We start from the raw sequence: 144179 nt of genomic DNA on the forward strand, positions 1-144179 counted from the left end.
CATGAGCACTTGAGAAGAAAGTGTGTTCTGTTGTTTTTGGATGGAATGTCCTATAAATATCAATTAAGTCCATCTTGTTTAATGTGTCATTTAAAGCTTGTGTTTCCTTATTTATTTTCATTTTGGATGATCTGTCCGTTGGTGAAAGTGGGGTGTTAAAGTCCCCTACTATTATTGTGTTACTGTCGATTTCCCCTTTTATGTCTGTTAGCATTTGCATTATATATTGAGGTGCTCCTATGTTGGGTGCATAGATATTTACAAATGTTATATCTTCTTCTTGGATTGATCCCTTGCTCATTATGTAGTGTCCTTCTTTGTCTCCTGTAATAGTCTTTATTTTAAAGTCTGTTTTGTCTGATATGAGAATTGCTACTCCAGCTTTCTTTTGATTTCTATTTGCATGGAATATCTTTTTCCATCCCCTCACTTACAGTCTGTATGTGCCCCTAGGTCTGAAGTGGGTCTCTTGTAGACAGCATATATACGGGTCTTGTTTTTGTATCCATTCAGCCAGTCTATGTCTTTTGGTTGGAGCATTTAATCCATTTACATTTAAGGTAATTATCGATATGTATGTTCTATGACCATTTTCTTAATTGTTTTGGGTTTGTTATTGTAGGTCTTTTCCTTCTCTTGTGTTTCCTGCCTAGAGACGTTCCCTTAGCATTTGTCATAAAGCTGGTTTGGTGGTGCTGAATTCTCTTAACTTTTGCTTGTCTGTAAAGGTTTTAATTTCTCCAGCGAATCTGAATGAGATCCTTGCTGGGTAGAGTAATCTTGGTTGTCAGTTTTTCCCTTTCATCACTTTAAATATGTCCTGCCACTCCCTCTGGCTTTCAGAGTTTTGGCTGACAAATCAGCTGTTAACCTTATGGGGATTCCCTTGTATGTTATTTGTTGCTTTTCCCTTGCTGCTTTTAAAATTTTTTCTTTGTATTTAATTTTTGATAGTTTGAGTAATATGTGCCTTGACGTGTTTCTCCTTGGATTTATTCTGTATGGGATTCTCTCTACTTCCTGGACTTGATTGACTATTTCCTTTCCCACGTTAGGGAAGTTTTCAACTATAATCTCTTCAAATATTTTCTCAGACCCTTTCTTTTTCTCTTCTTCTTCTGGGACCCCTATAATTCACATGTTGGTGCATTTAATGTTGTCCCAGAGGTCTCTGAGACTGTCCTCATTTCTTTTCATTCTTTTTTCTTTATTCTGCTCTGTGGCAGTTATTTCTAATATTTTATCTTCCAGGTCACTTATCCGTTCTTCTGCCTCAGTTATTTTGCTATTGATTCCTTCTAGAGAATTTTTACTTTCATTTACTTTGTTGTTCATCATTGTTTGTTTGCTCTTTAATTCTTATAGATCCTTGTTAAACGTTTCTTGTATTTTCTACATTCTGTTTCCAAAATTTTGGTTCGTCTTTACTATCATAGTTCTGAATTCTTTTTCAAGTAGACTGCCTATTTCCTCTTCATTTGTTTAGTCTGGTGGGTTTTTTACCTTGCTCCTTCATCTGCTGCATATTTCTCTGTCTTCTCATTTTGTTTAACCTACTGTGTTTGGGGTCTCCTTTTCACAGGGTGGAGGTTCACAGTTCCCGTACTTTTTGGTGTCTGCCCCCGTGAGTGGGGTTGGTTCAGTGGCTTGTGTAGGCTTCCTGGTGGAGGGGACTGGTGCCTGTGGCCTGGTGGGTGGGACTGGATCTTGCCTTCCTTGTGGGCAGGGCTGCGTCCAGTGGTGTGTTCGGGGTGTCTGTGAAGTTAGTATGATTTTAGCAGGCTCTCTGCTAACGGGTGGGGTTGTGTTCCTGTCTAGGTAGTTGTTTGGCATGGGGCATCCAGCACTGGAGTTTGCTGGCAGTTGGGTGGAGCTGGGTCTTAGTGTTGAGACGGAGATCTCTGGGAGAGCTCTCGCCGATTGATATTACATGGGGCCGGGAGGTTTCTGGTGGTCCGATGTCCTGGACTTGGCTCTCCCACCTGGAGGCTCAGGCCTGACACCTGGCCGGAGCACCAAGACGCTGTCAGCCACATGACTCAGAAGAAAAGGAAGAAAAAAGGGAATGAAAAAAGTAATAAATAAAATAAATAAAAATAAAATTTTAAAAATAATGAAACAAATAAAAAAATATAAAAGAAGAGAGCAACCAAACCAATAAACAAGTCCACCAGTGATAACAAGCACTAAAAACTAAACTAAGATAAACATAAAAATCAGACACAAGTCAGTCGCAGACTGCCAATCCCACATCTACAGTTGCTCCCAAATTCTACCGCCTCAGTTTTGGGAACATTTGTTGTCTATTCAGGTATTCCACAGGTACAGTGTTCATCAAGTTGATTGTGGGGATTTAATCCGCTGCTCCTGAGGCTGCACGGAAGAATTTCCCTTTCTCTTCTTTGTTTGCACAGCTCCTGGGGTTCAGCTTTGGTTTTGGCCCCATCTCTGCACATAGGTCGCCTTCAGGCATCTCTTCCCCGCCCAGACAGGAGGGGGTTAAAGCACTGGCTGATTAGGGCTCTGTTGCTCTCTCAGGCCAGGGAGAGGGAGGGGTATGGTTGTCGTAATAGGAATGCGGGGCGAGCCTGCAGTGGCAGAGGCCAGCCTGACATTGCAACAGCCTGAGGCTCACCATGTGTTCTCCCAGGGAAGTTATCCCTGGATCTCGGGGCCCTGGCAGTGGCATGTTGCACAGGCTCCCAGGTGTGTGTGTGTAGTGACCTGTGCTTGCACACAGGATTCTTGGTGGCAGCAGCAGCAGCGTTAGTGTTTCATGCCCGTCTCTGGGGTCCATACACTACCCAGGTGCATGGGGATTTTCTTGCCTTTTGGGAAGTCTGAGGTCTTCTGCAAGCATTCATTAAGTGTTCTGTAGGAGTTGTTCCACCTGTAGATGTATTTTTGATGTATCTGTGGGGAGGAAGGTGATCTCCATGTCTTACTCCTCTGCCATCTTGAAGGTCCCCTAGAGAGGTGTTTAACCAGACCCAATAACCTGGAACTTGGGTTTTGTCCACTTAGAGACATAAATTCAATGAATTAGAACTGAAATGTCTACATAAATCTGGGATCCTTGAAAGGCAGCAACTTCAGAAGATGAGAAAAAATAAATAAAACTTGCAATACAAAGGCATGTGGATATTTGTCAGGGCATTGGCGGAAGCAAATAAACAAAAAAACTCTTCTGACAAAAACCACACCAGAAATCCTAAGAATTTCACAGATTTTGAAGTTAAAATTTACACTATTTTCATATTTCAGGACTCCCCAAACAAAAACATTTACAGAAGAGCTGTTATGAGGGCCAGTGTCCCCTGGTATAGTGGCACTGTGATGTGTCCCAGAAGTGAACCAAAATTGTTCTAGAATGATTTTCCCATAAATCAGCCCACTAGAAAGTCCCCCAACGAGAGAGACAGAGACAGAGAGTAATCTAAGTCCCACTAGAGAGCTCTCAATATCATAATGTGAAATACACAGGGGGAAAAAAAAACTTCATGAACAACGTTAAAAGAAATTATGGCTCAGAATTTAACAGAATCAATGGATACATGTTCCTCAGTTTCAAAAAATCATAAGTTCAAAGATGTAACTGAACATTAATCTACATTTAGGCACATTGTTGTGAATAAGGAACACCAAAGATGATTGTAAGTCTCGGATCCAATCAGAGTGAAAAGAAAACATGAACAACAAAAAAGTCACACAACACATGGTCACAGTTCCAAAGTACTGATTCACTTAATGCCTACAGATTTCAGCTGCCTGTTATAGAATGAACACTTTAAATAAACACATGAGGTTGCTTTCCAGTTGTTTAAAAGAAATATAATAGCTTAATTATATATATAAAATATATGACATATATAATAATGTTTATAAAAACTTAATAACTTGACTCTCTAAATTCCATTCATTTTGTTTCATTCCATATCCAGTCACTGAACTATGATAGTTCTCACCATTTCAAATCTTATGCACTACAAAATTATAAGTACAAATACGTAAATGCTCACTTGCGTAAAAATGAAACAATTTGTACCAAAAGCAGGTGCCAGCAAAATATAAATACACTTGTCCCTTGGTATCCACGGGGGATTGGTTCCAGGACCCCATCACAGATACCAAAATCCAAGGAAGCTCAGATCCCATATATAAGATGGTGTAATATTTGCATATAATCTATGCACATCCTCCTGTATACTTTAAGTCATCTCTAGATTACTTATAATAACCAACACAACGTAAATTCTATTCAAGTTTTGCTTTTTGGAGCTTTCTGGAATTTCTTTTCAAATATTTTCGATCCTCAGTTAGCTGAATCTGTGGATGCAGAGCCCACAGGTTCAGGGGACTGGCCATAAGGATTCATAGACATAGAGCATGGTTTTGTAATAAGACATATAAATTGAAATAATTTTTCTCTCTGGGAATTCTGTTTGTCTTAGGATCTCACCCAGATATTCAGTTCCTAGCAAAATTAGTTTACCTCAAGTTGCTTCCTTTCTTTCCCTTACTGATTTAGGGAGGATTTGAAGACTAGAAAGATGAAGGTGACTCATCTACAGCCAATGGAAATAAATTTTTAAAATACCTTTCTAGAATTAGGATACATTGATGTCATTGCACTAGGCCAAAACCTACATCACACCACACTCTTTTTTCTTTGGTATGCAGTTTGTTATCCTATAGAATATTTTTACTCTTAAAGATTTGCATGCAGATATCCGAGGCCTGTAGACTAAAGATCCAACTATTCCTGTCACTGCCAAAAAACATTAAAGAGCTTTACGCACGTTGACTCCATAGCTGTATTTTTCCTCACATAAAGCTGCCCACTAAGCTTGCCTTCTCTTACATGTTGAACCCTATCTCATTTATTCTCACTTCTTTAATACTCAACACTTTCTAATAGCCTCCAGGCACATATCATTGTAAATGCACTCGATTTTGGTGAAAAGACAACTTCAGAGAGCTTGCAGTATTCCAAACAGAGCCAGCTAATTTGGTGGTTGAGTTCTGATCCAGATTCTAACTGGATTTTTCCCTCAGAGTTTTCCTTTTTCATCAAATGATTGTCCCAGTCTTCCTCTCTCTCGTCTCAAATAAGAAAGTAAAATGTGGATTTTACAAACCTTGTATATTCCAGATCATTTAACTTAGGTGTTTTGAGCACGGCACTGGCAAATATATAATTTTAAGCTTGATTCCTGTGTGGGTTGGCTCAGTGTTTTCTGCTTCATAGCTAAATGCTGTATCCCCAAACCATCCAGTTAAAAGTGGTGAGAATATCAAAGAAAATAAGACAGTTAAATGGCATATCTGGAGTTCAGAGATGTCTTTACATAGTTGATACCTCCCAGTTCTCTAATCTGGACAGCTGAATATTAGGAAAGCCCATCTCATTATTTTATGAGAGTTCTAAATGTCCATTAAAAAACAAACAAAGTTTAGATGACATTGCTGTGGTGTATTAAAACTAAAATGTTTCATGTGTATGTTTTGATACACAGTGACTGCTTTGTAATGCCTAAGCATAAATCTTTTGGCAAAATTTGGAGAATATTGGAAATTATAAGCTATAAACATCGTTTGGCCATTTTGGCCTGTTACAACTCAGAGTTGTAAGGCTATCTGGTTTCATTTCTGAAATGTACTTCGATTTTAGTTGAATGAATTGCTGTGTTTTCAGAACGTCATCTCCACAACTCATTGTGCCTCCAATGTATATGAATTCATCACTGGCACACCTAGGATCTTTAACATTTAGTGGATTAAAAAAAAAAAGGCCAGTGCTATCGTGTGCCAACAATGTTATAATCAAGGCCCATGCTTAGTATCACCTTCCTAAATGGAGGCTGCACTCACAATGTTTGTTCTGCTACAATTAATCACATGCTTTTCAAATGTCAACATAATTTTCATGGTCTGCTAGAAAGTAGTATTCATAATAGAAAAAATAATAGAGTTACCATTAAAAATTGATCTGTCACTGTTCCTTTTAAAATCGTTGGTTCTGCCTGAACAAACTGTATGGAATTTTAAAAGTTTCCATCCAATGTATCCCCACATGCCTGCTTGGAAAGTTTACCTGGCTTTCTGCATTCTATCCAAGCTGCTCTATATGCAGTACTATACTTGAGTACAAATATGATGAAGGAAATAGAGTAATTTGATTCTTTCTGAAAGTTGTATCTCAATGTCCAGGCGCTGTACACATAGTAGGCTCTCTAACAATATCTGCCATATGTTGATATTTGAAGTATGAATGACTCTCAGTGAAAAACAACAGAATTTTTATGAATTCTGTGGTGTTTCTAAACTTTCCAAAAATAAGAATTTCTGATAGAGAGACAATTGCTGCTTATATTCAAAAACACTTTGTAAAAGAGAGTATCGTGAACTAACCATGTGTTTAGGTGTCTTTTCTGTAAGCTGTGAGCCAGTTTTTCATTTTATGAAAATAAATGCACCAATCCTTAGAAAATTCACCTGAAAAAACACTTTCTTTCTTAGTTAAAATGGAAACAGTCTGAAGCCTAAGCCATTATTTGTCCCAGTAACTTCAGGTCATAGATAGATATTGCATGGTCTGTGAAGTTCCTTTAACAAGAAACTAATCATTTGTGATCATGAGGATGACAGTTCTCCTATATGATCGTTGGATTTCTACATTCCTGAATAATTAATTGTAGCATGTACGTGGGGCCGAAACAATAGGTCTGTACAATTAATTTAAATTACAAAGTGGAAAGAACAAAAACGGAGAAGAATCAGACTAAGTGTGCAACCGACTGATTTCTTTTTGTATTTCAGTTGTTAGATATTACATAGAGTTCATGAATTTATCAGCTCAATTTGTGCACTAGAACCCCGTATTACTTTAATATAGGTATGTGAAAAATTAAGTTCGAATTTGGAAAAAATCTGAGAAAGTTCACATATAGAGATTCTGACAGTCAGTTTTAAGCGCAGACAAATCAAGTTACCGTCAGGAGAGCACGTGTTTCCCTTGTCACAGCCCGGGACCAGTGGGAGAAACGTTAGCTCCATCCACCCACCCTCTCTTCTCTTACTCCATCCCCTGTCCACGCTGAAATGATCTGAGTCTGGGGGTTGAATCTGCAGCACGCCGGCTGAGGAGACCTCTCTGGCCCAGATAGAAATGCAACCTATGTCCGTTCAGACACAACAGTCATTTCCTCTCTAGTGGATTAGCCCAACCCCAGCCAACAACAATAAAAACCTTCCACATAAAGTTCCCACAACATTTGTCACAGGTCGCCTCTTAGACACGTTTCTTCTGAGTTAAAAATAACTAGCCACCAAATTTCAGACTTTTAGGGGCTGGTGATGAAATGCAACAAAATTATTTTGCCGTAAATCTGTTTAAATCTTGGCTTCTCTCAGATCAGCCTGATTCCCTGTAACACAACAACTGCCTTTACTTTTGGCAGAGCAATCCAGATCCTTTCAGGGGCACCCTGGATGGGTGATGAGGCATCAAAACTTGCTGCATTTCTTATGTTCCAAAAAAGTAGGGTGAATAAAGTTATCTGAGATCCCAGGTACCATGTTTGATAGATAAATGCCAAATCAGATTTAAAAAATATAACCATGAATATAATATCTATGCTTGAAAGTGGACTGGTGGTTTCCAAATACAAATCTGGGCTCCCCTCGAGGCTCAGTGGTTAAGAACTCACCTGCCAATGCAGGGGACACGGGTTCGAGCCGTGGTCTGGGAAGATCCCACATGTCACGGAGCAGCTAAGCCCGTGCGCTACAACTACTGAGCCTGCGTGCCACAACTACTGAAGCCCGCGCGCCTGGAGCCCGTGCTCCGCAACAAGAGAAGCCACCGCCGTGAGAAGCCCGCACACCGCAATGAAGAGTAGCCCCCGCTCGCCGCAACTAGAGAAAAGCCCGCGTGCAGTTACAAAGACTCAACACAGCCAAAAATAAAAACAAATAAATAAATTTATAAGAAAAAAATTATCTCCAAATATAAGTCTGAATTGTTTCATGGTGAGTGCTTAGGACCTACAGACTTTCAAAAACCTCGTTAAATTATTTGATAGCAGGGAAAATATTTGTTGGTTCCAAAATATTAAAATTATACAATCGAAACTATTAATAATGTCAAAGTTAAATTATATAAATCCTTTAGTTACAGTAGCATAGTGGAATGTTGCATCATTTTATTTTGTTTTATACTATGTGGGCAGTAATCTCAAAAGTCTAAGTACCTAAGACCTAAGAAGACCTTAAAATGACCCTGGCCGAAATCACTTGGAAGAATTTTTTTTTTTAAAAGAATTTCACTTATTTATTTATTTATTTATTTATTTATTTATTTATTTTGGCTGTGTTGGGTCTTCGTTTCCGTGCGAGGGCTTTCTCCAGTTGTGGCAAGTGGGGGCCACTCTTCATCGCGGTGCACAGGCCTCTCACTATCGCGGCCTCCCCCGTTGCGGAGCACAGGCTCCAGACGCGCAGGCTCAGTAGTTGTGGCACACGGGCTTGGTTGCTCCGCGGCATGTGGAATCTTCCCAGACCAGGGCTCGAACCCGTGTCCCCTGCATTGGCAGGCAGATTCTTAACCACTGCGCCACCAGGGAAGCCCCTGGAAGAATTTTAAATACAGATTCCTGGGCTCTACTCCAAACTGAGAGATTCAGACCTTCCAGAGGGTGAACCAGAAATCTGTATTTTAAAAGTTCCCTAAAAAATTCTGATAATTAGCTCCACGTAAATGATATAATATGGTTCAAATTCTTTTTTTTTTTTTGGCCAGGCTCTGTGCTAAGAACAAAATCTTATATTTGTATTCCAAATACTTAAAACTGTCTTCAAAATGGTACTGATTGGCAATATTTATTTAAGTTACAAATTCATGTGATTCTTTACCTCAGAAATACCACTTATGAAAATTTATCTTATATATTTACCTGAATTTTTGCATATTTTCATCACAAAAACCCAGAAACCATCCAAGGATACATCTACTGGGAACTGGATGAATAAACTATTGTATCTCATATACTCTAGAGCTGTAAGAAAGGATGAAGAAACACCCTATGTGCCCCCCCCCCAATTTGGAAAAATATCCAGGATATATTATCAAGTGAAGAACATAAATATACATTATAGAATATATTGTACACCACCATTTGTGTAAGAAAGGGAAGAAATAAAAAACTTATATCTTTCTATTCTGTGCTTCCATGAGTTTAAGTGTTTTAGATATAAGTGGAACCATGAAGTATGTTTTCCTTCTGTGACTGGCTTATTTCACTTAGCATAATGTCCTCAAGGTTCATCCATGTTGTTGCATATTGCAGGATTTCCTTCTTTTTTAAGATTGATTAATGTTCTATTGCACGTATATATCACATTTTCTTTATCCACTCATCCACTGGTGGACAATTAGATTGTTTCCACATCTTGGCTATTGTGACTAGCACAGCAGTGAATGTGGGAGTGCTAACATCTCTTTGAGGTCCTGATTTCAATTCTTTTGGATAAACACCCAGAATAGGATTGATGGATCATATGGTAGTTCTACTTTTAATTTTTTAAGGAATTCACAAACTCTTTTCCATAGTGGCTGCACCATTTTGCATTACCACCAGCAGAGTGCAAGTGTTCCAGTTTCCCCGCATCCTCACCAGCACTTGCTGTCTTTTAGTTTCTTTCGATATTAGCCGACCTAACATGTGTGAAGAGATAGGGGCAGGGGAGGGGAAAATGAAGAGTTGCTAAACAATGGCAGAAAATTTTAATTATGCATGATGAGTAAGCTCTAGAGATCTACCGTACAATATTTTATTGTACACTTAAAATCTGTTAAGAGGATAGATTGTAAATTAAATATTCTTACCATAATAAAATAAAAATAAAATATATCATTTTATTTGTTTCTACTTGTCCAAAAAGGAGTAGAAAGATACACAAGAAACTAATAAATATAGTTACCTATGGGGTAAAAAGATTGAACGATGTGCAGCTGGTGAATGTGGATGGGGCAGTACTGAGACATTTTATGTACGTTTAAAAAATTATTTTCAAGCCATATAAAATGTATTTATAACATAATGTGTTTAAATAATCAAAATGCAAAATAAAATAATTTGCACGTGTTATCTTACTCTTAGAAGTTGTTTTATCATTTCTAGAAAATAAAAATTTGTAAGCCCAATTTTTTTCTTGATAATACATCCTTACAACAAAAGGAAATAATGCTTTAAGAGATTCTTCAAAAAAGACATCAAATAAACCCAAAAGTTTAGGAGAGAAATGTCAAGCCAGGAGATATAACAGTCTACCGTCAGTCTTGGTTTGAAAACTAAGTGCTTTCCAAATTCCCAGAGATGACTTCTTTTCTTCACTCTTTGATATTTTCTTGCCAAAAAGCTCTCACCCCATATCCAACAGTCCTGAGGCAGAATATGGTGATCTCTAACCAACTACAGTATGTTTTTAATGCAAAAAATGAAGAAAAGGATAAGTCCATTTGAAATTCAAAATTCTTGGGGAATTCTGGAGGTGGGTGGATAATTGTTACCAACTTTGACACAAAGCCAGAGCACCTGGGAAGGCACACCTGAATCATCTTTCCTTAGTCCCCTTGTGTTTGAGGGCTATCAGAAGGGTATGTAGCTATGTGCATCCCTACGTGTGTGTGAGTGAGTGTGTAAGTAATAGTACTAGAGAACATGGGATACTATCTGGAGTTAGAGCTTTCCTTTCATGGAGTTTGGTACAAGAGATATAGTGCGGACTCTCATAGTAAGATGCTTCTTAAATATGACTTTGCTCTTAACTAACATGCCAAAAAGAATATTTCTGAGGGTTAAGCATATGGGGATTTCCAATTATCCACTGGACCTTCTCTCACAGTGCCATGCTGAAGCTTGTAGAAGGGGAAGGGAAGTGTCTTAAGGCTCCCACCCACACTCATGTTCCCAAAATACCACCTGCATCTCCAGTGAGCCTGGCTTTCTTGCTGCAGGCTTTGGATTCTTTTCCCAAAATAAAAGACACCCAACCCATCAAGGAATTTTTAGTCATTTCATTCTGAAGCTGGTGATTCATCAGTATAGAATTAGGTAAACATATAGGAAAAAACTGTTGCAAATATATAAATGTTCCTATGTGTCAGTTTGGTAATCAAACTGGTACTTGAACCACTTTTGAATGGCAATTATTACACTACTTTTCTCGCCTGTTGAACTCGTAGCAGCCATTAACTTTATACGTGTTTATTTTGTGGGTTACTGGAGCAATAGCTTGAACGTGCAAGCAGGGTTATGGATGCATGTATGACATTCTCCTCTTGGCACTAAGCTGGATTTCAATCCATGTGGCAAAAGCAAATGATTTTTCACAGCAGTCATCTCAGCTGAAAACCTAAAGCAACCTACTGGCCTCTGAAAGTCTCATTCATAACCTCTCTGAGATCCTGTTTCCTCATCTTTAAGTCTTTTCTTATCTAAGTCCCTGGGATTTAGATGTTCCTATCATGGCATAGCACACGAAAGCAATTTATGCTTAATTATTTTACTCATGTGTAATGTATGTATTATGCCATATGATAATTACTCAATAATGATAATAATAATCAGCCTTGAAGAATTTTCAAACTACAGGGACCTTTATTGAATTAGTCCTAATTTATCTTTTCACGGAAGAGGAAACTGACATCTAAGAGATAGTGGGACTTGCCCAAGTCACTCATCTACTTACCGGCAAAGCAGTAGTGTCTACATCACGGGCCTTCTAATACCAGTCCAGAGTTTTTTGTACCATATCATATTGCCTTACCACTATCACAGAGAAACACTCTGATTCCAGGTTTCTAAAAGATGTATATGTATTTGCACAGAAACTTAAAAAGAAAAATTTCTGTTCCATCTCTTAGTGATCTTGTTTTTCTTTGAAATCTTATGTTTTATTAATTTTCTTATACTAAGCCATAATTATTTTATAAACACTTACTAGCAAAAATAACTTTAAGCATAGCTGGTATTACATCACCCTGCAGCTGTTTAGAAATATCTAACAAACAGAAAACACAAATTAAGAAAAAATATATAAAAGTACAATTGTGCTGGAATCCTAGGCCAAGGAGGCTAAGGACTTTTCCCTTTTGTTTTGTTTTTGTTTTACACTATCCCTTCTGGTGCATTCTGTACCTTCTAATTACTGGCTTTTGATACTTTAAAAATCAAGTCATACACTCCCCTGGGTAAAGTTCCTAGAGAGAAATAAGAGCCAGCGAAAAAATTTGCCCCATTGCTGGCTCAGTCCGGCTCATTTCTAGTTGGATTTTAACTGGGCATATGGTAGGCATTAAAAACTTGTTGACATGTACTCCTTTTGTTAGTATGCTTTAAATCAGAGGGGTTCCAGCCACTAACCTTCTCAGATGTGTCCATTTTTATGGCATTACACATAGAAGATACAGCTGACAATTATTTTCACCATGTTTATTTTAGAGTAGAGATATTAAAAGACACACATAGGAAGTTGATTTGCTTTTATTTTTGATAAGGAAAGCAGTTTTCAAAAATTTTTATTTGAGTCCCAAACAGAGCAAAGCAGCAGAAGCTGAATTCCCTTGGTGAGTCAGAATGTATCAGCATAGGGACGTCTTCCCATAATCTGCTTGGATGGATAACCATGCGTTCCTTGTCAAGATAGCGGCAGATCTTTGTTGTTTTCGATCAAAGACATAGGTTTATATGTGAAGATGAAAGAGTACAACCCCTTTGTTTAATAAACACTCAGCCACTTTCCATGCCACCAGACTATTGAAGAACTGACTTTTCTCCTGGGTCTGTGTCTTTCCATGACCATAAAGGGAAGCAGTGGAGAAACAGGGCGGACGCAGAGCTCTGAGGGAGCCCGCATGTTCAGGCTCCAGGATCCACTCTGTTCTTAGCTAACTGGATTATTTTTCTGAGCATTTTAACTCTCAGCATATATTTACTGAATGAATAGCAGTTTCCCTGGATTTCAGCCTTTTTGTCTGTAGAAGAAAGAGATAAACCACTGAGGTTCCAGCCTGTACACAGGAGATGGGACATGACATCTGTGAGGCCCCGAGGACCGGGGGAAGTGAACATTTTTGGGTGAGTTCATGGGAGGGACACTCTGTTCGTCGCTTTTTCTCCTCGTGCCCGGTGTGAATATTGGACTTCTAGATAGGACTTTTTTTTTTTTTTTTTGATTAGGGGTTTGGCTGACACGGTAAAGAATTTGGAGACCACTACACTCTGTGAATTTTAAGGTTTCTCCCAACTCTAAGATTCTATGGTTCTGGTTATTGCGATGGTAATTAAAGTTCACAGTTGTTATGTACATAGTTGCTTTTATTTAAATACATAATTTGAAATATATTTTGTAGGCTACTGTGATGAGTTTTAACTTCTTCAAAGATGAATTACAGGCATACCTTGAAGATATTGCAGGTTTGCAGACCACCGCAATAAAGCAAGTATCAAAGTAAAGTAAATTTACCAAAGTAAATATTTTGGTTTCCCAGTGCATATAAAAGTGGTGTTTTCACTATACTGTAGTCTATTAAGTGTATAATAACATTATGTCTAGAAAAACAATGTATATACCTTAATTTAAAAATACTTTATTGCTAAAAAATACTAATCATCATCTGAGCCTTCAGGGAGTTGTAGTAGTAACATCAGAGGTCACTGATCACAGATCACTGTGACAAATACGATAAAAATGAAAAAGTTTGAAATATTTTGAGAATTGTGAAACATGACACAGAGACATGAAGTGAGCAAATGCTGTTGGGAAAATGGCATCAATAAATGTGATTGTTGCAGGGTTGCCACAAACCTTCAATTTTTAAAAAGCACAGTCTCTGCAAGGTACAGTAAAGCAGAGAGCAATAAAATGAGGTCTGCCTGTATATCATCTTCTCATTTTAACTTTTACATCTCCAATTCATAGATGAGTTTGACAAAACAAAGAGAAAGTAATTTGGTTGCCCAAGATCACATAGCGAGTTAGATTAGTGCCAGCGTTAGGATCTAACTTTTCCGTTTTCTGGTCATGTTTTGATTCCAGTAATTTACCTGGATATTAATCTGTCATCCAATGAGTCTAGTCTGTTGTTGCGTGAAGTGTGAAGGATTTTTGTAACACTTGTAGAATTCTGGGATGGGAAAAGTTGCTCAGGGTCTTCTACTCCAGCTCTGCCACCGATGCAAAAGGCCCTGCTGCACGTTAGTAGCAGTTGCCCCTGATGCAGGTCCCTTCACTTCGAGGCCAATCATAAAGCCTTCTGGCTTAGCAATGTAAGAATAGCCAAATGATCCTGATTAAACTTTATTTATAAACTTTTGATTTAGAAGGTGGCAAATTCAATCAAACCAGACTATGTGGGACCAAAATAACAGCTACATTTTGTCAAACGTCTCAAGGATTTACCAGTGAAGTTACTTGAGACTTTAGTAGTTGGCTCATTGGTTAAACTCTTTCAGTGCCTTCCCCAGACAAGTCAAGAATGTGCCTGTACAGTCACATGTTTAATCTCTTTCCAAAACCACAGCAGTGGAATGGGATGTAAAGTTAGAAAAAGTTGAATAGTGTCAAAGAAGTACTTACCTAGCTCTGTCCCTAACTATTCCTTTAATGCTTTTAGAAACTCCCCAAGGAGACTGTCTGGTGTGCTAGCTACAAACTGTCCCCTCTACTTGTCAGGGTGTTTCTTTCTTCCTGATTGTTTCACTCTCGGGCCCCTTCAGTGATGTGCCTTGTTACTTCATACCCTCAGGCGGTAAGGCTGCCGCCCAGCCCTGCCCAAAAGATACCCTCTGGCGGTTTTCTGGCTCACCTGTTGTTGGTATGGCTCTCTGCTTTAGCTCCCATAAGTGTTTTGAAATCTAAAATGGAGCATGTTCACTTAGCCATCATTTAATCTCCATTCTATGTTAAAGCTGCAATGCAATGATGTTTTAGCCTCTCAGTATCTTCCAGAGATTTTGTAAAACTAGTATTTTAAGTTTTTACTACCATTTTATTAACTGTCATTCTTACCAGTCGTGAATCCATGGAGTCAAGACCAGCTATGAAATTGTCTCTTCCCTTTGACACCAAAAGTGACTGTAAAGCAAACTTAATGGACCTCAACTCTCTTTTCCTGTTTTTTTTTTTTTTTAAAGGTTCTTCAGTCTCTTTTGAGATTAAGCGTATTCCAGCTGTCATACACAAGAGGCCAAAGTGCAAGGACAATGTCCCAATGTCCCGAGCTTCACAAGCTGAGACTCCTAACTACATGTAGAGTCTGCTCATAGTTTTATAAGATTTCCACTGTAAATTTCCACGTAATCCCGCAAAATAATTTATCCCCATCTGTAATAACTCCAAGTTGTTTACAGAGGCAGGATAATCTGCAGAGTCACTCATATTTAGAACTACTGAAAGAATGGCTGCAGAAGCAGTACATGGCCGATGTCCCCCAAGGAAAGAACTTAAGACACAACTCTTGCCCAGTTTAATCTTGGTGCCAGCGTACCCAGAGACTCTGTCTTTGAAATATCCCTGCCCAAGTAGTTAAAATAAATTAAAAGGTCTGCCTATTCCAGGAATGGTACCTAAAATGATGATTTTTTTTCTTCATGTTCAGTGATTATTTTTTCAAAAAGGTGCTTTTGAAAACCACCTTTTTGCTAATGAAATGCATAATCTGTCCAAAAACAAGGCTGTGGCTTAGCAGGTTGTTCTACTCGACTTTCCAACTGAAAGTAAACAGGATGCTTTGCTTAATTTTCCCTATTTTTCTTCATTTACAGTCATGCCATACTGTCCCCTCCCTCATTGCCCAAGGCAAATTCAGATGGGTCCACATCCATGTGGTAATACCAAGAAAAAAGCACTTCTCCTCCCTGAATTTTGAGTTTAGCACAATATCCAAACAGAGAAAGAGTTAAAGAAGCATGCTTTTATGAACCTTTACCTGTGAAATACTGTAGAGGGGACACTGACGACAGATTCCAGGAAAGTAGTTAAGCAGAAAACATAGGTTATAGAGAGGTGCCAATGTGAAAAATCCAAAGTGCAGTTGAAGTTTGAGTGCCCTTTGAATATTGGTGGTTAGTATTCACAAGAAAGAAAAATAGCACAATCATAAGGTAGATTTCTGTGACTTATTACAGAAATTAAGTAACTTCTGACTTGATTATGAATATTAGTGTAGAAACATCTTTATTATGACTGACTCTTCGTTACTCTATGTTTGTAGAAATGCGTATTGATGGGATACCAATTCTTTGCTAAGGCAAAATCTATGATCATTGTCTTTTTTTTTAAAGTCTTACAAATAAATGTATCAGTAGAAGCATAATTCAGTATCCTTCCTTAGTCAAATCATATTTTTATTTGTTATTAAGCTTTTCATGTACACATAAAACTGAAAAACAAATTATAATGTACTATTTCTTAAACAGTGTGGTGAGAGAATAGGTCATTGCTATATTGACTCATTTTATACTCTAAAAATATTTTATAAATATTATTTTATCTACTCTACCTAATATTTAATATCAATCGTAAAACAAACCAAAGTAATAATGTCAATGCATGTAACTGTCTCTGTTTCTTAAGTTGTAATTGCTTTGTTCTTTCATCATGCTCTTCACTTTAACTCGTGTTATGCGACTTTTCTTTTCCAGAGTCAGGAATTAAACTGTTAGTGTAGGCGTCATCTTAGAGTTTCATGTCATGGTGCTGACCCCTGTTTGGATACCACCAATGTGATAGCTATCAATCTGAAACTCAACTGCTTACTTCACCTCCAATGAATATCTACAGAGCTGTCTATGATATCTTAAAATTTTTTAAAAATGATTTTTGAATGGAGCTGCTCACAAAAAACGAAAAGATTTAAGTTTTAAATCCCTGTCTTAAGCTAAGCCTCTTGCTTGTCTGCCTGGAAAAAAATATAAAATGAAAAATAATAGAGATGTTATATAGATAGTTGTGCTGTATCCAAATCCAGCCATACCCCAGTGCATTTCTGGAGACACAGGAACTTATACAATGGCCATGATTCAGATGTCAGTAAGAACATTTGTCATCAGAAATGATGATTTCACGTTTAAAGTTTTGTGCCCTGGGAATTCCTCAGTGCATTAAGTTCTGCGTGAAAATTGAGTAAGCTGGTGATTTGAATCCATTCAAATGAAAAAAAAAAAAAAAAAGCAAAGCACCTTGATTATTTCAACTACGGATCAAGCTCTGGACTTTGAGATCAAGTCCCTATCTTAACCCTTTTGCACAATGCTTCTATGTGGTTGACTAAATCCAAAAAAAGAGTCTAATTTCTCATAATGCTTTAGGCATCCAGGTCTGGGTAGATTAACTTTCCATTCATGAAATGTTTCATTCAGGTGTTCAGGAATAGTGCAGGAAAAATAAATGAAAACTTAGTATGTATTTGAGTCAAGTCATTTTACCATCAGTAACCTGGACTTACTGGAAAATTAGAAAGATAAACTATAAAATTGTTTATGTTCTTTACAAAAATATGCTATCCATATTTAGCAGCCGTGATCATGTAGTAAAATGAATGTATACCTTTCTGTTTCTTCTACCATAAACAGACGGAACCTACCCATCAGGTTTAGATACATAACAGTCAGTTTAACTTAAACATTACCCCTATTTCAGTTATAAGTTGTAAGTATAAGTTCAGTTATAGCTGTAAGTATAAGGAGAAATTTTTCTTGTGGTCTTTTAATTACCACCTGCAAGGACCCATTTTCTCTTGCGGTATTTCATATCATTTCCTAGGCAGGTTACCTTCTTGTGATGTATGTTTTCTGGCTGAACTTTCTTGCAACTAGAGGCGAGGCTTCACTCTTAATGTTATAATCCATCTCTAAATTCATGTTCCCGAGAAAGTGAATATTTACAATATTTGTTGCTCTTGCTATTGTTTTTTTTTTATACCAGGGAAAAATCAAAACTCTCAGATTTGAGGAAAAGGGAGAATTTATAATTAGTAGTACTAATTAGTATTATTAGCATTATTTATTAGTATTAGCATTAACACATATTTATTGTGCCCTTACTGTGAGGACTGAAGGAGGACTTCTACAAGGTTATAAGAAAAATAAGATTTTGAAAATGCAAGGATTCCCTGAGAGAAAGGAAACCTTGAACATTAAACCATTAAAAACATGATATTTGAATAAATGTCATATAAAATGGCTCCACGCACACGCATTTAGGCTGAGCCATCCATCACCCCTTGTTAGATCATACCAGTCGCATCAACCTTTGTTGCTTTCACCAGCGTTTGGTTGGGTTTTTTCAGTGTTGCTTCAGAGTGCTAATGTACTACGTAATTGCACATTCGTCTGTGAAAGTGCCCAGGAAATGTCTGCTGTCAGGACATTTTGGAACTGCACAGAATTGCCATGATAAGAGTCCTGGTACTCACTGTAGAGGCAGTAATTAAATCAGAATCAGAATCTTACTATTTCCCTGACTAGAATAGGATGTTAAATCTGTATGCACAGATTTCATGTCACCTCTGCATCCCCAGCTCCTAGAACAGAGCTTAGCACATAATATGTCTTTAAAAGAGTCACAGGCTGTTATTTTTTTTAAAGATGAAAACAAGAACTCTTAATGATTAAGAACTATTAAGTCAGAAGAAAAAAATAGACCATTAATTTACAAGAGAATACCTTATTTAAAATTTAAGATAATGCATAGCCACCTGAGAGAACACAGAAGCTGGAAGTGTGATACAATGTCACCCTTCTGTATTTAAGGATGGCTGTCACATCCTCTTACTTCGGACAGAAAACAATCTTTGGCTAAATTAGTATTCATTTCTCCGTAATCCCCTATTTAATTTTGTTCTCTAAAAAAAGTCGGTCATTATACTAATGAATAGACTTTTCAAAGTACTCAATCCAAAAATGGGATATAAGCATTATCATAAGCTCTCTCTGAATTAAACTAGATTGAAATATTAACAATCACTTTATCTGAGAGTCAGATAGGAAATTATCCCACAATAACTCATCTGTTGCTTCCAACCCTCTGATCGTAGGCTTTTGCTATTTCAGCCTGAATGTAAGAGACACATTGTCGCCGCATTTGATCCACTAGATCAATAAGGATATAGCAGCTGACCTCCCCAAATCCATCATAAAGCACTGGCCAACAGTCCTGTACTTCCGGAGTAGTGATGCACACTCCCACTCTGTGCCCTTTACCTCTCTTAAGAGCAGTGAAAGTTTTTAGGCTTTAGGTTTTGAATTGCTCGTGGAGAGGGCACTGGAAATGTAAATACAAAGGCTGGGCTTCCCTGGTGGCGCAGTGGCTGAGAATCTGCCTGCCAATGCAGGGGACACGGGTTCGAGCCCTGGTCTGGGAGGATCCCACATGCCGCGGAGCAACCGGGCCCGTGTGCCACAATTGCTGAGCCTGCGTGTCTGGAGCCTGTGCTCCGCAACAAGAGAGGCCGCGATGATGAGAGGCCGGCGCACCGCGATGAAGAGTGGCCCCCGCTTGCCACAACTAGAGAAAGCCCTCGCACAGAAACGAAGACCCAACATAGCCATAAATAAATAAAGATAAATAATAAATTGCCATATCTTAAAAAAAAAAAAAAAAAAAAAAAAAAAAAAAAAAAGGCTACTGCACCAGCCTGGCTCTTCCAGGAAGCATTTAATTTGTTGACACTGGCCTAATGGCGGCCAGACCTGCAAAAAGTGGATAGTCTCCTTTAAAATGCCATGGTGCAGACTGGCTGACAGTTTTTTGTCAGTCAATCTAATCATCTAAATCACTTCTTTGTATCTGAACCTGGGAAAAAATAGCAGTAAGGGAATTACAGAGGATGTGGTTATCAGGAGATAAACCCCTGAGGAGATCAGACACACCTGTGCGATTCTGTTTTCTACCCGGGAGAGTGATTAAGGCAGAAAAACTGCTCCCTGTTTCCTTCACCCCTATCACATTTTGATACAGCACTCACCACCAGCCTATAAATACATCTCCTGATAAAATCAGCTCGCCTCGCACCCATGACTGTCATCCACAAGGAGAAGTGGCGAGTAGCATAGGCAACTATAGGCTGTTACGACTCTCCCTGGCAAGGGCTCATAGATAAAAATTGATTGCAAGAGCAGCGTCTGCCGAGAATGAAGGCCAGGCCTGGGTCCTTGAGGACTTACCCTGTAAATCATAGCTGCTCCACCTGGGCCGGCCACCTTGGGGAAAGCTGAGGGGACAGAACCCTCCTCTTAGTCGGTGGGTTAGTGCATGTGAAATCACTCTGCGTAACAGGAAAGACAAGAGCGAGCGCTGCTCTTTATTTCCTTTGGGTCCAAACCTGTTTTGCCTATGAGACTTTGGTCACGAAAAAGTTTTCTGCCAGGTGAAATGGGGTGTTTACAGGCATGGAAAAAAATGTAAAAATAAGACGAAATTTTCTATTTCCCCTCTTCACACTAAATGCATTTCATAACAGCAGACCTCTCAGGCTATATGCCAGAAATCTCACATATGAAGGAAAACTAGTTAAAACAAAACCAATCCCACTCATTTTGATTTCAATGTGGAAAAACCCTTTCCACGTGGGTCAGTTACAGAATAGAAGTTCAGAGGCACGCCAGCTGAACCTTCTGTGGACAGTGGACTTGGGGGATTCTCGCCCATTCCCTTCTTCCTGTGGAGAAGGTGGCATTCTACCCAGCCGCTTTGTCACCAGCCAGAGTGAGTTTGCCACCGAGGCGGTCTGTATGCAGTAACTGATCTGTGGATGTGTGCTTACATCTGAAATAGGCCTGCACGGAATCACAAGCCAGTCGTGCAGTAGAAGAGTGTAGGGAAATGTGTATCCTTTCATGAAGTGTGTCGTTCCATCATAATTTTTGAATCCTTCTGATGCTCAGTCTGGCCGGAGATGGGGGTTTGAAATGCAAATAAGTTGCAGGTAGCCTTTTTAAAATGAAAATATTATCTGGAAGAAGTGAGAGGGTCTTAGAAGATGATTTCTGAGTAGGTCTGGGGACATGTGTTAAGCCAAGGGACATTGGGGGGACAGAGGATTCAACGTAGGAGAAAAACAAATTAGTCTTTTAGTGAATGCATGATTTTCCCTTTCAGAGGTGAGTGTGTGAGTGATGTCATTTCTCCACGTCACCTCCAGCAATTGGTATTTTCAGATCTTTTATTTGATTTATTTTTTGCCAATCTGGTAAGTGTGAGACGGTATCCTGATGTTTTGCATTTTTCTAATTATCAGAGTGTGTGAGCATTTTCTCATATGCTAATTGGTCATTCAGATTTCCTCTTTTGTGAATTACTTGTTACAATATTTTGCCCATTTTTAATTGAGTTTTTGGACTTAATATTTAAAATATGTACATGTAAATTGTCCCAGTAACCTTCATTCAATGACTCATCCTCACTAATTTGTAATCACTAATTTGTAAGGCTGATAAACTTCATTATATACATGAAAATATCCTGGGCTCCCAAAACTGTTCCTTCGACAGGTTTGTTCATTTCTATGTGAATTCTTTTACTTGCAAACTCCTCATATATTATGCAGTTCTTGTTGTTGTGGTTGTTACAGCGTTATCTTAGGGGATCTGTGAATGCCTAATGGTGAAAATGTCCCCCGGCATGATTTTGCATTTTTTTTCTGCTGGAGCACGAGGGATTTCTCAAGTTCTGGATTTTGTTTATTTACTTGTTTGTTTGTTTATAGTTGTTAGTTTTACGGAGTGGTCTTCCTATGCAATTAAGCAGCGTACAATTGAATATCACATGCCTAAGATTTTAAGGGAGAGCATTTACGATAACAGATTCAATTTTATTAATGCTTTTTTATATTTTCTTGTGTTCCATTTCCTCTTGAGTCAATTTTGGTAATTCATATATTAAAAATATCCACTTAATCTAAGATATTAAAATTCCGAGCAAATGCTATTGATATACTTTCTAATGTTTTTTTCTTAATTCTCTATTTGTAGTTTTGTTCTTTTTATAGCTGATCTTGTGTATTTTTGCTTTTTGTCCATTTTTTTCTAATCAACTTTTCTAATGGTTTATTTGTCTATTCAAAAATAGTTTTAAATTTCTTGATCATCATTATTAAATAGGACTGTAGCTTCAAACTGTAAAAAAGTACCTTGCATAGATTAAGTATACAATAAATGCAAGCTATTTTTATTGTTATAATCATTTCTACTTTATATTACTAAATTCATTGATGGTTTTATTTTTGGAATTTCTCCTTTTTTATTTTATTTGTATTTCTTTTGTTATCCGTTTTCTTCTTGAGTTGTTATTTTTAGTCTTCATTATTTTATCAGTTTTAGTATTTATGCATGTGAATTTTTCTCTTAAATACTTTAATTGAATCTTGCAAAGTCTAATATCTATAGTTTTCATCTTATTAATATAAGTTTTATTTCATTGCTGTTTACACTTTCTGAAATCTTGGATTTTATTTTCACTTTTAGTCAACAAGTTTTTATAGTTTATTTTCAATTTCTTCACTTTTTTCCCTTAATTTTGTTATCACATATTCTTTTATTTTCATGAAAAAAACATTTTCTGTCCTACTGTCCTATTTCTACTTTATTGGAACTTATTAAAGTTACATTGTGGCTCTATAAACTATCAGTTGTGAATGTCATATGGACGCTTGTAAAGACTTACTTTTTCCTGAATCTGGAGTTAAATACACACACACACACACACACACACACACACACATACCACTTTTAGATCTCCCTTATTTATTTTTTCTTGAGTTTTTTATTTTCATACTTATTTTTTATCCACTGTATCTGTCTTAAGTAGGAGAGGTACATTGAAATCTACTACTATTGGGATTCTGTGTACTTTTTGTATTTCCTATTGTTTTTTCCCTAAGAAATTTGTCTGTCTGTTTTTTGGTGCATAGTTATTCATTCCTATTAGATATTTATTGTGGATTGCAAATTTTCATGTTCCCTGTGTATCCTTTTGTAATTCTCTTCCTCTGAATTCAACCTTGTTTTTACTAAGATTAGAATCTCTGTTTCCTTTGATCACTCATTTGCTTATTATTCCTTGGTCCACATTTTTATTTTCAACCACCACCTGCCTGCCCTTCACCTTCCTCCTCTGTCAAGTTCCTTTGCTTTGGTGTCACTTTCACATGATGTAGAGTTGCAGTCTGCATAGAGCTCTACAGTATAGACTTGTAATCTAGTCTGAGAGGAGGTGCTTTTTTATCTTCTTTTTGGTCTTTACATTTTTATACAATTTACATTTACTGATAAAAGTCTAAGTGCATATGCCGTAATTCACGTTATACTTTATTTATTGCCGTTGTTTCTTTTATATTCCTTCTTTTGTAATATGCTGTTTCCAAGCTCTACTGTTTGTTGTGTGTGCACCTTCTCTTATTTGAAAGTTTCACTTGATATTTTTTGCTCTTGTAGTTTCTTTGCGATCAGAACTTGCATATTCCTTTCAACCCCCTCTTCCAGAGAGCATCTGTTGACTAAGCAAATAAAATATTATGTTTGCTCTTTTGTCACTTTATCTACTTTTCCATCCTTTGCATTATTAACAGAATTTAATTGATCATTTATATAATTTCTTTAGTGCTTGTATTTATGTCTAAATATAAATTTGCATTATTATTTGTATTATATACTTTATTTTTTTTTTAATTTTTAAAAAATATTTGTTTATTTATTTATTTTTTTGGTTACACTGGGTCTTAGTTGTGGCAGGCGGGCTCCTAAGTTGCGGCACGCGAACTCTTAGCTACGGCCTGCATGTGGGATCTAGTTCCCTGACCAGGGATCGAAGCCGGACCCCCTGCATTGGGAGCATGGTGTCTTAACCACTGCACCACCGGGGAAGTCCCCGTGTTATATACTTTAAATTGTATCTTTTAAACTCCAGGTGTGAAAGATCAGCATATTACAGTATCTGGTAACTTCTATCCCTGCTCCTCTTCCAAATTTTGATTTTATTCGACATGTTATTTGCCTTGATCATATATGTAAATATGTATATGCATATATATACACTATGTCATTTTATCACATTATACTATTATATACTCTATATACTATACATATCATAAAATATGCCATATATTATAATACTGCATATATATCTATAGATTGATCAGTTGATAGATATAACATATATATATAGCATTTATAGGATATAAGGAAATTGTTTTTTATCATTAATAATGGTCATAATAACTGTATCAAAAAGCTATGATAATGGGAACTAGAATAGATCTTCCAGTAGGGCCGGTATGTTAGAGACTTCTGTTAATGGTACCAGAGTGAGTCAGCCTGAATTTAAGGTATAGGTTCAGGGCAAACTCATCATTTGAGGCACGCATTTCTCCCTAACATCCAAATGGAATCAATCCCAACTCAATTGTAACCTATTCTTGTTCATACCTCTATAGATGAAAAATTATAAGTTTTAAACATTCTGTTCCTATGATGCTTGTATAATGTCATCTCTTAGCTTTTGCTTTTTTCAGTTTAAATGAAGACAATGGCTTTTAACTTGACATGAAGAAGTCATACATTTAGACGGTCTAAGCTATTAGCTAGGAAACATGTTCTTCTGGTGTATTTATAAATCTTTCAAGCTTGAAAATTTGATGATCAGTATTCCCCAGCTCTTCATTTCTAATTTGTAATAGTTAATAACAGTAATCTTCCAGCTTGTTCTTGAAAGAACTGAAAGCATTGTATTCTTTCTAAATTTTCTCTATTCTATGCCGCCTTACCTAGATAGGGGGGAAAAAAAGACAAATAACTGCAAGAAAATTTTACTTTGGATTCATCCAACTTCTGACCTAATTTCCAGAGAAGTGATGGGTTCAATCATTTGAGGAAATGCAAAACTAAAGAAATCTCCCAGATGCAATGTACCTTGTATCTTGCTCATCAATTTATAATTGAATAGAAACTTTGGAATATTCTCATGGACAAGATTACCCCCTACCCCCATTTTCAAAACAGACTCTGATGTTAGATTTTTTTTTTTTTACTTTTTTTTTTTAACTTTTGGGCTTATTTATTTATTTATTTATTTATGGCTCTGTTGGGTCTTCGTTTCTGTGTGAGGGCTTTCTCTAGTTGTGACAAGCGGGGGCCACTCTTCATCGCGGTGCACGGGCCTCTCACTATCGCGGCCTCTTGTTGCGGAGCACAGGCTCCAGACGCGCAGGCTCAGCAATTGTGGCTCACGGGCCCAGTCGCTCCACGGCATGTGGGATCTTCCCAGACCAGGGCTGGAACCCGTGTCCCCTGCATCGGCAGGCAGACTCTCAACCACTGCACCACCAGGGAAGCCCTGATGTTAGATTTTTTCACCTGCTTTTACTGTGATATCCCATATCCACTGTTTCTAAATTCTCTAAGTTTGAAGGTTTCCCAGCATCCCTGGAGAACTGATTGGCTTGGATGAAGGAAAAGAATATTTGGTACCTGAAAATTTCAAGACAGTGACCAAGAAATTGCTATTGTCTCACATAGGATGAGAAATTAGGCATATACCCTGTAACTCAATATTTTCTAGACCCACACATTTGGCTCTTTTTTAAAAACATCTGTCAGAGTCTGGAAACATATGGGAAAAGGAAGAAAAATATAGACTGATTTGGGATGTTGGTTTCTTGAAGGGAATGCCTAGAAAGTCTCCTTCAAGACAAAAAAAAAAATCAAACCCAAATTGCCATTTTGATGACATTTCCCAAATGACCATTCGCGAGAGCTGTTAGCGCTGCTAAAAATGAGTTCCAGAAGACTGATGTGATAGGTACTCTCACTTACGGCCTCAAGTCCAAAGGGCATTGGAAGGACGAAAGTGCCAAATAAACGCCGCATCACTTCCCTCACTGTTGTAGACCTGTGACGTAAGTATCCTTCTAGATTAAATTTGCTGACTGGACACCACGAGATAACCTGATCCATATACTTAACACATGCAACCCACTTTTGTGACAAACATATGACATATTGACATATAAAGAAAAGTATATTAAACACATAGGTACAGTTGAAAGATAAAAAAATTAGTAGCCATTAGCCATCATGCAGCTTAATAAGTAGAACGTTACCAAAAGCCCCCCCTAAGGCCCCCTATATGACCTTTCTAGGTTGCATTTCGTTCTGTGGCCCTAATCCCTGCAACCTGTGCATATGTTGCCTCACATGGCAAAACGGACTTTGCCCGTGTGATTAAGTTAACGATCCTGACGTGGGGAGATTATCCTGGATTGTGCAGGTGGGCTCAGTGTAATCACAGGGATCCTTATAAGAGGGATGCAGGAAGACTGGGAATCATAGTCAGAAGAAGATGTGATGATGGAACCAAAGTTTGGAATGATGCACCGCGAGCTAAGGCATGTAGGTAGCCTCAAGAAGCTAGATGAGGAAAGGAAATGGATCTGCCCCTGAGTTCCCCAGGAGCAGAACAGCCCTGCCTCCTTCTTCATGTTAGACTTCTGACTTCTGGAACTGTAAGGGAATAAAGCCGTCTTGTTTTAAGTCATTAGGTTTGTGGTAATTTGTTATAGCAGCCGTGGGAAACTAATACACCCGCCTCCCCTGGAAGTAACCACTAACCTGAATTTTGTGATAGTCACTCACTCGCTTGCTTATTTGTTTGATTTTAAAGTTGTACCACCTATGAATTTATCCTTAAACGATATACTGTTAAGTTTGTAAACCTAAGTAGCAAGCACAATCCTAGCTGTGTAAGGACAGGATGATATTATTATAAGTTATACGAGAAGTCCACAGAGAAAATAAACTGAACGGTAGTTCTGGTTTCAGTTCCCTGAGAGTTTACAAAATCTCCTTCTGGGGAAATCAATGGCAAGTTTATGAGTAAGACTTGAGTAACCCAAGACTCACCAAGCTGAGCACCTGGTGTGGCTATAGTATGAGCCTGGTACTAAATATCTGGCAGAAATATGTTCACTAGGCTAATATGTTCCAGAAACTAAATTCACAAAGGCGTAGGTCCAGCTCTCAAACCGAAGCAAAGCAGAATATGTATATAGGGTTAATTTGAATCAGATAGCAGGGAATGGTGGGGAGAGTGGGCGTGACATCAGCACATGATGAAGATGAGCCAATAACAGTGTCTGTGCCAGGTGTTCTGAGTGTTCTGTCCTCAGGTTTAAAGACGTTTCAAAGGCAGCAGTCACATCGGACTTGTGTCTCGGATCAGACTGCTTCTTCTGAAATGTATAGAGTGCCATCTTTTACTCTCGTCTTGGAGGTTCATTGTTCTTCTCTGGTATTAGATGCACTATTTCCCATATCCCGTGTTTCTTTTGTTTGTTTGTTTGTTTGTTTGTTTATGGCCTCATTTTGGTGAAATGCATCCTTTTGTAGTTCCTTGGGAAAGGATGAATGGCAAGTAACTTTGGGAAACTGTGCATGTCAGAAAACATATTTATTCTGCCTCAGGGTTGATTGATAACTTGGTTGAATATAGGATTCTCTGTGCTTTCACTTTCTGCTTGGAAGGCACTGCCCAGCTGTCTTCTTTAGTCTAGTGTTAAGTGCAAGGTAATGCTGCCTTCTGATCCAGTGTACATGGCTTGCCCTACCCCCAACCAGAACTTTGTTCTGAAATTTCAACATTATGGTCCTTGGCATGATTCCATTTTCATCCACTGGGCTTGACAATTAGAAGGTAGATACATTTAATCTAGCAGTTTGTATTGGGGAAAATTTCTTGATTGATCTTTTGCCCCTGTGTTTTCTTCCTGAAATTCTTATTTTCTAGATTTTGGAACCCAGCACTGGTTTTCCTGTATTTTTAAAACTCTTTTATTTCCTATATAATTTTAATCACTTTGACATTGTGTCTACCTTCTGAAGAATTCCCTCAGCTTATTTTTTACCTTCTCTATTGAGTTTTTCATTTATTTTCTAACATGATTTTAATGTACAAAACCTCTTTTGTGTTCCTTGAATGTTTTTTTTTTATTGCATATTGTTTTTATTTTGGAGAGGCAATATCTTGTTTCTGAAAATATGAATACTTGGTTCCTCTTTGAAGGTTTTCTTGTTTTTTTGTTTTTTCCTGTGTAGTCTGTCTTCTATCTTGCTTTGTTTGTTTGGTCCCTCTCTCTTATATTAGAGGCTGTTTTTCAGATATCTGTTGATTCTTGGCCGTCTGCTCTATGAAAAGTAGTGGAGACTAAAACACTGATTAGAATAATGCTGATGGGACTACTGTCAGTGTTACTATAGAATGATCTAGGTGAGCCATTAGTTTGGGATCTCTTGATGTCCCCACCCCAGGAGAATACTGGTCAGCTCCCCAAGAGAACATTCTCCCAATTTCCTGTCTGAGGGTTAAAGGTCAGGCTGTCAATATGTTTGGAGATGAATGGGGAAGAAGCCTGGGGTGAAGGGTGCCTCATTTCAAGATTCAGAATGCAGGCTGCATAATTCCCACGTTTTCATTCATTATGGCGTCCAGGTTCTCATACTTGCCTACCATCCCCAATCCACAGACCCTCTGTTTCCTACTGGCCACAGGATAAATTTATAAATTATTGAGAGTGTGAGGAAGAGCAGTTGCTCAGAATGTGTTAGCGTGAGCATCTAGAGATCTAAATGCTTCTTGGGTCAGCTTCTTAAACCTTCTGATGTTAGCCATCCTGCCTTCTTTCCCAGTCCCAGTCACATGTCATTACTGAAGGTTTTGAAAATTCTTAAAGAATGTAGCTTTTCTCATTCCAGGCTTGGGATTTAGCTTTCTTGGGTCAGTTTAGCCAGTTACCACTGGTCCATCCCATTGCCAGCTTCCAAAATTTTGTTGCTCTTGTTCTCTCTCCAGTTTCTCACTTCCTTGAGGTTTACATCCTTTTTAAAAAAAAAAAAAAAAAAAATCACTTTATTGTAATTTTTAGTGGGAATTTTGAAAGAAAGGAAAACTAATCTGTCTGTTTAATCTACTATATATATATATGTAGGTGTTTGTGTGTAATGGAATTGGTTGTCAATATTTTAAAATAATGATATAATAAAAATTGTAGATCAAAATCCAGATTTATGGCTTCTCTTGACAAATCACAAGACTTCTGACACTGAGCCCATGACAGTAGTTGTTTGTATCTGGTTGGGAGTGTGTGCTTTTTAGTTAAACTCTCTCCCCACCACTCCCTGTTGTTCTACACCCAGAGCATTTCGTTCATTCCTAATACAGTACGTTCTTGGCCTTTGCAGGATTTTTAAGTTTGTAACCCCTATAGTCAAAGAAAATACATTGTAGCACCTGATGGCAGGGGTAGTAACTGTGTGTGGCATGGTCTTGATGACTCGGAATAAAGCTAATTGTTATGTTTCTGGATGGAAAGTATTTGAGGGGGCCACTAGAGGTGGCTCACTGAAAACTCGTGAAATCAAAACAGCCTTATTCTTCCTCTTTACTCTCTCCAGGAGTAATAGGCCTTCTTCTTCCGCAATTCTACAGATCAAAATCTTAAGTGTGAGCAACAACCATACGTGAATCACACAAGCAAGCAATATCCAAGTGTAACTTTTTTTCCATTTCTCACTTTGTGGTCCCCTAATTTGTACTTTTGTACATATGCTGCCTTCTATGTATAAGTCATATTTCCCCCAGTAGGTTGTTTAGTTCAACAATGGAAGAGCTTCTGTTTTTGTTGGCTGATATATCCCCAGGACATAGAACATAGTAGGTACTAAAATGTTTGTTGAATGAATTATCGCATATATAATTATGAATGTGTTTAATACTCTAAACCAGAGTTTCCTGAAGTGTGTTCTTTGGAAGATTAGTTCTATGTATGTTAATAGTTATGTACAAAGAGAATGGCTATGTGATCATTACAAATTTGAAAAATGTTTAATTGAGCAAAGCTAAATGGATTTCTTCACTACAAGACTTTACAAACCTTTATTAATTTCTTCATTTAATCAACAATATTTTCATGTCTCCCATTTTCTTTTCACTATGCCATGTGCTTTAACGATAACATCTACACTAATCCTGCTATTTTGGACCCTAAAATCAAGCAATATATAAATAAGAGGGAGAATCAATGGACTGTTTCCCCTCTAATGTATTTGAACAATAGATCCCTTTCCAAGGAGCATCTCATAGTACTTGTATTCCTTTGGGAAGCCTGGCTCTTGCCATAAAAATAACTATTTTAATTCAAAAACTAGTTGGGAATTTTTATGTGCAATTAGTTCCAGGCCCTGTAATAAATGGGGACTAATAGATTATAAATAGTACCAGATAGGGTACTCCAAACCCAATCAAATTTTCCCAACTCCATTTAAGAAAAAGCAGTGGAAAAACTAGCTCCCACTGGAGATATAAATGAACTCCCAGGGGAACCAATGACTTCACTCACCATTCAACTTTCCAAGCCAACCTCAGAAGGTGAAACGCATTATGATCAATACAAACTATTGGCCAGTCAGGACCCAGACACTTAATAGTGTCATGCAGGGAGTGGCATATTTTTGAAAGTCATAATGAGGCAGTTGAATATGCTGTTGTACCTTCTCAGTGAGTGATGTTTTATGTCAAGACCATCATGACAGATGTTTTGCACACACCCACCAACCTGATTTACCCAATCTCAAATACCTCAAACTCAGAGTATATTTTGGAGGAAGGCCAAATTCTATTAATTAACTTTTATCTCTCTCTTGCTCATTTTCTCTCTCACACACATGCTTGCCCTTTTAAAAAAAAAAATGCAATAAAGTTTCAGTAAACCTCAAGAATCTAATGTTTATTTTAATTAACAATAAGCTTTTGAACAGAAAAACACACCAAGGTATGTTATGTTCTATACTGAACTCCATTCTTACAAAATACATGCTAAAATTGTCATCCATGACTTTCATTATTTTTAGAATTTATTTTTATTTTTATTTTTTGGAAATAATAGTTTCCATTTGAGCTTAAACTATAAATACAGGACACTTGCAGGGCTATGGTCCCTATTGGTAATGTGACTTAAAGATTCTTAGTTAAACTGAGTGATACCACTCTGTAAGCTTTTGATTATGACTCCAAAATTTATCAGTAAACCTTAAGAGAGCTCTACTAAGACTTCAGTAATTCCTAATGCAGTGAAGGAGTGAGGAAGTACACAAAGTGGAAAATATCTAGCTCTTGCCCTAGAGGGATTTACGTTTTAATTTAAACAAGACACAGCAAACAAACAGATAATTAACCACAGTTAAGTCATATCCCTAAGTTAGCAAGGGAGGAGAAAGGGAAATATAGGTTGCCTTGCTTTAATTATTTATTTTTCTATTTCAATTTAAAATTGAATCATTTTTTAAATGGAAACCAGAGAGTTGAGAGTGAAAACCGCCCAACTGTTACTGTAGGGCTGATGGAAGAATAATAGTGATAACATAAGCAAATAAGAGACATTTCCTGTGTGCCTAGTCTGTGTCAGACAGTTCATATTCAGCTTCTGTTAATCTTGACAGTCGTCTGACAGGTAGCTGTGTTTGTTGCTATTTTATTAATGGGAAAAGTGAGACTCCATGGTATTTTTTTCTTTCTTTATTTTATTGAATGCATGGTATTTAGGTAAGTTGCTCAATATCTAGTTGAGTACAGAACTTGAGTCGAAGAACAGCTCAATCTAACCACAAAGTCTTGGCTCTTTCTACTCTTCCATTTCCCTCCTACGAAGTGGCCATGTTCAAATCTTTGCCTGTCCAGTGTCATGACACTCTGTTAAAACCCCAGAACTCACTTGCAAGGGTTTGGGGCTGAGAGAGCAAAGACCACCATTCAGTTGCTACCAGTAGGTTAGGAATGGTATCTAAAGATCATCAGCAAGGTGCTAATCCTGACACAGGGGACCAAGCCTTCTTTGGCATGAAGAGGAAGCTTTAAAAAATATCTAAACATTTGATCCTAGTTAGAAATAACACCCCAGTCTCTAAGGAGACTGCTGCCAATCTCTTCCCCAGAGCCAGGTTCCGGGTGCCAAGAAGCCAGCACCTGATTATGACAACGTTATTTTCCTGCATAGCTGTGCCGGCCTGACAGGATCTTGCCATCACGTGACAGGTCACCTGCGCAGACTTGTGTGGGGATCAGTGACTGGAGCTGCTAACCAGCCTGGACTGGTTGAGGCAGGGAGGTGGATACAGAAGCAGTGAAAACACACATAGACATACGCGCATGCGCTCCCGTGCACACACGCACACCCCGCTACCGCCAACCCACTCAAACATCTGTAGTTTCATTTGCAATTAATAAATTAATTAAAATGTTCTCATAGGAAAATACCTTAGTGAAACCATGGGTTTACTGTAGTGAAACCCAACATCAAGAGCTCCACTATAATAATACTGATCATACCAGGAAGTGAGGTTAGTGGTCGGTCTTTTTACATATGAAGAGTGCAGTGATAGGTTTAACTACTCTGTTTTTCCCCTCCCTCTTTGCGTTTTTTGGCTGACTAACGTCTGCTGAGGATGTGGCCTAAACTTAATTAAAAGAGAGGGAAAGAGAGAGTGCAGTAGCAAAAGCTGTATTAATTACAGCAGACCCTGTGTTATAGCTGTTTTCCCCTTGGAGTCAAAGCTGCAGCCAAAGTGCACACTAAAAGGCACAGGTTTCAAGGAACTTTTAAAAGAAGAAGAAAAAGAGGAGGAGGAGGAAATAAGTATTGGAAATTTTAAATGATGTGCATGATTATATATTTTTTAACTTAAAAATGTGCTGTCTGCACAGGCTACCATGATGGGGTCAGAGAGTGGAAGGTAGGTGTATATTTCTCTTCAACATTGGGTTAACTGATACGTTATTACATGCGTATAATTGTGCATGTCAATTAAGAGGTATGCAATTATCAATCAAAATTCAACTTAAAACCACTTTCTACGTCTCATTGGTGCTTCCAGATGTAGTTGGTTGTTTCATAACCTGATCATTAGTTCGTGTCTCACTGTTTCATTCATTAACTCACAGATATTCAAGTTCCTTTCATTTGCCCCTAGTCCTTCTCCTCAAAGAGTTACAACTTCAGGCCAGGTTTCTCCACACTATTGACATTTTAAGCTGGACCCATTCTTTTTTGGGGGGGTGACTAGGGTGCTGTCATGTGCATTGCAGAATGTGTAGCAGCGTCCCTGGCTACTACCCACTAGCTGTCAGCAGCACATCCCCCTCCACTGTGACATCTGAAAATATGTCTCTGGAAGTCACCTGTCCCTTGAGGGGGCAGAATCGGCCCTGGGTGAGCACTGCTGGACTTACGGGCCTCGGTTCCTCTTTGCAGATCCTGAAGGTTCACATCTGTCTTCCTTCTCCCCTCTTCTCTGAACACAAAACCCTGCCTCTGTCCTCTAGCCTGTGCTCCTCTCATTTCAGGTATGATTAGTCTTTTCCTGAGATGAGCCACTGCTCCTTACGGTGGCCGAGGCTCATTTCAATCCCATAGGCAACACCACCAGCTACGGATTTAGGAAATCTTAATTCTCACATGCCAAGAAGACAAGTTGAAGAAGGAAGATGAAAGAAGTGAGAGTTTAAAGGCAGGAGGGGAGAGTAGAAAGACTGCTGAGACTTAAGCTTAAATTGTAACCTGTCCACTTAGCTAGTGGTAGAGGTTAGGTAAGCTCTCTAAGTTTGTTTCCTGTTGTACAAGATGACTATAGTATTGCCTGCAACGCAGGACCGTTAGGGCGATTATATGGTACAATGATGCGCCGGAAAAGGAACACTCAACTAAAGCTCTGACCCCTTCATATCAATTTCCACGAGACGTACTAAGGCCCCGAATTGTGGCTTTGGAAAGTTACGTGGATGTTTTTTCATTTTCTTACGCCTTTTTACCATTTGTAAAATGTGGGATGCACTTCCTCGTGTAGGTTTTCTCTGGAGTCGCAGGTTCTGTCTGGCAAAGGTGAGCGATGGTATCTTGATGATCAGGAGCAGTGAATCAGAGCTCTTGGGGTGGCATTTCCCAGGTGAGCAGTTGCCTGGCGGAGCCTCGGCGTCAGGGAGCAGTTCAGCCTCTGCTCTGTGGGTTCAGGTCTCCCGCCTGTCTCGTTTAACTAGAATGGAGCCCTGTTGGGACTCAGGGTCTGAGTAGTTGGTGCTTTTACTGTTTTGGAAAATAAATTCAGCCTCAGACTCTTCCCCTGTGTAACACTTTTCTTCCTTTTAAGAAATCGAACATGCCTCAAATCAGAGTTGAGAGGTTATCAACCAGAGAGGTCCTCAGTGTGCCTCTGAAATGTAGTCTCTTTGAAGTCACAGAGGATTTTTGTGGAAGTGCAAAATTATCTGAGCAAATGACTGAAAAGTTGGAACTCACAGCCTGAAAAGATGCTTATACTGAAGAACAAGAGAACTGTCATCTGCTCTTACAGCAGCATTCTGCCCCTGACAGTAGCGACAATGAACGCTTTGTTGGAAAATATGGTATTTGCGCCCTACGATAAAAAGCTCAAAATTTAATAGCTGCCCTCTGAACATAGTTAACATTTTGTGTTGTACTATTTTTTGGATTAGAAATCGTTTGACTTCGTGCTCTTTATTTCTCCTACATTTTTTCCGTTGGTTCTGTTCACAACTTTTACCCTTTCTTCCTGAAATGAAGGCAAGAGTATAGTAAGGGGAAAGTGTAAGAGTAAAAAAAATTAAGAGTATTGCTCCCCGGGTCCTGGGAAGAAGGATTTAAATGTTTAGAGACATTATCTCATTTAATTTCAATAATAAAATTTCCCTGGCAAGGGAAATATTATTATCCATATATTTTTTTAAAGAGGAAACTGAGGTCTGAAAAAATCAAGTAACTCATCAAAAGAAACAGAGGTGTCAAATGGTAGAACCATTCAAAGTTAGATGATAAAACCCACACACTTTGTATTCTACCACATTAGGCACTAGCTGTGTCTTCTACACGTCCTGTCCAGTCTCCCCATCAAACTAGAGATTGAGGGACCCATGTGAGATTCCCAGCTCACCTCCTGGGCTCAGTGAACCTTCTCAGATTTCTGAGACAAGGCATTCAGAATCAGGGCTGATTTCCATGCTCACTTCAAGTCTTATTCTTGATATAGGCAGGACTTGGGAATGCTTTGACAACATTTTCCTTTATTCCCCCAGCAAGCTGGGCAACATCTATACCAGAAGCAGCAGCAAATGAGAGTTTAAGTTGTTCAGGGCTTTCTGAAGAGCAGGCCCGTGTTGAGTGCTTTGCTTGCATTTTCCAAATTCACAGGAACCCTATGAGATCAGGTATCCTCATTATGCAAATGAGGAAGCTGAGGACTAGACAGGAGACTGGAAGATTTTAGTAATTTGCCCAAGGTCACAGAGCAGAGCTGGGAGTCAAATCCAAGCTGACCCCCGACAGCTCATAAGCACCCAGAGATGCTGACTGGATTGGGCTGCACGTGTATTATTTCCTTCCATCTGCTCAACACTGGACGTAATTTGCAGAAAGATGGAGCACCCAGCTGAGCTCAGGGTGTCTTCTTAGACACCCTGAGCTCAGCACCACTGCTGTTTACTCAAGTATATAAGTGCTCAGGGCAGTGGCTTGCTGGGGGCAGGTCTCTTCAGCTCAGATAAGAGAATGCTTAGAGGAAAAAAGAGCTGCCAGTTCTCACGGAGAGCTCAGACTTTGGCTGTTGCATCCCTTGATGTTTCTGTGAACTTAGAAGGCAAGGTTTTAATTTGACACTATCTTCGGGAAATCTAATTAGCAAGTCACAGGGTTTCCGTCCGCTGATCCTCCCAGATAGCAGTTGCATGTACGGTAAACACAAGCAAGAAGACAGAGGCGGAGGAGCCCAGGGAGGGTACAGGCAGGTCCTGGGGCAAGAGTACTGATCCAGATGAGTCAGGTGTGCAGGGAGAGGACTCCCAGGCCTGAGCTTTCTTCCGCTCACAGACCCAAGGTGCAAGAGGACCCATCCAGGAAAGAAAACAAGTGACCTTTGAATATAATTGGTATAAATGAGCCCTATTGTCATTTTTACTAAAGATCTTGAGGGGCTGAGATAGAAATAGGGAATTTCTCTTCCGTAAGGACTATTGATTCAAATTTTTCATACTCAGCAGTTATCCCATGACTCTTCCCAATATGGCATCAATATAAAATACTTTTAAAATGCATCAGTTTAGAACAATACAGCAGGCTTTGAGCCAGGTAAGCCTAGGAATGAAACTTAGCTGCACTTATGTATTCGAGATACATAAATGACTTAACATCCATGAATCTCAGTTTCCTCACCTGAAACTGTGGGATTGAAAAGTATCTTCCTCACTGAAGGATTCTAACTGTTCAGTGACTCTCTGGAAGCAAGCATTCAGCACATAGTACATATCCGCTGACTGCTGTTAGTATCATTCATTAAATGGGCACTGAGCAACTGCTAGGTATAGAATGGGCACCTATTGTTTATTCCATGTCTATTCCATAGCAGACACTTTTTACACATTATTTTTATTCTTCACAGAAGTCCTGTAAGATACGGAGGTATGGTTGAAGAAATGGTCAAATTTGAGTCCGTTTATATATATGTATATATAATTCTAATGTTCTAGGGGGAATCTAGACTCTAAGAGGGAATCACATAAATATGCCTGAATGTAGTATTGTTTTATTGACAAAACCATTAGTCAAACAAACAAACGAACAAAAACACCTTAAATTTCAATCTTTACAAAGCCTCTCTATTAGTAAGATAGTAAAGTAAAATACTCTATTAGTTATTTATTTTGAAATGCAGTTAGTAGTTTGGAAAGGCATATTAATTTGTAAGTAAATCAATATTAGTTTTAGATGCACATAGGATTACTTGAGACAGTAAAAATGATGTCCTTGTTTTCATAAATTAGGACTTTATAGACCACTTTAAAAAACAGAGAGATTATCATACTAAGTGAAGTAAGAGAAAGGTAAATATATGATATCACTTATATGTGGAATCTAAAAAATGATACAAATGAACTTATTTACAAAACAGAAATAGAGTCACAAACATTGAAACCAAATTTATAGTTACCAAAGGGGAGGAGGGGAGGGATAAATTAGGAGATACATGCTACTATATTTAAAATAGATAAACAATAAGGACCTACTGTATAGCACAGGGAACTGTATTCAATATCTTATAATAAACTATAATGGAAAAGAATCTAAAGATCTAAAGATTCTTTTCCATTATAGTTTATTACAAGATATTGATTCAGATGTAAAACTGAATCACTTTGTTATACAACTGAAACATTGTAAATCAACTATACTTCAATAAAAAAAAATAAATTTAAAAAATAGAACCTAAAAGAGATAAGTTTGGTATGGTGATCACAGACATATTCCTACGGTTCAAACTAAACCAAAGCAATTATCTTTATATAATACAAAAGGGGACTTATGGCTTTTGCTATAACTTCCAGTGAAAACATTATTCATGAATGCATAAAGGACAGAGTTACAAATACTTAAAAAGAGATAAAAATCACATGCTTTGAAAAAAATGTAATATTTGGTTCAAAAAGTATTTTTTTCTTAAAAAAATCCTGTTGTCAAAGGGTTTGAAAGGAAATGCTTTATATAATATGAGTGGAAAATGAATTATTTGTAAGTTAATCTCATTTAATATAATATGGGGTTATAAATACGTTACTAAATTAACACTTTAAAAGAAGTTATCTGTCTCCTTAAAATTTATTTTTTCATATAGACAAAAAAAACCACCTCTTTTGAAGAACATTTACTAACATATTTTAGGAGACAGATGCACAATATTGAATATTGCTGAAAGCAAGCTACTGTACTGGTTGTACTTAGGGATACAAACACTAATCAGCTACCCGTGCTAACTTCAAGGCACTTACAGAATAATAGGGAAGATAAGGCATACTTTTAAAATAGCTCTTGTATATGATAGGAAGTGACAAAGCCATAAGAGAAGTTATAAGGAAACTATTTTAGGAATTCACTAAGATTTCAAAATAAACCACAAGTATGAGGTCTAATAGGTTTCTTTCTGTGTGTTTTATTTTTTGTTTTGCTTTTGTCTGTTTCTCTGGTTGTTTGAGGTTTGAGGTTTAGTGAAGAGAATAAATAGGAGTGACTTAAAACCTATCCATGTCATCCTGACTCTGTCAGAGATGTCTGTTGAACTAGATTCAAGTTTAAAAGCATAACTATATCCATCCCAGATCCTCAAAATCAAGTTATGATGACCAGTTTTATATCATTCCAAAGGTGTCAAATTCTCCTGATCTGCCTTAATTATTTTTGAATAATGTAAAAAATAGATAACCTGTAAAAGAAACATGGGTATCAATCTTCAAGCAAAGGAATAAAGGTGATTTTAAAAGAAAATCATTCTATATCTTTGTGTGTTCAAAAACTTATTCACGTCATCTCCATACATCTCTTTAGGTTTTTTTTGGCCGTGTTGCACAGCATGTGGGATCTTAGTTCCCCAGCCGGTGACTCAACCCACGTCCCGGCAACGGAAGTGCAGGGTCTTAATCGCTGGCACGTCAGGGAATTCCCTCCATTTAGTATTTTAGCATCCGGAGGAAAGTAATTGTTTACAGCCTGCACCTCAGAGAAAGAATCTTGTCCTCTGTAGCTTTGGAAAGGCCACTGGGCCATCTGAGCATCCTCAGTGACGCAGAAGTTTCCATTTAAGAATGTGTCTACTTCCTCATTGGGTCAGTTATGTTGATAAACTTTTGCTCCCCTTAAACTGAATTAAGTTTTATTTTATTTTTTTATAAATGCTGCTTGTTCATTTAAATACTTCCTTCTGAAGCATTAAAGACTATGCATATACATAATCATATTTTAAGCATATTCTCTAAGAAACCACCAAAAAAGTGAGGAAATTGAGTTAGAGTTAAGCACATTTTAATGTTATCTAGCCTCTAAAGCTTCATAAAAGATCATAAAAACTATCGCCCGTGGCTCTAGGTAAGAGAATTGGCACTAAAATAATGAAATCTTACTTGGAAAACAGCAAAGAGGCAAATAACACCATTAGGTAAGTCCTTTTATACTTCTTAATGTAGTAATGATGATTTGCACACAGAAAAAACAACAACAACAAATACATGAGCTGGTCCACAATTCTAAGTCCAAGTCTACACAGTGCATGAAAAAATGGGTTTAATACTTAATGCCCAGGTCCAATTAACTAGTTTGAATATTTTCACTACCAGCCGACCCTTTGGAGTGACAGAGGCACTGTCTGGAGTTCTGACGGCTCTATCTAGCTTCTTTGCTCTTCACCTGTAGCTAACCTCAGATAGAATTTCATTCCTCTCTTGGCTGGGAACTCTCATGATGAATCAAGGCTATAATAGATTTGCAGTTGTCTTTTTTTTTTTTTTTAAGCATTATTATTTTCACTGGATGCAAAGAGATGTGTTTTCTTTTCTCCCAAGCAAATGTATGACATCTGGCCATTCTTCCCCTGTCAAAAATGCATTCTGCCATGGCTGAGCCGGGATCGCACAGTTGTTAAACAGCAGGGATTATCAGGCAGGACAGTATTAAGTGGTATTTAACAGCAAGACTAAAGTTCTCTGTCAAATGCCTGACTTAGGGCTTCTTGACTGTTAGCATCGCAGCCCCAAGACCTTTTGCGCGGAACCATTTTTCATTCTGACAACAAACTACTGTGGCTTTCCAGGGTTGCTTTGCTGGAGCTGACAGCCAAGTATTTCTGTGGCAGAAATATTGCCATGGAGTAGGGGATTGGGGGTGGAGAGGAGACGTTTTTATCCCCTTTCACTCTAAGTGCAATGGCATTCCAAGCAGTAGGTGTCCCAAGTCAATGACTGGTTAATCTATTCAGTATGATCCCTTGTCTAGTCATAACAATAGGGGGGGCGGGGGCGGGGGGGGGTGGAATATTGGCCTCACAATGGGATTGTCTGAAGTGCACATTACTTTCCCCATCTCTTCCAGGCACATTCTCATTGACATAGGCTGGGGAGGGTGACCGCTGAGACTATCAACTTAAGTACCATTCGCTAAAAGGTTTTTTATTGGGGGGGAAGGGGGAGAGCGAGAGGTGTTTGACGGGTCCCTAAAGTTCAAGCTCAGCCATTTTATGACCGCAGTAAGACATCAGTTATGGAACTTATGATATGATGGGTGCAAAGGCAGGAAATAAAAGAAAGAACTTAATGAAAGTTTAATCTTCTGGGGAATTGGTGGCCCTCAGAGGCATAAATTGAGAGACCTAAAACTAAATTTCTCTGTCAAAGGCTGGCATCGAGTTCATGCAGGTTTTACATAAGAAGACCATAAGAAAATAATGTTGTTTTGTAACATTTTCTAGTTAATGCTCCTTCTTAATATTTGTATTAAATAACAATTTATTATTTGTATATATTTTTAACTAGTTGAAAGTCTTGCTTTTGGACATTATATATTAATAACTATCACAATCATTAATCAATACACCACTTTATCACAACAAGGACCTACTGTATAGCACAGGGAACTATATTCAATATTTTGTAATAAGCTGTAATGGAAAAGAATGTGAAAAAGAATATATATATATATATATATATATATATATATATATATATACACACACACACTATTATATATATATACACAAACACACAACTGAAACACTTTGCTGTGCATCTGAAACTAACACAACATTGTAAATTAACTATACTTCAATTAAAAAAATAGGGAAAAAAATACAGTACTTTATCATAATAATAAATATGCATTATACTTGAGTTAGCTAATTGAGTTTACACATATGAAATACTTAAGGAGATTTTCACTTGAATTTACACCTAGAATGATTTCGCTAGTTCAGTAATATTCGCCCCACAGAGGATATTGGTAATGCTTGGAGACATTTTGGGGTGTTAGACCCTGGGGGGACGGGTGTGATGCTCTTGGCGTCTGAGGGGACGAGGAGGCTGATAAACATCTTACAAGGCGCGGGTCAGTCCCGATCACAAAGAATTGTCTCACCCCAAATGTGAAATCTTTAGTATGGAATGGAATGTCTCCACAATAAGATCCCAACCTACCTTACTGTGACAGAGGCTGCTGGAACATTCCTCAGATGTGGTCTCATTCGTTTCTATAGCAATAAAGCCCTTGGTTTTAGGTGGGCACACGTGGCCATCAAAAAATAAAGACTACATTCCCAGCCTCCCTTATATTAACAGTGGCCATAGAACCAAGTTCCAGCCTAAGGATTATTGAAGGAAAGAACACATGCCCCTCTCCTTCCCTTTTCTCTTCTCTTCAGGCCAGAGTGCATGTAAGGGGGCTGGAGCTGGAGGTGAAACCGCAAGGGCCCCAGCTCCTAATAATCATATAGCTGTGAGAGAGAGCCATAACATTGATGCAGTTCTATTTTGTGTAAACAAATGTCATTTGCAATGAAAACATCCTAAATCGCCATCATCACCATCATCATCATCATCGTCATCATCCTACCTCCAGCACATCCATCATACAGTAGTCATTCCAGTCCCCCTGGGGAACTCAAGAAGGTCCTCTTTTTGCTCCTAAAGTTCCCCAGGCAGGACCACCTACCTCAGACAGACCCATCTCAAATGGTATTTCCTCCCAGAGTAATCAGTCTTCTAAGTGTTCCTGATTGAATTAGGCTATTTTATTTGTAACAACAGACTCGTTCAATTAATCTCCAGTAATGGAGATTTACTAGAAATGTACATAGGTATGAGGACACAGGAAAACACAAAAAGCAAATGGTCTATGAATGGCCCCCAGAAGACAGGAATGGGAGGCGCATATGGGATACTAGGCAGCCCTAGAGAGTTTAGCAACTGGAGTTTGTGAGCTTCATGATTGATTTCTACCATTACTGTGATTCTGCTGCTCTGTGTGTATTTTCACCCTTACATTCTCTCTTCACACTCAGTCAATTTATTCTTCCTTTTGGTGCATACATCTTTTCTCCACCTCATAGTTTCTGTGTATTCATAGTTTATGCACAACAGCTTATAATCAGTTCTGTGCCTAGAACTAGAAAGAGAGGACCCTTCCCAGTACCACACATTTTAGAGGTTCTCCTCTGGCCTTTTTCTGGCCACAGCACTCTCCATGAGGCAAGAACCTCCAAGGCAAAGCAAACATGTTCACCCAGAGCCTACACCCTGCCCCTCCTAGACCATAGTCAGTAACAAGGGTCCCTGAAAGTCCCTCTTCTAATGACCTAGAACCTTCGTCCAGGGCTTCCAGAGAGGTGACCAAGAGACAGCTATTTGTGAAAATATAGTTAGAATCTGGACGTGTGAGCTGAGATTTCCATGTGCCTGAGTGCAAGGTCTCCTGTGATAAGGAAGGAGATGGGATAAAAAGAGAAGAGACAGCAGATCTTAAGCTGGGAGCAGCCCCTGCCTTTCCCCGTGCATCAGTCTTCTGACATAAGACGACAAGGAGTCTGAGAAGCCAAGATTTTAATCTGGCATTTTAGAACTTGACAAAGATACATTTGTCAAATTGTTTCTTTGGAGTTAGGAAGGAAGATAGACCATGTTTTATTACACAGCCTATTGACTTGATTTATAATTTTAAAATATTTAGGTTATATGATATTTTAACCTCTGTTTGTGTTCTTGTCCCTGGTCCCACATAAATTGGAGGGGTATGTGTGTGTAGGGCGGTGGGCTTGCTTACAATTTCCCTAAGTCCTAGAAACTGAATTCTCCAGTTAATCCTACTCTAACAGGCCACTTTATCCACTAGCCCAGTGGTTCTCAACTGGTGGTGGCACTTCCTCACACCTCCAACCCAAAAATGTTTCAAAATATATGAGTGGCTTTAATTGTTGAGATGGCTAGAGAAGGAGAACAGGGCCTACAGGGGACAGGGGGCAGGAATATCATGTCCTGTAATGTATGAGATAGTCGTACCTAATGAAGTGTTGTCCTGCCCCGAATGTCAATAATATGTTAATTGAGAACCAATGCAGCCACCAGTTATGCGCCCCTGGTCCAATCGGCTGTGGATCTGCACAGGTTGATGTCAGGGTCTGTGTTTACACTCCTGCTTAGGGCTCCCTTTCCCTAAGGGGCAGTGGTTAGAGCAGCTCTCCATGGAAGGGTCTACGGATATGTGAGACGTCTTAGCATAACATGGCATAGTAACAGAGGCAGAATTTAAGTCCAAATTTCATGCATGAAGCTTTCATAAAATTTTAAAGCTTTCACAAAATTTTAGGCACCTGCCTTATTAAGCATCATATCAGAATTTTTATATGCATATTTTATTGTTTTAGTCTACAATACTGTTGTTTCAACAGCACATTATTTTAATCAATACCTTCAGAATGCCTAGCTAGCAAATGAAGCACCTTAACTTGCAATGCAGACCCTAGGAGCTGTTAGTATGTGAAAGGCACTAATTATGAGGGCTGTTTCCCAAGATAGCTTTTCAAAGGCTTCAACTGTTTAACCTACATCAACATTAGAAGGTTCACTAGGTAGCTTATATTACAAATAACTTTTCACGGGTGAAATGAATCCTTATATCTGAGGGTGTGGATTATTGCTGCCTTTGCTTGAAGAGGGAATAAGAATCTGGTGTGTCTAGTGGATCTGGTGTCCATCACTTAATTGAGAATTGTCCCATTCTAGACTAGAAGGCTAGATGAATCCTGCTGCTAAAATATTGTCTCATGTCCCTCAAGAGAACCTTCATGCAAAATATTGCACATGTTGGAGTATGTAAAGGAAAGACAGCTGGGGCACAACAGAGCTTACAGGGACAGACTGGGTGGCAGCATATGAGTCTGCTTGCAGATATTCAAAGGTTTGGATTCTGGAGGAACTTAGTCCTTTAAGCCCCACCAACTCTCATGATAGGAATCCACTGATTCCTGCCACAAAGACCTTGACTAAATTGGTTTACATTGGTATGAGTTTCTATTACTCAGTGGATGGTAAATTTGTGGAGAGCCATGATAGCTATTTATATATTTCATTCACTGAGTTAACATTCTTTAAGTGTTGACAATGTGCTGGGCATTGTGCTGGCTCTTTTCCATCCACTAATTCAACCCTACAGATAATAGAGAAGTGGAGAGCATTTACACCTCTTACAGATGAGGAAAACAGCATTGAAAACCTGTTAGTAGTTTGCCCAAAGTCACACAGTGACAAAGGTAGAACTTAAGTCCAGATTTCATGAATTTAAAAATCTCATTAATTTCTTAAAAAAAGAAAAACCTTCAAAAAATATATTTATAGGACTCAAAGTTCAACACAGTGCCTTGTATGTAATTTGCATGTGATAGGCGATTAATATAAGCTTTAATAAAGCTTATCTTCTAAATATTGGTTTCATCTCTGAGGATACAGAAAGACTTAACATACATAGTTATCTGTCAAAGATCGAGCAGTTTTGCTGTCCAGGTACTTTTGTGCTTGGGGATTTGCATCACACGGATAAACCTCCAGAGCAGTAGTTTATAAGCTGAAATCTGAGGCAGCAGTGTCCTAGGAGCACGTGGAGGAGGGCAAAGAGAACTCATGTGGGCAAAATTCTGGGACCACTGACCCCCTCCCTACAGTTTCAACTTGAGTATCTTTCTGGATTCTGAAAAATACCAATATATTAAAAATACTCCATTCTGGAAAATAAATTCCCAGCTTTAAAACAAATCAGAAAGCATTTAATTAGATGATTGATAATTTTACCTTTGATCTAAACAATTTGGTGCTGAGTAAAAATTAACTGTCACAGAAGAATTCATCTATTTTGACCAAGTTTATGATAGAATTATCATAGAAAGATAACATTAATTTATTCCACAGATAAAATTCATTTATTACATATACACATGCACACATCTTCACTCAAAATGTCTTTAAAACACCTGTTGGAATAAAAATTTATACAGCAAGCTGGCATGCCTGTGAAGGAGAGATAAAAGATGCAAATTCATGAAGTAATTTTGGCTCTCAGGAGCCAAAAGAGAGACTTTGAAGTCGTGCTAGAGGTTGGCCAGAAAGTCAACTTATTCAGGAAGTGATTAGCGCAGATATTATCATTTTCTTGGGGAAAGCTATACATCTAGCCAGCCAAAGCTCTATAAATCAACAACGTAACCAGAGTTGGGAATTCCATTAACAGTTGATTTCCAGGAAGTTAGCAAATTTAAAAACATAGCTCAAATACGTATGAAAAACAATCCTCTCTGAAGTGTGTGTGTGTGTGCACAAGGAGTCATGCATTAGGAAAACGAGCAGGGCTGCAATCCCTTGACAGCACATGTGGCAGAGAAATCACTAAAGTTGGCTGCTTTTGTTGCTAATGGCAGAGCACTTGGGTTTACCTGAGACAAGACCCTTTGACAGTTCTTTTGAACTAACTTCAACTGTTCCGCCCTCTGCCTGTCAGAGAAAGTCAGACTTGAAACCTTGCATACCCTGTTGGGTGGAGGGAATCCCTAAATCAGAGGAATATGGGTGGTTTTTCCACCTCTCTTCCCCCAGGCAAGGTGCTTTATCCAGGACACAAAAAGACTGAAGTTTCCTGTCTGCTCTACCCCTGTCCAAAATCTGCAAAGGTTTTCAGACTTTTAATTTGTTTAACAGCCTGGTTCTAGAATTAAAAGTATTTGGATATATCCTAACTGGCTAAAATGGAATCTATCTCTTATTTCCTCTTTCGGAAGTAGCTCAATATATTACAGGAGACACAATTTATAATATGGGTTATTTTGGTAATTTGTCAGCTATTGAAGGGAGTTCCATTTGGCTTGGCTTGACTCTATAAAACTAAGTTGTAATAATGTCTGTAGAATCAAAATGGGGCCCTGTTCTTCTTTGAAATGCGTTTGGCTCAGGTAGGTTTTTTCAGAGCACCAAGGTTCAGGATGAAGCTGACAGAAAGTGAAGGATAGCATGAAGCAGCAAAGGAACGATTTTGAACAGGAGAGAGAAAAGGAGAGACATCAAAAATCAAGTAAAGAATGCATATACTTCCTTCAGAATTTTCTAAAATATTAAAAATTATTAGCACCATTCTGTTGTGAAAGCTCTTTACACTAAGGTTTGCTAATTGGCCTTTTGAAAAAGATTTATTTTCTGAACATTCTGATGAGTCCAACTGTCATTTTATAAGTGCTATGTCTTGAAATTCAGTGAATTAGGAAATTGCTCCAAACAGAAAGCAAGAGTCTGATAATGTGGATTTGGATGGAAGCTATTTCGAATTTCCAGAAAAATTTTTGGGGTCGTAGCTTGTTTGATGTTCCATTTGATTACATCCTCATAGCTTCAGAACCCCTACTGGAAAATGAAAAAATTGTAATTTAACTGTTTACACTAAATGATGCTAGTTCTTTAGCTACTTCCAAGGTCCCATTTGATGGATTGATTTCATATATAGTAGTAATTGGTCAGCTATTAAAATTTATATTTATATATACACACATATATAAATTCATATGTAGGGGACTTCCCTGGTGGCGCAGTGGTTAAGAATCCGCCTGCCAATGCAGGGGACACGGGTTCAAGCCCTGGTCCGGGAAGATCCCACATGCCACGGAGCAACTAAGCCCGTGCACCACAACTGCTGAGCCTGCACTCTAGAGCCCGCGAGCCACAACTACTGAAGCCTGTGTGCCTAGAGCCCGTGCTCCGCAGCAAGAGAAACCACTGCAATGAGAAGCCCGCGCACCGCAATGAAGAGTAGCCCCCGCTCACCACAACCAGAGAAAGCCCGGGCGCAGCAATGAAGACCCAAAGCAGCCAAAAATAAATAAATAGATTAATTAATTAATTAAAACTAAATAAATAAATAGATTAATATGTATACTGAAATCAAAAAGTCAAATGGAATCTTGGGATACACATGCACACACACACACACACACACACACACACGAACCACAGATGTAAAGGATTTTAGGGGGTATGGGTCTCTTACAGGACTGGTTTTAATGAGGGACAGACAGAAGGCTTTAATTATATTCCATTCTGCTGCATTACTGTTAAAGAAATTTGTTATTATTACCATTTTTTATAGGCTCCAAACACCTGATTTTCAGATAAAAACGCAGTGATCACTGCCCCCATTGTATTTTGTTTACCTGGGTACTTCATTTTGAATACTCATACTAGGGCCCCTGGATGGAATTACAAGGCAAGTAGAAGTGAATCCTCTGCATTTATTATTACCTGTTGCAGAAGAAACAGGTATGAAATCCTATTTGGGCATGCAGCCTTTCCTTTCCAAAGAAGAAAAGCACTACATATGAGTTAACTTCTCAAATTTACTCCTAGTTTGCTTTGACCTCTAGTTTATCTGGAGCTATAACTCTGTACCTCTCTGTCTACAGCTCCCAGATTAGAATGGCCCAATTTGGGATTTAGTTTAAAATTTATTTATTTATTAATTTTTTGGCTGTGTTGGGTCTTCGTTTCTGTGCAAGGGCTTTCTCCAGTTGCAGCGAGCGGGGGCCACTCTTCATCGCGGTGCGCGGGCCTCTTACTGTCACGGCCTCTCTTGTTGCGGAGCACAGGCTCCAGACGCGTAGGCTCAGTAGCTGTGGCTCACGGGCTTAGTTGCTCCGCGGTATGTGGGATCTTCCCAGACCAGGGCTCGAACCCGCGTCCCCTGCATTGGCAGGCAGATTCTCAACCACTACGCCACCAGGGAAGCCCTGGGATTTAGTTTAAAATGTAATGTAGTAGTTAAGAGCACATGAGCCAAAGCCTGAAGACAACGTGAACTTCAAACTCAGTCCCACCACTTAGAGCTGTGAACTTGGCAAGGTCTTTGAATGAATATTATTAGAGATTATTATTTTTAATATTATGTTATATTTTAAAACTTAGATGTTATGTTATATTTTAGTGGTACTTCTATTTTTAAAAGGCCCTAAAGTAGATACAAAAATCTTAATTTTGTGTGTGTCTTAATTTTAGGGTCTGTCTATATGGAAAAAGTAAAGAAATAAACAATTGTCTAGCTAATTAGAATATTACAGATTACTGATCTAGAAAACTAAAACTTAAAATTTCAAACAGCCATCTTTCTTGGCTTATGGAATTTGAGAGGAGGTTGAATTATCAGAGAAGATGAACAGTTATTTATTGAGTATCCAGTACAAATGCCACACTCTTTCATACGCTGTGAGAGACAAATTGGAGGATGAAAACAGTAATTGCTTCACCCTGTCAGGAGGAGACTCTTCGTGCACTAAATAAGAGTGGCCGCAACTCATTCGTCAAGATCTTTCCTCACACTGGGCAAAAAAGAAAAGCCTTTTAGACAGGAAGCCTTTCAGATCTGTGCCACCGCCAGACCTGCATTCCTGGTGTCCTAGGTTGGTTCAGCCCAGAAGTAGAAGCCACCGTGTTAGCTGGAGGAATGAATTTTCCAAACTCTCTCAAGAAAGAAAATCAAGAATAAACTGCGACTAACAAGTTGCATCAGAACGAGCACAGCTGCACGGTGAGCCCCGTGACTGTCTGTTTGGGAGAAAACAGTCAGCATTGGGGCTTTTCCCCAATACTACATCAAAATCCATTCATAAAACTGTCATGGGAAATAGCAGATTCTCTGGAAATGGTCCGATAATCTGGATATTGGGCATCTGGAGGCAAATTAGACTGCTCGTTTTCTGAACCATGAATATACTCACATTTTGCAACATTTTGCATTCCTTATTCTGTGAATGGTCTAAGTATACATGGACCCATCCATCCCTCCAGGCCGATAACACACACATAGAAAATATATAACTTTCCGACTTCCTTAACAACTGTTCCATCATTGACACTTAGTGAGCACCTTCCTTAAGGAAAACCTCAGTGTGTCATGGGGGCAGTTGTAACTCCACAACAGTGTTTGATTGAAAAAAAAAATCTGTTTTTTATCTGTTTCTTGAGTGGTCTAGAATCATTTTCAGATAAGACCATCCGTATCCCAGCTGTTAACCATCTGCAGCACAGGTAGCTTTTAACAGTGACACGCGGTCATATTCCACAGCTATTACCAGAGCGTCCTGAACATTGTCTCAACATCTCAAACTTTTTTTTTTCCTGCTAGGCAGCTGCATACTTGGAAAGTTCCCAGCATCAGTTGTGCTGGAGTTAAAAATCACCTCACACCCACATAATTTTTTTTTCTCCTTTATGAATTGGGCTTTAAATCTTTACCTTGATTTAGTGGGAAAACAAAATTGGGCAATAGTCAATGTCTCATTTGTATATATTTGTATGAATTCTGTAACCTGGAGGATATCTCCAACCCAAGGAAATGTAACCATTAACCCACAGCTAAACAGTTTCCAAAGGAGCCTTTTCAAGGAATAGCTTTTAAATGCCCAAGGAGCTCAATGTAAGGCAGAGATATTTGAAATATACACAAACATACAAGCCTTTTAGATAAACACATTTTCAGGGAGCTTTTGATGAAAGTGATAAGTTACATTCTCTACAACTACACACACTGTATTTTATTACCCTTCAGTAGACACTTATCAGCTATAAATGTTGGGTGGCTTAGGCTCGGAATCAACCCTGGGGGAACGGTGGGAGGACTCCGGGACTCACAGTTCTATAGATCAACATAAACCTAGACTCGATTTTATTTTCATTTATTAAAAAGGTCTGTGGTCCGCTTCTGCAGTTTCAAATCCATTAGCTTCCTGCCCCCTGTGAGAAAGAAAAGAAGGTGACTGCAGGTTTTATGGACTGATTGCGGGTGGCTGTGCTACTGCCGCATTGGTTTTGAGCGGAGAGCCCATTACAGATCCATTATCCATAAACCGTGTTTCCAGTGGAGCCCGGAGCTTCCCGTCTGCCTGGGGAGTGAGTGGAGCTGGCCTGGTCAGAGGGAGGCTGGGGAAAGGGTCAGGTCTCTTGGACGCTAACACAGGGCAGGCACCGGTATAAATTACAGACTTTCTTCCTACTTCCACATAGTTATGCCTCAAATGTGCAGCGGTTGGGTTTCGTTAACCAGCCACCAGATGAACTTGGAAATCATATCGACAGTAGATCAGAGTGGGAGTTTTCAACCTTTTTCCCTGCCATGTATGTTCAAGCAATATACTTGTCTGTCTTTGAAACTCCCTGCTTATTGCCATGCGTACTCAACAGCTGACTGTGCCCATATGGTTTTCCCTAGTCTCGGGTACATGGTATTTAAACCTTTTTCAACAAAGATGCAAAAACGCTTTTAATGGCAATAAAACAGATGAAAATATGGTTTTATATTTTCCTTCTGTAACCCTAAATCTTTAATTTCCAAAAAGAAAAGTTAAATGCGTCTCCTGTGTGATTGTTTAATTTCCCTGTTCAATAATTACTCCATTTGTGAGAAGAGACAGAAGAATAATTAGAACAATACAATTGGCATTCATATAAGAGGAAACCTTCTTTGAGGACAAGTCTCATTTATCTTTGAATTCCAGTACCTACAGACTTTATGCTTGACACATAGTACATGACCAATGAATTTGTCAAACTGAGCTCCATGTTTTTAAGTGTAATTAATTGCCAGAAACTAGTATAGTCACTCTTAAAATGGAAAGATATTTTCTTTCCATTATTAATGCAAAGGCTATGTTCACTTATTCAGAGCACAATGAAGAATATAGTTCTTTTCTTTTTCTCGTGATTTAAATTAATGTGGTACTTTTCAGTTTACCATCCACATGTTTTCCCCTCTACAGACTGAAATTTCTACTTTGATTTGCCAGTGTACACCCAAGATGTAAACAAAGTTTCACAAGATGGGTCTTATGTATCTGTTTCTAAATGTCTGGGTTTTGTCTAAATGATGCAGTCAGATACTCTGATTTTTTGTAACTTTTTTTTTTTTTTAGAGCAGTTAAAATTGAGAGGAAGGTACAGAGGTTTCCCATGTACCCTCCACCTTTGCACATGAATAGCATCTCCCTTTATTCATATCCCCCACCACAGTGGTACGTTTGTTACATTAGATGAACCTACATTAACACATCAGAATCAGTCAAAGTCCGTAGTTTACCTAGAGTTCACGCTTGACGGTGCATCCCCTGGGTTTGGACAAAAGTGTAATAATATATATCCATCATTATAGTATCATAGAGTATTTCACTGCCCTAAAAATTATCTGTGCTTTGCCTGTGTCTACCCTGATTTAAGACCATATTTCGTCTATTCATCAGTTAATCCTCTCCACCAATCTGACATTTCTGACAATTATTTTTGTAATTTTGCTTTCTAGTGAATAAAGACTTAGGTTGGAAGTATTTTCTTCCTTTAACTGCACTACTTTGACAAACACTTAACCTTCCTCCCCTACCTTCCTAATCTGCCTATTGCTTTAGAGTTTTGCTATGCATGTCAAGTCATAGTAAAAGTTTAAATCAGACATTAGCTTTAAAACTTTTTGGTGACAACATTATAATCATGATCACCAGGTAGGAGCTTCAACTACTCATTGGTTTGGAGCTAAAAGGTTATTGACTACAGAGCATCGTCCCCCTCCCCACCTCCTTTCATCCTTTCAGAAGTCCTGCCTTGATGGGTGATTCTGCTGTCAGGTCCCGTCATCATGGAACTGTCCATCGTCAGCTACCGTTGCCCTCCCAGAAGCACAGGGCACACATTGGCAGTTCCGCTAACAGAAGCTGTTAACAAAGATACGATGACCCTGTGCTCTTTAAAGATGTTTTAAATTCCATCCTTTGATGCCCTTTGCCCTTTGACGGGGAGATATCAGCCCCTGATCTTAAACCGATGGGCTGGAATAGACAACCAATGACAGTGAAATCACTCTGCCTTGGTGGAGATATGTTTTAACTCACATTTAATTTTTTTAAAAATCCATAAAAGCATCATTCTCTCCACTCACGCTGAATTCCCAGAAAGTGCTGTGTTCCCTGCTCGTCCTTCTGACTTGTCAAAAGAAGTTCCCACTATTGCCTTTCCAGATTATACTCTATAAGAAATTGAGAAAGGTTCAAACAGGTGGGATTAGCTGTGAGAAGTAGTTCCTTTTATCCGGCACCCACAACTATAATAGAGTAAGTAGGATTAAGGAAAATAGTAAAGAATTTTCAAAATAGGAGGCCCCAGAACCATTATTGTCTGTCGTCACATTAGCCCTCAGTAAGACCACAAAACCAAACAGTAAAAACTGGGAGCCTGTGGTTCTCTCCTAACCAAGGGAGACGAGAAAACACTGAGGGAGCGGTTGTGTTTTCTTTTTACTTTTTTAGGGAACTCCTTCCTCATGAAGTCAGCCTTTCCCTGCTCAGCCCCACTTCTGACCACTGCACAGCGGTTGTTCTGTCTTTTCTAGGTATCGTGTGCTTTGTCACAGACACCATACGTTTACTGTGGTTAAACCTTTTTTGCCAATCCCCTCCCACCCTCCAAGAAGAAGAGTCATTTCAGGATGGGGGGTGTGTGTGTGTGTGTGTGTGTGTATGAGAGAGAGAGAGAGACAGAGACAGAGACAGAGAGAGGGAGAGAGAAGGGCAGAGCAGATGCCGGTGCTGATCCCATTTAAGCTCACGTCGTGCATGTCTTCAGTACAACGGCAATCTCAGTTTCCACGTCTGATTATCATCACCCATCATCACTGACACTTTCATTTTAGGGAGCACTTCTTGTGAAAATCATTTGGCACAGAAGATTCTCACATTATCACCGTGGGAAGTAACTTTTGCACAAAGGCAGAACCTCAGCGATGCTCATTCTCGTGGCGCTGTGTCTTTAGCGCAGAGCTCACACTGCACTGGGTAAACAGAGTCAAAACTTAGCCAGACAGACGAAGAATTACAGAAGTAGAAATGGCCTTAGGCGCTTCTTCCAACCACTTCATCTTACAGATAAAGGAACTGTGACCCAGTGAGATTTAACCACTTGTTGAAGTGCACCCGACTGATTAATAACAGAACAACAAGCAAACCTAGGTCTCCTGATTCCCATCTGTCAAGAGCTTCTTCTAACATACAACCTCAATAATTCTTCAAAATTCGTTTGAAAGGGGACGAGTGATGCCCTGAATCACTGACATAAGCATTATCCATTTTCTCAGTGGCATCGAATTCCCAATGCTATTTAACTTATCCTAATGTAAAAGTTAGCTCCAGTTGTGTGCAGATCAATCTCACTCAAGTGAGAGATAGCCTAGATGCATGTTCAGTGGTGAGAGAGCAGCAATTTGGAGATGGAAACATTGTTATATAGAATCCACAGGGGGATAATACCTGTGCTTTTATTCACATTGTGGATCTACTGACTTCTCAGTTACTTCTTCTTGTGGGTTGATTGGTTTTCACTGAGGAAACATGGACAAGTGTTCTTTTTAGAAATGAAAAAAAAGATGTATAGGAGATTAAAATGCAAATGAGAAGCAAATGAGAGAAATATCTAGGCATCCCAGCCTCCTTTGTGGTTCCCTGGCAATGCTGCTGCCATGCCCATTGCCTCGCAGATAATTAGCCTTGATATTGGAAGCCCACGTTTGTAGATCTCACTTACCACATTTCCTGTATATTGCTAAACATTTCAAAGGAGAGAGAGAGAGAGAGAAAGCAGGAGAAAGTGATTTCCACTGGCAAAAGGGCTCACGTTTCTTCTGTCTTGTAAAACAAAAGAGGAAAAATAATGGTAGATTACTCTTCTGATGACTTATTTTTTTAAACTGCCCCCATTCCTCTCTCATCCTATTTTAAATAAAACCTGATGATGCAAAAGACTGCTTGGCTTCTGACTCTGCAGTCCATCAGCTTGCCGTGGAAATGTTTTCTTATTTTTATTATTTTTTTTAAATGGCTACATATTAAAAGTGAACCAGTCTTTGCCAGCTTTGGATAAAAGGCTATTTATTTTCAACCAATTTGATAGCTGCAGTTTTCAGTAATTGAATTTTCTGTGGTCAGAAAAGCAGTAATCTTAGAAACCAAATAAATATTTTTTAATAAAATGGAACACTGAGAAACCCTATAATAATGTCAAAAATGTAGCCACTTATGGATGGATAAATATTTTAAGAAATTTACATTTCACCCAAAGCTTTATGCTTCTAGCTTCCCTGGAGATGTTGAAGAGCGTAACGTTTTGCTTTGGGAAGGGAACAATGTGGGGCTTAGATGAAATATACATGCTCTATAGAAACCTTTGTGGTTGTTAGGCTCTCGCAAGCTGGTAGCTCTGTCAGTGCTTTTAGCAGATAGTCTCCACCAGGGCTTCTCTTTCTTGGCACTACCGACATGGGGGGCTAGATAGTGCTCTGTTGTGGGGGGCTGTCCTGGGCACTGTAGGATGTTTACAGCATCTCTGGCCTCCACCCCCAGACATCAGCAGCATCCGTCCACCCGCCTATTTGTGCCAACTAAAAATGTGTCCAGACATTGACAGGTGTCTCCAGTCTGGGGTGCAAAATCAGTAGCAGTCGAGAATCACTAGTCCAGGGAAGGGCTTAACTTAGTTTGGTACATATTTGGGTGGATCTTATAAGTGTCTGGAATGTTGATTCCTTTCACTAGTTTATCATTTAATGGTTTATATTATTTTGAGTGTGAACAAAAGACCTTCACAACACCTGTAAAGACCTGTGTGGCTCAAGAAAGCCTTTAGATTATAAGGTTGCTGGAGGGAGGACTAGTTCAGATAGTTTTATGTGTTGGTGTAATATTACTTTTCTTTTGGAAGCATTCAAGTTCTAATCCTGACTCCACCATAACCTCTGTGACAGAATTTAGGCAATTACTGACTTTAGATAATTATCTTTATTATTCCTCTGGTTTTTTTCAACTCTGGAATAGAAATAATAGCTATGTTCAAATTCCTCACTACATACATTAGATTGTATTGAATGACCAGCGAGATTCAGTGTTTATACATAAACTGAATCATTTCTTACAAATTTGATTGTGAAAACACAAAACTAAGGAAATTTCGGCATCAGATTTCATCTCCCAGTTTCTATTCAGGATTTTTCCTGACCCACTAAGAGTAGATTTTGTAATCTGTTCTTTAAAATACTTGATGGGAAGAAGGAAAACAGATCATTATGGGGTCAAGAATGGAAGGGAAGGACAAAGAGAAGTAGATGGCATACAGCTTTTTCCTCCAGTCTGCTAAATACAAATGGGAAGAACTTAGCAAATTCCATAATAATACATTCTTTGGGCTCCATGTTGTAACTGAAACTTCACGTGAGCAGAAGTCATAGATCAAGATATTAAATTATTAGCCTTGGTTCGTGAAACAAGTTAACAATTTCTCCAGAAGTACATCACAAGACTGAGAGGCACCGTAGAAACCACTAGATAGACCTCTTTCTGATGCTATGAATGTAGGCCATAGCAATTCTTAGCTACTTCCCAATGCAGTAGGAATGATGCTGATAAGATGATAACATCAGAATTCAAAAAAAAAAACCGAAACAAAACAATGCCCAGCATAGGCCAAGGTGTGGATTATATCGAAGTGATCATTTCAAGTTACATTTAACCATGTTATTATCTGTCACTCCACATTTAGCCAGATCTATAGGCCAACTGTGACAATGGCCTACCTTGGTGGGTATGTTTTTAATCTTTACTGGCCTATAACATGCGGTATTAATTTAAAATTCAGTGAATACATAAGCATGTCATAGACCTAATTTCACAAGTCACAGTTTTAAAAGTATAGATTTCCCCCTAATGGCTGCTTCCTTGGTGTTTTTTGGAAATTTCCTGGAGGCAGTGGGCATAGTTTCGGAATAATTCCTAATGTGTACATTTGGTGAGAGGAAGGGGAAGGAACAGTCCCATTTTGATTAGTGGATCCAGACCTATCCATTGGCCTGGAAATTTCTTTTATCCTCCTGCATATGCATTTGTTTTTGCTGATTCGATCCATTATTCAATTAAATTAGTCCCAGTTTAATAATAACGGCCTCCCTCTAGCTTATCCCTTTAATGTTAGTGAAAATGAAAACCCAGGTGGTTTTCAACATGACACTAGGTGGAAATCAGTTATGAAATTACCTGTTTATTAATGATGTGTCAGGAGACTGACAAGCTAACGGCGGGCACCGGCTGGAGCACTGCTAATGTAGAAATAACAAGCCTATATTATGTGCAATATGTGTTCTATAGAACTATAAGTCTCAGTCCCTGTGGACGCCATTGAAATCCAGATGTTTAATCTCAAGATTTTAATTCCAGAGAGTGAAGATTTGAAAGTGAAATCAAGCACACTCAACGTTGCTGTTTGGCCACACTTCCTCACTGGGGAGCCCATGTGAGCAAACATTTAGTACCAGATGTGCAAAGGATTAGTGTCGTATCAGTTAATTAGCCAGACAGGGAAAAAAGTCATTCTGCAATTGCAAGATTGGATATGAAGTATGAGTTTAAAATGCATGTCGAAGACTGGTCTATTGATAAGCGTCAGTGAGGTTTTCAAAGTTTGGTAGTTACAGAGCCAAATAAGAGCTGATCTAGACTGGGGAGAAATGAGTAATTTTTACTTAAAATAAGGAATTTTTACAGGAAGTTTTTACATTTTTATCCCAAAGAGATCTGGCCACAACACTATAAACAATACACTGAATAGATCCATACAGGCCACTTTTTTTTTTTTAAAGCAGGCAAAAAGTGTACCATGAAGTCGATATTAGTAACAGGCAAGGTGAGCAAATGACCCTCACAACCTGGGTGGGAGAGGGGACTTCGGTGTTTTTCATCTTCCCTTAGTGCGTTTTATAAAGTAACTCACACAGAAGATGGAGTGGAGAAATAGCAATGATCTGATGATTCTGTATTATGGCAAATAAATCCCACTATATAACAAGCAACTGAACAATTTGTACAAAAAAATATACATTTAAACATGACGTATCTCAACAGCTGCATTTATACAGATGAGCTTGTCCCCCCTCACCCCTCCCCGGTTTTCTATCACTTTGTTTTCATCTGAATATGTTATCTCCAGAGTCATCTTTCATCTTGGAGGCCAGTCCAAGTGGACTGTATGTAGTCTGAGTGTGGAAAGTAACCTAAAGCCACAAACGTCTAAAGTCAAATACCTTCTGGATGCTAAGTATCCTTGCTCTAATGTAAAATGGCAAGAGAATTAAGGACACGTAAGTGTGCTTTTACAAAAGAGAGAAAAAATATGACCTGTTTTACTCACTCGGACTTCAGATTGCATCTTGGCAATTTCCCTGCACTTAAAAGAACTTCCCCATTGCCCAGAATAGAGTGCTGAATGCTTAACTGGTAGGTAGGTGGGGTGGGGGAGATTTGGCCAGGGTAGATAATCTGTGTGGGTAATTAATGAAGCACGTTGGCTTTTGCGCTAGAAAAATCAGGCAGTGGAGTCACTCATTACTGATTACCTGGAATTTCTGATGAGGTGGGGAGGAAGCTTCAGATTTCAGCTCACATATGGCCTTCTCTGTCTTCCTTTACCTCCTGTTGTGCTTTTGAGGTCCTACTTTTGTGTTTTTCTAAAATCTTTCCTTTCCTCCATCCAAGCACTTATCACATTATACTATTTAGCTCTTTCCCCCTCTAGTCTGCTGTTTGGTCTTGATTTTTTATAGTTCTACCTTTAAACCAAGTTCCAGGCCCTGAATCTAAATTTGCAATTCTTCTTCTTATGAATTTTCTCCTTTGGTATTTATAACAACTTTTTGAGGCAGGCATGATGAATATCAATGATTTGTATTAATACTTTACAGAGAGACATTGAGGGTCAGAGAGGTGGTGCAACTTGCTTCACACTGAAAGTAGATTGGAAGAGGAGAGGGATTTGAACTCAAACCCCTGACTTCAGACCGTGTATTCTTTCCACTGTACTATGTTGACACACTGCTTCATGAACAGGAAATAAAGTATCTTAGCTACCAGAGACGGTAGGAAAACGTGAATTGGTTAAGCACTGCAATAAAAACAAAACCATAACCTTGGAATTTAAAAGCCTAGTTCTTGAAAGGAAAGAACATCCCATTGTAAGCAAATATTTTGATTATTAAAGCCAGCTTCTCATCTTGAAAACACTTTTTCAGTTTAGGCTCAATTTAATGGGAACCCCAGAATTGATAAGTCCTCAGAAAAGAAAAAAAAAAAAATCATGTTTCCGAAGGGGCAGTAAGGATTTGGAATATTCGTTGGAGCCTAAGGGATGTATAAAATCTTCATGGTTATTTACATAAATTTCTTATAATTTCTATCACAAATATACCCTTTCTGTTTTCCCAAATCTTTATTTAATAATGATTATAATAAAATTAAGTTTATCTTCACTGCCTTGCTCTTGGTGCCAGGCAGCCAAAAGTCAGCAATACATTTTTTTTTCCTCTTCAATGAAAGTCTCAGAATAGAAATAACATATGACTGTGTGATGCTTATATTCGTGGTGATTCAAAAGCACCAGCTCCCAAGTGGAAATAAGATGTGGATAATTATGAGCAGACTCGAGTTATTCTTTCATTTAAGGTAAGCAGTGCCATCCACCTGTGTCCCCATAATTTACAGGGATTTGAAATCCCACCGGAAGAAGGAGTTATCCCAGGCTACTGTCTTCTTCCATAGTTAGTTTCTAAAGAGAGATTTGTTCCCCCTAGAAATACCAGATTTAGAAATCCAAAGACCAGATGAGATTATAGAAATGATTTAGTCCAAGGAGTGCTTTGCGTCAGTCTCCTGCTTAGAACTAGTGTGAGGATGACCCTAGGCAAAAACTGTAAAATGAGGGAATTCAGTGTCCAGTGTCACCTCTAATGAAATGAAACTTCTTAGATATAATGCCTGCCTTTATTAGCTAAAGAATTTGCTGTACTTATGGGATGAATGTTCACTTGTATTTTCTCTATCATAGATGCCTGGGTAGAACATGATTCAATTAACCTAATAAAAACAAAAACAGCACTGAAAACAGCAACAAAAAAATCCCTAAGATTTACTTTTAATTTTTCCATTCTGTTCTCCCCGAAGCAATCAATCTCCAAGTCCTGCTGACTGTGAGAAAATTATATCTGTATTCCTGGCTAATATTCATTTATCTCTTACTAATTGCCTAGACCTGAGCTAAGCGCTTCACAGGCATTACTCTTTAAATTTCTTGGATTATTGGTCTTTGACTTTATATGAAGCAAACTCCAGACCTCTTCCTCTTGGATCTGGGCTCTAGTCCATGTACATACACTCTGTTCTCATGAGTGAGAAGAAGGGGTTAATCCCATCTCTGATCCAGCCACTGAAACCAGGAGGATGGGATCCATTCATTAGCTTAGACCAATCAGGGCCCATCCCTGAAATTGAGATCAAGATCAATTCCATCCAAGTCAGACGGACTAAGGATGCCAGGGGTAATGAGGATGATTTTCTCAAAAAAACATTGGGATGAAGTAAACTGATGCTGAATTTCAAAAGTAATCTGTCCACTCTTATCATTTGCTTCAGTTTATTGTATATTATCATTGGTGGTTTAAGTTCCTCCCTCTCCTTTTAGACTATAAGCTTTCTCTGATTAGGAAATGTGTTCTATTCATATTTGTATCCTATAACAGCTAGCCCAGAAACTTTAGCCTAGTGAGAATTTAGTGAGATATTTATCCAATTGAATTACGAATGTTTGTCAAAGCAGATGAGCCCTAGCGTACCTAGGCTTCTGTCTATATGCCTCTGTGTCTTCGCTTTTTGACTTTAGTTTGTGAATGATTATCTTCCTCTCTTTTCCCCATCCAAGATGATTCTTGGTATGTCTTTCTACCTTGAATTTCTCAAGCGAGGAAAATAACTCACAACGAAGATTGCCTGCCCTAGAAACTTTTAAGCATGCCTGCATCAGTAAAGGCTACACTAAGAGTGGTGGCTTACAGCTGAATAAGGTGGGGAAGATAAGAGGAGAGAAATTTCTGCCAAACCAGCCATTCAAGCGTGCAGTGAAGATGGTATTGGCACTATAACAGCCTATCAAAAATGTCCAGAGTCCAATCAGAAAATATTTGATTTGGGTTCTGAAGACTCAAACGCAGCTGGTTGGGATTTCCTTGTCTGCGTTTTATCCATCCCAGTTGCTACTGAAAACAATTTGTAATTCATTTGAGGGTTCTTTACATATGCCCTGAAGTATATGTGGCATTTAATTGAAAAACCACCAAATAAAGACTTCCGGGCCATGTGAAGGGGCCCCTTTGGTGCCAGCTCTGAGCTGTATGCCTCCGCGGCTTTGCCCTAAGTAGATAGTGATACACGGAGATTGCCGTTATTGAAAAATTACCCTTGCCACAGTTCCACGAGAGGTACTTGACGCCTCTGCTGGCTTCACCAGGAGTCCTAAGGGCAGACAATGCCTGCCCTAATATCATCTCTGCTAAGCTGCCAGTTTAGGAGACAAATTCACTTCTAAAAGTAGATATCTAACCCATTAGGAAGAACAGATTTGAGGGCAGAATACTCTCTCTCCTTGTTCAAAAGAAATAATTGAAGATCAAAAGGAAGAAAGGATAGAAGGAGAGAGAGGAAGGAAGGGAGGTAAGGAGAAAGGAAGAAAGAAAAATTCTTTGATGCTCTAAAATCTACTCGCATTTATCGTCACATCAGATGGGAAGGGATGTCTCAAAAGCGTATTTAAAAGACGATCTAAATATTTAACTCTTTATCCCAACACCTGTATTAGAAGCCTCCCCAACCCCCATCCCATGTCCACCACCACCAAAAATTTTTTAAAAGAAAAAGAAAAAAAAATTTCCTTCCCAAAGCAAATGTCTTCACTGCTACTGGATGGGTGGCTCCAAGGGATGTCCCCCTTGACTATTGGTTTATAGGAGCACTTTTGTCATTGAAGCCACTGACTGAGATAGATTACAGCACACAGGATGACAGAGGACAGTCCCTCTCTCCCCCCAAATGTAGGGCTTACTTTTCAATTTCTTCTTCGGACAAAAACTGTCTGTATCACGGTAGGGAGAAGGGGGAGGGTTGGGAGAGGAGGCTGGAAAAAACTAGTAAAGGGAAAAAAAATTGGAGAGCCAGCCTGGCACCAAAAATATAATTTAGTGTGCAGGTATTTGATTTGATAGAAAACCTGCATTGATTTAAAAAAATAGGTTCTTGACAAGGTCGTAATTCATTGAGAGAGGCCAAGCCCGCAGCTTAAGTTTGACATCCCCCTCCAACCCAAACCATAGCTGGTTTTAGGTGATCCCCTGTGAGGGTAGCATGTTGCAGCTGGCAAAAAAATAAACACTCCTGAGCCCTGTGCTAACAGAATTTTTTTTTTTTTTTTGATTTATGCCACGAGCTAAGGAAAACAGTTACATATTTGTGAGTCCCGGTTTTGTTTGGCCTTTGCAAGCTTGCTGGATTGGTGTCCTGCTGTGAGAGGGACCCTGTAAAAGGCAGGAACAGAGCGGGCAGCAAGGGAAAGGCAGGGGGCAGGCCAGTGGGTGTAGGGGGATGGATGCAGGGAGAGACACAGTAGCTAAAAGGTTTGATGTACCAGGCATCTCCTCCAGGCGGGATCCCCCCCTTCCTTTCTGCCTCAAGGCCATTTGAGAATCTCAGCTCAAAGGCAGATTCCCTCAGAGCGGAAGACCTGTGAATGATCAGCTGCCCTTGTTTTCCCATGCAGCGGCATCCTTTTCTCTAGAGCTTGATAGGTTGGCAGTTTTCTCCTCTATTCTTTCCAGGATGGCAGAGTCCATTCAAGTTTGACAGATGCAAATGGGGGCCAGCAAGGAAGGTTTATGCAGTTACTTTTCTTTGGAGTTGCCTTAGTGGCACAAATGCTTTCAGGTCAAGGAAAAGCAGCTGTGCCAAGGAGTATCCTTCTCTGGCTGATACACTCCGTGGTTGGTCCTCGTTTTGCATAGAATGAGCCTGTAGGGAGTTTGGAAGCTCAGCAGGGTTAAATAGCTTAAGGTCACCCAGCTTCTTAGTGATACTAGTCCTGGTTGTCACATCCAGTGGGCTTTGCACCCTACCACGTTCCCTGCCCCCATTTAAAGAATTAAAAGAGTTAATAAATGTAATAAGGTATCTTGGATTAGATCCTGGGACAGAAAGAGACCATAAATGGAAAAACTGGTGAAATCCAAGTAAAGTCTGAGTTTAATTAATAGTAATGTACCAGTGTTCATTTCTTCGTTTTGACAAATTTCACAGTAACATGATTACTATACAGAAAACTGGGCAAGATCCCTCTGTGTTATATTTTCAGCTTTTCTATAAATCTAAAATTATTCCAGAATAAAAATTTACTTTCTAAAAGAAACAATTTCAGAAAAACAAAGGCATTCCACTACTTTAATCCAAGTTTGTATTTGAGTGTGTCCCCAAAATGGGCTCTATTAGGGTCATGCAATCTGCTACTTACTCCCAGCAACTGGAATGGTCTTGCTTCTCCCAAGTATAAACTAGGAGGTCAAAGCGGGGGGATTTTGACAGTGCTAGAGAGATCTTTCAGTGGGGTGATGGAGAGAGGTACTGCTTGCTTCATTGGCTTCATCGTTTTCTTCTTCAGAGAAGAAGATTTACATTTTATAAACAAATCCACATTGACAGATGGAGAAATTAAGCACCCGCTTGCATGTCTTTATTTCTTGCAAAGCCAGAAGATTAGGAATTAGTAGCCTTGAACGAATCCTATCTTAACCCCAGTGTTTCTTAAGAAAAACATAAATAAGATATTTCCCCAGGAGCAAGGCAGCCCCACTTTTGAGAGCCAACTGTAGTCATGGCTTACCACCCATATACTTGCCAGAACCTCTAAATTACATACATTATTACATCATCCTTCTTTGTGTATATACTTGTCACGTTGCATAAATATACCCTCTCTAGCTTGCTTCTTTAATCTGTTCCGTCCACAGAATGTATCACTAAAAAAAATGACTTCACAGGAGACAAATTATTCCATAATAGTGCGCAGAATCATTTGAATCACATTCAGTCTCCATGACAATATGAAAATATAAATGTCTGCTGTACAAAAAAGAAAAAAAAAACTGTGTCATGGTGGTATAAAAAATGAAGTTAATTCAATACTTAAACCAAGCTTTTTTTTTTTAACCACTTTGTTGTCATAAGTGCATGATGCAACTGTACTGCCTTTTAAAATACACACACAGACAGAGAAATGGATATTTTTTCCATCTTATTTGTCTTCTTTTTTCAGACACAAGCACTGATTCACCAGTCACAGGGCAGGCAGCAGCACAGGCGCCTGCGAACTTGAGTATAATAAAATTCTAGTAGAACAGTGTGTTGAATGTTTACTTTGGCTACATTGGCCTCTGAAATCCCCCTTTTCAACTAATATTTTTAAATGTGGAAAGACATTAAAATGGAGATAAATTCAAGGCTCTTTCTGAAAGTGAGAGTCTCTTATGCTGTGAATTCTGAATTTTGCCCCCTCTGCTACATTCAAATTCCCTTCATTCTGATAATTAGTATGGCATGAAAATTCAAGTCTCTGCCCACCTTTTGGCGACTAGCAATTTTACTCTGAAGTAAAGGAGAAAACGGGGGTCAGATATGCTTTTATAACTACTCCTGTTTCATCGCTGACCTTTGTAATTGGTCCTCAGGAAAATATGGAATTAACTGGAGATTATCATTGCTGCTTCCTAGAGTGTCATAATGAAGGGTTCTTGAGTCCAGCAATGAGGTGAATGAATTCCCAGGCTGAGTTACTGGAGCAGATCGACTGAACTTTCTCATTCTGTTTCTTTGTTTGTAAAATAGGGATAGTCGTAGCACTAATTCAATAGCGGCATTAAATTAGATCATGCAGGAAAAGCACCTAGCATAGCGGCCCACCAACAAAATGTGCTGAAATAAGTTAACCGTGATGGGTATTATTGATACTAGTATAATTAATGACTCTATTCCCGTTAAGTTGTACCCAATTCATGCCAGCTGGTGTTCTGTTCAGTAGAGAAGAAAATAAAGTGCCTATTTTCATGGAGTTTATATTCTAGTGGTAGAAATGGACCAATAAAAACCAAATACATATATAAATTTTCAGGTGGTAGAGGCTAGAAAGAAGAAGAAGTGGGGTGAAGGGACCATAGGGTAAGGGGTGCTATTTTAGGAAGCGTGGCTGGGGAAGACCTTTGTGAGGAGGTGATGGTTGAGCAGAAACCTGAAGTGATAGACATCAAGCCAGGTGCATATCTAGAGAAGATAAGGAGCTACATAAGCAGAGCCCTCTGGGGAGCACTGTTGGCTTGTTCATGGACCATCAAAGAGCTGGAGTAGAGTCAGGGCTGGGAGAGCAGGAGAAGATGAAAAAGTGAGGAGCATGCAGACCTGGTGAGCCGTGGCGAAGACTTTGGACCGTATTGTTTGGGGGGGTGGAAAGAAGCCATCTGAGGGTTGGAGCCCTGGAGTGATAGACCTTATCATTACATTTTAGAAGTTTAAATCTATGCAGAAAGTGGACTGGGGTGGGGAGAAGCAGGGAGAAGAGTCTTTGGCATTGGTCTAGGAGACAGATGCTCATGCCTGAGTCTAGAGATCACTGGAGGAGTAGGTGAGAAGTAATAATTTTTTTTTTCAGGTAGAAACAACAGGTTTTGTTCGTGAATTGGATGCTTAACCTTCTGTCTGCATTATATTTATTCCCATGTCCAACATCAGTCAATGAACATTTTTAGGTGACTCAAGATAGTCTTTTGTTTTCCTAGAACCACACTACAGTAAAAAGCACAGGTATGTCCCTTCCAGAGTGGGGACCCTTAAGTAGTAGAGGGTAGAAAGATGTTGGGGATCAGTGAATGCCAAGCTTGGGTGCCTGCTTTGCCTCTTAGTAACACAGTGACCTTGGTGAATTAGATGAGGATAATAATAATAGGATGATGATAATAATAATGATAATAAAAAAACAGGGGACATCCCTGGTGGTCCAGTGGTAAAGAATCCACCTTCCAACGCAGGGAACGCGGGTTCCATCCCTGGTCAAGGAACTAAAGATCACACATGCCGCGGGGCAACTAAGCCTGCACGCCACAACTACTGAGCTCACACACCTCAACTAGAGAGCCCGCGTGCCACAAACTACAGAGCCCTTGCGCTCTGGAGCCTGCACACCACATGAACCATAGGCATAATGTGTTCTAGTAAGCAGGTGTGTGTGTGTCCATGTTACGTATATAGATACACATAAAGGCACACACACATATGTATATATTCTTACTGAGATTAGATCCTATAATTTAACTAGAGAGAAGACCGTGCACCGCAACAAAGAGCCCACGTGCCGCAACTAGACCCAATGCAGCCAAATAAATAAATAAATAAATATAAATAAATATTAAAAAAAATAAACAGCGGTTGGAATTCATTAGGCACTGTTCTAAGCCTGTTTCTTTTATTAACTTTTATTAGATTTTCATTATGTTTCTCACAACATGATGAGGTAGGCACTAAATGAGTTCTCCCCGTGTTACAGATACAGAAACTGAGGTACAGAGAGGTTGCTGGCCCAGTGACTGGCAGATAGTGAGTGGCAGAGCTGTGGTTTCCATGTAGCTGTCTGGTTCCAGCCTTCACAACCTTCGTAATCTGTTTACTGTCCCTCATCCCACATATTTCCCTTCAAAGAGTATATAAACACTCATGCACACAAATAAACAATTGCATCGTGTGATAAATGCTATGAAGGAACAGCAAACATGAGGACGAGGCGGACATGAAGAACATACGTAGCCTGGTCAGGCAGTGCTTCTCCAGGGAGGTGACATTTAAACTCAGAACTGAAAGACAAAAAGAGTCTAACTATTCCCAGAGTGGAGGAACAAATATATCTGACAGGCATTGGGTCATAAAGAATGGGTGACGTGTTTGGGACACCAGCGGAGAGCAGTGTGGCTGAGGCAGAGAGAGCAGTGGGAGGTATTTAGGTAAAGAGTCAGGAAAATAAGTGGAGAAGATCAGGTAAGATGCTATTAGGACAATAGACATCTTTACTGTCCAAAGAGGGACCCTTTAGAGAGTGAAGACAAATGTCAAATGCACAGGCGCAAGTTGGCGCTAAATTAGGCCAATTTGGAAGTGTGACCACTTATAAGACCCTGGATTTGATTTGAACTGTAATGGAAAGTCATGACTGGGTTTTCTATTAGTTTCAAAAGATTGTCCTGCATATATCCAACAGAAATTCATGTAGTTATACACAGAAATATGTGTACTAGAATATACACAGCAGCGCTATTCGAATAGCCCCAAGGTGAAAGCTGCCAGAATGCTTTTGAAGAGTAGAATGGATATACTTATAACGTCTGGTGCATTCATGCAATGGAATATTACACAGCAGTGAGACTGAGCAAATTATAACTACTTGGCAATAATATGGGTAAATCTCAAAACTATGATACTTGAGCAAAAAATCCAGTCCGAAAAATACTTACTATATAATTCCATGTTTATAAACTATAAACAGCACAAAAAATCTTCTATGATGTTTCAGGTCAAGAAAACTGAGTATATTTAGGGAAGGTCATAACTGCAGTCTTGTTAATACACAAACTTTTGATCCAGGTGTCAGTTACATGGGTGAGTCTAGTTTGTGAAAATTCTGAGTTGCTCACTTATGATACATGCACTGTTCTCTATATTATACTTAAAAGAGGCACGATCTGCTTCCTACTATATAGAGAATAGGGTGAAGGAGGTTAAGAGTAGAGGTCATCCCGGTTTTTACCCCTTTATTGTAACTTCTTTCTGGGATATATGCTTGATGTACAAGGTGTTTTATGCTACTGCGTGGTTTCTCAACCTGGGCACTACTGATATTTGTGCTGGATAATTCTGTGGTGGTGGTTGTGATGGGGTTGTCCTGTGCATTGCGGGGTGTTTAGAAGTATCCCTGGCGCCCGTGCACTAGATGCCAGTAGTGGCCACACCTCCAGGCCTAACGATCAAATATGTCTCTTAACATTGCCAGATGTTCCCTGGGGAGCGAAATCTCCCCCAGCTGAGAACCACCCAACTGTGGTGATAACAATCTCTGATATTTATTGAGTGCTTTCTCTCAATAGGGAGAGTTAAGGGGTTTACAATTATTACCTCATTTATTCTAACCAACATCCCTAAGAAGGTGCTATAATTTTCCTTGTTTTCTAGTGGAGGAAACAGGTAAGACATTTGAGGCATCTTTCCCAAGACATTGTAACCAGCTAACAGGTGACAAGGTCAGGATCTACACCCAGACAGTCCACCTTCATAGTGCGTGCGCTGTGCCGTCCTGTCTGTCAGCTTCTTGACTCTTCACCTGACGCACGATGGATGCTGCAAAGGTCGTGCTCAGATTGAGAGAGACCTGCTAGGACCTTACCATCCCCACAGTGATACGTCTTCAGACCTTCTCATTCTTTAAAGTTACACGAAGTTAGGTTTCATATTTTTAAAAAGTACTATGAGACTCAAGCTTAATAACCAAGTAATAGTGTGATTCACGAGTTACACTTTAATAAAACTTCAAGAGCTCACAGAGACCAATGTGATTATGGGACAAATTATTTCATTTATTTAAACAGAGGGGAAATATATTTTACAATTGCCTTGAGTTATATATTAAACTAGCTTCTGGCCCTTTGATTACAGACAAAGGTAGAACCACTATGAGAGACTCATGAATAAAGTGCCATCCACGCCTGAAAAGGCATTTCTGCAGGCTCCAGATTCAATGGAAAGCTCTCCCTTTGAAGCCCATTCCCTCCCCGATGTGTGCTTCTTTTTTTTTTTTTTTTTTTTTTTTGTGTGTGTGTGTGCTTCTTTAAGAAGTATTTTTCTCTGGTGCCAACTAAATATGATCTTGAGTGCAAGAGAATCAAATATCAAAAAGCTTGCTTTAAGTAAGCAATATAAGTAGAATGGCCAAGAACTAATATTGCTGAATTCTAATATTTGTCACAAACACAGTTCATCTGGGGAAATCTGGTTACATGTTAGACTTACCATGCCTCAGTGATCGTTCTATGAGCCTCCGAGTAAAGCATGCTGCCATGCTGCCTTGAGTGTGGTTCTCTTCCTGTGCGCCGGTCTTCTCTAGGCAGGTGAATTGTGCTTGAAATGTTGGAAAGTTAGTTGTTTAGAATTGAAATGCATACCAGATAGAAATGTTACTATAAATACTGTTTAAACTCCCAGGCCACCCAAAGCCTCAAAGGAAAAAAAGGAAAAAAGGGCAGGAGAAGTAAACATGCCATGAACCATAGGCATAATGTGTTCTAGTAAGCAGGTGTGTGTGTGTCCATGTTACATATATAGATACACATAAAGGCACACACACATATGTATATATTCTTATTGAGATTAGATCCTAGAATTTAAAATTTTTTGAAAGCTGTAAATTTGGAAAAATTATGTTTTAAAGCTTTCGTTTGTGCAGTTTTTAAAGTTGGTAGCATTCTTTTATACATTTTTTAATTTAATTTTTTACTGAGAAATAATTGACAAATATCATTGTATAGATTTAAAGTGTACAGTGTGATAATCTGATATACATACACATTGTGGAAAGATTACCAAGGTCAAGATAATTAATATATCTATCACCTCACATAGTTAATTCTTTTTTTTTTTTTGCATTTTTGGTTTTCTTTTAGTTATAGAAGTTTAAATTCATCATCAAGGAAATATACACCTTGGTTTTTAGAAAAGCTGCTTTAAGGACTTTTTCGAATATGCCCTGCTAAAGCAATAGTTATACTCAGAGGGAAAGATTGGAAACAACTTGAAGTTAAACTTTTCTCATAATAATATAAAGTTTGTCTTTCCTGGAGGTGAACTTAAAATTCTGCCAGGCATGTCATTTTAGGAACTTGTATATCTTGCCGTGGAATTCAAAGAAATTAGGAGAAGAGGCAAACTCGGGGGTGCCTCCTATCAGAGGTGAGCACCTTGGTGAGGGACCAGGTCTGGAGAGTAGCTGTCAAAGTGCCATCCTCAGACCAGCATCTTAACATCACCTGGGAACTCGTTAGAACTGCAGAATCTCGGGCCTCAATCCAGGTCAGCATTTTCACAAGACGTCCAAGGACATGTGTGGACAGTAGAGTTTAAGAACTGGCACAAAGGACATTCCGTGTGGTACAGGCTGCCTATGGAGTCCAGCAGCAGTCTTATTAGGATTCATATTTAAGATTTTTTTTTTCTTTTGGTTTTACTTTTTAAATTTTCTGTGTTCTGATACTTATTAAGTCTTCAGCTCCGTGGGGAGTTAAGGGGAGGACTTTGTCCATGTTTGGAAAAAAGGTGCTTCTAGTGAACATTCTTGGTTCTGATGTAACATCCATTTTCACTTTCTAACAATGCCCAGATTTATCTTTGTTCACTTCTCCTCAATACAGTCAGTGCACTTTGGGTGAAGCTGAACCTATTCTAGCTCAAGAGGTGGGTCCTGGTTGGTTCAGCCTACCAGGATATATTATTTCTTCGCCATATCCGTTGGTTCAAAGTTGGATATTATCTTAATTGGTCTGGGTTTTTATAACAGAATACCATAGACTGGGTGGGCTAAAAACAACAGAAATTTATTTCTCACAGTTCCAGAGGCCAGAAAGTCCAAGATCAAGACAGCAGCACATTTGATGTCTGGTGAGAGCCCACTTTCTGGTTCATTGATGGTCTTCTTGCTGTGTCTTCATATGGCAGAAGGGGGAGGGGGCGCTCTCCACGGTCTCTTCTATAAGGGCACTAATCCCACTCATGAAGGCTCCCCCCCTCATGAACTAATCACCTACCAAAGGCACCACCTCCAAATACCATTATAGTGGAGATTAGGTTTCAAAATATGAATTTTGTGGGGACACAAACATTCATTCTATAGCAGATATGTAACTTAAGCCAAGCAGTCAGGGTGAATCTTGGTACTGTTCTTTGGAATGCTGGGTCACACACTCTCTTTCCTGTTTAAAAAGAATGAGGAAACATGTTATTGTTACTGGCAGACTTCCATGGCCATGGGGGTCAAGGGGAGCGGGCATGGAGGAGAGTCAGACATAGGACGAAGCTAACACCCTGAAGGCAGAGGAAGACAGAACAAGAAATATGTACTTGATTCTGATTCATCAGTCCTGAAACCCTCCCTGTAGATGGACTTCCTGTTACAGAAGCTGACAAGTCCCCTTTACTGTGTAAGACAGTTTGAGATGAGTTTTCTGTGACCTGCGGCATGAGGAGTCTTAAGAGATATAGTTTTACAGAAGGATTGGCATTAGCACCATTGGAGCCATGCTTGAAATACCAAGAGGCAACTGAAAAAGCGCAAACTAGCTGCCTGACTCCAGGGAGCTGGCTGACTGATTTGTGAAATGCATAAGCATTTCTTAGATTATCAAGAACTTTTGGGGAGGGCAACTTGGTAAAAGACAAATTCCCGTGTTTGAGCAAAAAGAAAATCGAGACTTTTTTTTTTTTTTTTTTTTTTTTAATCCCTAAAAGGATGTGTGATCTTTGAAAATTGGAAATATCTGGAAGAGTTAGGTCGTATATATGTGCACTACGTTGATTATGGAGTACTTGGCACACGTAAAGGAATGAATCAGACTTAAATTCATCTCATCCCCCAAATCTCCATACCCCATTGCAGCCTTAGCAACACTGGAAAAAGAAGTGTTAGTGAGATTAACTGGTTCCTACTGCTGCTGCTGTTTGTCCCAAGGCAGTAACTGATACCCATCATCTCTTTCCTCCATTACCTTTTCTAGGCTTCTTTCCCCTTTTCTAGCATTTCTACTGGTCTGGGTGGCTTGCATAGTGGAGTGACCCAGATTCTCATCCTCGAGGCTTCTGAGCTCTTGAATTTGTTTGTTTGTTTGTAGGTACTTTACCATTTATATTTAAAACTGGACATGAGAATACCAAGAGATGTCCCAGGGGCAAATATATTCCTCCCTGACTGTATTTTATAGCAGTGGCTCAACCTCCTATGGGAATGACTTTCTGTGCCTGCAGTTTACTGCCATGAAGATCCCAAATTATATGTGACGGCTTTAGCTTAATTTTAGTGGAATTTTTACTGTGTTTCCTGCTGAGAATATCTACTCTGAAAACCAGGATGTCTAGATCATAGAGCCTAAAGTTGCAGGGGCAGGAAGCACACATTCTCCACATGGGTCACCAGGTGTGAGTAGGCTGCCTTTGATTCCCAAACCCATGAGGTCTGCCTATTGGGAACACAGCACCGTATCTGAGATGTTGGTTTAAGACATATGCTTCATCCTGAAGGATGGTGCCCTGTCTTCACAGGGCGTCTTCTCCAACCTGGTGCCTGGGGTGAACCTTCAAGAGGCCGCACTCTTTTCACCCAGCAGCTTCTGGATGGTGTGGTATATGGTAGGAATAGCAGATCCCATGGTCATGTGCCCAATGCCACACCTTATTTGCTATAAAACATTCCCTTTGTCAGGTATGATGTTAGGTGGGAGTCCCATGATACGAGATCAGATACTGTATGAGACCTGGAAGAGTGATGGCGACTGAGCCACAGTAAATGAAAAATACAAATGCATATCCAGAATATAAGCCAATCCACATTCTTTCCAAGATGCCACCAGACGGCTGGCTGATACACAGGAGGAATTCAGCTCAGGTGGGGAGGGTGGGCCATAGTCTTGGTCTCTGTGGCTGGCAGGTCAGTCACCCACCAGCAGCAGCCTTGGTGAGAGGCAGCCCTTGCCGTTGAGCCTGTGCAGAGCCTCCACCTCCGCCGTCCTCGTTACTCTGCACTTGAGCCCATTGCTCAAGCACTGGGGTGTCCAAGGGTGTCAGAGGCTGGCTGACGTCTACAGGCTGTATCATTCTGTCACCCTGATTGTGTCTCTGCAGTGGACATTGCTCTTTGCTCAACATGAATATGAGATACAAAGATGCTCACTCTTTGTGTTCATTCCCACTGAGTCATGCACGCCTCTTCCTTAGCACTCCTGTCTGCAGCCTTCCAATATTTCCAGGTCCCTATCCAATCAGCTAAGACATTTACCATTGCCCATGAGACTATGTGTATTCTTATTTTAGGTCATTTTTCTGTTGACAAAAAGCAGATAACCAGCAGCACTGGCCAAAATGCTGCCCACTAAGAGGTCTTGTCCTTTGTTGCTTTAGGGCCACCTCTGAGTGGGGCTACAGTCCATTTTATTGGCACCTATGCACTTAGCCAGTCCTTCTGCTGTTGTTTATGTCTGTGATTTCATTCACAGAGATTTGCCTTTTTATGAGCTTGGTGATACTGTTTGTGAACTCATTGGTAGATCTTAACCTGTGTGGTATCTGAAGGCCTAAATTGGATAGGTTTTCTCCATAGAAGACTTGCTTTTACTGGTACCCAGGAGTCTTTGCTGAATTGCAGAGTCTCAGCCCATCACCAGAGCTCCAGACTCACCTCCCTCCTTTCTGTAGTTGTGGCCCCAGCTCAGTGTCCCAGCCCACCCTTGTCGTGTCTCCAGGGATGAATCTCATCTAAAGCCTGATCTAAAGTTATTCTGCAGTGGGAGGATCCCTCAGAGAACCCTAGTGAACATAATGGCAGAAGAAGGAGTGAATTTAAATGTCCAGAGCATTTATCGCCATTGATGTAAGGGAGATTTCTTAATGAACAGAAATCACCGGAAATATAGAACTGAAAGCAGTCACTGATTTCTCTACCATGATGTAATAATAGCTCACATTGTATGCTTTGCATAAGTTTTCTCATTTAATCCTAACAAGACTCCTTCCTTATAAGGTAGCTGCTGTTAACCCCCCTGATTCCAGGTGAGGAAATGGAGACACAGAGAACTTATGTAGCTGGCTGAGTGTCACACAGCTAGAAAATCATAAACCTGGGCTTTAAACTCAGATAAGATATTCTGACTTCACAGCCCAGACCAATGTTACACTGGCTTCCACAGTGTTAGGATCTGTCTGGAAAAGACAACAGAGCTGAAGTAGTCTTGACTGAAGGTGATATTATTATATGTGATGCATTTAAGCAACCTGATATTCAAAATTCTCTAGAAAGTTCTCTGTAACCATTTATCCATTGCTCCCAGCACTTTTCTAGGAGCTTTACTTTAGTATTTGAATTCTGAGGTCATTTTCAACAACAAACCTATTGTTAATGTTAAGTGTCCTTAACTATGTCCCACTTCTATCTGTTATCTTGTATTCTTACTGCAACCCATTTAAAAAACATCACCGCCTTTCCTTTTAATTTGTACTTCAAATAAAAAAAAAATAGCTCCAAGGAAAAGAAACAAGCACAAACATGAGGTGAAGAAAACAAACTATTTGTCAAGAAATTAATTTAAATATGGCTACTCAGATAATTGAGGTTGCTAATACTACATTCAAAAGAATCATGTTGGACATGACATCTCCTCTGAGGAGACAGCACAGAGAACTCTCTTGCCTTGTTCTGAAATCATCAAGAAAATAGTGCTGGGAAGTACTCTAATCTCTCTTCACTAGGTAGGTATATCAGTTTTAATTGATACTGTTTGCCAAAAAAGGTTTTTTGGCAATGTTTCACCCTCATTCTTTGCCAAGAAACCGCTCCTCAGTGGATAACAATAAAAGGAAGTCGTTTACAATATAAAGTTCAATATTAAAGGAAAGTTAATAAGAAGTACAATACACTGAGTACACTTGGCTGAAGGAGCAGAGTGTCAAGCTACAGGAAGTCTTCTGCAGTGATTTTATAATGTCTGTGGGTCTGGAATAAAACTGCTCATGAAGGGTCTACTACAGGCCCGACCTTCCACCTTCAGCCATGAGAGGACACGTGCATTTGCATTTCTTCTGTGGGACACTTTTCCCAACACGTTAGATTCCTTGACTGGTATTTGTATTCTACACTGTGAGCTTTCAGCATGGTTTTATAGGACAGATGGACAGCTGGGGGCCAGGTGGATGGAACAACGCAAACAATTGTTAGACCACCATGACTTAACAGAAAGAAAGCAAAACATCCACAAAAGTAACCAGACCTAGACACATGGCAGATACTTTTCAGCAATATGTACCCTGCCCCAAAAAGAAAGAAAGAACGAAAAGAACTTTCCCAGAAATCAGTAATTTACAGTGACATGGCTGGCTTTGTTAAGCTTGACTTAGATTTGAGTTGGAAAACTGTTGCAATGTTCAAAATGATGAAAAAAAAAAAAAACAGGTGGAAATGACAGCAGGGATCATTTTAAGTATTGCCTTGAAGCTGTCACAAAAAGACACAGATCTAGAGAATGAAATGACTGCAGTTCCAGAACTGTGCTTGCACTTCCACGTTGAATAGCGCCAATTCATACACACTCACACGCCACACAAACACACACTCACATGAAATGCAATAAACTATATACAGAGGAGAAATATATCAGCTACTTTATGTTTTAACAATCAAAGGTGTGATATAAACAAACTTGAGGGAACATTCAGCATTTGACTTGTGGTCCTTTAAGCAAAAGTAGTTTTAAATTTTTCACTTACAGAGAATTAGCCTTAAAGGCAGCAGCGGTTTTGTTTTTGAGGGTTTTTTTTTTCTTTTGTTTGTCTTCTTTTTCTTCTTAAAGAGACCATAACAAGCATGACTGAACAAAGAATAAACTTCAAAGTCTTGTTTTTTGGTAGGAAGTGCTTTCGAACAAAAATCATAAACTTTTGTCAATGAGACCTTTGTTAGAAATGATGAACACCTTTCCCCCACCTCTTGTTAAAGTCGTTAAAACTAGAGGAGGTTTCTCCACCACACAAAAGAATCCCTCAGTCAGAGGAAGAGTCCTGTCCTAACAAACCTTCCCTTCGCCCCAAGCATTGTCCTGGCACGGAGTTGAGAAGTGATTTTGTAATATATCGCAAATGAGGAAATATGGGGCTGCCCTTCCCCCGCCCTTTTTCTTTCTTTTATTTATTTATCCAGTTTAATCTGTACCATCCTGTCCTCTAACAGATCTTTGGGGAATTTCTAAGGCAAGGTATTGTAACGAACACGTGACAGTTGGAAAATCAAAATAGATTTACATAAGACAACTGCACTGTTTCTTTAACTGTATTTCACAGGAGCAGGGAAATCTATTTTCTGGAATTAAGGAAAAAGCATCTTCCATCCCGCTTTCCACCTTTCAGATCCCAGTTTGAATACTCCCCCAACAACTCAGATTGGTCAGAAAAGGACCAGACGAGTAGTAGAAACATTCTATTTTGTGGTAGACGGCAGTGCTATTTTTGTTGCTTCCAAAGGCAGCCTCTCTAGGGCTATATTTGATGGTTAGAAGAAATAGTCCAGACCAGAAAGGTTTGGCGTCAGTCTCTTCACGAGAAGTATAGAAGGGTAAGTGTAAGGAATTTTGGTTGGTAGCATTGTAACTAAAATCCTAACGATAAATATCTTTAATGAGGGCAATGAATTAATTTGAACCTGTAACCGACATAATTATCACTTGAGTTTTACCTCCCCTTATGATATTTCACCCCCCCACCCCGATCCATTTTCCTTCAATTACAGGTTGTTTTTGACTCTGCTGATGGAAATGAGGTTCTACATTTCAGCCTTGACTTGTCAAAACAAAGGAAATGATATTTGGCAATTATCAATCTTTTTTTTGCCTAGATTTTTAGCAATATATTATGCAAATAGGGAGCATAGAACACAAGTCTTAGTTTTTGTGCTGTGGAACAAAGACAGTTTCTAATGCAGGAAGTGGGAAGGAGGGCGACCCAGGCTGAAGCGGGCATAGCAACTTATGTTTGTAGTAGCTGAAAAATGAGAAGGAAACTTACAAGGTGCGATTTGACAATAGGCTGCCCTGGCAGGTTGAATTCTTATAAATGAGGGGCCATCCCTTCCCCCCCATCACACCCACTCAGCTTTAGGCAAGCGTGGAGATAGGAATTAGACACCTGTAACAACAGAGGACCACAGTGAGCCCTTTATGGAAGAATTAGTCCCAGCAAGGACAATCCCATCTGTTTAAATTACTGCTAATTTTTTAATTTTCCAAATTATAATGATGTTGCCATAGAAAGAAACTTTCTTAAAGAACAAGTCATTACCTTTTTTCCCATCATTTCACATCAGGCTTGTTGCTATCGAGTTCTACTGAGAACATTCCATCAAATAGGAATAAAATGAGGAAATTGTAGAAATTAAGAAACTGATCAATAGCACTTTGACTAATCATGAAATCCTGAGTAATACATTACTACCACCTGTACAAAATGAAATCCACAACCTCTCTGTTTGCTTCTTTTCCCATCACAGCTTTGAAAGAGAACCAACGATATGAGACACTTGACAAAAGGAAGCTTTCCCCTCCATCCCCTTGGTATTCCAAGAGAAAGTCTTGTAAAATATCTAGTTCCTCTTACAGCTGCCTTAAAATGTCTTTATTTCAGTTAGTGAAAGTAGACAACCATATCGTCTGACTTTAGAAGGATGTAGTCCAGTGACGTGAGTTCATCTTCCTCCAGTTGCAAGGATTAAGATGTTTCAAATTCTTCATTCTATTATTAGACCATATGGAGGCCAGGGACCAGGAGATGCATGATGCCTGATTTTCTTCATCTCCCGTGTTTAGTAAAATACTTTAAAAACGCCCAGGCATTTAATCATCATCTATTGACTTAAGCCTCACAGTGCTCTTCTAAGAGGGCTTTAGTTCAAAAAGTCTACCTTAAGCACAGGTCTAGACTGAGTAAAATGTTCAGCTGAGAAAATCAAGTTCACAGGTGGCAATCCTGCCCTCTGACATTCAAAAGCCTACTTCCTATCTCCACCCAAAACTTTCCCAAACTGCTACTGAACAAGCAATAGATACATCCAAGAAGCATGTTTCAATCTATCAGGTATTTCTGAAATGTAATTCAACCCCACCAAAATCTTTTAATCTGATATTTTATTATTAAATATCATTTCATAAGGAAATATGAATACTCCGAAAATGTTTTAAAAACTGAAGTGAATTGTTTTCTTCTGCAAGAGTCTACCTTTACTTTTTTGTAGATTACTTGTTAACAGCGATTTTTCTAAAACTTTAAACAGGAGTGGAAATACTGATGTTTTGCACATTCTGGCAATGTGTTCAACATCAGTAACAACACAACAAGATGACAATGAATATATGGTATTGAAAATAGATGGTAGGAGAAGTATAGCATTTAGCGTGTGCTTGCCCAGGGTAGGAAGGACGCCTCTGTTGCCTGAGATTTGTGAGCACGAGAACAAGTTCCTCAACTTCTGAAGCTTAGTTTCTCTTCCCCAACCCTTTGTTGCTGTAAAGATTAAATGGTTCAGTAGATATGAATCACTTAGCTCAACTTCTGACACACAGTAGGTACTTCATACCTCTAAATCATTCTTTCTCTACATTGCCTGAGCTGCCGCACTACCTTTTTTTTTTTCTTCCTGAAAGGCTAAGCTTAGATTCTTGCTACCTGTGATTTAATTATTGTTGGTGAATAATGTGCTAAGCAAATACTCATACTTCTCTTAAATCTATTTATTCAAAAGGACTGAAATTAGGATCTAGAAGAGATTTGAACACTGCCGTGTTCATTGCAGCACTATTCGCAATAGCTAAGATGATCTCGAAACAGTCTAATTATCCTCCTAGGGAAGAATGGATAAAGAAACGCTGTGTATACATGCAATGGGATATTATTTAAGCTTAAAAAAGGAAGGAAAACCTGCAATAAGTGACAACGTAGATGAAAGTTGAGGATTTTATGCTAAGTGAAATAAGCCAGTGACAGAAGGGAAAATACTGCATTATTACACTTACATGAAGTGTCTAAAACAAAGAAGCAAAGAGTAAGAAAGTGGTTGCCAGGACCTGGTGGGAGCGAAAAGTGAGGGGTTGCTAATCACTATGTATAAAATTTCAGTTACTCAAGATGAATAAGTTCTAGAGATTTGCTGTACAGCGTTGTGCCTATAGCTTTAACGATACCACATTATACACTTAAAAATCTTTTAAGAGGGTAGATCTCATGGTAAGTGTTTTTGCCATAATTTTAAAAAAAAGAAATTTAGTGTGTGCTCTCATATGGGAAAAATCCCAGTATTTTGTTAAAACAAAATAGCTTTGCACTTAAGTGCAAAATTTAAAAAATAAAAAGAATAAGTTTCAGAAGTCCTTATTTCTTTAGAGTTTAATATTCATAAGAATCGAACCATTACCCAACAAATTTTCTTATTTTATACATGAATAAATAGATGTCCAGAGATGTTGGGGGCTTCCTCAAGGTCAGATACTGGTGAGTGATTCAGTAACAAGAAGAGGGTCTTTCCTCTCTGCCACCCAGCCAGAAAGATCAGCATGAAAAGGAAGGGCATTTGCATAGCAGGAGATCAAATTCAGGCTTCCTTACATAGGAAGGGCAGTTGGAATAACCAAAAATCAGATAGCTTTTCAGCCTGTTTCAGCACCTGCCCATTCTGAAATATGTACAACTGAATACATAATGGGTTTTGCATAACTGGCTCCTGTTCTTCTTGCTAATTTTTTCATCTGTAGGCAAACAGAATGTAAGAGACTTGGTATAAAACAAAGACTTCAGGAAGGTTCCTGAATTCAAACCTAAGTCCCAATTCAGTCTATTATTTTCAGAAGCAGACAGGCTAATGTTTTCCTTGATCCATTTCCATGTTTACTAGGAGACAACACTGTTACATGTGATTGCATCAGAAAATATGGGAAGAGTTCTAGAAATTGACTCTGCCACGTGATTTCAGAAGACTCTGCTCTGTCACCAGGGAGTTTACAAGCACAAACAAGCTCCAATAAAGAATTGAGCTGACACTAACAACTGCAGAAAACTGAACCAATTTCCAAATTGGGATGGGAAGGTTCTGATTATGTTTCAATGAATGTATATATGAATATATATGAATACATCAACTGCAGCATCAACGGCAACTCTTTTTTGTATTCCCATGGAAGGTATTGCTTTCAGACACGCTTGGTCGAAGCAGAAGCATCTCTCACTTCACTTAGTACCTCTGAGACCTTTGGCGGGGAGCTGGGATTTGTCTGGACACCCTCCCTCCTCTTTTGGTGCCTTTCCTTCCCCTTCCCGGGCATTTCATTCCTCACCCCATCAGGTTTTAATCTTGCTCTCATTTTTCAAGTACTTCCCTTTAGGTGTTTGTGATAATAGCTTAAATCATTCTTACTCCCAGAGGTATTAGTATAGAGGTTTTAGCATTTTACTGTGGAGCTCAGAAACCTGGAAAGCCTTCAGGAAAGAAATTATTTGATGACCCTGGGACAGAGAAGTTTGAAGAAATCTACAGGTAGACAGCCTTTGAAGGTTCTGGGTGCCCACCAGGTCAAAAAGGCTTGGTTTGCCTTCATAAGTTTGGCCCTGGCTTCATATGACAGCCTCTGAAATATCTGGGGTGCTTGAGAATGAGCCTTCCCCTTCTCCCACAAAGGAATGGAGAAGACACTCCTAGGGCAGAGATAAGCTAAAAAGAGAAGAGTGGACGTTTTAGATAGCATAGTTGAGAAAACAAAACTAAAATACACAAAATCATTCCTTCACTCATAAGTATATGCCTTTCTTTATACTTTCTTTTCTCTTCCTTTCTTTTTCTTCCTTCCTTCCTTTTTTCCTTCCTTTTTTCTTCCATTCTTTCTTTCTCTGCCTCTCTCTCTCTCTCTTTTGCTCTCTTTCTCCTAAATAATATAAGCTTGACCCTTTTTCTCTATTGTAAACACTTGGTGCAGTTTTCAAGGAAACTTTCTCAGCCGTAAATAAGACCTGCTTGAAGTAGATCATTGTGCAAATGAATTAAGTCAAATGCTGAGCCTTTGAGTTTGGGTTTTAATGTCTTGTGATTAGCTGTAAGCTTATAACTGTCAGCTATAAGCAGATTTCTATGGAAGTTGCCATTCATCTTATCTTCTCATTTAAAATTGAGTCTTATTTAGTAAAAAAAAAAAATATATATATATATATATATATATATAACTGATTACCCACTAAGTGCCAGGCCCTATTCTAGGTGCTGGAGATACAACAGCAAAGTAGCTAGAGAAGTTCTTCTTCTCCATGGTAAATACCAGAAATAAAAACTAGCAATCCTGATGAGAGACCTGCTGGTGACTTATCAGAGAGAGAGTGACTGGGTAGGTACTTTAAAATTTGGATGTTCAGAAGAAGTCTCTTCGGGATGATATTTTAGCTGAATGTGCAGAAGATGTCACCGAAGCAAAGATTTCAGGAACAGCTGGTTTGGTCCTCCTAAAGTAAAAAGCAGTGTGATGTGCTTAAGGCACAGCAGGAAGGTCAGTGTGCAGCAGTTTAGTGGGCAAAGGAGGAGTCAGTGCAGAGTGAGACACAGACACGGCTCTGGAGGGCTTTGTGAAGGACAAGAAGCACCTCTGATTGATTCTAATTGGTGAGGGAAGCACTTGTAGAGTTTTAAGGGGAGGAGCGATCCAATCTAGTTTATGTCCTGAGGACCACTTCGATTTCTTGGGCAGAGGTTCAGTTGCAGAAGAGCAAGAGTGAAAGGAAGGAAAACATTTCGGAGACCATTTCAGAATTCCAGGTAAAAGCTGATGGAGACTTTGTCTAGGGGTGTGGTAGCGAAGACGCAGAGAAAATGAAAAGATTTTTGTCTATCTTTTGAAGGTAGAGAATGAATTGGATGGAGAATGAGGAAAAGAGATAAATCAAGTATACGTCCTGTATATCAATATTTGGCTTCAGCAATAGGATGGTTGGTGTTGTGGTTCATTCTGGCAGGAAAAAATCTGTGAGATGATAGTATTATTGGGAAAATATCAATAATTTGATTGCTATATGTGAAATTATAGATGCCTATTTTTTTAGGCATCCATGTAAATAGCAAGAAGGCAGTTGGGATTCTGAGTAGAAGTTAGGACCGGAACTGCTTTAGGAATCATTGGCACTTATGCTATATTTCAAGTCAAGGGATTAGATGAATCAGCTCCCTGGGAAGTGTGTAGATAGAGAAAAGGGAGAGCTGTCCCCATAGTTAGGGGTCCGACAGCAGAGGAAGAAGCAGTACAGAAGACTCCAAGGATGGTGTGTAAGGTGAGATTCAGATGGAGAATGTAGTATTATGGAAGCCACGCAAAGAAAGTATTTCAAAGAGGAGGCCGTCCCTGGTTGTTGCCGAGAGCTTAAGGTGAGGTAAACGGACATGATCGTTGGCTTTGGTCACATGGAGGTCGTTCATGATCTTAGAAGAGTGGTTTCAGTGGAATAATGGAGAATAAGCCCAAACTGCAGTGCACTGTGACAACAGGGTAAAGAGAAGAGGGATCCCAAGTCACTAGTTGATCATGGTTTGAAGTAATAATTCCATGATCAACAATTCAGTTTTTATCATCACTGACTTTTGGGTCACTTACCTTTTGGTGCTCCATGGTCTTTGGAATTCATAGAAAATCAAAGCCTGTAGTCAGAGTTGATGCAAAAATCAGAGTAGTATTTCCATCCATGAAAATCATGGCTCTTAAGAGTTAGTGTGAGGCCTTGCAAGTATAATTTGTCACCTGAAGTAATATAGAATTTTCCTTCCCTTTCTCCACCATTCCTCCTTCAAGACAAATCTCCAACAGAGTAATGATCTTTAGAGATCATTCAATCTGCAATTAGCCTGGCAAAGATGGAACTTAAAATAAGCTCTGAGGAAATAATAGAAAAGAAAGAACAGACTGTAGAGAGAAGTCTTGGATTTTAATAAGCTCCATTTCTAAGCAGAAACATTTTTATGACTTGGAAATCAGAGGAACAAATATGTTAAAGGAATAAATGTATGAATACTGACAGAGTCTCAAAGAAATAAAATGAAATTATGGAGAGGAGAAAGATATTTTAGTTTGTTTTATTCCAATTTTTAATCTTAAAAATGGTTATCCATAAAAAACAATGGAAGTGGTCTTAATGTTCCTTGAATTCTAAAACTTCTAAACCTTCTGAAGGAGGCCAGAGGGACAAGGAGTACCTCAGCTTCTGGTATTAATCGTATTATGGGACAGGATAGCTGCATTTTAAGGGATAATTACAAGCCTCTTATTGTTAATTCTAATTGTTGTCTTCAACTTCCCTGAGTTTCTTTGTTACAAAGGCACATAGAACGCTTAACATTTCTGGCCTCGTATAGGAGTGATGGTTCTTCAATTAATTTTTTTTCTTATTTTAAAAAATATTTTGGAAGTAATTTTCCTTAAAAATCCCCAAAGTTATAACCAAGTAGTTGGCTGATAAAATGTTTTGTGAAATAATTCAGTTCCACCAAGTTTTAAACCCTCATCATTTCTCACCATCCCCCTGGTCTGGAAATGGGGCAGCCTCTAATTTGAACAATAGTGTCAATGGTAAACTAATACCCATTTATTTGTTCCACTGTCAAGCAGAAAGCCCTGGAAATTTGTGGAGGTTTATCGAATCTTGGCCTTAAAGCATTGCATTTCGTGGAATGTTCTAATGCGAAATAGCAGTCCCTTTAAGAAGGGACCAGGACGGATCATCCACGGGAACTCACCGGGCGCCCCTAGTTCTGCAGAAAGAAGGTGCTCTTTACCTTCTAATTATCTCACCTTCTCTCTTTCTTTTTTACTGCTACAAGTCCCTTGATTCCTTAAAAATTCATGAATGCTTTTACATTTTCTGTAAATAGTAGTTGCAGAAAAGTACTTTCTAACAGAAGAGACATTACTCATTTTCTCAGGGGAAGAGTAACAACCACTCATTAGACCATGACATCAAATCTGGGCTGTCAGTGGGATTATTAAAAGCCATACGATGCTTCTTGATGACTCTTATTTCTATTATTACTGCAATTATTTTTCATACACAACTGAACTCTAATAGAGAAATATGTTTGCAATCCTTTATGACAAAAAAAATAAAATCTTGGCAACAGCAGTTTTAATGGTATGGGCCCTGACTTGAGCTTAGTGTCACGAGTAGCCAGGCAAGACACATTATCAAACCTAAGGACCCCACGTCAGATGAAGACCACGTTCCCAAACATGTTCTATTAAAATGCCAAAGACCCCTTCATTAACTTTCTGAATTTGAATTATTAGGATGATCCTGGTAAATTATAGAGGGAAAAAAGTCTTTATAAGTTAACGTTTCATCTTGGGGACATAAATGATTCAAAAAAATATATAGATAACGTTTTTAAGACCACTAGGGTAGAAGTCTAAAACAATTTTGTTTCTATCGTTTATTTGCTTTATCAAAGGATTATCTGAACTTCCTTCTGATGGGAGTATCCTTTTTCCTTTTACATTTAAATTTGTGTCTGAATTTTCTTACGTATTTGATAGTAGGATATACTTAAAATAAAATAAAAATGAAAGCTTACATGTAAAGAATGTGTGCAAACTGTACTTTCACATACTTGAGAGAATTACACTGTTTCATTTATCTGACAGGATATTCGCTGAATATCTTGAAGTCCTGTATTGAGGACTCTCGGTGCCTAGGTTGAACCTATGAACACCAATGGGCTTGTTCCCATAGAGCTCACCTCCTGACACCCACAGTATGTGTTCAGTGGATGTAATTAGAAGTGTTCTTTTTTCCTCCCTGCTCTAATTCCTGCATGGGGTGGAACGCTGGCCTGAAAGCCTGCCTAACTCTTGCTCGTCACTTCTCCTTGGAACTCTTCTCTGGATGCATATTTACAGAAAGTCCCTGGGGGTTCCCCTTCTGCCCAGTTACTTCCTAGAACCATGATCCTCCATGTCACAAAACTAAATATAAAGACTTCAGCTGGCTAGAGGGAAGATACACTTGTGAACAACATCTGATCAATGAGAACCCTCCTGGTCACAGGGCCGGGGTGCAGCCTCCCAGCTTTCTGAGACACTGCCTTCCAGCGGCCACTGTGTATCAGTTAGACTGATGCAAGTGTCCACCCTGGTTAAAGACTCCTGTTGCTGTGTGTGTCCCCCACCCCAATAGCCCAGCTCTTGTCATTGCAAGGCCTGGATGACACCCAAGTTTGCCACCTCCATGATTTTCGACTGCAGGTAACCCTTGCAGGGAACAATCCATCAATATTCTATTCCCAGACCTTATATTCCAAAGTTAATTTCCTTCCCAGATTAACATACTTCTTCAGGCTTTTGTTTAAGTTATGCAAAAGTCCCTTCTGGTACAGATTACTTAGATGATTAATTGGTCACTACTTGAATATTTTCAGAAATCCAAATCCATTATCTTGGTTTGTACTCAAATTCTTAGCCATCTACCTTATATTGTGAGGGTTAGGCCAAGGTGTGGTTTGGTCATCACTCAGGTTCCTGGAGACCACCTGAAACCGGGTAGAAGATTAAATGTTATTCCCAAGTCCTACTCTGCTAGTGGGCATGGGGTTGCTACGTATAAGTACTAACCTCTTCAGCGTGGACTCATCCCTGCCAGGCACCGGATCGGCACAGTGGGGCCCAGCAGAAACGGGTGTCATGCACTGAGTAGTGCTAAGCAATCCTATGATTAGCATAGGTGCCAACATCTAGATTTTTTGGAGTCTGGTGTGACTTTACATTTGTCCTTAATAAGCTTTTTCATATTATGGTTTTTTGAAATAAGTTTTAATCTTGACTTCCTTATTTATTATTTATGACTTCATTATATGCTAGAGGCAGTAAAGCATCATGATTGGTGAGACAGACTCTAGAGCCAGACAACCTGGGCTCATAGGCCAGATCCAAACTCATTGGCTGTGTGACTTTGGGCCAGTTACTTAACGTTCCTGTGCTTCAGCTTCCTCTTCAATTACGGCAGTAGGGTTTTGTGATTACTAAACATCTTAATGAAAAACAAAACTGCAAAGAACGTAAAGTACTACATACACAGAAGAATTCTTATTGTTGATTAGATATCTATCCCATAATTAAACTCATTTAAAATTTAATAAATATGCCTTTTCTGAAAGTTGTTTATCATTTTTGTCAAAGAATGATAAAAATGTCCTACAGGACAGGATTTGCATTGTTCACTAAAGGTAGACCCTTTTACTTGGATATTTTTGATTGACACTTCTTAGATATTACAGGTCATTCAAATATAAATTTACCTAATAATATTATCCTATATAACTGTCTCCACCTTATTAACCATTCTAACCTGGAAAATTGCCAAGTAATTTGTTGAATAAAATCGCTCTCTATATATTTCACCTGACCTACATTTTTATTTCATTACAATGTAAAATGTAGTTTCTTCATGTGATTTTTTTCTTTAAGACCCATATGACCTTCTAGTGTTGATTGCATATTTTCTGCCATTTGTTGGACAATGTGTTCTAGAATTTTTCAAAGGAGAGACATACTGATTCTAGTATACATTTATCAGAAATTATCCAATCTCTGTCTTTGAAGTCAAGTTAACATTTTACTTATGTCTCCTGCTCTTTGTGACCCTAAAGATTTCTGACAGTTGCTTTGAGATCAGTTCTTTGTATGTTATAGTTGATCTTGTACCAGAAATGCTAGAAGTCATTTATGCACACAATTATTTAATTTCTATTTTACTACTTGAATGTGGGCTTCAATAAGGGGCAAAACTGCTTACATTTGAGAACCACTGATGTACATTATGCTTGCATACATATAGAAAATTTCTGAAAAACCACATTAGAAACTAAGTGATTGCTTCTCTGGAATGGAGGCAGGTGAGGGAGAGCAACTTTTATGCTATCTGAAGATTTTATATAATTTGATATGATTTTAATATAATCATAAACACATTTATGACATATATTCTCAAGTCATTCTGGTTTTTAAGAACCCTGACAATGTTCTTTCACAGTTTTGTAAAATTTTCTAGTTGTCCTTGATTATATCTTGCTCCTCCTACTTTTTTGTAATTCCTTTTTCTTTTTAATCTCGTGGGAGAATGCTCAATGCTGCCACATTGATTTCTTTGGTTCCCATGTCACCCACCATTATTGGGATTGGTGACTGTGTGATAAATGTTTCTTTGTCTGGGACTCTCTTTTTCTCTCTGTGCCTCTTCAATTATTACTCATTACTCAGACTCTAAATCTGGATTATACTCGTATTTTCACAAAGCTTTTAAAATCGACTTTTCTAAAGTTTGCATGACTTGTTCAGATCTGCATTGCCTCCTGTAGCTCTAGACCTTGTATTGTTTTGTTTGTTTGTTTGTTTGTTTAACTTGCTAAAGGAAGAAGGTTTATTGACTACAAAGAATTGACAGCATTTTCTGTATGGTAGTCAAATGAGTCATCACATTTGTATGTGACTTTCTTCCAAATGAATGGGAAGATGCTATTGATAATGCTACTGATTGCCCAGATAGAGATTATATTTCAGTAACAGAAAGGCAGGAGGACAGACCTTTTTCTTAGGCTTGTTCATTTTTCCAGGCAGATATATAACACCTTCTCTTCTCAGAGAGTATTTGGCTTATGCTGTCTCTTGTGTATCACATTAATTGCTTTGAGATTTCTCTTCCAGGGAGTGGAGCCTGGTGGTAAGTATTTTGCTGCGTTAGACCTTGTATTGTTTAACCAAAGTGTCATTTCACTGGGCACAGCTGAGCTTCCAGCTGGCGACAGTCAAAAAGTAGCAGTTTCTACTTAGAACAGACCTGGCAGCTAGGGGACCCCAGAGTAGCAGGCCTCATTTCTAAAACTGGTGCTGATATTCCATTTAAAACATACAGTATATTTTTATTTAGAAAATATTTATTTAGCTGTCAGAAGCACTTCAACTAATCACTACTCTTTAAAAGGGCTGGGATCTGGTTACACCCTCAGACATCATCAGAACTCTGGTTTTTCATAAGATGAGTATAATGAACTATAGTTGAAGAACCCTTTATAGTTTCCCCATGTGGAATTTTCTTGTCACCTACTGTATACACGACACAAATATCTCAATCCTTTGCATCTTCTAAGGTCCTATTCTGCCTTGTCTGCACCCCCTTATCTTGCATGGTAAACAGAGACACGCCTTCAACAAGGGGAAGTGGAGAAGATCAAGGGGACTCAGTGACTCAGTTTAATCTTCTTATGTACCCAGACTGAGCGATTTCAGCAACTACAGAGTCAGACATCTCTTAATGGCGGAAATTAGAAAGCCCCGATAAGATAAGAGGAGGAGGACGTGGTAACTGATTAGCTGTAAGGGCCCCGGGAACAGACTGACCATGAGAAAATCAATGGACATTTTTTTTTTCTTTCTGTTTCTAAAGCAAATGGCATCTAAGAGAGAGTTCAGAATCAAAGCTAAATCAATAGCCTAGGAAGAGAAATCTAGGTTAAGGGGATCCATGATCGACTACACAGTGTCAAACTATGACCTCTCTAATCTTTCACTTTTTTCTTCTGCCTTCTTTCTTCCTCTCCTTGGTGTTGACTTCATTTTAGAAATTATGTCTTCCAGAGTATTTGTATTGAGTGCTTCTACCTGGAATCATTACATATATGCACACATATGGTAATATATGTTAGTCTCTATGTTATTATGTGCACCCATGGGCACACATATATTTTTTTTCTCATCACTTTGGCTCTTGTGTACCTTATGTTTGAGAATTATTTTGCTTGATGTTTTTCCAGGGTTTCTAATTCAAGTGTGTGTTCCAAGCAGTGAGTCCTCTTTCTTTTCTGCTTTCCTGCCATCCAGTGTTCCTTACCCAATTCTCTTCACTCTCCCCTACAAACCCTATGTTCTGACAATATGTGTGTTCACATATGCTTATGTATATGCCACAGTCAATGCAAGATTCTGCAAACATATGTTTAAAACATTTATGACCCACTGAAATTTCTGAACAATATTGGGCAAACAATAATAAAGATGAAAACACTGGAGATACGCAGTCACTGTATCCTGTGGGGCAAACCACTCAGTGCTGCTTACCCACGAACTGCTTCAATGTATCCCCTCATCCAGTGCCTCACAGAGAAAAATTTCTGCAAACCTTATACCTAGATCAGAATAAAAAGGAGCAACTTACTTATATTTTTATGTGAGACTACAGAAATAATAGGTGAATTTGGCTTTCATGGAAAATAAAGAACCATAAAGATTTAGGTCTGGGAAGGGCTTTGTATATAGCTCATCTATTCTAACCCTTTCATTTAAGGTCAATCAGATTATCATTTTGTATGTGGGCATTAATTTGCCAAAGAGGGTTGTCATTATTATTTTTTAATTCCCAGAAAAATATAAATTTACCCATTTCAGCAGAGAAATATACGTTAGTTTCGTTTGTCACCGCTGAAGACTTGTTAACATATCCTGGACGTTGGTGCAATGAGCCAGTCTATGGAAAAGCTTCTGAAGACGCTCTTTGACATTTGCAAAGCTTGTTTTCTGTGAGACTCCCAGTTATGCTCGAACTGAGCTGATTTTAAACTGCTCAGTTTAAAATCACGAGGAGATGCTGTCTGGATCCTTTCTCAACTCAGCACTTCTCAGAGTAGGGGAAGCCTACTACAATGCCTGGAAAATATGTTTTTATTCTTCTATTTCAGGGAAATACTAAATAAGTTGACTGAAGCTGTCAGTAATTAAACTAGTGATCCAAAGAGTTTATCTAGTTCATTCTCCCTGTATTGGTTACTTTGAAGTATTATATAAATTTTGGAAAAGTGATACCAAGAGAAATCTCAGCTAGCCTATGTTAATATTTGCTCAAAACAGTGAGTCACTTAAACTCGGATTGCCTCTTTGGGCTGCTGATTACTGTCATATTGTCTAAGTCTTTGTATAATTTGAGGTGATCATCCTTGTGTAGCGTGTGGAAGAGTGCCTTGTTCAGGTTGACGGGAGACGTCTGTCTTGATGTTCCTGCCGGAGAGCTGACTTTGGTTTGCATTTGCAGGAGTAAGTTGTGTCATCAGTGTTACCTGCTAAGCGTGCTTGGTTTGCCTTTTCTTTCCTCTCCGTGACACGTGTCCACATACTGGCTCACAGGCAATTCTTCTAAGAAACAGCTATTTGCCTTCCTTTTCTCATATGCTGTCTATCTAAATCAGAAGGAATGGCAGAAAGTGACCTTCAATTAGAAAAGACCTAGGGGCTACCAGAATAATCGACCTTGTCAAAACCAAAAATTCTTCATTTTCTTTCCTACAGGAAAAAATATGGGGTATATGTATTCTGTTTTGTTGTGCTTGGCCTTTAATGATTTCAGGAGTTTCTTTGGGTTCTAGAGATTATAATGTGCTCCATTATCATGCCATCTGCTTATAAGATGAAACTATTTACGAGGCAAGTCATGGTCGGCAGCTGGGGCACATTCCTCCTCTCTGGACAACCCCGGAGCGGTGGCTTCAGGGAGTAGCAGAGTGCAGTGAGCGGGTGAGAGGCTGGCTATGGCGGCAGGCCGACCGGAGCTCAAGTGCAGGCTTTGTGACGTACTGAAGTATCTGTCTGGGCAATTCTCCTCATCTGTAAATAGAAGATAATAAAAGAACCTGTCTCATATGAGAATCAAAAGTAATATTATAGGTAAGGCACCCAAGGAAAGGACCTGACACAGAGAAAATAGACTACACACGTTTATAATTACTATTGTATAGTTAAAAATCCACCGTGTGCCTCTGTGGAAAACAGTACAGTGGTTCCTCCAAAAAAAATGAAACATAGAATTACCATATGATCTAGGAGTTTTACCTCCAGACATATTTCAAAAATAATTGCTGGCAGAGACTCAGATAGCTGTACACCCATGCTCAGAGCAGCGCGGTTCACAGTAGCCGAAAAGTACAAACAACTCAAATGTCTATCAGCAGATGAATAGATAAACAAAATGTGGTATATACATACAATGTAATACAATTCAGCCTTAAAGAGGATGAAATTCTGACATATGCCACAACATGAATGAACCTGAAGACACTATGCTAAGTGAAGTCAGCCAGGCTTAAAAGGACATGTACTGCATGATTCCACTTACATGAGGTCCTAGCCTAGTCAAATTCATAGAGACAGAAAGCAGAATGGTGGTTACCACTGGCTAGAGGGAGGGGAAATGGAGAGTTAGTGTCGAATGGATACAGAGTTTCTGTTTGGGAAGATGAAAAAGTCCTAGAGATGATTGGTGATGAGGATTGCACAACAATGTGAATGTACTTAATGAACAGTCCCCTTAAAACTGGTTAAAAGGATACATTTTACCATATATATATGTATATACATATATATATCTTGCAATTTTTTCTAAACAGCCTATCTGTTAGTCTTTTGTAGCCAAAACAGCTTATTCTTCCAACCTAGGCGAGGTCCTTACATATCCCAGCTCTTCATCATGATTGTGATGATTAAGCGGTTGACTGTTAATTGCTTGTGATTTCTCTTTTGTAGAACTGTAGAAATATAATGTTGGTGGAAGGGGTGGGGAGGGACAGCGTGCTAGTTGGCTAGGGCTTCCATAACAAAATACCAACGTCCAGGTGGTTTAAACAACAGAAATTGATTTTCTCCCAGTGCTGGAGGTTGGAAGTGTAAGATCAAGGTCAGTGTCTCCTGAGGGCCATGAGGGAAGGCGATTCTTCAGACCTCTCTCTTTAGGGGCAGATGGCCCCCCTCCGGCTCCCTCGTCACACGCTTGTCCCTCATGTGCACGCAAGTCTGATGTCTTTCTGTGTGTTCTCGTCTCCTCTTTGTATAAGGACACCGGCCAGCTCCTAGTGGAGGCCACTTTAATGGCCTCATTTTTACTTAATCACCTCTTTAAAGGATCTGTCTCCAAATATAGTCACATTCTGGAGTAGTGGGATTTAGGGCTTCAACGTATGAATTTTGAGGCATGGGGCGCAATTCAGCCCATAACAGAAGGCAGTAAAATAAAAAGAGAGATTTTACTATAAACTGTGCTTGAGAAATAAATCTAATTATTCGGTTCTCTGCACTGACTCATTTACTTTTTCAAAAAGAGTTATTGAGAGTCTTTGGTGTCCCAGGCATTCATGTGGAAGCTGGGACCACAGTGATGAGCAAGGCAAGATCTGTAATTGCTTAGGAAGGCAGGAACATGCAATCAACCCGTGGCTCAGTTAATAAAAAGTATAATTCTATGTAGCGATAAGTGTATGACGGATGAAGGGTCGTGTGCTAATGGTGGGATGGTGGTGGGGTGATAATTGGATGATGTAATCTAGGAAGATCTCTCTGAAAGGAGTGACATTTCAGCCGACCTAAAAGAAATGAGGGTTCAGATTTGCAGATATCTAAAGAAAGAAGATTTGAGTTGAGGAGCAGCAAGGGGCAAGTCCCTGAGGAAAGAATAAGCTTGACATGTCCAAAGGATGGAAAGAACACCATTGTGACTGGAGTGGTCAGCAAGGGGACAGTGGTTGCAGAGGCGCTGGGAGCGTTCAACAGGGGCCAGATCGTGTAGAACCTTGAAGGCTGTGAGATAGATCTTATTCGGATTTTATTCTAAATGCAATGGAGGACATTTGGATCTTTTCTAAAAACAATGGAAGGCACTGGGCGGGGAATACAGAGGAGAGAGATGATCTGATTTATATTTCTAATAGATCACATAGCTGGACTTCTGAACAAGCCAGATGCCTTATACATTACTCCCACCGTCCCTTTAAAGTTTATTCAATTGGGAATCATCTTGCCCTGGTCCTGGGACATTCCTTCCCACTCTTGTGATAAACAGTTCTATAATGACTTTAAATTGCAAACAGAGTTTCATTTCAGGAGATTGTCCATCCCTGTAACAATCCAAATCCTGAAATTAACTTAGTGTGTATTTTTCTCCTGTCTCCGAGTCACGCGGGCACTAAATAGGAAGCCTGCCTGCATCGGGAAGCGGGTATGATTACTTCTCTCCCCGCCCACCACGGCCCCTCCACACTGCGCTTGCAGGTGGATGAGACTTGGCCGGATGGCTTTGCATTCTCTGGGCCTAAAACATGATTAAAACAGAAACTCCCTCTCATGAGAACTGTTGTGGGCCCATGTGCCCTGTATTTCCTTTGACGTGGGGATTTGAGTCTCTATTCCTGCTGTGGAGTTAATTAAAGAAACCTCCGCTAAAGTTGGAGTCGGGACCGACCTACAGGGGGAGCTCTTACACCCAGCCCCCCTGCATCGTCCATCACTGCCAACAGGCAGAGACGGGCACCTGCATCTCCCGCAGGAAGGTGCGGCCTCCCCTACTTCTCTCTACCTGGCTCATAGCCCAGCCAATCACAGACTGTAGCAGCCCAACCAGTGAGAAGCTTCCATACTTTGGACACCCCCCGCCACCAGCTCCCTCCAATGGACTCTTTTGTTACTACAGCCCCGCCTAAGTCCCCCTTTTCCCTATAAAAGCAAGTTCCCCTTGCTTGGCAGCTCTCTGGATTCTATGGGCAGCAGTAGGTAGTTCGCATGTCCAAAATTGCAATTCCTTCAGCTATCCCTGAATAAACTTGCTTTTGCTGGTAAAATAACTGGCTGTTACATTACGAAAGTTTGCACTGTTGACCACCAGACATTCTTGGTGGGCTCCTGAGCCTCCAGCAGTACGTATCCAGCCCCTTTCGCCTGAAAGAGCCTGGTCCTCCTGGCAGCTCTGTTGGGCAGGCAGTAAAAAGACATCCCTTTACCCAGCATTTTCCTAAATCCTCTTTCTGTTGGACTCTTTCTTGTTGAGAATGGCTGAGCGAGATTCATGATACTTGGAGCAAGTTGTCCTGGACTTCTTTTGAAAAACCGCACATGAGGATTTGTGTGACACTTGCTTTGGAACCTGATGTTAATGTTTTAGTAGAACTGGGCAAGGAGAGTCCATTTCTTACATCCAGTTGCATGCCTCCAGCCCCTGTGTGAAGAATGCACTGTTTAGAAACACGAGAGGAAAGGGTGAGCCCAGCTGGGCAACAGTAGCAGTCCAGGTGACGCACGATGCCTCCTTAGAAAGACGGCGGGGATGAGGAGAAGGATTTGGGATGTTTTGAAGACAGAGCTGCGAGAACTTAATCTTGATTTGGCTGTTGGAGGTGGTGGGAATTGAAGGTAGACTTTGAACTTTTGGTTCAAGCCAGCGAACAGAGAGGGTTGCCATTTTCTGAGAAGCATGAGAACACAGAATATTGAATATAGAGTGTGGATAGGAGGGTGCGAAAAGGAAGATTTATGAATGAATTGTTCTGTGTATTTTAAGTTTTAGAGCTGGATTTATGAGTCTGGAGTTCAGGGAGGGTTCAGGACTGAAGCTATAAATTTTGAACTCATCAGCCGATAGAAGATTTTAAGTCCATGGGACTGCATGCAGTTACTTAGGAAAAGAAGCGTCTGTAGTGAAGAGCAGATATTCTGTGGCTGAGTCCTTTCGATTGTCGAGTTTGGAGTTTGATAAGAGCTAGAGTATGAAGGACACAGAAGGAGAAGATGTGATCGACAGGATGAACAGAGTTACAGGAAAATGTGGCAGGTAGAAGCTTCCAGTCTAGGGGGAAGAAGCCAGATGATTGGTTTCTGGATTTGGCAAGAAGGAGCTATTGGTGATCTTGACCAGAGTAGTTTCACTGGAGTGGGAGAGGCAAAACTTTGATGGGAGTGGCCTAAAGAGATGGAGAGACAGAGAGACAGAGGAGATGGAGAGACAGAGAGACAGAGGAGAGAGGGGAGCTCACAGTGTGCACTGAGTTGATTGCAAGATTTTTTTTTTCTCTATTTTCATTTGTGCTCTTGATAAAAAATGTTAAATAGGAAAGTTCGATTTTACTGTGGGCCTAAAACCGTTCTAAAAAAATAGTCTAATAAAAATAATTAATAGTATTTAAATAATAAGTGGTTTTAGCTGATATTCAGATTTCTGAAATTTAATTCCATTTATTTTGCTATTGCCAAATTTTACAGGTGAATGGAGCATATGCACTGTTCCAACAATTTTAATAAAATGATTCGTTTCTTTTTACTTAAGTTTAGTGATTTGAGCATACATTAAACCCTAGTGCAGAAAACTTTCCCTTTTTAAACAAGTTTCTCAATCATCCAACATTGACACATAATTAGAATTGTCACAATTAATTACTTAGAGGTGGAGTGTTGGCAGTCATTATGAAGATGGATGTAGATAACGATGTAGAATCTTTTGAAATATGGAAAGTAACACTAAGTGGAAACATAGAAAATAAAGGAATTATTGTCACTGTGAAGATGTACAAAACTGGACAATAGTTTGCAAAAAATAAATAAGTGACAATAGATAGTGGAGTGGTGAGATTATTTTTTTTCCCTCTGTGTTCCCAAACAATTAAACTTGTTATGTAGAATTTTTATAGTCGATTTTTGTTTTCAATGAAATGTCTTGTTCTACTGCACTTCGTTGATTTTGTTTTCGGTAGAAAGTAGTTTTTGTCATTTCCTGGTTTAGAAAGAGTTCATTGCTGTGAAAAATTTGAAATATCTGTAGTGCACTAGGCACCTGTTCATCCCTTGGCATATTTGTTGTTCCTCATACCATCTCCTCGAAGATAAACTGTTTACTCGGTGAGGCTATTTATTTCTATGAACAGAGAAGCCAGGATGTAAACATGCTGGGTGACTCAAAGATTGGTTTACATGTCGTATCCAAGTATTCAGAGCCTGTTGCGTGGAGTATTTCTCTCTGGAAATGAAGGATATATCCAGAGTGCTTTGGGGAAATCCATTTTTGAAGGGAGAAAGAAAAGCATTATGCAGATAAAATTTTAAGTCTTTATTGCGTTACCTAAACCCCTATAGTACTTGTCACGTCCACCTCGCTCAGAATTATTACCTGCTTCCGTTCTCTTCATCTTCCTCTGCACCAGCTATGCTGATATACTTTGCTTTCCTCATATAGATCTCACTTCTTCTCATCAAGGCCTAGATGCTGTTCCAGCTGCCTGCAAGACTCCTCAGCCTGACACTGTATTGACTAACACTTATACAATGTTCAGTCTACGGGTAAAAATCAACCTCTTAAATAAGTTTTCCCAGAGCCCACTATAGTCCATTAATTATCTGTCATTTTTAATATCTGTTTTTAGATTTAAACTCTTGGCTAGCTGGTATTCTGCTATTTTGTGTAGCACTACATTCTAAGTGCCTTGCAAGATGCCTGGTATATTGTAGGTGCTCAAAAATATTTCCTGGGTGACTAGCCAGCACCAAGCACTCAGAATGCTTCCTAGAAAGGTCACAGTAGGAGAACTGATCTGCCCACTGTTGTTTCCCATAATTTATGCACAGGATTTTTGTAGCTGTACTCAATCACACATGCATTAAAAATTAAAATAATTTTCTTAGCACTCACTCTTTGAAATCAAAACATCAACTTACACGTTACTAAAGTTCCTCTTTTGAAAATTTGTTTTCCAGTAGACTTTTCTACATGAATTGTGTGTTGCTGAATCTAATAAAAATAATTTATCTATATTGGAGTTCAGCTTATAAAAGTTTCTGGAATCCAACAGATTTTAGCTATTTCTTGAATCCTACAGATGTCTTGCTTAAAAAAAAAAAAAAAAAAAAAATTACAGCACCATGTGTTCCCTGCTCCCATGAGTAGGTTTCAGGGAAGTCTTAATAGTTAAAGTGGGTTTTTTCTTTCTTTTGAAACCTAGCATGTGGATTTAGTGCTTATTACAGGGAGGGACTGAGTGTAGCGGTCTGATTTAGGATCAGGAAAGGGAGCTGGACTAAAAGCTTAGTTCCACAGCTTTGCCAAGAGCCCTCCCGTGAACAAGTCTCACACTTGCCACAGATTGCTGAGCGAGCCCTCGGATGCATTGTTTTCCATCTTTTAGTCACTTAGGCACATGGAGCTCAGATTCCTCCAAGAAGTCTGTGCTCAAAGGCTCTGCCAAAGAAGGGCCTGTTGAAAAGATGGGTATGTTTACTATTTGAATCTGCCATTCTCTCTTTCCATGACACAGACCCTCTGAAACTACCAACCGCAAGCCTTTAATTTTTAAAAATTTGAACAGTGTGGCAGAGTCCAGCCACCTATTAAACACATAAACCAAGTAGCCGCAGACGTGTCATTGTGCAAAGAAACCTGTGTGTGAAGTGTGACCCTGCCTGGCCGCCCCATGTAACTAAGACCATATCCCCCTGAAAAATGACCCAAAGCTGTCTGTGAAGGAAAATATTGCACTAGTCATTTTTAATGACATCAGCAGTTACTAGCCAGAGATAAAATATTTTCCCACAGTTTAAAAAATATATCCAGAGAGAATGCTAACAATTGTATTGATAGCTATTCTCCTGGTTCCGTTGGGTGAAACTCTCCAAGGATGCAATACCTAAACAAGACTTGGGAGAGGCCAGGGCTCTGCAGCTACAACGAGGACCTGGTGCATGGAATCTTATCCTACCTGTGTTTGCATGACTGTAAAGGATCAAAGTTCCAGAAAGAACCCAGCACTAAATGACGTGGCACAGCAGTCCAAACCAGGGGATGGCAAGCTATGTGCCCATAGGCCACATCTGGCCTACTGCCTGTGCTGATAAATAAAGCTTTATGAGGACACCAGCACCCTCATCCGTTTACGTATTGTCTGCGGTGGTTTTGCACAACAGTGCAAAGTTGAGTAGTTGTAATAGAGAATACCTGCCCCTCAAAGTGAAAAATACTTTTTACCTGGATCTTTAAAGAAAAAGTTCATTGATCCCCATCCTAAACCAAGAGTGGGCAGTCTTTCAAACTGCATTCTCAGGCCACTGAATCATAGTTTACTTGTTATGGGAGAAAAAAATAACGTAGTAGCTCACAGGCAGTGGAGTGAGGAGGAGGAAGGCTTTCAAACTTCATTAAAGTGGGAAGTACAAGTGTGGAGATGGCGGTAATTACTCCAGGTGACTCTAAAGTTTGTCCTACAGGTCATTTCTGGGATATACAGGGATCAACAAAGAGGCTAAGATAGTTGGTATACAGGATATGAATCATGAGAAAAGAGAAAAACGTTTAAATAAATAGTTTTAGTGAGTCAAAACAGCTTCTGTCCACCCATCCTCATCCTCAAAATGTTAAACTTTAAACATTTTGTCTCCTCTTTTGGTCCTGGACAGTGGCTGTTCACCGATCAATCAGGATTCATCTCCATCACCATGGTGACAAGTTGAACCATTGCTTTTCAAAGTTATTCTGATTCTCTGCTACATGTATCACAGGCACTTTGTCTTTATAACTTCACCACTTAGGGACTGCCTAGGATTTTATTTAATAGTCTAGGAGTCCTTTCTGGCAGTGCATGTATGTATGTATATATGTATCTATACAAAGTATTTATTTTTACTCTGTTAATATATTTTAGATATCCAACATCTCATATTAATCCTCTATACAATTTGTGTTCCTCCACAAAATCTATATGATTTCATAGGAAAATTGTGTAGATAGTAGAGGCGCTCAGTTTTGTGCTTAAAATCCAAAAAGATATTTAACAGTGTTTTTAATATTTTTAAATGGATGAATCAAAGTCTTATTATTCAGTACTCATGAAGAATGATTAAAGGTGGTGAAAATTAGGCTGCCACTTACTGATTATAGGTAAATTATTTAGTCTTCCTTAGTCTCAGTCTCTTCTTACGTAAAATGGGAATAATAATAGTACCTAAGTCAGCATGGGTGTAGCAAATAAACGAGATAATTCAAGTAACATGTGTGGAACATGCTAAGTTAGCGATTTTTATTATAATTATCAGGTCACTTTCACAACTCTCTAAAGTTCAGCCATATGACAAGAAAAGAACATCAGGATATTTGCCACGTAATTGTGCGTCAGTCTAAGTGGAACATTTCCCACCAAAAGTGAAAATAGCCCAGTCTGGCATTTCTCTAGGTTGAGAAGGAAAAAAACAATCATTTGTCAAAGACACTATTTTATGAGGATTTAACTGGGCACAAATTGAGTTTGTGGCTTGGCTAAGGAGAGAAATATTTGCAAAACATCTCAAAGATGGCAGTGATATCCACATTGCCATTGGTAGCAGTTTAAAAATGATAACATTATGCTGCCACCTATTTCTGAGAAAATGGTAAATATTTAAGGAACAATAAGCTCAATTTTTCCAGTACCTAAGTTTCTCTTCCTGAATGTTCGGAAGAATGTTAACTCTTTCACAGTGCTATGTGGGAATTTTTTTTTTTCTACAAAATTAAATAGCACACATCAGCAAAATTCTCATTATTTTCTGCTTCAGGTCTGAAGCCTGAATGATCCTCTCAAATGCATTATTCCAATGTTATATCATATCTGGATTTAAATAAAGAGATCTTTATTGTCTGAAGCAACATATTCAGTAAAATTCAAGATTTAAAATTTGCATATTCTTTCTTTGACTTATTTCATAAATTATACTGGTGTAAGAAAAGTATATACTTTTTAAAAAAGATTTGTTGCTGTTTTTGTTACTAGTGAAATGCATACAACTTGGGTCAGAATTGAACAAAACCTTATAATTATTCTAGTCAAGTTCAAGTGAAGGTTCCTCATGGGAGTGACAGTTAAGGTGGATCTTAATTTACTGGAACTGGTTTCCCCAGTCCTTTTGTTCTCATGATATTTAGTGTATTGTTAATTCACAGTGATTGGACAACATAATATTTTGAAATAATCCATCACGCTCATGTACACCAGGATATAATTGAAATGCATAGGGCACTTCCTAGAAAAAACAAAAGATGTTTTGTACAGACCACATCTGACTACATGTCAATTTTGATATTCATTCAACTAGATCCAACAACATTGCTTAATTTCTGCTAAGCACTTGAAGACTGTTATTTTTCTCTTTTTTTAAAAAAAGCATAAAATAAAACTTTAAACATTTCAATATGTAAGTAATGGTGGCTGTGATAGTTCTGCTTTATCTTAAAGGAGAAATCATCTTATATACTTTGAGAGAATTCTCAAAGTGGGCACCAGGGACTCAGGTCAATAATTACTGTAAAGTGAGATCATGATACTTCCCTTCATGAGTCTCTTGGAATTTCCCAGTTAACTTTCAAAGTCAGTGTATTTCTGTTCTCTGCTATTTGTTCTTTGGCATTAAAATCCTTTATCATCATTAAATGGAAATAGATTAGATTTATGTGCGATTTCTCCAAATCACCTTACAGATTTTGGTCTACAGGTAATGGAAAGCAATGAAAAAACACTGATTTGGCTGTCGGTATTAAGGATATACATTTATATCAGTGTAGCAATAACAAAATTTAACTGTCTATCAAAGTATTTTTCTGTACTTTGTAAATATAGTGAAAAAGTCGAAAGTTTTGGAAGATTTGAAGGCTCCTGGAAAATTTTTTTAATTAAAAAATGACCTATTTGGAAAATAGTTTGGCAGTTTCTTAAAAAGTTAAATATAAATTCACAAGTGTACCATACGATCAAATAGTTCCACACTTAGGTATATAGCAAAGAGAAATGAAAACATACGTCCACATAAAGACTTGTACACAGAAGTTCATAGCACCATTATTCAAAATAGCCCCAAACTGGAAGCAGTCTAAATGTTCATCAGCTGCTGAAATATCCATATGATGGGATACTATTCAATAATAAAAAGGAACAAGCTATTGATACATGCCAACAACATGGATGAACCTCAAAATCATCATGCTAAATGTGAAAAGCCCTCTAAGGTCAAGAACAGAATAAGGGTGTCCACTCTTGCTGCTTCTATTAACATAGATAGCACTGAAAGTCTTAGCCAGAGCCATTGGACAAGGAAAAAAGCATCCAAATTGAAAAGGAAGAAGTAAAATTGTCTCTGTTTGCAGGTGACATGATCTTATATATATAGAAAACTCAAAAGAATCCACCAAAGACTGTTAGAACTAATAAATGAATTCAGTAAAGTTGAGGGTACAAAATCAACATACAAGAATAAGTTGCATTTCTATACACTAACAATGAACTATCTGGTAAAAAAATAAGAAAACAATTTTATTTACAATGACATCAAAAAGAATAAAATAGGAATAAATTTAACCAAGAAGATTGAAGATCTGTACACTGAATATTGTAAAATATTAATGAGAGATATTGAAAAAGATGCAAATAAATGGAAAGATATCCCATGTCCATGATTGGAAGAGTTAAATTGTTAAAATGACCATACTATTCAAAGTGATCTACAGATTCATTGCAATCCTTGTCAAAATTCCAATAGCACTTTTCAAAGGAATAGAAAAAAAATCCTAAAAAGTGTATGCAACCACAAAAGACTCTGAATAGCTAAACCAATCTTGAGCAAGAAGAACACAGCTGGAGGCAGCACACGGTCCAATTTCAAACTATATTACAAAGCTCTAGTAATCAAAATAGTTCGGTATTGGCATAAAAACAGAAACATAGATCAATGGAACAGAATAGAGAGCCAAGAAATAAAATCCAGGCATATAAGATCAACTAATTTTCAACCAAGCTGCTAAAAATGCATAATGGGAAAAGGATAATCTCTTCAATAAATGGTCATGGGAAAACTGGACATTCACATGTAAAGGAATGAAATTGGACCCCTATTTTAACACCCCACACAAAAAATCAACTCAAAATGGATTAAAGACTTAAATTTAACACCTGAAACTGTAAAACTCCTAGAAGAAAACTCAGAGGATAAATTCTTGACTTTGGTCTTTGCAATGATTTTTTTAGATTTGGCACCAAAAACAAAGGGAACAAAATAAACAAGTGGGACTGTATCAAACTAAAAAAATTCTACACAGCAAAGGAAATAATCAACAAAATAGAAAGGCAACCTATGGAATCAAATAAAATATTTGCAAATCATATATTCAATAAAAAGTTAACATCCAAAATATATAAAGTACTCTCAGAACTCAATAGCAACAAAACACAACCAAACAATCAAACAAACAAAACCTTTTTTAAAAAATGGGCAGAGTAAAGCAATTATATTCCAATAAAGATATGAAAAAAAAAAAATGGGCAGAGAACCTGAATAGACATGTTTCCAAAGGAGACATACAAATGGCTAATAGGTATATGCAGAGATGCTCAACATTACTAATCTCCAGGGAAATGCAAACCAAAACCATATTGAGATATCATGAATGACAAATCATACCTGTTAGAATGTCTATTATCAAAAAGATAAGTGGTAACAAATGTTGGCAAGGATGTGCAGAAACCAGAAGCATGGCTTCTATCCTAAAAGAAGTAACACTTTATTTGGAAAACTAGGAGACAATTAAAAAGTACCACAGGGATTTTTGTAACTGTAAGAGAAATATAGACAAATAAATCCTTCAAGAGTTCAGAGGATGACGGTCATTGCAAATGGCAGGAGTAGTTCATAAAGAAGCAACGTTTGTAAAGGAAATGCCCAATTTGTGGAGCAGAAATACAGGCTAAGGGCAGCCGCATGGAAGGTGAGAACTAAGTCAATCTAATTCACAGATGGGGGTAAGGCATGTGCTGACACAAATGAAACCCATTTCACAGTGAAGAAGGAGAAAATTTGCAAAGCTCCTTTGAGCTTCATGGGAAATAGGAAGTCAAGTAAGATTCAGAAGTCACAAAATAAATGAGATTTATTAGAGTATCTGGTGGTGATCATAGTCAATTTGTGGATGAGACTGGGGAAAAAAAGATCAGGTAGGAATGTATTACAGAAAAAAAAAAAAAGACAGGGTTTTTGACTCTGTGGAAACAAAAAGGAAGAAGAAAGTCATAGACATTTTTCAGATAAAGAAAAGACAGGTTAGATAGTCATTATTTCATATCAATTTATAATTGATAAGTTTCTCCACACTTTGTGAAATAGGAACCTGATAGATAAGAAACCTGAATCTTAGAAGTTAATGTGCTTGACCAACATTACGCACAGCTAAGGCTGAAGAATATGCCTCATGGTTCCAAATCTAGGGAACTTTTTTCTAGCTGGAGTTGTAAAGTCAAAGATCTCTAGGGGTCAGGCTGGCAATGTAAATGAGTGAAGTTGATTAATTACCAAAAAATGATGTAAATGTGATGAAAAATGACAACTGACTCTAACCTTGTTTTCAAGGATAATAGGGGGTAGATGGTGGAAAATTCCTTATATTAAAGGGAAGTCACTAGGAAGCTTCAAAAGGAGAAAATATGAACTTTCATTTACCAAAACCAAAACTGTAGGAGTTGTTTTTGATTCTTCCTTTTTTCTCTTACCCTACAGCCAAACCCCAGACACCACCTTCAAACTATGTCCAGAATTTGAAAATCTCTTCACCATCCTCCCTCTCACTTAAAGTATGTCCTCCCAGCTCTTCTCTCAGAGTTCATTCTTCACTATCTAGAGCTTCTCAGACTTTATTTTGCCTTTAAAGATGAAAAGACACCTTTAAAAAAGTAAAAGTGCCAACCATAGACTGGGAGAAAGTATTTTCATTATATGAATTTGAAAAAGAACTTATAACCAGAATTTATTTTAAAAATCCCTATGAATGATTAATAATAATAAAAGATAAACAATTCAATCAAAAATATGAGCAAAAGGTTTGAACCAACACTTCACACTGAAGATATCTGATAGCCAAAAGCATTCCAAAACTTAATTAGGGAAATGCAAATTAAACCCACACCAAGATGTCACCTCTCAACCATCAAAATGACAATTCATAGCTTAGGAAAAAATATTTGCTATTCGTGTATACTATCTACTGCTGTGTAATAAATTATGGTAAATTTAGCAGCTAAAAAGAAAATATATTTATTATCTCATAAATTCTGAGTGTCAGGACTTTGCTATGGCATGGCTTAGCTGTGTCTTCTGCTGCAGGATCTCTCACAACGTGGCAATTTAGTTTCAGCCAGAACTGGAATAGCACCTGAAGGCTGGACTTGGAAGGGACCTTCCTCCAAGCTCACGTCGTTGTTAGCAGAATTGAGTTCTTTCAGGGATGTTGGATTAAGGGTCTCAACCTCCCTTAGTTCCGTGCATGTGGGCCTCTCCCACATGACAGGTTGCTTCATCAAACTATGCAGACCAACAAGGCAGTAGAGTGTGCTAGCAAGATATAAGTTGTAATTGTACATCTAAACCTAGTACTGACATCTCATCATTTGTGCCCCCTACTGATTAGAAACAAGCCACAAATCCCACCTACCAGCACCTAAGGAAGGGGGTTAAACAAAGGTGTGAAAATGAAGAAGTGAGTATCATTGGGAGTTGTCTTAGGAGCTGCCTACCATGCATATGTCTGACAAAGAAGTTGTATCCAAAATATCAATGAACTTCTGTAATTCAATAATAAAAATGTATAGAACTCAGTTAAAATATGGGGAAAAGACTCAGGTAGGTGCTTCTCAAAAGAAGATCTCTGATAGCCAATATGTATATGAAAAAGGGCTCTACATCATTAGTCATCTGAAAATTCAAATTAAAACCCCAAAGAGATTCTACTGCACACCCACCAGAATGGCTATATTTAAGCAGCTGACAATATTGACTATTGTCAAGGACGTGGAGTGTAAAATGGTCTGACCACATTGGAAAACACTTTGGCAATTTCTAATAAAGTTAAACATACACCTACCCACCACCCAGCAGTTCCACTCCTCGGCACTTCTTTCTCAGAGAAATGAATGCATGTGTTCACACACATATATACACACACGCACACAAATCACTTTATTCATAAGAGCCCCAAACTAGGGAATACCGAATATCCATCAACAGAAAAGGCAAATAAAATGTAGTATATTTAGATGAATCACTACACTGCAGTTTTTTAAAAATATAAATGAATTTCAGAAGTATTATTTGAGCAAAAGAAGCCAGAAACAAAAATTAACAATAAACATGAATTATTCATAGTGAATGATTCCAATTTGATGAAATTCAAGAAGAAGCTAAATTAATATATGATGATAGAAGTCGGAAAAGTTATTTCTGGGAGGGGTTGAGAGAGTTTTTGACTCAGGAAGGACATGTGGAAATTTTCCGGGTATGATAGAAATGTTCTAGATATTCATCTGGGCATACGTAAATAGTCACTTAAGATGTGCGCATTTCCCTGTTTGTCCATTTTAGCTTAATAAATTAAAACAGAGTGAAAAAGACACTTTTATGTGCATTCAGATTACTTGGGAGATCTTGTTAAAGTGCAAATTCTGTTTCAGTAGTCCTGAAATAGGCTCCAGATTCCACATTATTAACTAACTCCAGTGGTGGTGATGCCGCTGGCCCTGGCGCTGCAGGTAAATGGTAGGGCCCTAAACTCTGCTCCCCGCGGTTCCAGCTACCATTGCTCTGAAACAAAAGCCCCCAAGCTTAGTGGTGTAAAACAACCCTTTTATTATCCTAACAATCATACAGGTCAGCAATTTGAACAGAGCATGGCAGGGATGGCCTGTCTTTTTTTCCCTGAAGCTCTATCATGTCTAAGGCTTCAGCCGGGAAGAGTCTGAGGCTAGGATTTGACGGTTAGGGCTAGAATGCCAGAATGCTTCTTCGTGCACACAGCCGGCTTCTGGGCTAGGAGGATGTAAGAGTTAGGATGACCCCCTGGGGCATCGAGCGCATCTACAGGGGACTTCTGTATGGACTTAGAGCTCTCATATGGAAGCTCAAGGCTCTAAACACTAGTGCTCTAAAAAACAAAAAAAAAGAAAAACAAAAAGAAAAGCAGCAGCAGCTACATTGCCTTTTCTTAGTCTTTTTATTTTTATTGAAGTATACTTGATTTACAATGTTGTGTTAGTTTCCGATGTACGGCGAAGTGATTCAGTTATGCATACATATATATCTATTTTTTTTAGATTCTTTTGCCTTATAGGTTATTCCAAAATATTGAGTATAGTTCCCTGTGCTATACAGTAGGTCCTTGTTGGTTATCTGTTTTATATATAGTAGTGTGTATATGTTAATCCCAAACTCCTGAGTTAGTCTTAAAAGCAAGAGAGTCACAAACTTACCCAGATTTGAGAGAAGACACAGATTTTGCCTTTCAATGGGACAAGTGTCAAGAAAGTGTGTGGGTGTATTTTGGAAAATACAATCTTCCATATCCACAGAGACTTATGTAAATTGCTTATCTGCTCAAAATCCTATACTGCTTTCCCATTTTACTCTGAATAAATCCCAAAAGTTTTCCCAAAGCCTATAAAGCTTGGCCCCAGGCTACTTCTATAATCGTCTCTCTGTTCCAAGGTCACTCATCAGAGAACTATTCCTGATCAATGGTGATCAATGTTAAATAGATAATTAAATATTCATCATCAGTTTTCTTTTTGTCTGTTTGTGTGTTTATTGTTTCTCACTTAGATGTAAGCTTCAGGAGAACAGTGACTTTTAAAAATTGCTCCTTGTGTCCTCAGAATCTAGAACCATGTGTAGCACATAACAAGTACTCAAATACTTATCAAGTGAACGAATGAATGAATGGTGCTGTTTATTGGTATAGCAGTTTTAGTTCTTCGTCTGTTGATTTCTACTTCTGGTTAAAGAGATCAAGATTTGTGTTGCACAAACACTTTTCCTCTCCCATCCTCTTAATGTATTTATATTGTAACTTTAAAATAAATGTTACATGTTTCTGACAAGATGTCCATCAGAGTCACTTGCAGGGCTTGTTAAAACTCAGATCCCTAGACTTTACACAAAGTTTCTGATTCAGTAGGTCTGAGGTGAGCCTGATATTGTTCATTTTAACAAGTTCCAGGATGATGAGGCCGGAGCAACTATTTGTAATGTTAGAATATTTGAAATCATCAAACTAATGTAAACACTGACACTGACACAGGCCTCTTGGCACTTTTGTTGTTGTCGTTTTTCTTCCCTGGTCTCCATGTTGACTGTTTCTTTTTGCTTTGGTCTCTGAGTTTCTTGTTGGAAGCTTTCCTCAGCAGATGCCTGGTGATCCTTGGATGTCTATTCGCATATCGGGTTGAGGCACCAGAGAGCGTACTGCAAAGTCTGTGTGTCTGGCGCTTTTCTGTGTAGTGATTTGGTGCCCTCTTGGAAGAGGTCAGAAGCAGGAGAGTCTTATGAATGCGATTTATTTAGTAATTGCCCCGGTGAGTTGTGAGGGGGGTGGGTTAGCACGGCGGATCAGGGGAAAGAGCCAAACAAGGGTGAGACTCCAGGCAAAATCCCAGCTGCGGTCCGGTCTCGCAGGGAAATCTGGGGAGAGGGACATGGGCGGGCTTTCAGGCTCCCTCTTCCATGCCATGCTCATCCTGGGGAGACGATGGCTCCCGGACTCTTCAAGGTCTCTCTCTGGCTGCAGCACAGAGAGGCTCCAGTAGCAAGGAGTGTCCTCCGAAGAGAGTTCCAGGTGCCAGCTCTTAGAAGCAAAAGCACACAGAAGCTTGGGGATGGGCTGCTGAAGTGACCAGGGGACTCAAGAGCACTGTGGGCGGTGGGCAGGGTGGGTGGCACAGGGCCAGCTGCAGAGGCGCCAGGAGGGTTTCTTCGGAGAGTTCTGTAGGCATTTTCTCTGGACGACAGTGGAGGTGATGTGAGTGCACGTGTGTGTTTCACAGGTCACAGCACAGACTTCCCTCTTCCCTTTCCTCAGCTGTGTCCAGACTCCTGGAGTCTAGAGACTCACCAGTTCACTTCTTCTGTGGAATAAATCTCTTATCTTCTGGGGCTATTTGCCTGTGTGTAGCAGTTTAAGTCAGAATTCAGCAGGCCAGTAGCCCAGCGGTTTTACGGGGATGAGAGAACAACCTTCCAATCCAGAGGCTATTGAGGGGATCAGAAGAAAACCTGCCTGAGCGAAAGCCCTGGGGGAGATCATCTTTGACTTGCCCAGTAAGGCCAAAGGCATGTCACTGAAGTGAAACACACTTAACAATGGCTGAGTCCAGTAAGTGAGGAAATCGTACGGTGTGGTTCATACAGCTCTGTGTCATGAACCCGGACCTGCACTTTTCCAGATACAGTCACACCTATATTTTTTTAAACCTGGGAATCTGTTTCAGGACCACAGAAGGTCAACTTGGGTGTCAATGGCATTCTGTGAGCTGTGGAGAGTAAATCAGAAACCCGATAAATGATAGATATTTTGTGAGTCAGCCATAGCAAAGATTGAAAACAGAACTAGTTCATACTTGGAAACTTCACTACTCAGCTCTTTGAGTGCTGGAACTCTGATGATCTTTGATGGTTTATTTTCTTAATACTTTTGGCTTCTTACTTGAACGAGCCCCTTTTCCCAATGTCTGCAAATTCTCCTAGTTGGTGTTATTATTGCTCAATATAAATTAACAAAATAAATTATCATGCTTGAATTTGAAAAAAAAGATATTTACTAGGATAATAAAAGATAAAAGATAATTACTGGATAACAACATTTGAACAAAAGATGTTTACTAGATAAATTAACATTATTAGTACAGAAGTTTGCTCTAACAAAATGTATAAAGATTTGAAATACAGTTACCAGCTATAAAATCTGGGCAAGTTACTTGTCTATAAAATGGAAATAATAATATCTAACTCAAAATATTGTTAAATAAGGCAGTATCTGTAAAGCATGAGTTATAGTGCATAGCATATTCTAGGTATTAAAGTTTTAATTCCCTGTGCCCCATTCACCCCCAACTTTATCCAGAGCATTAATCTCTAACCATCACTGTTACTTAGTATAAGGTCCCTTATGAAAAAGTACTATATAAATTATTTAATTATCTTGTAATTCTATGAGAAACTAAGTATTACTGAATATTAAATAATATTCACAAACCGCCTTTTCCTACTGGTAATCTCAGAAATTGGGGGTAAGTATAAAGCAGTCAATGCAACTAGAAGAACACTTATAGGATAATGTTATCTTTATTATTTTTTAAAAAATAATTTAAAATAATGTAACTTTCTTTTTAAAAAACCAAACAAACCCCATTTCATAATGAGGATATGATAATCCTGCTCTTGGGGGCATTTGTTGAAAATTAAATGATTAAATTGCTCTCTTCTGGTCATATTTGCCCCTCCCCTGTGTCCTGCCCTCTTGCTGCTGCAATTCTTCACAGCACTGGGAAGGTGAGAACCGGACAGGATGATGGATGGAGCCAGTCTCTCTCTCTCAGAAACCAGCCTCCATCTATGTGGGAACTAACAGTAAAATGAAAACAAAAACTCCGGGATTAACAGCAGGTAGACACTCAGCAATTCTAAGGGATTTTCACAGCATGAGAAGGAAGGAAGGTACAGTGGCCAAAATAACAAATGAGTGATGATGAGTGACAAAAGGAGGGTTAAGGGATTACTGTTCTCAAATAGAGAGCTGGTCAAACCAAGAGAGAGCTCACTCGGGGATTAGGACGTCTGAGAGTGGAATTGTTGGTTGTCCAGATGTGTCCCTACTTTTTTCAAAATAATATTTTTTTCTTGATTACAAATGTATTAAAGGTTTTGTTGTAAAATTTAGGAAAATGCAGTAACGAATTACAATACGGAAAAATCATGGCTGCCAAAAATGTTATATACATTTTGTCCTTATATGTAATATCAACCAAGGGTCCTGGCAGGAAACAGAAGGCACACTCACATTTGGAAAACAGTTGGGGTTTCCTTACAAAAGGACTAATTGCAAAGGTGTGGCTGAATGTAGGGGACCCATAAGACAAACACCCAGGTCTAGCAGTGGAAGACTACTGCCAGAAGAGATTAGGGAAAATGTTACTGGGAGCCAGAGAAAAGACAGTTATGCAGGACAAGTTGCTTTGTGAGATACGTTAAGTCCTCGGACCTTCAGGAGCACAGCCAGCCTAAGGGAAAGAATCAGGATTATAAACACCTGAGCCTTCCTTCTCTATCTTCCTTGTCTTTTGTGTGGCCTCCCCAGTGACCGAACCTAACAGTATGTCAGAGGAAATGGGAACCCTTTAATGTTACCTTCTGAGTTTGGGAAGTCCCCAGGAATTGAGGGTGGTCTCCGCAAGAAGGTGTTGTTGAGACCATCTGGACTGAATACATGACTGAACCCAGTTAAGGGTTTTATACAAACTTTTAAGATTTGGCTGATGGGTGTGGAGATCTCTTGTGGTTATTGAAGACTAACCTCATCTGTAAGTTCCCTTGCTTCTTAAACCTACCACCTACCAGTTTGGAGTGACCCGCCTATTTCTTTGGTCTCTCCTTACCCTCTGTGTACAGGGGCTAGTTTCAGATTTCACCCAGGGCACTTCTAAGGTTGCAAACCAACAAAGGAAAATCCGTGGCTAGAGAGAACAGATCTACATCCCACGACGTCACCAAGGTGAACAGTTGTTGATAAATAGTGACTGGAGATTAATAATTAAACTTTTTAAAAGCAAATGGGCAGGTCCCGCAAGAAGAGTGAATTACTCATTAAGAGGTAATTTCATATGCCACTGAATGTGGGAAAGAAAACCCCAGAACTGATCTAATCTATCAACCTCTGGGTTGTTCCTTTTGTTGAATCCATATTAATTTTATAAATCTTACCACCTACCTGAAAATGAAGTTACTGTTGCCTCCAGGATTAAGAAAACATGCTTCCTCTAATAAATCAAAGATCTTCAGGTAAAACAACCTATAGGATTCCATTACCGTACTGAAAGCAAAAAAAAAGGCGGGTGGGGCACTGGTTTGGTACTTAGTAGGGCATTTTGACAAAACCTATTTGGAATTCTTGAATTTGGATGTTGTTGCATTGTACTTTACATGTTTAAAATGGTCTTTTATTTTAAAGGATAACATTGTAACATCAAATTTTAAACAATTAACCTCTCACAATGGCCTGGCAAGGGGCCCATTGTAACAGTACAATTTTAATCTTAATTTACAACAATTTGATCTGAAAAGAAAACAAAAGACAAAAAAGACCCCAAAGCGCTATGTTCTCAGTTTCCTGAGATGCCAACTCAAATGAAACCATTTGATATTTATGTTTTATTTTGTAATTGGACTTTAATATAATATGTGAGATACTTTTATGAACAGATTTTTAAGTTTTGTATTAGTAAGATTGTTTTTATTTGGTTTTTGCTTTTTGGGTGTTTTTGGGGTTTTCTTTGGCTTGCAGTTTGTTTTTTTTTTGTTTTGTTTTTTTGCTTCTGTGGCTGTGTGAGTACATGTGTGCTTTTAAAGAACCCTTTTCAAGAGACTTGGAAAGTGATAATTAGAGGATGGTGAGTTACGTTATTAGTCCAGCTAGCAGAGGGAGAAAAGGTGAAAATAGTTTTGGTCTTTACCAGGAATAACAGCTACAATTTAAAAAAAAAAAAGTGACACTTGAATTTTACCTTCTTGAGAGAGATATTTTAATCCTTTAACAACATTCACCCCACATACTCATACACATTAAAAAATAGATCTCCCTCTAAAAAAAACCAGATCTCTAATTTACTAAAGTAAAGCATCTTAATGTTTCATTACATATATCTAAAGTAGTCCTAGATGAATTCTGGAAAAGTTACAAATATATTAAAATTTTATAAATTGATAATGCATTATTCTATAAATTAAACCGTATTTATATTGCCAAAGCAAACTCACTTTTTAGCAAGATATGCATATAAATTATAAAATTTATAATATAAATATGTATTTATAAGATAACATTTAATTTCAATTGAATATATATTCAGTTGAAATTAAATTTTGTTTTCTCAGATTTTCCTTAAAAAAGGACCTACAAGCATTTATCTATGAATAAGCTAGGAACCCACAAATTCAATATGATGCTTCCCAGCATGGTGTATCTAATTTTGTAAAATGGTGCATGCGTCTTAAATTCTGCACTTCTCTTCTTTTAGCCAAATGATGTATTTCTCTTGATCCAGTAAATGTAGCAAATGTTCCCCAAAATGTAAATCAAAAGTTCGGCGGTTAAAACTAACATTGCATAATTTGGTTTTATTTGATTTCTTTCTCCTTCCTTGAAATTCTTTCTCTACAGTGCTGTTCCTCTTCCCTCACTGTGGTTGATCACTTGCATTAGTGGCACACTGTACGCCCTCAATCCTGATCTGGTCCCTGCCATGTCACTTGCTTTGGCCCGTGAGATGGTTGGGGTCCTGACAAGGCAAGCAGACGTGAAATGACGCTTGCACATTTCCACTTGTGCCCTCGCATCTCCTCCATTGATTTGAGACTTTTTCTAAGCTAGAGGACGAAAGGCATATGGAACAGTGTCTGCTTGCCCCAGTTAAGGCCAGCAGTCAGCTAGATCATCAGCCAGCAGTCAGATGACAACCAACAGTCGGCTAGATCAGCCAGCAGTCAGCTAGATGACTGTCAGAAATACAAAAGCCCAGTCAGGATCAGCAGGGCCCCCAGTCAACCACACCGGACCTGTGAGCAGCAGACACTTACTGTTGCATCCCGCTGAGGTTTCATGGTTGTTTACGATGGAGCCCTATAATACTTTCTCATAGATTGAGCCATTACTGCTGCACTCACCTAAGACACCGTTTCAAGAAATCGGTTATATTTGAGACTTATACAGCTTGGCTAATACCTGACATCTTTGAGTGCTCTGAGACATTGGAGAAGATGGCTTTACCTCTCAGATCCTTGATTTCATCATCTACGAAATAAAATCATCAAACCACGTCAGCTTCATGATCATTTCTACCTCTGTGTTATTTGATTGATTGATTGATTTTAGAGATGATGGCTTATTTTGAATGTACCTTTAGATGCCTTTTAAGTGTATGGTTCTATGTGGCTGGAACAGCCCTGAACTCCTGGGGGTGATTTTGTCTCTTTTCATTAAAACTTACCTACATAAACCTTCCCCACCCCGATGTCCCCACCCCAAGCTCCCCCCACCCCCTAGACAGAGAGGCAGCGGTAGTGGTGGTTACGCTCGCTACCTCTTAAGCCAGAAGCCTTTCTTCGTAGCCCAGTTCTACAACTTAAGAGCTGTGTGACTGTGGGCAAGTCACATTGGATCTCCCGGCCTCAATGTCTTCATTAGGTAATTCTATTACTTACCTTGCGGCTTGCTTTAAATAAGTGAATGAGTTCGTCTGTTTAATACTTATATTGAGAATTTAGAATGTTACCTGACACAGCAATATTATGACACTTTGTCTATTGGAATAGTGATCTTTCCAGTTCTCTGCCTCAGAGGTTTTGGTTAAGAACTTAAATAGTTTCATGTCTGAGTAGAAAGTGGGCATTTTTCATAGGACCATATTTAGAGAAGCATGGCCAAGATCAACTGCCCGTTTCATCAGGAGCGGTGCTGTGAGGCACACGTAAACGTGCACACAATTACTACCTCGGTTGGGAGCCACCGTAACAGAGATGCCTGCAGAAACAATGTCAAATCTCCCCTGTGTCTGAAGGAAGCAGTCTGGTGTAGTTTCAAGAACAGTGCGCAACAGAAGTCAGAAGATCTAGGTTTTATTTCTAGTCATTTTTAGCTAATCATTTATTTCTAGTTTGTTATATATTTCTACTTAAGCTCTTACCAATTTGCTGCAGATGCTGATGTGACTCTGGACAAGTCCCTTAAATTCTTTGTACCTCAATTTCATCTTCCTCAAAAATGGAAATAAGTGTCTTGTTGGAAAAAACCCCACTGAAATCTTGATACTATACTTCTCCAATCTGCTAGCCCTGTGCTTCTGAAATTCAGTGTACTGGGAATCATTAGGGTGCAAGGTAAAAATTCAGCTTCTATCAGGGAGTCCAATTTAGTCTAACTATATAGTGGAGGTCAGGAAATCTGCATTTTTAACAAGGTGATCAGAATGTGGTCTGTGGACCACACTTTGAGCTGCCCTTTGTTGCTTCCCTTCTCTGCTAATTGGGACTATGAATAACGCCTGCCCTTCTGTGTACACCGTGGCCTTGTGTCTGTCCAGAAAGATGATGTGTGAGGAGGTGCTTTGTGTGTAGGAAAACCATAGAAACTTTAATTACTCTTCTTTTTAAATAAACATTCAATGCCTCAGAACTTCCCTATGAATCCCAGTTGTGTTTCTGGTTATGTAGGGAATCATCCTAATTCTCCGCCTGACTCTAACAGGGCATAAGCATGCTTGGAAGCAGGAGTCTGAGCTGCTGGACATATTCTCATAGTGCCCTCAGGCAGCTGCCTGGGAGGGAGACTGAAGGTGGCACCCCCAAAGAGCCTTTTCTTGCCACAAGATCTGTGGTTGGCCTCCTCCACGTGCACCATCCTTTTGAATGCTCACAACCTCCATGTTTTCTAACAATAGCCTCTTGTTAGTGTTTGACTCCAACTACCTGGGTGCGTTCTATTTCCTGTTGGGTAGCAGAGAAATCCAACTAACCGACAACTAACTACTGCTGTCGAGCCTACGACCCTTCCAATCTAAGATTCCCAAGGAGCTACAAGGGTTTCACTCTGGTGAAAACCAGTCCACTGAATTGAGCAGGTCAGGATGAAGCAAGTAAACCAATTCCACAAAAGTGGCAACTCAGACCCTTTGTAGCATAATTGCAGTTGATAAAGGCAGATCTGGAGTTGGAGGTTCTTAGTGAAGATGCTTTCAGCCCTTTACGTTTCTCTTTCTTTTATTTCTCTTCTTTCCCCTCCACCTTTCTTGTTCTCTGGATATCTCCTTTTGGTCTTCAACTTCATTGCCTTCGTGGCATCACTCTGTCCCTGTTTTCAGCTCTCCTGTTCTTCCCTGTCTTCCTTAGAACCTGTTTTAAGCCTCGGGGCCTGCCTCTCTCTCCACTCTGTGTCTCAGACCCCCTTCCTCCCCCCTCCCCGCCTCTCAGAACTCCCTACTGATTTTATGAGTCCCCTGGTGGGTCTGCAGTTTATTGAAGGGTGAGGAAGGGCAAGTCCACCCTGGATTCGGGGAGGGGGTAGCGGTTTCCTCCATGGGGTTCCCCAGTCATCACAGAAGGGGCAGACAGCTTTCTGGCTCCCGTCTGTCGAATCCCCATCAGAAGGCCCTGTGCTGCTGTGGACGTCTAAAAGCCACCTTTGGGCAAAAAGGATAATAAAAACGTTCAGTCAGACATTCGAGGCAGCGTTCCAAACTGCTAGCTGCCAATTCCCCAGTTAAGAGAGGCCTGGCTCCAAGCCTCTCAAATTAACCCCTTTCCCTCCAGATCTTCATGGAGAGATTTCTACTATGATGCAGAGAGAGAGAGAGAGAGACATTGAGAGACATTGAGAAAGAGAGAGAGAAAGTTTCACAATGAAAGGGAACTTCGGGCAGGATCCAGAATTCAATGTTGCAAAGGTTTATTCCATTTCGACAGCTTGTGCTTCAATAAATAAGATGCTGTGAAGAGAGGGTGGTCAATGTGTTTGAAAGAAAAACATTGAAGGGTGCAACTCAGCTCTCCTGGCTTTTTAACAGCCACGGGCGGCTTGATGTTTTTGGCTGGGATATATATGTGAGTGTGTGTGTATGCGTGTGTGTATTTTTTTTCTTTTTAAAAATATGAGGTGTTAGGCTCTCTCCCAAGTGAGGCCGCCTCTAAGCCACACTCCTCTATGAGGGCAATGTGTCTCGCAAAAAGGGGAAAAAGAGGAAGGAAGGAAGGAGACTCCCTCCCTATGACACACTCACCTACATCCTGATGGCATCGCTGCCGACCGACCGTCGTCCCTCTCACTTTCTAGTTCTACCCACATCAGGCACTTGAGTTGAGAATGTTCATGTCTTGGCCAGTGGCTTCAGTCCATGGCAAAACCCCGAACGGTCTACAGTTAACGCGGCCACATCAAAAGAGATAGAACCCGGGACAGACAGACAGACAGACGGAACTCACACAATGTTCCGTTTGCTTTCTCATCTGCCTGATGGTCTGAGTTGGAATCTTAGTTCTGCAGGATGCTGGCTCTGCTATTCATTTTCCATTCCCTCCCTGGTTAAGTGAGGGTAATAATCGAACCTATTTTATAGTGTTGTGGTGAAAACTAAATGAGGAACTACTTGCAAACTTCTTCAAAAGTACCTAATGTGAATTTGTGCTGAAATACGTTGTCATTATTAAATATTACTTATTATTACTGTCATTATTGTTATTATGATTAGGACAGTAAATATTCCTGAGGCTCTTCAGGGGCCTGTTGCTATAGAATGGAGTAACAATTTTGCTCCAAGACCATACCACGTTGTTGCTTATTAAGCGTCTTCTTTAAAGGGCCACACTGAGGCCCAGTCAATCACCTAAAATCCCTACAACATGTTGCCAGATTCCCTAGATACCAGCATTCAAACAAGAAATTGACTAGGCTTTAAAACTTTTTCTACTTTCAGTGAATCAATATTCAGTCTGGTTATGGAGCAAGCCCTCACTCAATTGTGGTGCAGTCAGAGTGAAATCTATGCCCCAGGTTAAATCCAGCCAATCATTAATGCATCTTGCTGCAGTTAGGTTTTAGCTATCAAAAGAAGCGTATCTTTGCACCAATATAAGCCTTGGGCTCCATTCAAAAGAAGACATGGGTGTCCATCTGAGTTGAAGATGTGATGGTAATAAGAGGGGCCAATCTGTACGGAATTAAATTATTCTAACCTGAGACCAGCAGAACAATCTATGCAGCAATATCTTAACCAGATTTGTCTAGAGAATAAAAATATTAAAAGTTTGCGTCTTATGTCATCCTTAGGTAATATGAATTTTAGGGGAAATCTAGTTTATGATAATTCCCCCTTTATCCTCCATGAGCCCAGGAGGATCATGACACAGTTGGATTTCCTAAGACCAGTATTTTGCTTTTCTGCTTGCTTCTGAGGCAGTGTCCTTGGTTTCTCTTAACTCTACTATGTCTCTTCATCTGAGCTGTTTTGTAAGCAAAACAGTGATTTGGTAAAGACATCTGCACTTAGATCTTACTCTTATTTTCCATTTGTACATGAGTGGGAATTTTCGGGAGATATAACACCTTATCTGATGAAATGACTGATTATAAAAGTGGGGTGCCTAACACCAAATTGAGAAAAAAAATAGATGTTTTCTGCAGAGACTTTCAATTCGTCTCACATTCTTGCAGACAGATCTCTCTAGGAATAGAGTACTTAACTCGAAATGTAGTTGTCTGTCTTAAAGACCATATTTCCCAACCTTGAAGCAGGTTAAGTTCATATGATGAGGTTTTCACTAATGCAATGTCAGCAGAATTGTTTTCCTTCAGATGGAATCAGTGTATCCTGCTTCTCTGTCTCCTCCTTCTTGATATCTGGAATATGGATGTAATGGCTGGATCCCCAGCACACATCTTAGAGTTCAGTGCATTCTGAGCATGTGTGTTCCAATGATCTATTACTGTTCCATAAACCTCTCCAAAGATAATGACAGCTATTTTATAACACTTGAAGATTCTGGGGGTTAGGAGTTTAGACAGAGCACGGTGGGAATAGTTTGTTTCAGCTCTCTGAGGCTTCACGACGTCTGAGACCTCAAATGGCTGAGCACCGGGATGACCTGGAGGATTCTTTAACCAAATGTCTGGTGCGCACTAGGGGGGTTTCCAGGCAGGTCTCAGCTGGCACAGTCAACCAGAACACCTGCATATGACCACTGTGTGTGCTTGGGCTTCTCACAGCCTGGGAGTTCGATTCCAGGAGCAGATGTTCCAAGAAAACCAGTCAAAGCTGCGTGGTCTTTGCTGATCTAACTTTGGAAGTCATACAGCATCCCTTCTGCTCCATTCTATACTCACGTGCCAGCTCAGGTTCAAGGGGAAAGGTGACTTCTCTCCCGTTTGGAGATTAGTAAGATCACATTGCATAAGAACATGTGGTAATGAGATCACACGATATGATCATCCTTGGAAATTCCAATCTGCCACCAGGATGGAACAAAATGATAGGCATATGGGTCTCTAATAACACTGCAGAGTCACTATAACTTCCCTAGATTGCTAACCCACAGGATTCTTTTGTTGTTGTTGTTGCTGTGTTTGAGAGAGAAATAGACTCTTATCCTGCTTAAAATATTATTTTGATTTTATGTGATATGTCGTTTAACCAAATGCTAACTGGTACAGCGGTCAGTGACCTCAGATTTCACCCCATCAATAGCTCGTCTGTGAGCAAGATCAGCTCAGACATCTACTACCAAGGGGATCAGCATAAGTTAGCAGGCAAAAGTCACCATCACGTCTACTGCCGTCATTAGGCTAATGGCATTAGCATTCTCTTTTGCTCCATTGATTCAATTTCTTTTTTTTACTCCCGCTGTTTATCTTAGTGGAAAGCAGTAACCTCTGTGCTGAGACGGCGTGGCGGTATTTCCCATCCAGTGGTGTTGCTGATGGTGTACCAGCACGTCCTGATCCATGTTTGGAGCTGGAACAATCTAAACTTGTATAGAGAAAGCCTTCATGGGTTTTTGTTGGCATAGGAGAAGTCTAATTACACACATCCAAATACACAAGAGAGAAATGGGAGGTTTTTCCCCATTGACTTGGAAAAGCTGGTGGTTTTGACCTGCAACACTTGAATGAGAGATCCAGGCTAATTATGGGATTGCATGTTTAAACAGTTATTTCTTTACAGAATACTCCTAGCACATTTGTAAGTTTAATTTTCTTTTGGATCTGTGCTATTCATGGACTTTCTGCACAGAATTCTTTCAATTTGAGAAGGCACATTAGCTTTTTTTAATCAAGAATAACCTCATTAATTATCTGCCTGTGTTCTTAGGTAGAATTAAAAGATTGTTCTGGGACCTATATTTTATGATTATTTCTTAGTTTATTTTACCTGTTTTATTCTCTGCTCATAAAGATAAGCCAGCTCTGTGTCTGAATCACTTGTACTACTACATCTTCCTTTTGGGTTCCATGAGGTCTGGCACCTGCTTTGTTTAATTAACTGTTATTTTTGTAGAATTTAACATAGTAATTGTAGACATTAGACAATAGAATGAATGAGTAACTAGATCTTGTTATTATTTTTATGTCTGTCTTTATTTAAAATTATTGTTATAGTAGATCTAGCCCACTCTTTTGTTAAAGTGCATTTATTATACATTATCTCACTGTTTTCACTGTGAGACAAATATCATTGACATACTCTGCCTATGGAGATCTAGGAGGATTCTGATATACTTGAAATTCTGATACCTTTGTCATTGATTACTAGAGATGAGTAGGAAACTCACTCCAGCTATAACTGTAATTTTAGTACTCCCAAAGGACAAAAAGGATCCAGTTCACAGTAGAGACTGAGGTAGGATGAGGTTATGATAACAGGAGTTTTGAAACACCCAAAGTTTTAGGATCATAGGATATTAGCAAAAGTAGGGCACATGTCTCTGTTTGGCAAGACCTTGCAGGAAATATATGGTGGTTTAAAGACACCAGTTGAATACAGTAGGTTTCTCCAATGGAGAAATAAAATAAGAAATATGGAAGAAGGATCACCACGAAAAGTAACTCAGGATGGAACTCAGTGTAACTCAATTGTACTTTGGGTTCTCTTCACACCTAGTACATCAGACCCAAGACACAGAGCACAAGAGTATCTTCATCTGCCTTAACCAAGGAGGAGGGAATTTTAAATATCTTTCCAAGCTCGGGGAAGTCATTGTTTCTGAGTCATGACAGGGCTCATTCTGCAGCTGGTAGAATTAACTGTTTCTGAAACTGACATGGGAAAAGAAAAAAAAAAAGAAAAACCAGGAAAAACTGGCAACATGAAGTGTGAAATCTCATTTCATCTCTCCTCTGCTTTGGTCTTTTTTTCTGTTTTCTCTCATAATTCTTTTCTGCTCCCGTTCTTTGCCCTTTCTTTTTCAAATTCCTTTCTTTCTTTTCTCCCTTCCCACAAAAATTTCAACCAATAACAGTTAATATTATTGAGGAATGAGGGATCCTACCCATCGCCTCAAAGGAAATCATGTCGTGATACTCCTCCCGCCTCTCATGTGTCCCTGGGCAGGTTAAGATGAATACCATGGAAACTACAAGTGGTCAGAATTAGGAGGTGATTCCCTAGAGGGACATTTGTACCCTAGATTGCCTTTGTTCATGAGCAACAGTTTTCAAGTCAAAAATTCTTTTCAAAAGCCATTCTCATAAAATTCAAGATTGGCTACCCAGGGATTGTTTTAAAAAATAATTGTTTTAATTGCGTGTATATTTGGTAATTTATGGTAGAAAATCATTAGCTAGTACGGCAAGAAAATCTCATTCTACTGAAAACTGTTACTGATTGCTTGGCAGTGTAATAATACGGCAACACTTTTGTTCACAGGCACCAAGCTTATACCGGTAGGTAAAAACTAGATAGCCCTGACCATAAGGTCTTTGTATCAATTAGGTAATATGTTTATTTTAATACATAGCAACCATGACCCCTGTCCTAAGTCAGTTCAAGCTGCTATAATGACACCATAGACTGGGTGGCTTATAAACAACAGAAATGTCTCTGTCACAGTCCTGGAGGCTGGATATCTGAGATCTGGGTGTGTGTATGATCAAGTTCTGCTGAGGGTCCTCTTCCAGGTTGCAGATGGCTGACTTCTCACTGTGTCCTTACGTGGCAGAAGGGGGCAAGAGAACGCTCTGGGGTCTCTTTAATAACAGCACTAATCCCACTCATGAGGGCTCCAGCCCCTTATAACCTAATCACCTCCCAACCCAACCCACCCCCCCGCCAGCCCCAGCAAATACCATCACACTGAGCTTTAGAATTTAACATAGGAATTTTGGAGAGACAGACATTCAGTCTATAACATAGATTATAATTAGATAGATAGAAATGGTGTGTCTACTGGACAGAGGTATTTTTTAATTAATTAATTTTTATTGAAGTATAGTTGATTTACAATGTTGTGTTAGTTTCTGGTGTATAGCAAAGCAATTCAGTTATATATATATGGTTTTTTTCATATTCTTTTCCATTATAGGTTATTACAGGATATTGAATATGATTCCCTGTTATATAGTAGGTCCTTGTTGTTTATCTGTTTTATATATAGTAGTGTGTACATGTTAATCCCAAGCTGCTAATTTATTCCTCCCCTCCCTTTCCCCTTTGGTAACCATAAGTTTGTTTTCTATGTCTGTGAGTCTGTTTCTGCTTTGTAAATAAGTTCATTTGTATCATTTCTTTTAGATTCCACATATAAGTGATATCATATGATATTTGTCTTTCTCTGTCTGACTTCACTTAATATGATAATCCCTAGGTCCATCCATGTTGATGCAAATGGCATTATTTCATTCTTTTTTATGACTGAGTAATATTTCATCATGCACATCTTCTTTATCCATTCATCTGTTGATGGACACTTAGGTTGCTTCCATGTCTTGGCTATTGTAAATAGTACTGCTATTAATATTGGAGTGCATGGATATTGTATTATTATTTAGAAAATAATGAGATAACATATATAAATGACCATAAAGATGATGTATACTTACCTCAGATTCCTCAGCCTTACATACTTCCTGGGTTCTTTGTCCTACAGAAAATAGGTTCTCAATATTATATTTTGAAAACTAGATGTAATGGAAGAGGATTATGAGTGGACATGAATAACACAAATCAAAGCCACTTCTGATTACCTCAGTCTCTCCTGTTTAGAGAGAGTGATGACCTTTAATGTGAAATATTTATATTTATCAAATATAAAATTTAAAAAAACTTTCGCAAATCATAGTTTAACATGGTCATTTTATAAATGAGGATACTGAAGAAATTAAGGCTTTAATATCTTGCTTAAAGTTAAAGGTCTTGAGCCTGAAGTCTGCTGAATCAAATTCTAATGTATTTTAAGCCAAGTCTACGTGTTTTGCAAGACTACTGCATCAAAATCACTTGGAGATTTTAATTTAATTTGATCTATTTTTAACCTGGTAACTCTCCCAGGAATTCTGAATCAATATGGAATGGGAGGGGACCTCGGTTTTCATTTTTATCAAAAAATGCATGTTGATTCTGATATATATTAATCTTTCAAAATAGTAGTCTAATGGTACCGCATGAAAGCAAAACAGATAATATAAAGCAATTTTATGAATGAAAATCCCATGCAGAGAATATATCTTATTTTCTAGGAACTCCACTCAAGTATAAACACACAACTCCCAATTACATGAGGCTCATTTAGGAAACCAGTACTTTAAAGGATAGTATATATCTAGGTTATTAAATAAATGATGCATTATCCTGACCTTTTTTTAATGGAAAAGAGAAGAACTATTGTACTTAGAAACCACAAACTACTTAAAAAGCTACTGCCAAGATTCATTAAGAATATTATGCCTTTTAAAATGATATTAAAATACTTGATACGAAGGACAATGTTTGAAGGTGAAAATTTCAGTGGACCTGTACCAGGGACTTAATTATTTATAGTCTCTAGTAGTCTGCTAATAATATAAGACTATGAGACTATTAAGAGTAAGACCAAACTTTTGTCTGTACCACGAATATTTAAGGCTAGCAAAGCTAATTTCAGTGAACCACTCACTGATAGTAGGGCTCATTTATATTGTGGTGAACTGTGAAGATCAGAGATTTTACCAGACTTGCAGACTCGCAAGTTAGCCTGCCACAGTTCCGTGGGTGCTGGTAGAAGGCTGAGGCTTCTGGGTCAGAGATGCAGGAGACTTCGTTACGCACAGCAGTAACAGTAGCACTAGTGCTAGCGTGTCTGCACTGGTTCCCTGAGCTCCAGTTCCCACAAGCTACACAGAGAGGGTCACGTAACCCCCCCTCCCCACCACACACACACACACACACACACACACACAGACACACACACACACACACACACACACACACACACACAGTGGGTTATATCACAGGGGAAGAGCTCTGAGCTTAAGAAATCTGAATCTTTTATAATGGGCAGTAAGCACGCCTGCCTTTGGCTGCAGAGGGAGACGTTATCTTTGTTATACTGGAAAATATCCATGACTGCACTTTGTTCCGGAGGAAGACATGATCTCTGTATCCCCAGGTTGTTCTCTGTACAAACATCCCTGAGAAGATAGTTCAGAACAAAGGGCAGGCACTGCCCCTGCTTGCAAGACGGGAAGAAATGTGAGACCGATCTCCCAATACACATCAGTGACATTGTTTTTGATGACTGTATAACTTATTTATCATTCCACAAAATGATTATTTCAGCATACAAATAAGTATTCAGAAGAACACCCTAAGAAATTCTGTAGTTCTTTCAAGCACTAATATACATTTTAGCCAATTAGCGTAAGGAGAAAAAGTTGCTGTACTTCCAGAGATAGCAGTTTTTTGGGAGAGGCGGGAGATTTGATTATTTCCATTAGTTATTTAGGTAAGGGTTCATTTCCCCCCTTTTTTTCTCTTCCTATAAAATAATAGAGCAAGAGCTGCAACTCTGACAAGTTAGACCATAAAGAACTTGGCAGACAAAAGTAGTGCAGGAATATGGGAAAGCTGGGTTTTGGAATTAGACAAAACTGGGCTTAAATTCAAACTCAGATTCTTACTAGATGCCAGCTGATTAAAGCTTGCTAATTCTCAGGTTTATCATCCTTAATATATGGATGACATTACCTGCTTTATAGGATTATACGATAACATATGGAAAATGTTTATTGAAGTGTGTGACACCCAGTGCTCAATAGATGACGGTATTAATGGACGTGTGCAAGGAATTTAATATCTTCACCGAGCCCTATAGTAGAATGCAGACAAAGACACAGAATCACGGAGAAGTTAAAGGGATTGTCTGATACTGAGTTAGGGTATAAGTCTTTGCAACTACTTAGATTTGCTTAGATCACGTGAACACATTATTTGGTTTTTCCCTGAGAAATGATTTCTATAACGAGGACTGTTGTGTGGCTCCAAGTTCATGCCCAGCGCCCACCCCAGTGAGGGGGCAGCTCAGAGAAGCCAGGGGGAACCTCTGCACCCACCCCAGTGAGGGGGCGGCTCAGAGAAGCCAGGGGGGAACCTCTGCACCCACCCCAGTGAGGGGGCGGCTCAGAGAAGCCAGGGGGGAACCTCTGCACCCACCCCAGTGAGGGGGCGGCTCAGAGAAGCCAGGGGGAACCTCTGCACCCACCCCAGTGAGGGGGCGGCTCAGAGAAGCCAGGGGGAACCTCTGCACCCACCCCAGTGAGGGGGCGGCTCAGAGAAGCCAGGGGGAACCTCTGCACCCACCCCAGTGAGGGGGCGGCTCAGAGAAGCCAGGGGGAACCTCTGCACCCACCCCAGTGAGGGGGCGGCTCAGAGAAGCCAGGGGGAACCTCTGCACCCACCCCAGTGAGGGGGCGGCTCAGAGAAGCCAGGGGGAACCTCTGCACCCACCCCAGTGAGGGGGCGGCTCAGAGAAGCCAGGGGGGAACCTCTGCACCCACCCCAGTGAGGGGGCGGCTCAGAGAAGCCAGGGGGGAACCTCTGCACCCACCCCAGTGAGGGGGCGGCTCAGAGAAGCCAGGGGGGAACCTCTGCACCCACCCCAGTGAGGGGGCGGCTCAGAGAAGCCAGGGGGGAACCTCTGCACCCACCCCAGTGAGGGGGCGGCTCAGAGAAGCCAGGGGGGAACCTCTGCACCCACCCCAGTGAGGGGGCGGCTCAGAGAAGCCAGGGGGGAACCTCTGCACCCACCCCAGTGAGGGGGCGGCTCAGAGAAGCCAGGGGGGATCCTCTGCACCCACCCCAGTGAGGGGGCGGCTCAGAGAAGCCAGGGGGGAACCTCTGCACCCACCCCAGTGAGGGGGCGGCTCAGAGAAGCCAGGGGGGAACCTCTGTACCCACACCAGTGAGGGGGGCAGCTCAGAGAAGCCAGGGGGGAACCTCTGTACCCACACCAGTGAGGGGGGCAGCTCAGAGAAGCCAGTGGGGAACCTCTGAGCACGAGCCAGCACAACAGGATGCTAAATCAATCAAAGACTTAATGGTAGTCAGTTCTGATTAACCAGATTTTAAAGACTTTTTCTTTAAATAAAAACGTTCAAAGTGTGACAGCTTGAAGTTAGCAATTAAAAGCTGTTGAGAACTGGGTACCTCAAGGTGAGCTCTATTTTTACTTGTCTCAAAAAGTAAAATATCAAGAATCCATTTTTTTCAAAACAGTTCCTGTTTTCTTTTCTCCACTTTCAAACCAATTGTGTTTGTTTTATCTTAAGTCATGCTGCAATTGATTGAGACTGTGGGCAGCAAAACTTCATTTCTAGCAAGTTTTATCCCTATTCCTCACATTAATATTTTTGTAGTTATGGGTTTGTGCTTTTTCTTTATGTGCATATTATGGTATTAGTAGTGGTGGAGAAGGAGGAGGAGGAGGAGGAATGTGTGTATGTGTGTGTGTGTGTGTGCGCGCGCGCTCTCTGCGCGTGTTGTAACTGTCCGCCTCCTGCTAGTTGAGACTTTGGTTACGTAGGGTAGGAGGATTTTGGCACCCTTTCCTCTAAAGAAAACACAGTCTGATCTGAGGAGCGCCTACCTCTTACAAGGCCTCGATTGTGTAAGAAGACCAAAAAAGAAACAAATGCAGTTTAATTGCATCGGATGCTTGGTGACTAGTTCACAAATCTTTTATTTGTTTCGAGAAGTGCTGCAGTGGCACTAAATTTTGTGTGCGTTCAGGGAGATGCAGACGTGACTTACCGTAGGACTTAGAAGCCGACATAATTACCTGGGCTCCTGTCAAACTAATAAATTCATAGAGGCTTTACATACAATCAGGAAAGACCAAAGACTTGAGAAACTTAAAGAATGAGACTAGACGTTGAGTCCTGTTCCATTTTCTTTACGCGTGTAATTGAGAGGCCGATGGTCCCATGGAATATGGATTATATATTTCAGTTTAATAATCTCTAAGTAGGAGGATCTCGTGGTTTTAGAGTCAATGTGCTACTCTTCTATTTTATTCCAGATATATAGACATCTCAAAGATTTCTTCCCTGAGAAGGAAAGTCTCCTCGTATAATGCCCCTGTCCACTTACAGATAACCATGGCCACCAATGTCATATATAATATTGTCTGTAATCCAAGACACCTTATGAAAATCTAAGAGCATTTAAAAGGTGTGAATAGCTATTGAAAAAGGTCATTTGAAAATGTAAAGAATTTACTAGGTGGGCATTTTCACTGAACTAGGAAACTTGCGATACGCTTCTCATCTGATAAAATCAGCCTTTTGCATTTGGGATATATTTTGAATTTTTGGTACACCACATTTAGAACTATTTAGTGTTCTACCCAGGGTTCCTGAACTACAGATAGTAAGGAAGGTCTTCAAGAAATTATGGTCCAGCATGGAGGAAAGGCTGGGTAAATGATTGACTGTGTGAATGTATGCCTTTCTCTGAATGAATCCACACATTAACTTCAGATCATCCTCCTGACTTGTGCTATCCATGTCACTAGTAATCACATTTAGTTGATAAGAGTCATTTGTTCTACGTAGAATATAATGAGTACATTTAGCAAGAGATTCTTAAAGTCACTTGTGGTAATGTAACTGAGATTGGGACTGTGGTGTACTTTTGTCTTTCTTCATTTCCCTTCTTAATTAATAGCGTCATGTATCCAGCAGTCCATTCATTCAATAACATTTAAGTGCTTAGTATGTTCCAGACAATATGCTCTGTCCTGGGAATAAAATTAAGACTAGGATGTAGCCCTTTTCCTCAAAAAAGTCAATGGTTAGTCGGACACTGTGAGATACAAATTAATTAATTAAAACACAATGCTAAAAATGATGTAAATAAGTATGTGTCCAATGCGTGATGTAAATTCAGAGGAATATTTCACTCAACCATGGTGAAAATGGAAAATCTCCCAGTAGAGATGACACTGAGTTGGGTCTTGAGTTGCAAGTGAGAGTTTGTCAGAGGAAAAATGGAGGCAAACACATTAGATACACGAAATAGGCAGCTTACTTCACTATAAAATGCTCTGAACAGAATCACATAGACTAGATTTAAACAACTGCTATTATTTAGTAATAATTTGGGGAAGCTATTTCCTTTTTGGCATCCCCTTCTTTGGCATAGTGTACTTTTGAAGACTACCTATTTTTGGTTCCCTTGTCCTAGAGAATTGTGCGTACATGTGAATCTCCTGGAAAACGTGTGGCTCTGCTTTATTTGATTGTGTGCCCCTCATACCCCCCACTGTGCCCACCATTACAGTGGGTGCTAAGAAATAATCTGTTCAATGAGGGAATAGAGACTAAGTATGATGGTTATCAAAATTTGGGGTAGGGGCTTCCCTGGTGGCGCGGTGGTTGAGAAGCCGCCTGCCAACGCAGAGGACACGGGTTCGAGCCCTGGTCCGGGAAGATCCCATATGCCACGGAGCAGCTAAGTCCGTGCGCCACAACTACTGAGCCTGTGCTCTAAAGCCCGTGAGCCACAACTACTGAGCCTGCGAGCCACAACTACTGAAGCCCGTGCTCTAGAGCCCGTGAGCCACAGCTACTGAAGCCCGCGTGCCTAGAGCCCGTGCTCCGCAACAAGAGAAGCCACCACAATGAGAAGCCCACGCACTGCAACGAAGAGTAGCCCCCGCTCGCCACAACTAGAGAAATCCTGTGGGCAGCAACGAAGACCCAACGCAGCCAAAAATAAATAAATTAATTAATTAAAAAAAAATTGGGGGGTAGAAGGGGCTTAGCAAACTGGAAATATGGAAATATGCCTGGGCTGGGTCGTCTTGAAGCCTTTTGCTTAGCAAGTATGCTGGTTTTACATAGAATGTGGATTTGGCAATTGGAAATAGTAGGGACCTGAGGCCCTTCTCCGTCCACACTTAGGCCTTGCCGCTGGAATAAGTGAAAGACTGAGTTAATAAATGGACATGGGTCACTATATAGACTCTAGAAACAGGCTCTTTTAAAGTTTAAGGGAAACGAGAAATAATACAGGTTTTATTAATGTCCCAATAAATAAGTGGAAAACTAATTGCCAAGTGGCAAATTGTAAATACTGTCTGTTACCGTTTACTGTAAAATGGTCTGAAGCTCTTTGATTACTTCCCTCACTCTGTGACTGTGTATGAGACAAGTCAAGTGTTCTTGTCACCTGGCTTGGCAGAGTCTGAGACATCTAGCCAACTTAGCCAATTTACCGTATACTTTTTTTTTAATCAGGTTTTTAAAAATTTATTTATTTATTTATTGGCTGCATTGGGTCTTTGTTGCTGCGCGCGGGCTTTCTCTAGTTGTGGTGAGCGGGGGATACTCTTCGTTGTGGTGCGCAGGCTTCTCATTAAGGTGGCTTCTCTTGTTGCAGAGCACGGGCTCTAGGCGCGCGGGCTTCAGTAGTTGTGCACACGGGCTCAGTAGTTGTGGCTCACGGGCTCTAGAGCACAGGCTCAGTAGTTGTGGCGCATGGGCTTAGTTGCTTCACGGTATGTGGGATCTTCCCGGACCAGGGCTCGAACCCGTGTCCCCTGCATTGGCAGGCGGATTCTTAACTACTGCACCACCAGGGAAGCCCTCTACCATATACTTGAAATCTCCATTTTTGCCAAAGTTGTAAGTGAAAATATCCAGGTTAAAAACCATATATAGAAAAGGAGTTTTTCATCCACATTTCATGTAACACCATAGATCACTAAAGCAAAAAGAATTTTAAAATCTAATTTGCTTTACACAAGGGATTGGGAAGCCTGGCAGGATTTTGGGTTCTTCGTGTATCTTGAGTTATTTCTCAAATATTTTGGGTTCAATAAAATCCAAAATGCATCTTGCCCTGAGCACTTTCCCCCTTAATTCTGAAACCCATGTGTAATCTAAAGGAAATGTAATCCATATGTTTCTGATTCATTTACACTTAACTCATCAAAATATTTTTCTAGGAGCTATTTGATGTTGAAGAAGCATTTTGAGACTTTTTAATAAGCTTTTTAAAACCTCCCCTCCCCCACTCCTTTAAAACAGAAGGCCGTGTTTGCCAAGGAGAAATAAGCCCCAATACCAAAATATTTGGGTTCGGTTCCAAACTCTGAACCACAGAATTTAAGATAGGTTCTCAGCTTATCCAGTTCGTTCTTGTATCCCATTTTCTGGGTCTGGTTCAGCATGTAAAATTCAGTAGATTTGCCCAGGATGAAAATGGGACTCTTGTGACTTTACCACAGGATCAAGAGGAAGGATTAAAACTGCGAGCTAACAGGGTTGTGATGTTACACACACACACACAAAAAAAAAAAAAGAAAGAAAGAAAGAAAGAAAGAAAAATTAAAGGTTACCTCATAGGGGCCAGAGGCAGTTCCAGGGAGGATGAAGAGTCAAGGAAAGTTACCTTTTCCAGTTAGAATCTTAGTCAAGTTTACCTAACTACCATTTTTTGTTTTGTTTTGTTTTGGAAGCCTGGCCCCATTAAAGTAAATATCCTCGCACCTTTTTCAAACTTTCCCCAATATAAAATAAAATTTCCTGATGAACTTATCTTTGCCACCTACTGGTCCTGCTCTGCAAATTCTCCAACATCATTCTTAGTTGCGATGCTTAAAAATCTGCAGTTTCGTAGCTTCACATTCAATGCTCATCGCAGTTCGGACCCAAGGTGAGCTCTGCCTTGTTGCCCATCCACTGATCTACAGGCGACACAAGCAGTGACCTCCAGATAATCAAGACTTTGTACTGGTCCTTCCTCAGATGTTGACCTTTGCTGCCTTTGCTCATGCTGTGCTCACTCTCTGCAGCTCCACTGTATCCATGTATGGATCATGACAGGCAGATGTGTTGCTTCTTTTAACTGCATCCTCTGAGACCTCAGTTTCTCAACTGTGGCATTATTGACATTTTGAGTCACGTGATTCTTTCTTCACCTGGGCTCCCTGCCTATCAGTCCTGTGCCTTTTAAGATTTAGCATCCTTGCCCTCTACCCACTAGACTCAACAGCACTCCCTTAGCTGTGACAATCCAAAATGCCTCCAGCTATTGCCAAGTATCCTGGGGGAGGGGAGCAAAATTGCCCCTGGTGGCGAATCGCTGCTCTCACACTTTGTTGGTACTACTCCTGTAGGCAACAGTAGATTCCTTGACTTGAGTAAGTATATAGGTTGCTTTGTATTTTAAGCTTCTGAAGGCAGGCAGACGATCATGCTCAACTTCGTACCCAGAATGTTGCATCCTTCCATGATCTGTATAATCTTGGTTTTGTGTACTCACAAAGTATTTGTTGAATAAAAATGCTAGGAAAAAAAGAACGCAGCCTAATTATTTTTTCTTGTACCTGCAGCTCTAACTCGTAGCTCAACTCTTCTGGAAAGATCTAGGATGTGCCCCTGCTCTTACACTACGCTTCTCCAGTGCCCCGCTTTGCAGGGTCATTATCTTAAACCAGACCACTTCAGGCTTTGGTTATCCTGTAATAACCACTACCTGACCTTCTTTTTTCCCTGGCCGTGGTACCGAACCCAAACTTGGGTCCACTCACTGGTCTGCAGTAAAGCCAATCTACCGACACTGGGTTGTGGTGAAGGAAAGTGCAGCGTTTCCTGTAAGGTGCCAGACAAGGAGTCCAGAACAGCTAATGCTCAAAAAGCCCGAAATCCTCAATGGGTTTCAGGGAAGAAGTTTTTACAGGCAAAATTGGGGGACTGGTGGTGGGAGGGGTGCAGGGTATGTAACCCTCCTCTGATTGGTTGGTGGTGAGGTAACAGGGTGGTGTTCTAGGAATCTCAATCATCAGCCTTCTGGTTCCAACCAGTCTGGGGTCCCTGGGCTTATGCTCAGCCTGAAGTCACCATCCTCCCCCTGGGTGGAGCCCTTGGTTCCTGCAGAAGAGCTCAGAGTAGATTGCTCTGCACATCCCCCAAGGAGGAACCAGGGCCTGGTCCATCATTGCACTATTATTTCTTTCTGCATTCCCTCACTCCTCCAATTACTAACTCAAATGTCCTTTGGAACTCAGGGAAGGTCCAGGAAGCTGAAACCTTTTTCCTACAAACAAGAAAAGGACACAGAAAGGCCTTTGTACTTGGGAGAACCCCACAGGGTCCTGCATGCTTTCAGCATTTCTGCTTTAAGGGAATGAGAAGTGTAAAGCCCTGTCCTTCGGGAAGTTAAAATCTAAATGATCTGGAAAGACCTATGACAATATGTAACTGAGAGTTAGAGAGTAAGATAGATGCTATCAGTAGGGCTGACAGATTCAGCGACGTAGGATGCCCAGTTACATTTGAATTTCAGATAAAAAGCAGATACTTTTATTAGTATGACTCATGCAGTATTAGGACATACTTGTACTAAAATTATTCATTGTTTATCTGAAATTCAAACTTAACTGAGCATCTTGTATTTTATTTGACAGCCCTAGCTATCAATGTAGAAATTGTCCAAGAAGGACAGAAATAAGGACCTCAAGATATAAGAACAGGAAAAGCCATGGTTTGCTTGCAGAAATTTGAAATGGGTCAGATTTTAGAGGAGGGTGTATATTATGGGCTAACATAAACATGATTGCTTGTAGAGGGTGAAGCCAGATAATAAAGGTGTTTGAGAGCCATACAGATAAATTTACATTTGAAGGAGAAAAATACTACGAGTCCACCGAAAAGTCCCGTTTCTCACCTTCTGTTCTCACTACCCACTGTTTCGCTGGTGTTATCTTCCCTGCATGAACGGCCTCCACACAGCCTCCTAGAGGCCTTGTCCGCATCTATATGTAATATACTGGCAGTTGTTCATTTTCTGCCAGTTTGCCCCTTTTGATGGTTAGCTCTCTCATTGCTATAATTACTTTGTCCACTTTTGAATTTCCTGCCCTCAGAAACTTTAAAAAAAAAATCTTTTTACCTGCTTCAAAGTTTGTTGCCATTCCTAATCCGTGGGTAAAGTCTAGACTTCTAAACCTGGTCTTGAAGGCGTTGATCAATTTCACTTGGCTTATCCAGCCTGTATTTTCACTGTGTTCCAACATCTCTCTTCTTCCAGAATCAAGTATGCCTTTACACTGTCTGCCCACTGTCCTCATTCCTTTGCTCAGCATTTTCTCCAGGTGAGGAATTGCGTTCTCTCTCTTCCCAGGAAGCCCAGATCCTTACTTCAAGAACCAGTTCATCCTTCCTTCAGAAATCAGTTTCAGCTTCGCAAACTAAAGACTTCGCGGATTAGCCAGGGCTGCTCCAATGCTCTCCTGATCTGAACTCTCTTAGCAGCCCTACTTTGAAGCAATACTCCAACTGTTTGCTTATATTCTACTTTAACATTTCTTCCTTGTTTCATGGGCGTAATTTTTATCTTTCTAACTAAACTATAATATTCTTAACCACAAAGAGAGCTTATAAAAATATTTTTATATCTCCCATGGTGCCTGCCATGCTTCTGGGCATACAGCAGATGATCAAGAAATACTTTTTGGTTTTAATTGAATTAGCATCCAGGGAAAACAATTTAGAAAATAGTATATAATTCATATCAAATGTTTGAAAGTTTCTTACAGAAATTTGTAGGAAAACCTGTTTCAAATATTAACCCTTCTGACTTAGAGTTTTCTTGCAAGTCAAAACATAAAAAATATCTTTGAATATCTTTATGGGATATGGTATTTAAGGATCACGGTTTGATTACCCTCAGCCTAAGCAACTAAAATGATAATCACAATCAATTACTTTGAGTACCAACTATATTCTGGACATTGTGTCAAGCTGTTTTAAATTTATCATCTCATTTAAACCACATATGTGATAGATACTGTAAATTTTTCCTTTTTGTTTTAAATAAGAAAATTGAGGGTGAGGAAGGTAAAACAAGTTGGCCAAAGGCACGCAACTGAGAAATAACTGCGCTGGGTTTAAACTGAGGTTGGTCTGATTCCAAAACCTATACTCTTTGCCACCACGCCCTGCTCCCTTTTCTAATGTAGATGAACAAGGGAAAGTAAAATCCCGCCTAACTCCCATCTGTTGTTTTCTTGAAGGCCAGTAGGGGAATCATGAAGACAAGCTGAGCTCAAGAGTTCTTCCACAAGAATTTCTCATCAATAATTTTCTCTAAATCAAGCCCTAACATCATTTATTTATCTCCTGCTGTTTTTAAAAAAGGTTTTGATGTAGGACACATTGATTCCATTATTTTCTTCTTGTTTCCACTGCTTTTGTTGTTTTTTTCAGGTTTCATTCTCTTGCTTAAACTATTACAGCACGCTACTGACTGGTCTAGCCATTTTCAATCTCTTCCTATTCGGTATATCAACGTATTCTATAAAGAATTATCCCATAAAAGAAAATTTTAGCTTGTCATTCTATTGTTAAAAGGAAAAAAAGTGTTCAGTGACTTCCAATGAAAACTGGTGAAAAAATGAGATCTAATATTATCAGATTTCTTTAGGTTTCTGTATGTGCCATGTTCTAATAGAACACATATTTTGAGGGTAGTGTTCATATTTGATTACTTTTCATGTTTGGTTTCCCAGAGAATTTAGTATACTGCTTGCACTTAGTAGATGCTCAATAAATACTTTTCCAGCTGACAAGAGCAAGGTTGTAAATGTAGGATTAATTTTTAGACTGGAATAATACTACTTCCTGGTAACTAAACTGAACTCTTTCAGATATTGATTATAGAAGCCTGTGGTCCAATTAGGAAAGGATTTTTCACCAAGATCATTCTTACTTTTCTGATTGTTTTAAAATGAATCTATTTGAGATTCATGAAGATTCTCAGGGATTCAAGATAACTGATGATTCTTCAGGAAACCTTGGTGAAAAATGATCAATTAATACTTATTTATTGCACACTTTTCTTCACATCCTCTCACTCTGTACTTAACGATTTTCCCAGTTACGGCTGTGCTCTCTAGATAAGGAAAAGAATTAACCCTGAAAAAGAAAGTTATTGATCTTTTGGAAATTCCCAATTTTAAGTGAAATTTAAAGGAAAAAATATAAACTAAGGGTTTGGTGATTTCGCACCAGGAAGATAATTGCACTGACATGCTTACTTGTGCAGGGAATAAGGGTATTCAATGAAGGAACACAATTCTACCATGATTAAAAGCATCAACATTTGGTATTCCATTCAGCCCCAAAATAAAATTCAAATTTCGCAGCACTTCATTTAGCAAAATATTAATCCCCTGAGCTTGGAAAGGAGAGCCAGTGTGAACAAAGCCTCACAGGGTGGATCAAGTTAAAAACACACATACACCCACATATGTACACATGCCTGTGCACGCACATGTGAAAGGAAACGGCTTTGAATGGTTGCAGAAGTGCCCAGGTCTATGCTTCTAAGTCTATCTGTTTTTTTGGCCCCTGTTCCACTTGCTCAGAATAGAGCAGGGCACGTTGGGATGAATAATTATTTAATCAAATAATTGCTTCATGCCTCCAACACCACTCCTTTAAGAACTGAGCTGGAAAAAAAGACCAGCAAATATGTAAATTGGAACTGATTAGGGGATTAAGTTTCACTAAAAAAAAAAAAAAAATTAAAAATTGGAATAAAAACAGCCTGCAAATCCCTCTAAGCCAAGCCCTGTCTCTGAATTACAACACCAGCGCCTGTCGGCTGTGATAATTTCACTTCATTAAGTTCCAGATGTAAATAGAGAGCCTTTTTTTCCATCCACCACTTTAAATAAGCATGGACTGAAAACACAGGGGTTATTGATCCACTCAGCTGTTTGTTATTGGGTCTTTGGTCTTGATTCATTGTTGCATTAGAAATTTTCAAACACCCATAGCATGAAGCCAGGGACAATTCACCTCTGTAGAAACCATTTTAAAGCTATTGTTTCCATTGCCAAAAATACTAAAAGAGTAAAACTCATCAAGTATGCTACATACTGAAATGTGAAACAGACATGTGTACACTGTATATAAAGCATGCAGAGAAATTAATAAGAAAACTTTAAATACCAGCGCTTTGGGCACTAGTACCAGATTGCTTTATACAGCATGATAATGTAAAATATATTATTCTTCCAGGATGTTGAAGGGTTCATACTCAAAGCTGTTTTTTTCTGTAAGTCAGTTTTTCATACTACAGATTTTTCAGATTATGTATTATCCAGTTCCTTCAAATTAACTATATTTTTTGTCACCCCAAACTTTTGAAGAATAAAATTTATTACACATAATACCGCTAATTCTAATCTTAAAAAATAAAGTCTATGGCAAAAAGCAAACCAATTGACTTAGGACAACAAAAAAGCAAACTTTTTATAGTTTAAGGCCAGGGTCAACAAATTTTTCTGTAAAAGGCAAAATAAGCGTATTATGTTGGTACTTCTATAACCATTTAAAACGTAACCCTTCAAAAATGTAAAAGCTTTTCTTAGCTTACAGGCCTTACAAAAACAGGTAGTGTACTGGATTTGGCCCAAGGGCATAGTTTGCCCACCCCTGGTTTAAAATACACAAAATACTGGTGCTTTACCATTTCATGTACTATTTATCATTTTTTCCTAGGTTCATATCTGGCCACTGATGAGTATGGACGTTTACTGAGTTTCAGTTTGAACTTTTTATCTCAGAAAACTCAAGTTCAAAAACATTTTAAGTCTTGAGGGGAAATGGCTCTAGAAGGTCTTTACCTAATGTCAGTGGGCATTTGTCCATGTAATAAAATGACTTGGCACCCCTTGGTACCAAAAAACATGACTGGCTAGGTGGGGTTGGCAGCAACGTCAGAGTGAATAACAGAACACGGCCATGGGTCAACATCGCGGAGTAAAGTCTGAGCTGGGCTGGAGGTGCGAAGGTGGCTGGGGTCTGGCAGGGCTTGTGCTTGAATCAGGGCAGTTGGTTCTATAAATCCTTTGTTTCATTAGCCGTAGTTTAGGAAACAGTTTCAAGAGACCAACACCCAAGGAGAAGGCGACTCAGGAAACTGGGGGATCCTCAACTGAATGATTTTTGTTTTACACTGGTCAATGGTTATCACAACCCAAGCACTACATACATTGAATAGAAAGCAGACATTACTCTAACTGGCTTTATGTCATTTTCCTATGATCACTAGTGCCTGGCTAGCTGAGAGGGGAAGAAAACTCTGGAGCAGTCTTCATTCCAACTAGGTCCAAACTTTATTAGATGAAAGAGAGTATCACTTGGTTCCGAATTACCAACCTTCAAGGGATCGTAAGAAGGTTGCATCGAGGTCTGAAAACATAGCTCACACAGGCAACTGCAGAATACATACCTTAAACATCTAAGAGAAGAATGATCCTCCCACAGGAAGCTGGGAAACCAGCAGCTATATAGTCTCTGCTTCTGAACCGGGGACTCTGAGGGAGCCATGACGTTAACAGCAGGGCCTCGGAGAAGTTGTCTGTGTTCAAAGCACTGTTATAAACTGAGGGGATTACACACCTTCTTGCCTCTTTAAAGGCATATATATATATATATATATATATATATATATATATATATATGCTTGCTGTTGTGATTGTTATGATACAAGTTATGTCGAAAGCATTGCTTAATTATAAAAATAATAGCTTTTACGTATTGAGTGCCTACTCTCTTCCAGATGCTGTTGAAAGAGTTTTATAGGTACTATGTCATTTAATCACAGCATCTCCAGGAGATAAATACTATTATCATCACTACCATTCAAAAGGGAGGAAATGGAGATACAGAAAAGTTACATAATTTGTTGAAAGTCGCAGGGTCAGTAAATGACAGAGGCAGGATTGAAACCCTGACCTTAGAGCTCAGTCTCTTAACCCCTAGGCTTGAGGACATTGTGTGTCTCCCCAACAATAGATATTCAGAATCTACAGCTACTGTTACGTAGAGACCTGGGAGGATCTTGCTATTACAGTGGGGTCTCTGGGGACAAAGCACAGTAAAGAAGAACAGAGAATGAGATGTACATCAATGTTTACACTGAATTTTTCAGAAAGGAGAAAGTTCTGTTAATGGACATGAGAGTCTTTTTGGTAGGATATATATGCATTGCATAAGGAGTGCAAAAAAGCTTTGGTTCACTTGGCTTTAAGAAACTCTATTCAGATACTTAAGTAGGTCTGTAAATAGTTTACCCTTTGGCTTTGCCTATGACAGCAGGACATCTTCAATTCTCAGTGAATACTTCTACGCCTATACACACACACACACACACACACACATTTACACACAATTTTCTTTTTGATTTGTACATCTTCCTCTTATGTTTTTGAACCTATTTTCCAGAATCTAATAATCTTTGGGTCTATCAGTGGATTTCCATTTCTGGCTTTGGAAAAAAATGGGTTATCAGACTTTGGAATTCATTCCTCAAACCATAGGCCTTTGGCATCCTCTAGGTGAGCTCTGACTGATAGAAATATAATGCAAGTCACATACGTGATTTCAAATATTCTAGCAATTGTACTAAAAATGTAAAAAGAGACAAGTGAAATTAGCTTCATTAATATACTTTATTTTTTCCAATATATCCAAAATACTATCATTTCAACATGCAATTAATATAAAAATTAAAGGTTTCTTTTCTCTTTTTTGTGCTAAGTCTTCAAAATATGGTGTGTATTTTACACTTACACCTCAATTCAGATGCTAAAATTGCTTTGGAAACACTTGATCGGTATTTATATTCCATAAACATACTGTTGAAAAATATATTCACATACCCCAGCTGTTTTAAGCATGCTGAAAAGTTCTCCAATAACTGAACCAAGTATTAGACTTCAAATTAAAAATAATTAAAGTTAAATAAAATTCAAAATTTGATTTATTCACCACATTGAACGTATTTGAGGTGCCCAATAACCACCCAAGGCTAGCGGCTATAATAGGACAATGCAGGCCTAGATCATAGTTTTTAAACCCTTGCAGTGCATCAAATCACCTATAAAGTTAATCAAATATACAACTAGTAAGTAATGATGAAGAAAATAGGTGACATGTGTTTAGCACTTCTATGCTAGATACTATTATCCCAAATGTTTTAGCTTTAATGATTCTTAGTATTATCATTTTACAGGTCAGAAAAATGAGGCAGAGAGAGGTAAAATAATTTGCTCAAGGCCACATAACTAAGAAGTAACAGAACCCCTCCCAAGCTGGTCTGAAATACTCTGCTATATATAGTACAATACCACACTATATAGAATCTGTATGTTCCAGTAACTGCTAGAGATAATGATTTACTATGTCTTGAGTGAGGTCCTGAGGTCTCTATTTTCTAAAAGATCCACCGCCGATTGTGAAGTGCACTGCCAATCTATATGACATCATTGTCAACTTCCTTCAGAACTCAACAGTAGGGAATAAATATTGAATTATTTTAAATAAGCCATCCTTCAAAAACCTTTATTGAGGATATAAGCATGGTCATTGAAACAAAAATCCTTTGTATCTGGCTGTGTCTTTGGTGAAATACATACTACATATTCAATGTCTGGTCCTCAATGTTATGTTTGATGAAGTTTTCTAATAATTTTTAAAGGAATTAACTGAATCTTGAAGCAGTCGTAGTCAATAATTTCATACTTTTAGGAATAGAGTGCTTCCTGGTTATTTTGCAGATACCATCTAGAGGGCGTTATTACCGAGTTGTGTGATTAGAGAGTGGGATGGAGAAACAAACAAGAAATAAAACAATAAATTCCATCCCCTCCCATTCTCTCTACAGCTACAATCATGAACCACAAACTTGTGTTTTTAGGAATTTCTCAATGTGGTGGTCCTGAGAACTCTGCTAGGTTTGCTTGAAATTGAGATCTGTGAATTAAGAACACAACTTTCATTTATTCAGCAACAACTGGAAAGTGTGCATGTTTCCATAGAGACGGGTAAGCCATTTCCTTTCCCACATTATGAGCACAGGCCTTTCTACCAAGTCTGATTTCCGTCCCGTCACCCAAGAAGCCTTTGGTGAGATTGGGGAGTTTGATCTGAGGGTCTGGCATGGCTCCAGGCAGAACAATAAAAAAAGGCATAAATCATGGGGAAAAGAGGTTGACACCAGTGGGAGGTGTGAAGGTGGAGAGTTGAAATATGGCCACCACTGCATATCTACAGAATACAGAGCATGCTTCAACTGTAAGAGAGCATCTTAGTGGAAGTGCAGGTAGAGTTGCTGGTCTTCACAGTACGGATATCAATGTGTGTGAGGCTGCTAAGAGATCATAGCCCAGTGGCATTTCTGGGCTTTTGTAGATAACTCCTGATACTCAATTTTACTGTTCCAAGATATTATTGACTTGGTTACTCATTGGTTGCTTTATTCATTCTTTTTGGAATTATTTATTAACACATGCTAAGTGCAAGGCATCGCGTTAGATCACAGGGTGGGTTAGGGAGTGGGAGGGGGATCCAGCATTGCTTTAGACGTAAATCCTACCGTGAAAGAGAGAGGCAAGAGGAAGCATGTCCAAAAAAGAATCACAGTGTGAGGTAGATGTTTATAAAGGCCAGGAGTCTTGCAACGAAGTGTTCTGAAAATAGGTATGGGTTCATATTTTGTTTTGAAATTGAATAAAGGACAAAGGCAGGGACATTTGTGCTGTATGTATTCCATCCAAAAGGACTGATTGAGCTGCGAAATTAATTGACATCTGAAGTAGGCTCTCCAGGAATGAGACTCCAGAACGCTGAAAAGGTTCATCAGGCCGATTAACTAGCGCTGGGGTCGCTCACAGTGCTTGATGCCACACAGAATCTGGAAGCCCAGCTGCAGCTTCTTATTCTGTATTCTGCTGTATTCATCTATGAACAAATTGTCGAGCACCTGCTTAGAACTAACATAAGCAGACTATGCCAACTCAAGGGAAGGGAAGTGGAACATCATCTGACTTTTGTAGGTAAAGGTGTATATTTGCAAGATAGATGTGATATTATTTTTTTGAATTATTTTGAATTTGAATAATCAACAACAAATTTTTAGACGATCACCTCATTTAATGAAGAACTTCCTTTCAATTTTCTGGTTAAGACCTAGGCTCAGATTTTACCCAATAATATATTAAAAGCTACAGAGAAGAAATATAAAGTAAAAACAGTGTCCTTTTCCTTCCTTTCCTTTTCTTCCCTCCCTCTTTCCCTTTCTCCCTTTCTCTCCCCCTTGCTTCCTTCCTTCCTTCCTTCCTTCCTCCTTTTCTTTCTTTCATTCTTTTGTTCTTTTGGGACTATTGCTAATTCGGGGACTTGGAGAGTTTAAACAAAGGACAGATATGAATTATTCTGCTAATGGGGAGAAAGAGCTCATTAAGTTCCTAAGTAACTCATCAAATATTCTAAGCTTCTGCTAACACCACTTCCAGAATTCTTGAGAAGAGACAAATGCTATCTGCATCGTCACTTGTATTCTCTAACTAGATCAGGCTCACTGCTCAGGGTTAGTACCGGAAAGCGCACGGGCCGCTGACGCTGCAGGTGGGAGCCATGAGACTTTCAGAGCTGTTAGGGAGCCTTTGGAAAGAGTTTCCAACTAGAGCATAATCCCTTTATTCATATCTCTTTGCTTATCTTTATTCTCTAGTGGCTGAAATGGTGTCAGAGATGGAGACTAGGGCTTGTGTGGGGTGGTTCGTTTTGGGACGGGTCTCGAAGAAACAGAAGTGGGAGACAGGAAGAGCGAAGTGGGAGGGAGAGAAAGCCGGTCCCAGTGTGCACAGCTGGACTCGGTGTTTGGGCTGAAACCTCTGAGCAGCTGTGTAGAATGAGGTGAGGACCCAAGAGGCAGAAGGGAGAAATGTCTACTGGCTTTATCTCCTGTTTGTTAAGAGTCGCCATGAGGGACGTTTACTTGCACTTTGGTTTGCACGTGAGTCCCACTGACGGAGCAAGTGACCAGGCATCCCACAGTGCACAGAGGAGAAGTCCTGGGGGGGAGGTGAGGCCACTTGATGCAGAAATCAGGACACCTGCGAGCAGCTACAGTAAAACGCCGGGCTGAGCGGCCATGAGGCCGAGCTTAAGAAGTAGTTCAAAATCTGTATCTACCCCTGTGGGCACACTGAGGGCACCGAGTCTGGTTCACCTTTGTGTATCACTCATGATCTTTGCCCACTGGCTTGTGCATAGGAAGTGTTTAAAACACAGTAGTTCAACTGAGTTAAACTGAGACTCTCAGAAACTGGGCAGGTGCTGGGTTTGTTCTCATAGACTGTAGTTATGCGTGTATGTTATTTGAATATATTTTTCCTCATTCATTCATTTATCTATGTATAAATTTGGAATTTATCTATGAAAAAAGAACTGCTCTAAACATTGAGAGCACAAAACTAATAATAAGCAAAGGTCCCTGTTCTCACAATTACACTAGAGATGGGTATACCTAAAGACTTCCCTGGTGGTGCAGTGGGTAAGGCTCCACACTCTCAACGCAGGGGGCCTGGGTTGCATCCCTGGTCCAGGAACTAGATCCCACATGCCCGCCGCAACTAAGACCCCACGCAACCAAATAAATAAATAAATAAATAAATATATATATATATATATAAAAAGTCTTGAGAGGAATAATTAAACTACACTGATGCGTGCTACTGTCTGGTGTGGGGTGAATGGAAGATGTTACACAGCAAGTATCATCAAAGCTGAACTCCGAGAGCTCAGTAGGGGTGACCAGGTAGCGATTCAGTCTCAGTAGACAGCTTCCTCCTCCCAGTTTTATGGAACAGAAATTATGCTTAGTTTCTAGAAAACAAACACAGGCCCTATGAAGCCTATGTGTGTACATATTGTGGCTGCCGGATACATTTCAATAGGTTTTCCGAAGTGTGACCGGATTTACTCTTGAAATATTAAATTATGTTTCTTTTTGTTGTCACAGACTTGAAAGAATTTTTAGAAAGCAGTAGTTTTCTTTTTTCTTTCCACGGATCTGAATGCTTAGCTTTTATATTCCTGCTTGAGTCTCCTGACTCACTCATGTTTTAAGAGCTTTGTGTTTTTAAAAAGAAAAGTTAACAGGCACCTGGAACACATCTTCAAGCCTAGGATTTTATTTGGGGTCTGGGACAAATGAGCTGGACCAATGTGAGTTAGTGACCAAAAGAGACAGCTTGAGGGTAGTGCTGGAGGTGGCTTGACCTGGGTAGTAGACTCCAAGAAGGGAGGAAGGGGCAGGATGGCAGATTCTGCAAGTGACAGGGACATATATACCTTACATCTTCTATGAAGCACTTTGGGGGTGATGAGAGTTCTGATGGAGTCATTCATGAATGCAGGGGTCACTGAAGACCAAGAACCATGGGCTTTGGATTTTCCTTCTCAAAGATTCCCGTCATGGACCCCAAACTACTGGTCCTTTCCCAAAGCTTTCTGTAGGACGTCTGACTCCGGGGTTCTTATATTCTTTTGGAAAGGTAGCTGGATACCATTTACTGTCATCCTATCGAGAGGAGCTGTGATTTTGATATGGAAAATCACAAGAGTCATTTCTGGTACTTGAGGGCTGTAGAACAAATTTAGTTTCTACATTAGAATTGAGCCATGGGGTTCATTTTCTTTCAGGCTCTGTTTACCAAAGTTGTATTTTTCTTCATTATTTTATTGGGAGCTGCTCATTTATCATTTATTCTCCTAAAATGACAGTAATCAGGAGTACCTGCTCTCCTTGATTATGCCAAGAAGCAGGGGAAATAACCACTCCCCTCTCTTAAACATCTGTGTGTCACTTCCCTGTAGTAACTTCCCTTCTGAAATCTTTCTCATGATCATTGTGACCATTTTATTTTTATTGTGCCTAGTACAGTGCCTTGACAGTGGGATCATCCCAACAGCTGTTTATTAAGAATAGAATGAATCAGTTTATGGAACTGATTACTGTTAGCAAATGGAGAAAAGTTTAAATATCGTTTGAAAACAAGTCAACTTCTCCTGGCGGCCACCCTACTTATCAGCACTTCCTGTTTTCCTTCTTCCTGCCTCATACAGGGTAGATCCACAGGAAATGAAAGTTTGTTTAACCCCTACATGTGGGTATATACTCTTTATTTCTAGTAAGAAGCGGAGGGGGAAAAAAGATGAAAGTAAAGGACAAAAAGTAAGAAAAAATAAGAAGATGATAGGCTGAATAGAGAGGTGGGGAAGGCATCTGGAAACTAGCTTTTTCTATCCCAAATGGAATGATAACAACAGCAGCAGTGATAATAACATGTTAGCTTTAGTGAATGTTTCTTGTGCCAAGGGTTTATACTATTAACTCACTTGATCTGGACAGCAATTCTTTGAAGTAAGTAATATTACTGTCCCCTCTGACAGATGAAGAAACTGAGCCAGTGGAGTCGGTAGCTTGTCCGTGGCCCCACCACTAGAAAGACTGCGCCCCAGGGTATTCGAGACCAGGCAGTATGACGCCACGGCCCATGCTCAGCACCACACTACGGTGCTTCTCTGCAGAGCAGAGCTGTTGTTCACCCGATGCCTACTTTGTCCTCGTATGGTACTTGTCACTGTAACGCATGCCTTTTTATTTAATCATCGTAACAATTTTGTGAAATAATGTTAAAATCGCTACTCCGATGGTGAGGACATGGAGGCTCAGAAAAAGGCTGTGAGTTACCTGTGATTCTCCAGCTCCTAAGACGCAAGTTAGGATTCAACCCAGCTTGTCAAGTCCAAAGCCCCTGTTCTGTCTCTATGCCAGATGCCTCTTTATGAAGGCATGGCACAAAGCTTTCCACTTTATGGGGTCCCCACTGCAGCAGTTAAAACTCACAGCCCATTATCTCCAAATGAGGGAGTAATTTTATTCTATTTTATTTTATTTATTTAAAAAAATTTTTTTAACATCTTTATTGGAGTATAATTGCTTTACAATGGTGTGTTAGTTTCTGCTTTATAACAAAGTGAATCAGCTATACGTATACGTATATCCCCATATCCCCTCCCTCTTGCATCTCCCTCTCTCCCTCCCTATCCCACCCCTCTAGCTGGTCACAAAGCACCGAGATGATCTCCCTGTGCTATGCGGCTGCTTCCCACTAGCTAGCTATTTTACATTTGGTAGTGTATATATGTCCATGCCACTCTCTCACTTCGTCCCAGCTTTCCCTTCCCCCTCCCTGTGTCCTCAAGTCCATTCTCCATGTCTGCGTTTTATTCCTGTCCTGCCCCTAGGTTCTTCAGAACCTTTTTTGTTTTTTTTTAGATCCCATATATATGTGTTAGCATATGGTATTTGTTTTTCTCTTTCCGAGTTACTTCACTCTGTATGACAGATTCTAGGTCCATCCACCTCACTACAAATAACTCAATTTCATTTCTTTTTATGGCTGAATAACATTCCATTGTATATATGCGCCACATCTTCTTTATCCATTCATCTGTTGATGGACACTTAGGTTGCTTCCATGTCCTGGCTATTGTATATAGTGCTACAGTGAACATTGTGGTACATGACCCTTTTTGAATTATGGTTTTCTCAGGGTATATGCCCACTAGTGGGATTGCTGGGTCATATGGTAGTTCTATTTTTTGTTTTTTAAGGAAACTCCATACTGTTCTCCATAGTGGCTGTATCAATTTACATTCCCACCAACAGTGCAAGAGGGTTCCCTTTTCTAATTTCATTCTTTTACATGTAGCTGTCCAGTTTCCCAGCACCACTTAGTGAAGAGGCTGTCTTTTCTCCATTGTATACTCTTGCCTCCTTTATCAAAGACAAGTTGACCATATGTGCATGGGTTTATCTCTGGGCTTTCTATCCTGTTCCATTGATCTATGTTTCTGTTTTTGTGCCAGTACCATACTGTCTTGATTACTGTAGCTTTGTAGTATAGTCTGAAGTGAGGGAGCCAGATTCCTCCAGCTCCGTTTTGCTTTCTCAAGATTGATTTGGCTATTCAGTGTCTTTTGTGTTTCCATACAAATTGTGAAATTTTTTGTTCTACTTCTGTGAAAAATGCCATTGGTAGTTTGATAAGGATTGCACTGTATCAGTAGGTTGCTTTGGGTAGTAGAGTCATTTTCACAATGTTGATTCTTCCAATCCAAGAACATGCTGTATCTCTCCACCTGTTTGTATTCTTTCATCAGTGGCTTATACTTTTCTGCATACAGGTTTCTTGTCTCCTTAGGTAGGTTTATTCCTAGGTATTTTATTCTTCTTGTTGCAGTGGTAAATGGGAGTGTTTCCTTAATTTCTCTTTCAGATTTTTCGTCATTAGTGTATAGGAATGCAAGAGATTTCTGTACATTAATTTTGTATCCTGCTACTCTACCAAATTCATTAATTAGCTCTAGTAGTTTTCTGGTAGCATCTTTAGGATTCTTTATGTATAGTATCATGTCATCTGCAAACAGTGACAATTTTACTTCTTCTTTTCAGATTTGGATTCCTTTTATTTCTTTGTCTTCTCTGATTGCTGTGGCTAAAACTTCCAAAACTATGTTGAATAATAGTGGTGAGAGTGGGCAACCTTGTCTTGTTCCTGATCTTAGAGGCAATGGTTTCAGTTTTTCACCATTGAGAATGACGTTGGCTGTGGGTTTGTCATAAATGGCCTT

The sequence above is a fragment of the Balaenoptera acutorostrata genome, chromosome 20, assembly GCF_949987535.1.
Source record: "Balaenoptera acutorostrata chromosome 20, mBalAcu1.1, whole genome shotgun sequence".
NCBI lineage: Eukaryota > Metazoa > Chordata > Mammalia > Artiodactyla > Balaenopteridae > Balaenoptera > Balaenoptera acutorostrata.